Source organism: Pogona vitticeps, chromosome 3, assembly GCF_051106095.1.
Source record: "Pogona vitticeps strain Pit_001003342236 chromosome 3, PviZW2.1, whole genome shotgun sequence".
In the NCBI taxonomy this organism is placed as follows: Eukaryota; Metazoa; Chordata; class Lepidosauria; order Squamata; family Agamidae; genus Pogona; species Pogona vitticeps.
The window spans coordinates 154849877-154994055 of NC_135785.1; the positions used below are offsets into that span (position 1 = coordinate 154849877).

At 40.9% G+C, this 144179-nt stretch overlaps 3 protein-coding genes across 6 annotated transcripts; 1 reads left to right on the forward strand and 2 right to left on the reverse strand.

The window, feature by feature from the left end:
- Positions 1-13857: 13857 nt before the first annotated feature.
- LOC140705802 (uncharacterized) lies at positions 13858-91975 on the reverse strand. Of its 4 annotated transcripts, XR_012085325.2 has the most exons (5): positions 91539-91975; positions 85075-85145; positions 59665-59929; positions 52806-52902; positions 13858-24147 (listed from the first exon to the last, which is right to left on the reverse strand). XR_012085325.2 is itself a non-coding variant. In XM_078391391.1 (3 exons), exons 1-3 carry the CDS (start codon positions 91745-91747, stop codon positions 59775-59777), a joined length of 435 nt encoding a protein of 144 aa, XP_078247517.1. In that variant the 5' UTR covers positions 91748-91975; the 3' UTR covers positions 54149-59774. The 4 variants fall into 4 exon arrangements, 1 of the variants encoding a protein (XP_078247517.1); XR_012085326.2 differs by lacking the exon at positions 52806-52902; XM_078391391.1 differs by lacking the exons at positions 13858-24147; positions 52806-52902 and having other exon boundaries at positions 54149-59929.
- Positions 91545-97877, forward strand: SLITRK1 (SLIT and NTRK like family member 1). The gene is made up of 2 exons (XM_020790404.3): positions 91545-91661; positions 91951-97877. The coding sequence occupies exon 2, from the start codon at positions 93261-93263 to the stop codon at positions 95334-95336; it is 2076 nt and encodes a 691-aa protein (XP_020646063.1). The 5' UTR covers positions 91545-91661; positions 91951-93260; the 3' UTR covers positions 95337-97877.
- Positions 97878-132670: 34793 nt separating this feature from the next.
- LOC140707534 (uncharacterized) lies at positions 132671-133877 on the reverse strand. The gene is made up of 2 exons (XM_073001340.2): positions 133116-133877; positions 132671-133018 (listed from the first exon to the last, which is right to left on the reverse strand). The coding sequence occupies exons 1-2, from the start codon at positions 133335-133337 to the stop codon at positions 132671-132673; spliced, it is 570 nt and encodes a 189-aa protein (XP_072857441.2). The 5' UTR covers positions 133338-133877.
- Positions 133878-144179: the final 10302 nt, after the last annotated feature.

Genomic DNA, 144179 nt, shown 5'->3' on the forward strand with positions numbered 1-144179 from the left:
TCCCAAGAGCTATATGTTTCTTGTGTTGATGAAAGTGGCATATAAACACTAACGAGAAAATACATTATGACATTGGTGGGGAATCGCTGAAGGAAATGCTGACACTTCTGATGATTCCATTTCTGAAAATCTTCAAATGTACATGCTGATTTTATATACATAATCAGTGTCTTTTGCCAACAATATTATATATAATATTGTTATATATATATAATGTTGTTGGCAAAAGACAAGGCTGGTTCAATTTTGATGTAAGCATATGCTGTTAAGAGACGCTTTTGACCAATTTCAGAAAAATATGTTTCCTATACTGTTGAATTATAACCTGCATTTTACCTCAGTCCTTAAGTAGGTTGGGCTTATCTGTAAAATGTCACGAACTAGGCTTGGAGGAAATTGAAAAAATGACTTACATGAAGATGTGCTTGCTTTCAGGTAATTGTTGAAAGCCATTCTTTAAAGTACTTATTTCAAAAAATGGGTAGTTCATAAAAGCAGTTTATTACAGAAGCTCTTCCACCTTTCAGCAAATAATTGTTCAGAAAGGTTCAAAACTTTCTAAGCCATGTGAACAATTTGTGCAGATGACAACCTGGAAATAAAGAGGAGGAGGAGGGAAAACTATTTGACAGCTGAAAACAGGGATGAAATACCAATCTGCTACGGTTTTAGAAGGCAACATTACCTGTGCTTTTAGCAAAGAACCAAAGTGAAGCTCTTTAATATTGTGATTCTAATACTCTTACTTGCGAGTAAATAATTATATATTTTATCATAAGGACCAAATTCTAAGATGCTCTGGCCCCTAAAAAGATACCCATCATTTGGTATTATGATTTTCTGAATGGTAAACAGTCACTTAAATAGAAGTTCACTTGTGGACACCATTGGAAAGATATTAACTCTCCTTTCAGTGAGCATGGAAGGGCTTACACCAGACAAAGTCATTAAGAATCAGGCCCACTCCTGTCTGCTTAATTTCATCTTCGATTCTGAGGCTTTGCATCTGCACTATAGAACTATAGCACTTGGATGTTACTTTGAGTGCCTGGGCTTCATCCTCTGGAATCCTAGGATTTGCTATTTAACGAAATACCAAGAATTTCCTGATACAAAGCTCCAGCCCAACTGAAGCAGAACATTCTCGGTATCTCATGAAATAAAAAAAATCTCAGGCTTCTGTGTGACATGTCAAGTGGCATCAAACTGCAACAGTGTAGATATACCTTTTGCCACTCTAGAATGTAACAGAACTTTAGATTTTAGTTTGTATATAGTCCAAGTGGGTAGGGTGGCCATTGTCCAAGCAGGGATTTATATCCTCCTCACCAAAAATTTGGGATGATGCACCTTCCTGCTGCTCAGACTGCAAGCAGCCATGTCAGTGGACCATTCAACAAAGCATTGCAATATATGTCTCCTCCTCGTATAGACATTTTTATTCAGGAATTCAGTCAACCATCCATGACACTATAAGCTGCAAATGGCTAAAGAGACTGCTACTTGATAATTCCTGTTTTTGTTTGTTTATTTGTTTGTTTGTTTTTACTTTTGGCCATGCTCTTTCTTCAAGAGGCTATTAGGAAGGGATAACTGTTATGTTCTCTCACACAGTCTCTCCCCCCCCCCTTTACTTCTGCATACCTTAGCATGTTACCATCTTCTTACCCTCTGAGACTTTATTTCAGTAAGTAGTCACCGACTGCACCTTTTGTTACAAAAGTTGGCAGGGTTTTTATTAATTTTTTGGGGGTGGGTGGAATTGTGTTTTTCTTCCTCATAAATTTGAAAAGTGGAAATATATTAACCAAAGAAAGATGAGTTGCAGGAGCTCAAAATAAACCTTTTGGAATGTCACACCATGCTAGTTATACTATGCTCTTCAAAGCTATGACAATTATCTGTCTGGGACCTTTTTTCATTCGGTGTGCCTTGTATTACTGTTATACAGATCTCTGTTTTTATTGGTTTTAATGCCTGTGCTATGGTTATAAGCTGAAAAATATTAAACATGATTTTTAAGCTAGTACAGGAAAATTGTAACTGCTATGTGTTTGTTCCTAAAAACATAATAGTCTTGAGGCTTTTCCAGCTTCCTCCTGAGTATTTACTTTAAAGAAAGTTTGTAAATGGTTGCCATGAATTATGATACTGGCATGAATTAGATGTCCTTGTGAATGCAATTTTTTCAAACGCTGCAATTTCAAAGACAATATTAGTCCAAGCATATTGTCTTTGTTGTGAAGAATCAATCTTTTGAGAGCAACCATTGGCCTTAGAACTTTTGTTCTTCCATTGCTGGACTCAAGAGATAGAATGTGTACTTTCCTAAATCTCAAGGACATGAGATAGTCAAAGACTTTGCTTCAGGTCCCTTCATTTTGCTAAGAAATGTTTGAGCACATGCTGAAATATTCCACAGAGACAAACAAGGCAGAGACGTGTTTGACTGGCTGGACTGCATCCTCACATTTATCAGCAACTCCACGTGGATCCAACAGATGACAAGGGTTTTTTGTAAACTACTCTAGACCAGTGGTTCTTAACCTTTGTTACTTGGATGTTTTTGAACTGCAACTCCCAAAAACCCCAGCCAGCACAGTTGGTGGTGAAGGCTTCTGGGAGTTGCAGTCCAAAACTCCTGAGTAACCCAAGGTTAAGAACCAGTGCTCTAGACCAGTGGTTCTTAACCTTGGGTTACTCAGGTGTTTTTGGACTGCAACTCCCAGAAGCCTTCACCACCAGCCATGCTGGCTGGGGTTTCTGGAAGTTACAGTTGAAAAACACCTGAGTAACCTAAGGTTAAGAACCACTGCTCTAGACCAGCCATTCTGAATATGAGCCATATGGCCATGGCACATTTGAAGGGGGGGGCACAGACTACAAACAATTCTTCATATATCACATTTTAAGGTTCATTATGTGTCTTATACAATCATGATTTAGCTTATATTTCTTTCATGTTGTGCTTATAGCCATGGACAAAAAAGGTTGAGAATGGCTACTCTAGAAAATTAGTTGTTCCCTAAAGGATGTAAACTCTGACTCTGTTAGCCATCTCAAGGGCTGAACATTTCTGTTTGCTCAGTTTTGTTCAAAATTAGAATCAAACACTAAAAGTGAATGATGATATTTTTACAGAGAATGGAAGTGTCTTTACTGAAGAATACTGTAACATTTTTTGAGAATTTCAGTGAGGGGAAAAAATCACATCTGGAACACAGCTTTTATATTGGTGGTTCCCACCTTGAATTCCTTATTAAGAGAGTGTTGACAAAGAAAAAGAAAAAAAGAAAAGAAAGAAAGTATAGAAATTTAAAGACTAGCTATTTTGCTTCAGTATGAGCTTTTGTGACTCAAAAGAGCTTTGTCTAACACTTGCCAGCATCAAAAGGCAAACTCAGCCTTCCATCCTTCCGAGGTCGGTAAAATGAGTACCCAGCTTGCTGGGGGGGGGGGGCAATGTGTAGCCTGTATAATTAAATTGTAAACCGCCCGGAGAGTGCTTGTAGCGCTATGGGGCGGTATATAAGTCAAATAAAAAAATAAATAAATAAATATTTTCGCCATCTGAACAACAACAGCAACAACATATCATAACCAAAGAAGGGCTATATCCAATTGTTAAAGTAGCTAAAGTAGCCCCATTATATCAATGGTCAGATTAGTGTTAATGGAGAACTAAAAGCGTGGTTACAATTGTATGTATTTATGTATTTATGTATTTATTTATTTATTTATTTATTGGATATTTTCCCCGCCCCCCTAGACCATGTCTACTCGAGGTGGCTTACATAGATAAAACAGAACAATATAATATATAAAATATATAAAATTAGAAAATTAGAAAATTATAAATACTTTGGGAATTGGATCAGGGGAACTGAAAGCAGTTAAAGTTGCATGGTAGTCATGTGTTTTGGGGTTGGTGTGTGTGTCCTGTTCGACAATATTTAATATGGATATAAGATGTGTGCTATATCAGTTAAGGGGACTATATAGGCTTTAAAAATATTTTAAAATTGGCACTGTTGGGGCTCCAGGTTCCGGTGTTTTGCCACCCTGAAGCTATGCATTTCCAGAGTGAAATCTCTGTACCAAAAATCTAAAATAAAACCCCACACTGTCCTAGCTACAGGGAGATGCTCTGGTTGCTGGCATCCTGTGATCCTGACATCCAGTCTAATACTTGACAAACCCCACAGACACAATTTACTCTGAGAGAAAACCGCATCTGGAGCACAGATGCAAAAACAATTCAAAATAAGTCATGTTCATGACTGAGTAAAGATAAACAAGTCCTTAGTAGGTGTTTAAAAAACTCACTTTCTGACCAACAACAACAACAACAAAATTATATGCTTCCCTGACCAAAAAAAAGTGTGCTCAGCTGTAAATCATGTAAATCAATATTTTAAAATCAATTTCAAGCATTCTAAACCTGACATAAACCCAAGAGTATTTCAACATATAACCACTCCCTATGTTGGCTTGTGTAATCCCCTCTGTTTCTCCTATGAGCATTAGAATGGCAGTCTGACGCAAATCTTTAAAATGTGGTAGAAAGTCTAGTGTTCCATTAGGTTTGAAATAAAAGCAATAGAGCACTGATTTATAAATGAAACAGTTCTCTGTGTCAATGAGCCAAGAAAAACTTTAAAGATGTGATATCTTTTGAAAAACTGAAATGTTAATTTTAATGGGCAAATTGATGACAGGCAACACAGTTTCTTAACTAAAATACCTTACATCACTCGGCAGCCCTTACTTGTAAAAAATCATGAATTGACTGTGCGTCTCTGAAACGAATATTGCTTAATATGTTAAGATTTCTACTTTCCTGGAAACACTGAATTTTTGCCTTGGCAATTACCGTACTTTTCTTCAGCATTTCATTCTGGCTGTGCATGTTGGTCCTACTCAAGGTAGGCAAAAATCATAGATTTCATAGCACACCTGACATTTTACAGACTTAAATATTTCAGGTACTTATAATATCCCTGTTATCTCATGAAGGCTTCAGTTTACAATCTCTTCTATCAAACATTGTCATAAATTTGTGGCATTCCGTATATGCTCAAGTCTTTTACTTCATGAAGTTCACCAGTGGGAACCACTAGCTTGAAGGAAAAATCCAACTTAATTTTCCCATTTGGTTCATGCAATAATAGTGAGATACATTTTTCAGCTTGAAGCAAAGGTTAAGATACCACCATTTCAACTGTAAAATATAGCAAGATTAATCTTACATTTAAAAATTATATAAAGTGCAAACCAGGCTTCTTCTGTAATTGGTGAGACTCAGACCAGCATTCCTGTGCTCAGGGGAGCTGAAAAACATCTGCCTTCTGCAGCTCACTGAGTGAGAGACGGTGGGTTTGTGGTTGGCCGGCTGCCAGCCTTTTGCCAAGGGAGCTGGCTAAGTCTCCCTCTGCTCTGCAGGATTGGGCCCTGTTGCTTCTGGCTGCCTCCTCCCCTTCCCAACATCAGCCACCTGGCTCAAGGGGAAAAGAAGGCTTTTTAGTTGGAGTTGCTTCAAGGGCCTCACCAGACCAGAATTCCTGTGCTCAGGGGAGCCGAACAACATCTGCCTTCTGCAGCTCACTGAGTGAGAGACGGTGGGACTATGGCTGGGCTCCCGCCAGCTGCCAAATTCCCTGAGGGAACTGGCTGGGGAACAAGCTGGGAAACAGGGGGGTTTGAAGGGTCTCTGGGGCAACCGATAGAGACAATATACGGCAGGGGAAGATATGGCGGTGGGAGTAGGGCATGCCCGCGTAGGAGAAAGGAGGTTAGATACCTTACACCTATCCCCCTTTCTAGCTCTACTCCCAGCCAAACGGTACCAGGTGACCATATCAGCCACCCCCCGGGCCACATGGTACTGTTGGTAAATGCCAGGTCGGCAAAAAACAAGACTGCCCTCATCCATGACTTAATTTTGGATGAGGGGGCCAACCTGGCTGGGAGAAGAAGGAGGAGTTCATCTATCTCAGTTATGTCCCCCTGGGTACTTGGTCCAACACCAGGGTCGCCCGGAGGGACGGGGAGGAGGTGTGGCAATAGTCTACAAGGATTCCTTCCACTTTTCCAGACTCCCTGTCCCCTTGGGAAATGGTCTAGAGCAGTGGTTCTTAACCTTTGTTACTTGGATGTTTTTGAACTGCAACTCCCAAAAACCCCAGCCAGCACAGTTGGTGGTGAAGGCTTCTGGGAGTTGCAGTCCAAAACTCCTGAGTAACCCAAGGTTAAGAACCAGTGGTCTAGAGGGCCTGTATTGTGTGTTGGGCTTGCGAGACAGATTAGGGATTCTGTTGGTGTACCGCCCACCCTGCTGCTTACCAACAGTCTCCCTACCTGAGCTGACGGAGGTGATCTCGGATCTAGTGGTAAGGACCCCCAGCCTTTAGGTACTGGGATACCTCAACCTCCATGCCGAGGCCACTTTATCAGGGGCAGCTCAGGACTTCATGGCTGCCATGACAACCATGGGGCTGTCTCAATATGTCATTGGCCCGACTCATGAGAAAGGCCATACACTTGACCTAGTATTCTCAACGGGACGGGGGATGGTGGTCCAGATGTGGTGGATTTATCTTTGACTCCATTGTCATGGTCGGACCATTTCCTGGTAAAATTTAGGCTCTCTGCCACTACTACCCTCTGCAGGGTTGGGGGATCAATTAAAATGATCCACCCCTGGAGACTTATGGACCCTGAAGGATTCCTGAACGCTCTAGGGGAGTTTCCAGCTGATATGGTTGGCACTCCTGTCGAAGCCCAGGTCGCCTTGTGGTACAAGGAGATGGCCCGGGCAGTTGACGCGATCGCACCTAGGTGCCCTCTCCCTGCCCGCAGAGCCTATAAGGCTCCATGGTACACAGAGGAGCTTTTGGCCATGAAAAGGTTGAGGAGACAGCTTGAGAGCAGATGGAGGAAATATTGCTGTGACTATGACCAAACACAGCTTAGAGCCCATTATCGGGCCTACTCTGTGGCAATACAGCTGGCAAAACGCCAGTATTTTTCCACCCGTATCGCTTCCTCGGTGTGTTGTCCAGCAGAGCTATTTCAAGTGGTCCGGGACCTTCTTCAACCTAATGGTTCGGTGGAGGTCCTGGACTCCTCAGTGGCTTGCTGTAATGAATTTGTTACACACTTTGAGGGGGAAATTGCTCAGATTCGCAAAGATTTGGACTCCAGGCAAATTGGATGAGTTCCAGTTGTTGCAACCTGAGGATGTGGACAGGGTGCTTGGATCGGTTCATGTCACCACTACACAACTCAACCCTTGCCCATCATGGCTAATAAAGAAATCTGCCAGGGGAGTTTACACCTGGATCCTGGAGGTCATCAACTCCTTGTTAAGAGAGGGAGTGGTTCCTGCCCTATTAAAGGAGGCAGTGATTCACCCACTCCTAAAAAACCCTAATCTGGACCCAGGCCTAGTGAACAACTATCGACCAATAGCAAACCTCCCTTTTCTGGGCAAGGTGTTGGAACGCGTGGTGGCTGAGCAGCTCCAAACTCTCCTGGATGAAATGGATTATCTAGATCCATTTCAATCGGGTTTCAGGCCGGGTTATGGGACGGAAACTGCCTTGGTTGCCCTGTTTGACGACCTTTGCCAGGAGAAAGACAGGGGTAATGCATCCCTGTTGATTCTCCTGGACCTCTCAGTGGCTTTCGACACCATCGACCATGGTGTCCTTCTGGACAGACTGGCTAGGATAGGAATCGGTGGCACCGTTTTACACTGGTTCTGCTCCTACCTGGCTGATCAAGTCCAGAAGGTGGTGCTGGGGGACAGTAGCTCTGATCCATGGCGGTTGCATCATGGGGTTCCTCAGGGCTCTATACTGTTCCCCATGCTGTTCAATATCTACATGAAACCGCTGGGGGAGGTCGTTAGGAGGTTTGGGCTGAGGAGTCAGCAATATGCTGATGACACCCAGCTCTACCTCTCATTCTCTACCAATCCAGGTGTGGCAGTCACCGTTCTGAACTCATGCCTGGACTCGATAATGGTCTGGATGAGGGTCAATAAACTGAGGCTCAATCCAGACAAGTCTGAAGTGCTGCTGGTAAGTGCCCTGCCAGATAGGTTAAAGGGCCATTTCCCTGCCTTAGACGGGATTACACTCCCCCTAAAGGACAGGGTCCACAGCTTGGGGGTGCTCCTTGACCCCAGTCTGACCTTGGAAGCCCAGGTGGACTCGGTGTCCAGGGGTGCCTTCTTACAGCTGCGGAGAATATATCAACTTCACCCTTACCTGGATGAGCATACTACCATACAAGGAGTATGTTACATACTCACTGAAGAATAGTGGGATATAAATATAACAGAATAAACAAAAATTTAGTTAATGATGAGATAAACTTTTAAAAACATCTGTCCTGAGCATGGGTGTGAGTGGATATGTATATGAATGGTGGACATTTAGATCACTTTGACCCTTCACACAGATTTCTTAGCATCCTCACCCACTGCTGGCATGCTGCCCAGAGAAATAACCAATGGTGAATTCTGACCCTTGAATACCTGTCATTTACTTTGTGGCACAGTGGATAGTGATGGATTAGGATTCAGGAGGCCTGGGTTCAAATTCCCCAGTCAGTCAGGGATACTCACTGAGGATGTGGAATTAGTAAAAACACTCCTTAAATATCTCACTTTCCTTGAAAGCCCTATTAGGGTCTTTATAAGTTATTTCCAACTGGATGGCACACAGCATAACATCCTATACAACCTGTTTCCTGAGGTAAGCATCTTAGTAAATTGAGAACAGTTTATTCTGTATTACTTGACTTTTTTAACAAATAAAATAATTCATGTTAACCTGAATATGATAGTAACATATTTCTTATATGACAGCTTGAAAGTCACATATGTTGAGAAAGTTTCAATACTTGGTTTAAAGAAGGGAATCTTGTCCACATTACTACGTGTCTGTCCATATTGACAGAATTATCTAAAAATCACCCCAAAGGAGAATGAAGACAAAATAATGGCAATGATTTGTAAGAAAGAAATGTCAAATTTCTGTCTAGCTATCTTCCTATCTATGATAGGAATATATCTGAATAAATATAAATAAATATAGGAGCCTTTTCAAGAATATGATATATGAAACCACAGCCCTTTACAAATATAGCCAGGTTAAATAGATTCTCTTAAACAAACAAACAAAACAAACAAACAGACCTTTCTAAACAAAATTTCCAAGAGAAAAATGCATATTTATTTCCAGACTAACATTTTAGGCTGAATGCAATGAATTGTGAATAGTTATTCTGCAAGATATGGTAATTATTTCTGTTTCTTCCTATTCAGCTGTCAACCAAAAGTTGCCAAATTTGCCTCAGACTTTTAACTTTAAACAAAATCCAGTGGAAGTTCTGTTGAGGAAAATAAATAAATAATAAGCCAAGCTTCCACAGTGCTTCTTCAGACTTGTTCCAAACTTTGAAGACTTTTGAAAGGTAATCTGTGCTTGTGCAACATACAACAAGCCTCTCAGGGGATATGCATTCAGGCATACACAATACGTCTGTAACCTCAAGTTCACCTTACTAAAGGGTATGTCATCTTTTTGTAGATGTATCAGTGCAGTGTTAAAATGTTTGTCCCTTTGGCATTGCATGCTTAGGAATAGAAGAGACATTTGTCCAATCTCATTTTCATATGGAAAAATTCATTTCACACAACCCGGTCTTGCTACAGAACAGAACACATTTTGCCATTTGGAGGCACACGCTGAAGATGGACATAAGACCACATGTACATTTTGATAGTGTGCATGACTGAGAGTAAGTAGGCTGGAATGAGGCACATAAGACTTATAATTAATGGAAAACATGCATAAAAATTGATATATCATAAAAATAATTAGAAAATTATGTAGAGGTTTGTTGTTTTCTAATTCCCCTCTGCATGAATTTGGTGTAGAATGATACAAAATTGTCTCACAATGTGATAATAACCAGGTATAATGAGAATGCTAATGGTATCCTGAGAAATGCAATGAGAAACAGATTGATAGATTTATACTTACTGCTATCATGCCTGTTTCTGCCTTGATTGTCATATTTAAATGAGGAAAAATTCAGTACAGTACTTTGCTTACCATTTTCCTCCTCTGAAAAACCCGCTGTCATTTTAAAACCCTGTCCATCTTGTGCCACTATGGTTCAACATATATAGTAAGGAGAGCTATGTATGTGGAACCACATGCATGTTCTGAGTAATACAATTTCCAATAACAATTTCCAATCACAGCAGTTTATTTAAATGATTTTTCAGCTTCCGCAGTGTAAAGGGCTCTGGAAGAATATTTAGAAGCATAAATAGCTAGAGCCCAGATTTCTTCAGTGTATGCTGCAACATAGAGCGATAGTCCTGTTTCATCCCTGAATTTGTGCTGAGGTAGTAAGTGAGCTTTCATAGTACAGAGACAGTAGAAGGAACCCTATTATTTTCAACTACTGGTCAGATGTGTGCATGTAATAGGATTCTATGGCCAGAATCCTGTTACATACTTTTGCCTGCAAAAATGCAGTGATGTAAATTATAGTGACAAGTTGCTGTTAGTTAAGGAGTTAATTGGATATTGGATATAGATATTTGTTTCCTGGGGACAAAAAGGTGTTCAGGCCCTTTGAAACCATGCTCCCAGAATGGGCCACTCCATTTACTGCTCACAGTGTGGTGCACGAAGCTGTCATTGTTCACATTGCACCAAATGTGGAGGTAGCCCAGCTGGCACTTCCCTGCCTCCCTATAATGCTGACCACTCATCCCACCTCCTCATGGAGTGGTCAGCAGCAGGTGGGAAAGTGCAAACCAGGCTTCTTCTGTAATTGGCAAGGCATGACCTATGACAGCTACACTTGCTGTGCTGTGAGTGGTAAGCGGTACTGGCCAGTTCCTAGGTGGGGGGGAGATTCCCAAAGGGCCCAGCCATCTTTGGTGGTGATATCCACATTTGTCTCCCCCAGGAGATGAATATGAATATTCCCTAGAGCTAATATCTGTATTCCTCATTGTGTCACAGTCACATTACTTGGTGTGTGACAAAGTATTCAAGCACTGACTTTTCTTAATTAGCAGCAACCTACTGCTGCAATTTATACCATAGAACTTCGTGGCGAAGGGGCTTGAGTAATTCGGAGAAGCTATGGGCTATGCCATGCGGGGATACCCAAGACGGACAGGTCATAGTGGAGAGTTCTGACTAAACACGATCCAGCTGGAGCAGGAACTGGCAAGCCACTCCCATATCTTTGCCAAGAAAACTCCATGAACAAAAACAAAAGGCTAAAAGATATGACACTGGAAGATGAGCCCCTTAGATTGGAAGGCGTCCAACATGCTATTGAGGAACAGTGGAGGACAAGTACAAGTAGCTCCACTGCTAATGAAGTGGTTGGGCCAAAGCCTAAAGGACGCTCAGCTGCGGGTGTGCGTGGACGTGAAAGGAAAGTCCGATGCTGCAAAGAAAAATACTGCATAGGAACCTGGAATGTAAGATCTATGAACCTTGGTAAGCTGGATGTGGTCAAACAGGAGATGGCAAGAATAAACATTGACATCCTGGGCATCAGTGAACTAAAATGGATGGGAATAGGCAAATTCAATTCAGACAATTATCATATCTACTATTCTGAACAAGAATCCTGTAGAAGAAATGGAATAGCCCTCATCGTCAACAAAAGAGTGGGAAAAACTGTACTGTGATACAATCTCAAAAATGATAGAATGATTTCAGTACGAATCCAAGTCAGACCTTTCAACATCACAGTCATCCAAGATTATGCACCAACCACTGATGCTGAAGAGGCTGAAACTGACCAATTCTATGAAGACTTACAAGAAGATGTTCTTCTCATTATAGGGGACTAGAATGCTAAAGTAGGGAGTGAAGAGATAAAAGGAAAAACAGGGAAGTTTGGCCTTGGAGTTCAAACCGAAGCAGGGCAAAGGCAAAGGCAGTTTTGTCAAGAGAACAAGCTGGTCATCGCAAACACTCTTTTCCAACAATGCAAGAGGTGACATCTTGTGATGTCCCACATGGACGTGACCAGATGGGCAATATTGAAATCAGATTGATTATGTTCCCTGCAGTCAAAGATGGAGAAGCTCTATACAGGCAGCAAAAACAAGACCTGGAGCTAATTGTGGCTCTGATCATCAGCTTCTCATAGCAAAATTCAAGCTTAAACTGAAGAGAGTAGGAAAAACCACTGGGCTAGTCAGGTATAATCTAAACCAAATCCCTTATGAATACACAGTGGAAGTGAAGAACAGATTTAAGGAACTAGATTTGATGGACACAGTGCCTAAAAACTATGGATGGAGGCTCATACAGGAGGCAGCAACAAAAACTATCCCAAAGAAAAAGAAATGCAAGAAAGCAAAGTGGCTATCCAAGGACTCCTTACAAATAGCAGAGACGAGAAGGGAAACAAAATGCAAGGGAGATAAGGAAAGTTATAGAAAACTGAGTGCAGACTTCCAAAGAATAACAAGGAGAGACAAGAGGGCCTTCTAATATAAACAGTGCAAAGAAATACAGAAAAAGAATAGAAAGGGAAAAACCAGAGATCTGTTCAAGAAAATTGAAGCTATTAAAGGAACATTTTGTGCAAAGATGGACATGATAAAAGACAAAAAAGGAGGGACCTAACAGAAGCAGAAGACATCTTAAAAAACAGAGACCTCACCTTGCCGACAAAGGTTCGCATAGTCAAAGCTATGGTTTTCCCAGTAGTGACGTGTGGAAGTGAGAGCTGGACCATAAAGAGGACTGACCACAGAAGAATTGATGCTTTTGAATTGTGGTGCTGGAGGAGACTCTTGAGAGTCTCCTGGACTGCAAGGAGAACAAACCTATCACTTTGCAGAAAATCAACACTGCGTGCTCAGTGGAAGAACAGATCCTGAAGCTGAGGCTCCAATATTTTGGCCATCTCATGAGAAGAGAAGACTCCCTGGAAAAGACTTGAGAAAGTGTGAGGGCAAGAGGAAAAGGGGACGACAGAGGACAAGATGGCTGGACAATGTCATTGAAGCTATCAACATGAATTTGACCAAACTCCAGGAGGCAGTGGAAGACAGGAGGGCCTGGCGTGATCTAGTCCATGGGTTCACAATAAGTCGGACACGACTTAACGATTAAACAATAATACTTCCATAAGTAATTAGATCCCAGCCTATATATCTCTGTATGTGTGTTTGTCTTCAAAAATATATCACATCTTTATAAACATGGACACATACATCTATCTGACCAGGAAACAGGCATCTATCCATGTTTATGAGAGCAGGGATCTGCCTGGAGAAAATTTTTAAAAACCTAGCATTCTAGGTATTATTTAAAAATAGTTTTCTGAGGATCTGTTTTTCTCCATATAGGAGAATGTTTGAAAATTACAGTATAATGTCTCATTCTGCAAAATACACAGAGAACCACATCATAGCAAGAGACTGAAAAATAAAGATACATGTTACATGCTTATATCCGTTACATTTACCATGTAGGAAAAGATGTATGTTATAGGTTTGTACATTTCCTCTCATTTTTTTTTTTCAAATTCTTATCTTCATTCTCATTCTCTCTTTCTCTCTGTGTGTGTGTGCATGTGAACTACAGCTCAGACACTTAAATGTCTGTGTAGGTGGGACCATTTCAAGTTGCCATTCTTTCAAATCAGGCATCAGGAATAATAACTTCATTTTTAGGAGCTAAATGCAGTTTGAGTAAACACAGCAATAACAATAATTGTAGTAAGCACAACATAGCCAGTTTGCATAATTTTTCTTTGGTTTCCTTAAATATAAGAGAAAGCAAGATTATGTACAGAACTCCAACGTTTGTTTAATTAACCAAGACCAGAATACTGTATTTGTAACTAAAAAAGAAGAATTACAATCATGGTAATTTAGGAAACCATAATTTGCACCAGCTTTGGCTTTCTGTTATTTAGAATGCAGTGTCCTTTTTCCAGTTGCCTTTCTGCTGTTAATTGTAGGTATTACAAAAAGAAAGGAATACCAAACACAAATGCACACACTTTATATTTGCTTGCCATAAACCTCCTGGTTAGAATCACAGTTTGAGAAGACTCAGCCCAGTTGGAGAGCACATTTTCTGCCCATCGATGTATTTAGGTTACAACTCCTGTAGAGAGTAAGTATCTCTCTGAATTACATGCAAGTGGAGAAAATAATTACAGCCATATTTTTGTGCAACATTATCCTAGGATGTAACTCAAACTGCTGAGTATGACCTTTCTTTCTTTCTTTCTTTCTTTCTTTCTTTCTTTCTTTCTTTCTTTCTTTCTTTCTTTCTTTCTTTCTTTCTTTCTTTTGCCATTAAGCTTTTTTTGTTTCAGATCCTATCAGGACTCATGTCTGGGGTCAGTATTGTGCCACACTTACTGAGGAACCCCTCCCAATTAAGGGGCCTACTGTCTGGACCTCCTCATATTTCCTCTGCTTTTTCTTTACCTACATTTTCAAGGAGATGAAGTGTTGAGAAGAAACAATTATGTCCTCACTATGTAGCACAATTCAGTTCTGTAATGCAGAATGATCACAGTTAGAAGGAAGAGGCTAACTCACCACCTTCTTGCTTTGCTATCAAGAGCTGTGACTGAGGATGTGCACGGTATACTTTTAAAAAAATTTCTTCCGTGCCAGATTCTTTTAGATGTGTGGGAGTGCACATCTTACATTTTCTTTCATTTTCATATTTTTCACACACCAGTCTCTTTATTTTACAAGGATGGAGAAAATCATTTCCAGATTTTCCCCTTCATGTTTTCTGACACTCCAAAAGCTTTAAAAGGTTCCAAAAAGAGAGGCAAGGCAACAGAGAATCAGTCTACTCCAAAAGCAGATGAGGGCACATGAGAAAGTGAAATAATCAACAAGCCTACACAAAAAATGCCTCAGTTGCCCACCAACCAATTTTTAAAAAAATGTAAAGCAACCAAAAATTAGAAAAGAAAGAGAGAGGAAAAAGAGGCAAGTGCCACCCAAGCAGAACAACAGAGATCCTCTGTAGCACAATACAAAAAGGCAAGGAAGCAGCCAACCAAGCACTGGCTTGCGGTACAGAGATACCTCTCACTAAAGCAACCAATAACAACACAACACCACCAACAAGAGATAAATGTGCACACACCCCATTGAAACACTGCACAGTCACAAAGTCCACCTTCCAACCCACACTTCCTAACAGAAGCAAACAAAAGAGTCCTCCCCTCCAAAAATCCTGCTTAGATATGCACCTTTAAGAAAATAAATACACAGTAAATTAACTAAGTAGCATTTTAAAAAATACTTAGAAGGAATATACACCCCATGGGAAGGATAGCAAAATTAAAAACATGCACAGCTTCCCCCTGAAAATCAAGCAGTAGGCCTGCTATTGTAAAGACCCGTCATTATCACTTGCATCCCATTCCCTGCTGAGTACAACCTGCAGTGACTTATTCACACACAGAGAGACATAAACACATTCACACACACACACATACTCACTCACTCTCTCACTGTTTCTCTCTCTCTCTCTCTCTCTCACACACACACACACACACACACACACACGGGGGGGGGGAGAGAGAGAGAGATTTTGTTCATTTCCCCATAGTATCTAAACAAGTATTAACTAGATTAGGCATTTACAGTTTATGGTCTAATTATATGCACATCAGGTAAATGTACACCTTCAAGATAATCTGTTTTAGAAGCACAACCCTTATATTAGAAAATATCATTTAAATGAGAATTTTAAAAAGCATGAGGAGTTGAAACCCATCTACTTTACCCAGTTTTGGAGGAAATTGTTCTCTCACAGAAACTGGGTTTTGATTTTGAATCTTCTGAAACTCAGAAAGCAATACGATTCTATATCAAACAAAGGGAACCTGCTGGACTCCTATCACCTCACCCAGCATGGTCAGTAGTCATGGATGATTGTCCAACAATATCCTTTTTGTTTGTTTGTTTGATTTGAGTGACAGCTGGGTCAAAAAGATCTTTCTATGTGCACTTGGAGCCAACAGCCATTTGGACTACAGAGCTGAGGGAGAAACCAGATGCCTGGGAGGGATCAAGGGCCTTTTGCCTCCCAGGTAGATCATGGTAAGTTTGAGACTAGACCATCCCCTTCGACAGCCAGAGAAGAAGCAGTTACAGAAGCCCTTGCATTTACAGCTGAGCAGTAAGTGTAACAGCAACAGGAGAAGCAAGAGAAGGAGAACAGGATCTGTAGCTTCTTCCAAAGTTTCTTCCTACTGGCCTCCTACATTCTACTTTCTCCACAAATGTGATGTAATGAGAATGTCGCAGTGCGTGTCCATAATAGTAGCTTGTGAATCAAGATGTCCAGAGGGACTCAAGATGACCTGCTGAAATACACCCCTTTGTCAGGATCAGGTGACTGCCAATCCACAGGCATAAAGGTGGGGGTATTGATGCATGACACTTCTAAATGGACATAGCTACTGCAGCTGCCAGCATGGGGACTTAACTTTTCAAGGCATAGTTTGGCTGCTGGCACCTTAAAGTCTTCGTGAACACCTTATAGCTTTCCTTTCTAAGGAAGAAAGGAAGAACTTCATAGTAAATTTTGACAAGAAGGGCTTCCTTCTAAGGTTGGTATGTATACCTTTCAGTCGGAACACAATCTATTTGCCACATAAAATATCTATGCCGACCCAGGTTGCCATAGCAGAAGGAGACCTTAGCAACTGGCATTACACAAAATAAATGGTTTGTGAGCCATGTTCAGTTTAAGAGAGGATCTGTTGTGTAGGGCACTGGGTATTATCAAAAGAGAGACCAATGAATGGGGACATTCTTTTTCTTGGCACTATCTCTACCACTCCACACTGACATTTGTACAAGAATAATCAGTGCTTGCTTAACACTTTCTCACTAAAACTATCCATTTTCTGTTTCATACTCTTATGTTGACAGGTGCTTCATCAAACTATTACCCTGAAAGTATTAATGTACAGTATAATATCCTGGTAGTTGTTGCAGAGGAGTACAGGCAAATAGTTGTTATCCTCCTACCAGTGTTTATAATGTACTAAAAAGTATACTGTATAATAGGAACATGCCATAGTTGCAAATTTAGAAGACATAGCCATATTAGTCTGCACTAGCATATCAGGCAAAAAGAAAAGAAAAATTAAAAAGGCAAAAATTGTTGTGGCACCTTAAAGACTACTTGCTATATTTTAACATGAGCATTAATGGGCAAGTTGTGAAGAAGTGGTCTTGTCCACAAAATCTCACATTAAAATACAGCAGTTTTGTACAAAATACGTTTTGCATTCATTGCAGAAGCCATGACGAAAACCTCCCAAAACACATCCCAGTTTGTTGCCTCATTCTCATTCTGGAGGTGAGACCTCTTAAGATTGCTGGAGAATCCTAGAGGTTGCTCCCACAACACATCTAAACTAAAAGCTCATTGGCAAGACTTTTTAACATCCTGAAGTACCAGTCACAACCCTCAGACTCTAGAGATACAAAGCTACATTGAGAAGTCTTTGCACTCATTTACACCTAACTGCTACAGTGCTGAGCAAGGTACCTGGACAAGTGTGGCGATTAGGTCTAGTCTAGTAGCGTATTTAAATGTTCCACAATATATATTGTCATATATAATGACAGTTCTTTTTCACTGTTTGTATTTTGGAGAACAAATAATAAATAATAATAAGATGAAGGGTTTGAATTCAGGCTAACAGCTGCAGCTCAAAGACATCTTTATGTGATAAGAAGGGCCCAATCACTCTTTTTTTCCCTCCAGTTCAATCACAACAATTCTGTGATGTTCTTCTAAGTGAAAATTGTGACTTCCCGCTTAGGAATAAAACACAAGGATCCAAAATGATGAATCCAGAATAAACTGGATCTTTTTATTCAGATGTACTGCACAATTGCTCTCTACAGGGTGGCTTTTTTTAAAAAAACAAGCCTGACATCTACATTTTCCCAAAGGGCAAGCATAGTGTTAATGGGAAAATATGTCATTTTAGAAGAGTTAGCGATGTTAGTCTGTGCAAGCATATCAGGCAAATCCTGAGCAAAGATCCACAAAAACTTACATTAAAATATTTATAATAGTCTTTAAGGGTCCACAGTGTTTTTTTTTTTCTTTTATATTAATCGTTTATTGCTAATTTTTCTTTTCTTTTTTTTCTCCTGACTGAAAAAAAATATGTGAATTAGTCAGAAGCAGTGGCCCAAAGTGTTAGTTGGAGCAAATGGAGTGAACTGTGAAGTTTTGGCCTGTGCAGATTTATGAATGATTGGTGTTAATGAATCAAAACAGTGCAAAACTCAACAACTCAGAGGTAAACATGAGGAGTGGCCTGTTTCGTTTGTGATATTTCTTTCCTGCCATTTTTCCAAAAAGTTCAGGGATGTTTGGGACATTTTTTCCTTCACCAGAACCATGCAATAAATGTTATGTTAAAAGAGGATCTACACTAATGTAAAAGAGGGGCCGCCCAAGATATTTTAGTTGTCGTGTATTGGGCTGCATATAGTGCCTGCTCCCCCTGAAAGTAAAAGAGAATAGTGTCCAAAGCCAGGAAAACGTTATTTCCACACATGTGGCTGAAAAAGCCTCCAAGACCTCTCCCTGTCTTTAATAGTAGACATGCAATAATGATAAAAGGAATAATTAATAATTTGTAGTCATGACATCTCTTCCATGGAAGTGCCAAATGTGATATTTTCCTCAAAATTCCAAATTTGTTTATTATTTTAACATACACATTTTAGACATACTGAATTATTGCAGTGTAGTGCACTAGATGCACAAATAATGTTAATATTGTGCAATGTGGGTGTGGCATCCAGCCAGTTCATGAATATTAATGTACTATCTGCATGTACCAATGAGACTGCTGGAGAGGTGGAGTCACCAGATATAAGAGTCTCTGCAGGAGGAGGGAAGAGGAAGATAGGTGAATAAACAATGTTGAGGTAATCAACTGGTGGCAGAGACACAACACAAAGCTTTGCGCCCTTTGCTTGGTGAAACAACCAAGGGACAGGCAGGAATGTGACTGTAGGTTTACCCTCTTGCCAGAAAAATTGTTGCAGAAACTCTTGTCCAGCAATAGCAATAGTGTCTGGCACAAGATTGCCCAGCTGAATTGGGACTTCCTTCTCTCTAAGAGCTGTCCTTTCCACTGAGAACTTGGGAATTTTGTTTTAATTACAACTTCCATAATCTCATATCCAGCATAGTCACTGGGAGTTGTAGCCCCAAAAAAGTAACCTTTCTAAGCTCATTCAATACTGCACTTGATTTCCGTGAAAGATCTGCCTTTGCAGATCTGAGAATCCATCTACAAGGTTGACATACCTGCAATGTAGTAATAAAAAGGAAATGGCAAGTGTTTGGCAGGTCTAGAAGGGAATTACTAACATCAATATGCAAACACACACACACACACACACACACACACACAGAGAGAGAGAGAGAGAGAGAGAGAGAGAGAGAGAGAGAGAGAGAGAGACACACACACACGGATGCCCTCCAAAAAAGAGCATTATCTACTTTTTGCTGAAAGTACTAAAGGGTCTTATACTGTCATGTTCTGACTTAATTCCTAGCTAAACCACTCAATCTTATTAAAGGATTGCCTTTCCATGCCTCATTTTTTTAGTTCATTAAATCTTCCTTAAGAATACAGTTTTGAGAGACTTTACCGTCACACAAAAACTGCCTTATCGTTTATTGTTAGTCAATATAATAATTCATAGCCTAATTAATCCTCAGATGAATCATATCCACTGATAATGCATAACTTGAAGGCTATGAAAGGGTCAGGAATTACGGCAGAGATCTCTTGCCAAGGCATTTTATGTGAGTTTTTATTTTATCAATCTGTTTTTATTATTTCTGCCAGTAATAAGGCATCTATAATTCCTCCATGTATTCTTCCCACCTCTTCTTGATTTCTTCTGCTTCTGTGTGGTCCCTACCATTTTTGTCCTTTATCATGTCCATCTTTGCATAAAATGTTCCTTTAATGGCTCCAATTTTCTTGAACAGATTCCTGTTTTTTCCCTTTTTATTATTTCCCTCTGTTTCTTTGCACTGTTCATTTAAGGAGGCTCTCTTGTCTCTCCTTGCTATTCTTTGATAGTCTGCATTCAATTTTTCGTAACTTTCCCTATCTTCCTTGCATTTTGTTTTCCTTCTCTTCTCTGCTATTTTTAAGGCCGTGTTGGCCAGCCACTTTGCTTTCTTCCATTTCCTTTTCTTTAGGATCTTTTTTGTTGCTGCCTCCTGTACAATGGTATCCACCTCCATCCATAGTTTTTAGGCACTGTGTCCACCAAATCTAGTTCCTTAAATCTGTTCTTCACTTCCATTGTGTATTCATAAGGGATTTGGTTTAAATGATACCTGACTAGCTCAGTGGTTTTTCCTACTTTCTTCATTTTAAGCTTGAGTTTGCTTTAAGAAGCTAATGATGATCAGAGCCACAATCAGCTCCAGCACTCTTTTTTTTCCTGACTGCATAGATCTTCTCCATCTTTGGATGCAGAAAACATAATCAATTTGATTTTGGCATTGCCCATGTGCACAGCCTTATCAAAAGAGATGTAACACACTGTACATAGTCCTGGAGGGATAGCGTCATTGATTGATGCTCCCTACAGAAACGATAAGTAGTGGATGAGCCAAAACTCACCCTGTGCCTTTTGGGGTACAATACCTAATGGAGAAACCTTCAGGTTCTCCATGGGTAACTTTGAAAAGGGGCCAAGAACCCTTCCCTCTTTGACTTCCATATCTATCTTACTCTGAACCAAGCTTTTCATCCTGTGCACCGACCAGAGGTTCTGTGCGAAATATGCACTGTGCTCGCCCATTGCTGGGATTTGGAAGCTGTGTTTAAAACCTTCTAAAAGATAAATAGCATTTTCCCTTCGTTGGTAGTCTTTTAACCAGGCTTCTAAAACTTCAAACTTAATTGGGCTGGGGCCCTTTTCCAGGCATGCCCCCGCCATTGTTGTGCTTTTTAGTATCTCCTGGGCCCTTTTTCTGTCATTGGGTGCCTGCCCTAAAACAAGCTGAGTTAGGGTGCTGACCCCCACATGTGTTGCACTCATGCATAGTGTGGCACGTCCTTTTAGTGCAGAAGCCCTTGGAGTTATACTCCCAAAATAGCACGTGGGGTTGAACCACCTGCTCCACTCCAAGGTGGGGATTTTGCCCATGGTGATCTTCCTGTTTAAGTGCCCACTATCAAATCTATCCCCTATGTTCGGCCTAGCAGGGGTCATGTGCTGCAACCACAGGCCTGGCATGGGTTCGTCCCAACGCATGTTGTGGTGAATTGCACTGCACATTCTGAAGGATTCATCATAATGAAGCCACGCCTGCCCTGCAAAATCGATGTATTCCCTGTATATTATATCAAGGTACTGGAATAATGATTGTGCCTCCATGGCTGTGCCTTAACTATTACACCGGCATAGATTAAGAAACCAGGGAGCCAGTTTGCCCACGTTCTCTCAGGTTTCTTCCTCCTTCATCTTTCTTTCTCCTTTTCATCTTCCTTGTCTAAATCTTTTTTCTCTACGTCTCTATTTAATAATTCAAATAAGTTGATGTACTAATCCTTTCATATCCTCTCTTTAGTTACCAGGGTGAGATGATCACCCAGGGGCATGGAGTAGTCCTCATATGGGAGAGTGAAAAATGGAACAGTATTATAGCCTGTGTTGGGCACGGAAGGGTCAAGCCCCTATGCTAGCCATAGTATTAGTTTGGGCTGGCAATGCTAATGTGGAATATGGCATGCCCCAGCCACTGAATTGTGGACTAGTGCATTGCCATGAAGTGCTGGGAAGCCCCACATTCTGTGCATTATATGGTGTGCAGACTGCCTGATTGAACTGACCACTGCTGACCCATGGCCATGTGGGGATGGTTGTGTAAGCACCCAGTGTAGTGGTCCACACCTGAGGAAGTAGAAGCCATGCTTGGGCCCTCCCCCATGTACTGTCTGTCGGGTTCAACTTCCACCACTTCTTCTTGGACCTCCTGGCACTTGGAAACTGGCGCAGTTGCTGTGGGGTTTGCCTTCCACCTCTATCTGAATGCTGGGACCTTGTGTCAAAGAAGCACCTTAGGCTTTGCTTCTGTTGGCTCCCTCTGGTAGCTGCTCTGCTCCAAGAACAGCAAAATGTGTCATTAAGTCCTGAGCTAAAGCCTTAAGTTTAACGTTATGGTGGCTCATAGTCTCCCTGGCAGATCTGCATCGCTGAACCTCGACTGATTGAGGGGCTTGCCTCACCAACTGCTCCACTTCTAGAGCAGAGATATTTTCTTGAAGTTCCTGCCACATGGGCCAGGATGCCTCATCTGAAGAGGACTGAGGAGGTGACACCTGTGGAGCTGGCCGTTTCTGGGTTGGCTGTTTTCCTTTCCTGTCACCTTGGCCTTTCCTTGATGCTATTATGGATCAAGGCTTTTACTGATTGATTGAATCCTTTATCTCAGTAATGAATTTATTAACACAATTGTATTCCCGTATAGCATCCCTTATAGTAATGGCAAGCATCTGCTACAAAAAATTGGTTCTTACTTTATTTTAAAACCTTATTTCTTCTTCTTCTTCTTCTTCTTCTTCTTCTTCTTCTTCTTCTTCTTCTTCTTCTTCTTCTTCTTCTTCTTCTTCTTCTTCTTCTTCTTCTTCTTCTTCTATTATTATTATTATTATTATTATTATTATTATTATTATTATTATTATTATTATTATTATTATTATTATTATTATTATTATAAAATTCTCCCAACCTATATCCCCAATCCCCCTTTGAGCCCACCACCAACATCATATGCAGTACTAGCTGTGAAGGGGGGGCGAGAAGCTGGTATAGTTTCCTTCTACTACCGAGGCCTTAGTGATGGACCTATAATAAAATTAAAGCAAATGCAACAACACCATGGGAGGGAGCCAATGCTGCCCTCTTCTCCTTCAGGAACACCGTCGGTTTCAATGATGCAACAAGATTGGAGATTTCATGAGTCCACCTTCTCCAGACAAGCCAGAAAAAGGAAGAGGACATTTGAAGGGAGGAACACCTCTTGTATAACCTGGCATTCCCCCTAATCAATTCTTGTGAGACCTTAGAGTGTCATATTTTCCAGGGGAGGGGCAAAGAGTGGACCATGCTGCCCAAAGCCTTGCTTGGCAGCGGTTCCAGCATTAGCCAGTGCCCTGTTTGATTTTGATTTCCAAGGCCAAATTTACCTGTTGTTCCTTTTATCTCTTGACTCCCTACTTTAGCATTCCAGTCCCCTATAATGAGAAGAACATCTTTATTTGGTGTCAGTTCTAGAAGGTGTTGTAAGTCTTCATAGAATTGGTCAATTTCAGCCTCTTCAGCATCGGTGGTTGGTGCATAAACTTGGATGACTGTGATGTTGAAAGGTCTGCCTTGGATTTGTATTGAAATCATTCTATCATTTTTGAGATTGTATCCCAGTACAGTTTTTCCCACTCTTTTGTTGACTATAAGGGCTACTCCATTTCTTCTACGGAATTCTTGCCTACAATAATAGATATGATAATTGTCTGAATTGAATTTGCCCATTCCCATCCATTTTAGTTCACTGATACCCAGGATGTCAATGTTTATTCTTGCCATCTCCTGTTTGATCACATCCAGCTTACCAAGGTTCATAGATCTTACATTCCAGGTTCCTATGCAGTATTTTTCTTTGCAGCATCGGACTTTCCTTTCACTTCCAGGAACGTCCACATCTGAGCATCCTTTTGGCTTTGGCCCAACCACTTCATTAGCTCTGGAGCTACTTGTACTTGTCATCTGCTCTTCCTTAGTAGTATGTTGGATGCCTTCCGACCTGAGGGGCCCATCTTCCAGCGTCATATCTTTTAGCCTTTTGTTTCTGTCCATGGAGTTTTCTTGGCAAAGATACTGGAGTGGCTTGCCAGTTCCTGCGCCAGGTGGATCGCGTTTTGTCAGAACTCTCCACTATGACCTGTCCATCTTGGGTTTTCCTGCACAGCAATAGCCCATAGCCTCTCTGCATTACTCAAGTCCCTTCGCCACAACAAGGCAGCAATCTGTGGAGGGGGAAATATACAGTATTAAACAGTAAATACACAAGAATTAAAACATTAATAAAATAAAACAAGAGGCACCAAGGAGAATTGTCTGTATTGTGGCAGGACAGGGAGCATAAAATAAAATAGGATTGGTGTGGAAAGCCTCCCTGAAAAGCAATGTTTTGAGTTGTCTTCTAAATGTTTGTGGGGAGCAGGCCAGGCTTAGTTCCACTGGGAGATGGGTCCACAACATTGGAGCCACCTCAAAGACGGTCTGATATCTTGTGGAGGACTTCTGGGCCTCCCTGAGGGTGGCTACCCAGAGGACCTGGGAAGCTCTGGTGGCTTGGGCAGATGACATTGAGGAGAGGTGTTCTGACAGGTTGAGTGGTCTCAAGCCATACAGGTGTTAATATGTAAACATCAAAACCTGGGATCTGATTTGGGACACAACAGGTAACTTTTCCTACAGTCTTCCCCCTTTTGTAGCACTATTGCCTTTTCTAGTGAGTCTTACCATCTTATATGTTTGAAGAAAAATAGCTTTATATTTTCATTGTAAGTGAGAAGATAGATCACTACTATTTTTTGTGAAGAATTTTCATTGCCCATCCTCAAAGGACCAGGGGCTAAGAGGGTGAAAGGAGGCATTCAAAGAATCCAATGTGTTCTATGAAGATTTGTTTTTAGAGGCAGGATTTATTCTCTAATTTACATTGCTGTCTTCTATTCTCATTTCTGATGCCATAGCTGTTGTCAAATTCCATTTTGAAACAGATTATTTCAGATCTCTAAATCCTTTCCTAGAGCATAAAATGCTATAGATTTTCAGAAACACTTAATGAAATCTACACTGTACTCTGACATTGCTTGCAAAACATTATTTTTCTGGGTTAACAGGGGCAGTGCTGAACCCTTTGCACTACTACAACTGTCCATAAGGGCATAAGAAAAAACCACAAGAGCTATCTGGATCAACATTACGTTCAACTAAAAGCTAGTCACTGATTCTCAGTGTGGTGTTGTGGTTAAAGTGATGGACTAAGACTCAGGAGGTCTGAGGCTGAATCCCCATTCAACCATGGAAACTCATGGGAGGGGTAAAACTGATGAAAGCACCCCTTAAATATCACTCTTACCTTGAAAGCCCTATTAGGGTTGCTATAAGTCAATTCTGACTTGACAGCACATCGCACAATGGCCATTGATTGACTGACTGACTGACTGACTGACTGACTGACTGACTGATTGATTGATTGATTGATTGATTGATTGATTGATTGATTGATTGATTGATTGATTGATTGATTGCTTTGGGGTGATGGAGGCGTTAATACTTACCTTAATCATGTGAGGTTGCCAGATGGAGTTTTCTCTATTTTACTTTTGCAAACATAGGATCTACTACTGACCATATCATACAGAAACAAAGAAGATTCCAGTTCTATGTGGGCATTCACCTGAAATCTTAACAGGGCTCTGACAATGGTGGGCACACAGGGATGAGGATAACCCTTTTCCTTCAGCTCCCTGTGTCTTCGGACAGGACTTCACATGTTTAGATGTAATGGTCAGAAGATAATCCTATCAGCACATTTCTCTGAACCTTGATTGGGAAGCCAGATTTGGCAGAAAGTCTGCCTAATATCTAGAAGGTGGAGAAGATGGGGGAAGGATCAGTGTGCATCCCTACATCAACATTGTGATTAGTGCCCTAGTCACATGTTCAGAGTGTTTAGAGCATCATGAAAATATCTTAGAGCACTGTGACCTTCAAATTCTTTAACTAATTCTAATTAAAGAATTATAGATACTTTAATTGCTCTTGGCAATCATCCTGGAGTGGCTGCATCATTGAATTAGTCCAGGCTACTTTGGATTTTAGAAGCAAGTACAGTGAAGCCATCAGCACACAGGCTTCTGTTCTGCTCTGTTCAATGTGGGGCCTTTCTATCAAATTAACAATAAATGAAAATATATCTTATAGTTAAGATAGATGATAACACTGCACTCTGTTTCTCCAAAGAACTGAGTAAAGTAACAAGCAACACAGAAAATAATACAACATAATATATTTTTAAAAAGGGGGGGGGACTCTGCAAAGTTAATGAAAATTAGTGCCTTTTCTCTGTCTCTCTCCCCCCCCCCTTGTAGTAAAAAAAATCTTTTAAAATGTCATGGGCTCTGAAAGCACAAGGGATTAGATCTGGTATTTCAGCCATGAAAATACATGCTCTTTTAGAAAGCTTTTTAAACACATTTCTCCTATACATCATGCCTCTAATTCTCCAAGCTATCACAGGGAAGCATTTTAATTAATTTGTGGTTCACATCCTGCAGTTATAGCTTAGTCATATTTTAGATGGAAAGTGTGCTACCATGTTGTACTATTCATTTGCCTCCATTTAAAAGGTTTGTGCTTCAAGCATTGAAGGAATTTTCTGCCATTAAATCAGCTTCTTTGAAGGCATGTGGATTTGATTTGCTTCTTTATAAAAGAAGGGGGGAAGAAAACAGGTGGCAGAAGCTTTTATAAGACAAACCAACTTGAGGATAAACTGAAAGGATAAATGGCCACCTTGAAATAATTGTAATTAGCAACTCACTGAAGAATTAATTGCAACAGATTGGACTGCTAATAAATGGAAAAGAAATCATATATAGTCTTGGGAAAGCAGAAGGGAGAATTTTAGAAAGCTTCTTCCACTGAAGAGTTAAGCCTGTGCTTTGTTGGAACTTTTCCCTCCTCAGGAAAATCTCCTCTCCTGAGTGAAGGAATTGACCTCATTCATTGACAAGCATGTTCTAAATCTCTTTCAGTTCATTTCCCCCTGCCTTATACATAGATCTGGAGACACCATCCTGAAGACCTCATACCTTATAACTGCTTTAAGTCCTGCCCTGGAGCTGAAGAGAATAAGCATCTCAACCAGGAATTCTATTTCAGTTCAGCTACCTGTCAAATATTTTATATGAAATATTTCATGTCAGTATTAATGGCATCCAGTAGTATTTGATACTTCAGAACTGCCAACTGATATGCTTCACAGCATTTAATGTTTGAGAAGCAATGACACTGATTGACAGTTTGATTCCCAGGAAGTACTATTCAGCATCCTATAAATAATAGAACCTTATATATGATGATAAAACTTTGGTTCCAGTGGGCTTTCTTTTGGTGACCTTTGTGGTTTCTGAAGTCTTCAAGTTGTTCCTGACTTCTGGCAAGTGATCTCTAGAATCTCAGCCCTCCTTAGCTCTTGTAAACTTAATTCTGTGGCTTCCTTTAGGAAGTCAATCCCTCTTGGATGTGGTCTTCTTCTATTTCCTGCTGCCTTCAACCCTTCCCAGCATCATTCCCAGTATTTTCCAGAGAATCTTGCATTCTCATGGTGTGCCCAAGTAGGACAGCCTCAGTTTCAATATATTTGCCTACGGAGGTGATTCAAGCTTGCTGTGATCTAGGACTCACTGGAAAAATACATACACACATCCTTACACTTGATATTCCTTCATTGCTGCCCTTTTGAGTCTCACTCTTATTCTGATTTCTTGGCTGCAGTTTCCATTTAGATTGATGAGTGAATCAAGGTATACCCAATATTTAACAATTTCAATTTCTACATTGTGAATGTTAAATTTTTGTCATTCTTCTGTAGTCATGATTTTGGTCTTCTTAATAGTAAACTATAGTACTGCTTTCACACTTTATTTTTTCACTTTCACAAAAAAATCATTTCAAGTCATTGCTGGTTTTTGCCAGTACAATGGCATCATCTACATATCATAATATTTCTCCGTCCAATTTCCGCTCCACCTTCATCTGAATCTAGCCTGGCTTTCCATATGATCTGTTCTGCAAACAGACGGAACAGATAAGGGGATAAAACATCTCCTTGTCTGACATAATGAGAAATAGAACTATCTGTCCATATTCAGTCCTAATGGTACAAAATATAGAGCTTTGTGAGAGGAGTTCTGAAAAGTTAGGCAGATAACTTCCCAGCCAGAAAAAGAAAATATCAACTGAGAATTTCATTGCCCTCAAATAAAAAAAAATATATTCCTATCCTATAATATCAAATGTATTTTCATATTCTGCATATTATACAAAACTTGGTATTTTTTATTCCTGCTCTTCGTTCATTATTTAGCTCTAATTTCATGCCATCAAATCAATGTGCGGAGGTGTGTGCTATGTTGTTGGATCTACCACTCAAATTGCACACAATGGAAAAAAATCTTTGAGAGTCTTCATGTACTATATTCAGACAGATTTTTCTTGGTTGTCAAAGAGGATGTCAGAGCAATAGAGCTTGCTTTGTGCAATCCATCTGCATCCCGATCTCAATGCAAGTCATCACTGAACTAAATGGAAACTTGGGTAGTGTGGCTGGATGTGATAAAGGCATTTTCTGTTCTTTTTTTTCTTTTTTAATATCAGATGCAGTGTTCATTTTACTGTAACAGATGTAGTGTTCATTTTATGGGAAGATGTGTCACAGGGAAGTAATTTTCTACATTTGTACTGTCTACAGTTACTCGTAGCTCTTAGAAACCCAAAAATAAATAGGAACAAATCTATCAGTGGTTTAGGTCCCTGGCTGCAGAGCCAAAGTTTGGGTGTTTGATTCTCCACTAGGCCTCCTTAACAGGTGCTGGATTCGATGATTCTAGCTTTGCAGTGCTAAGATTCTATTTGTCTTCATGTACTGAAAAATAACTTTTTAAAGAATGTGGTATTGATTGTATCCTGGAAGGAGAGACTCTGCTGGCATATACAAAATCATCTCCTGTGCAAATGCAGATTCTGGCTTTACAGGTAAGTTCAGCTGCTGGAAACTATTCTCTTTCCCTCTCTCCCTCTCTCAGGGGAGAAGTAGGGACATGCAATGTTGAGTGGGAACCACATTGCAGGGAGTTTTTTTTTAATGGTAATTCTTGGATTACAAAGGTATAGCCTTTTATTTTGATGGTGATGATGGCTAGTCGAAAGCTTAGGTTTCAGCTGCTGGATGGACGGTTTGCCGCCCTGGAACAGCATAGCTGCCGTTTTGCCCCACCATCCTGGATGGCGCGAGACTGTCCCAGGTCACATGACTAGTTTGGGTGAGCGAGTGAGGTTATTTAAGCAAGCACTCCCACTCGATCACCCTCTTTCCTGTTCGGGCACCCACCTGCCCTCCCTATTTCTAGTGTGATTTTTATGGTCGCCTTTTAGGGGCCGGATAGGAATTTTTGACCTTCATCCTGATTGGCTTTGGATGTGGGGATTTTTCGCCTATCCCACACTGGAGAAGGGTTGTTGGCATTTTTGGTGGTTGATTTGGTCACACTGGCAGGTAGTGCGGAAAAACAGGTAATCTCGGTGTGTCCCATTTGTAATTCAGGTAAGCCAACAGCGCATCCGACCTCCCAGCTCTGCGGATCGTGCGATTACAGGGCCGGTGCGGGGAAGATGCGCTGGGCCACTTCCGGACCAACAGTCATCAATTAAAGATGTCTTGAGGTCTGGGGGTGTTTATTAGCGGCTTGCCGGGTTCCTGCTGTCTGGTAGACCACTGGAACCTGGGGCCGGGGACTCGCCCAATGGCGGATCAGGGGGTATTTGGATACCCCCGCCTTATCCTGTTTGCGCACTACAGCAGACCCCCTCTTTTGATAATGTTTGAAGATATAGATTGATGTGATTTGATTTAATAAAGTGTGGCCCGTATTTAATCCATATCACTGTCTCGCGTCTTTATTCCGGGACTGGGGGGCAATAGGCTTCTGTTCCTCAAAAAGTTTTAGGGCACATGCCCACAAGGCAAGGGCCATAGATGTTTCCATTGGACTTCAATTTTCTGTACTTGGAGCACAAGAGCAAGGAATCAGCCTTAACAGTTGTCTGCACAAGACAACAGAGAGAAATTGTGAGAACCGAATGCATCAATGGAAGTGACACAATGCGGACTGAAAAGGAGAGGAAAGAGGGGCAGATGCTAGAGGGAAAAAATCCAGTAAGTATAGACAGAATTCATTTATGCCAACTCATGATACTCTGGCAACATAAAAAGCTTTTTAGATGTGTGCAAAGAGATGCCAAGGTTTCATGATATATTTTAAAACATCAAGCATGCTGTAATACAGTCATGTTATATATGGCAATTTGGCAAAGCCTACAATTACTTGTATTCAGATTTTTTTGTTTTACTTGTATTTCTCCTTCAAGCAATTATGAGGTCTGATGAACCTCTAAGAGCATTGACTACAACTTGTTTAACAGTATATCATAGATGGGAACGAGTTCAAAAATTATAGGGGATGGAATAGGACTATAATTATAGTTGCTTTTTAAAAAATTAGTCAGAGGTAGCTTTTCTTGAAGTCTTTGGTATAAAAGAAATGACTGCATTTGCAATCTTCCTGCAGAAATAAACTGTTGTTATGAACAGAACTGCCCATGTTTCATAGTGTTAAAAACATGCCAAAATCCTCTTGCATAGCTATGCTAGCGGCATAACCTTTGGAAGCAAATTATCCCAAGTTAAGAAATCACAGTAGAGATTAGTAACAGCCACCAACTCAGCCACCAGCTCCCGCCAACCTAGTGGTTCGAAAGCATGCAAATGCGAGTAGATAAATAGGTACCATCTTGGTGGGAAGGTAAACAGCGTTCCGTGTCTAAATCACACTGGCCATGTGACCACGGAAAGATTGTCTTCAGACAAACGCTGGCTCTATGGCTTGAAGAGCGGGATGAGTGCCGCCCCCTAGAGTCGGACACGACTGGACAAAAATTGTCAAGGGGAACCTTTACCTTTACCTTTACCAACTCACTGTGTGGCTGTGTTTGTAGTCCAGTGATTGTGTTGAGCCCTATGTTGGGGATGCCAGCTGTCTTATACCCATGATGCAGTGCAGCAGCATGGTAGATTATGAGGCAACAGCTGCCAGCCAGTCAAGTGGCCTGGGGGTAAGCTTCTCCTCCCACAAACGGTCTGGATGAGCGGATTCAAATCTGGGTTGCCTCTTGGGGAAAGAAAAGTGGTCTTTGGCCTGGAAGCAGCCTTTCTTCCCTCTGGAGTTTCTTACCCCATTTCCAGTTATCTTGGTTACACAGATCCATTCTTCATGCTAGCAACAGTACTATTGGCAGTTGTTACCAATAAAGTTAGTGTCTTTACTTCAGGAACATGGAAGTGTAAAAGAAGTAAGTGGCATGGGGGAGCAGTACTTTGTTTAAGTGACAATAAAATAAAAGGAAAATAATTCTTCAGTTCACAGTAAATATGTAAATCCTCCTCCATACATACAAGGACAAGGAAACAAAATCACTCTCCTTGCCCTGCAAGAGGGCAAGTTGCTTTGTGGTGCCCTGGGCCAGAGAGGAGAGCAAGAGCAAGAATTATTTCCAAACACAAATAACTCTTTAATGCAACAGATATACAACCACACTGGCTGCTGCTTGGTTCCATTCACTTTCTAGATTAGAAGTATCAGAGAGGGGTTTGGGGGTGTGTTTGCTGTTTTCAATAGTCACCAGATGTTGTGTGGTTGCTGTGGGTGGGTGTGGCTTCCTTTTCAGAGCATTGCTCATGAGGGTGGGGAGTAGAACACAAAAATGAAGGTAGGTACAGGACTAAATGTTCAGGAGTACTGCATTGTGGGAAATGTCTGTTTAAAGGCTATAGCTGCATTCTGTTTCAGTGACGTGCATACATTCCTGGCAGGAAGCGGCAGCTGCCAGCAGGCGGGGTAATCTCTTATTCTGCCCTTTCGCTAAGAGGTAGAGCATAAGATCAAAGGGTTATTTCAGCCAATCCTAGTTGTGATTAGGTAACTAGTATCCTATCTGAATTCTAACAACATACTATGTAACATGCTAAGTCAATAAAAAGAGCTCTCAGGGTGTTGCTTTAAGGCTCCGCTGGTTCGGACATCTGTGCTATCGACTCTTTTGTTCTAAGGCAATTAGCCTTCCTTTGTTCCTCCATAAACTCTAACTCGCAAGGTGGGCAGTGCAGGCCCTAACAAGCAGCATGGGGAAAGCACCACTTCAGGCTGGATTACAGATGAACAAAACAAGTATCCTGTTTAGCCCTTCCAAAGCAAACTCAACCTTCAACACAATGAAGTAGGAGTTGCTACTGTTCCATATCTGTGCCATCCATGACCACTTTCCCTTCCCCTTTTCCATTACTATTGTAGCCTTCAGTGCTCAGTCATTGCTTAGACCTCAGTGGATTGTTTTGGGAGACCTACTTCTTCTGAAACCTTTCCAGCACCTCTTAGTGGAACTAAAGATGTTTTGCACTTTTGCAAACCCTGTTGTTTTGCTTTTGTTTTTCTAAACATCTGGGAACATTAACTGAAGCTGATTCTTCCAATTTGCTTCCATTGATAAATGCTATATGGGTTATTGCACATCACTTCCTGGTCTTTCTGTTACATCTCCTTTGGGGTTCCATGTTCTAGAAAGGTGATAGGGAAAACAATTAGCTTTCCGAAAATGCAACCAAAGTTTTCTCTGTCAGCCTTTGCAACTGAACAGTAGTCATATTTCATCAAGCCTCAGACCTGAGATTTAGTTTCTTTTGGAATGTACTGCTTTTATTCTAGAATACAGAGGTTTGAATAATTGGCAGAAAACATAATGCACGGAGGCATGCTTTCTGTTCAGGAGTACTACATATCTGTTGCGCATTGATCCATATTTCAGAGGAGGTACGAAACATCAACAGACTCCAAACTAGACTAGGAGAGAGAGGAGATCAGCATAAAATAAATTTTACATCACTTTATATTTCTCCAAATATATAGGTATAGATCAGTTATGAAATAAACATTAGAAGCTGAACTCCACAGACCCTCCTTGAGCTTGTTCAGGTGCTTCTGTTCCTACAGCATTCTCAGTCACCATGCTTTTCAAAGTGGATGCCATGCAGCTCAGATTTTGACTCCCTGCACCACTTGATTTCTTGCTCATAAGAAGTAACAGCTAGCCTGTGTATCTGGTACACTACTGCTAACAAGAAAATGTCCAATCACAAAAGTCTAAATATTTAAATGATGGGCAAGCTCTGGCACCAATTGCCCGGGATGCATATATTAGTGATCAATTGATCGATTAGTCAGTCTTATCAATAGGTGTATGTGAATACCATCCGGTCCTATTTGTATTCAAAATATTTGCCATACAAACTGGGGATTATCCAGCCCACATGAATTTGGAGCTGACGTATCAATTTCTTCATATGTTTATGAAAGTATCTGGAGGAATTTGTGGTTCTAGATTGGGGCGGGGAGGAAAATGTTGAAAATAAAGAGCTGTGGCCTGGGATGCTGAGCACGATGCAGTGCCATCAGCTGTGGGAGTGTGGTTCACTTTCAGCTTGTTGACAAACCTCTGATGACTGACCTTCATTTCTACATTTTGCTGTCCTCCCCCACCCCCAATGGGAAATGCTCGTGGAACATGTGGGGATGTAGTTTTGCAAATGAAGACATTAAGAAAATAAAAGACAGAAGAAAATGTGTGGCTTTTCTGGGAGAGGGGGAGAAAGATAGTGCCTAGTACCATTTTGACCTATCCAATCCAAGCCAGAACAAGATGATCAGTTATCTATCCCATATTCACACACATACGCTTAATCCTAAGGGTAATGAAAACTCAATGTAGCTACCTAGAAGAAAAAACGTAAGCCAACCTGGACCCTTCCCAGGGCTCACTGATCAGCATTCCAGGGGAGGTTTGGTCTTTCACTGGAGTTTCAGATGCCCATCTTCTACTTTGACAATTCCTGCTATTGCTAAAATAATTTACACTACTTTTTTTTGTTTCAAATGTCAGCATTTTTAATGCCTCAAACACTGAAGGAAAGGCGCCCTATCCAATCTCAGCACAACTGGGTGCTTCTTGAACTGTACTGTATCTTCTCCAGTGGCATACAAATACCCCTGCTATGACTGATTTTGATATTTTCTTCAGAGCCAAGGTGCATCCCTACTGGTAAGCTGAACTCTTGGAGATGCTGTTGGTGAGCAGAAACGTGTACGTAAGTTAGGACTGTCTCATAATAAAATAATTTTGGATAAGATATCAATTTACTTGGTGACAAACCATCAATCAAAAGTAAGATTTTCATCTGAGGCACCCTGAACAACCAGACTGTATTAATGAGACATGGGGAAAATTGAGCATATGTTGAAAAACCAACAAGAAGACATATGGACTCTCAACATCAGCAGAGCAGGACTGCAACCACTAGGTAATATCATTTTAGCTTTAAACTGATCCCAGTTGGCTAAATTCAGTGAGTTTACTAAATTATCACCCCAATTCTCAGATGGAGGACTCGGTTTTTCTGTGTCACCTCCCCTCCCTGGAGAAACAGAAACATGTCTATTTCAAAGAAAGGCGAAATAAGGAGGTGTGTGGACTTGTCCATGAAAGCACACAGTAAAATATAGCAGTTATTCTTTAAGGTGCCACAACATTTTTGTCTTCCCTATTTTTGTTTGTTTTTGGTTTTGCCTGACATGCTAGCACAGACTGACATGGCTTCCTCCTCTAAATCCTCTTAATCACATTATTCCTTGTCACAATACCAATGTGAAGAGAGTAGTGCTGCTCATGTGTACACTTTATACAAGAACCCAGTTCTTCCAGAGCCTACATGCAAACAGAAACCCCTCTTATTTAACCTTCCGTTTTGATGTGATGAAGATACAGGTGGCAGGGCTAGGTGCTTATTTTCAGAAGATCTAGTTGAATAATGTCTGAAGAGGGCTTTAATTAGTGGAAAACCCTCTCCTACATCCCCTATGATCTGTGGAAAAACGGTTTGTAATGAGTTCAGCAACCAATGTTTGTATTTCTTATTACCATTTCCTCCCTTTGTGAGGCATCATGAATTATGTGTTGAATTCATAAATATTGTGATGGATGGGTGTTTTGTATAGTGTTTTACATGGCTTGCGTGTATTGTTGTTATTTTAATAAATAATGTTGATAAAAATTCAATAGTTTTTTTTTCCAAATGGCCCTATTTGTGCATGAGCATAGGAGGATACCTGGATAATAATATTTTTTAAAAGAAAAAAAATGCTAGAATGAGATGAGCAGCAGGGATAAAACCAGACTATTGTTTTATGACCTGATTGGAAGAAAGCAATGGCATTCACCCTGCTCAAGTCTTGACAACACAACAAACTGCAATATGTCTCTCTGTTGATGTGAGCTGGAGAAGCTCTGGAAAGTGATAGCAAGTGAATTACCTCCCAATTTTGAACAAATGCCATTTCCTAAACCTTTGTAAAGGTTAATGTACCATACCATGCTGTTTTTCCAAAGGATTATCTTTATGGGCAGCTATAAAGAAACAAAGTAGCCTGCTTTTCTGTTGATACAGAAAAAAGTAAGTAGAAAGCAAATAATTTCTCTCTCTTTCTCTCTCATACACATACGCACAGAAAAACAGAAAATTAAATTCTTGTTGGAAGTTATGCTGTTTTCTTGGTGTGCTGGAAACATTGTGGTTTGTTCACTAAAGCCAAAATGCAGCTTTTACTACTTAGAAGAGAGAAATCTTTTTCTTCCTTTCTGGAAGGCTGTGTTAGTGTTTCTAAGTGAATCACTATTGGGAAAAGTAATCTTTCTGCCACTTTATATATGGAAGAAAGATACCAGTAATAGATCTTGAGTCAGCTCTTCCCCTCTCTCTCTCTCTCTCTCTCTGTCTCTCTCTCTCTCTCTCACACACACACACACAAACACACACACACTATTCCACCACCACCACCACCACCACCACCCCACACACCCGTGCAGACAGAATTTTAGCAGCAAAATGTCTGCCCTTTTAAAAACTCTCAACCATTCAACAAAAGAGATTGGTACATGGAAGCAAGCATCTGAAGGAGGACCACAACTGGATCTGTAAAACTGTCTTTATAAGGCATTTCTGATCCAGGTTCCAAAGATTTCTCCAGACATATGGTCATTTCCTTCATGGACAGGCCACTTCAGGGTATAGAAATAAAATACTGCCTTATTTTCTGTGCAGAGATAACAAAATGACCTGGTGATGCTATTAGAAGAGTGGATGACCCTTCTGTGAAGGGCAAGACACTAGGGAGCAAACTGGAGTGGGCTTCAGGAAGAGACCTTCTGTATCTCTTGTCAACATAGGTCTTGGTATACCTCAGCCAAAGAATTTCACTGTCATACACAATAGAGTGATTCACTTTGAGCACAAGGAATAAAGTCTTATACAAATGCCTTCAACAACAATTTGAAAGGAGAAAAAAATGGATAAATTCTTACTGATGAATTTTAGACCTCTTGTGTTTACCTATGAGGTAGCCAAGTTTTTCAGAAGGCAAATTTCTGATAAACATAGTGAGAATTTTCAATTTTTCTTACTCTTCTAGAAACAAATGCCACTTTTACAGAGTTGTTGCAGTGTTTATTCATCTGTTTTTGGTGGCTGCACAAACTTTCATCACCACCACCATTACTACCACCATACTCTATACAAACAGACTTTTTAAGGAAGCAAAATGGTAGCAGACCTGTCAAAAAGGAAGGAAGGAAGGAAGGAAGGAAGGAAGGAAGGAAGGAAGGAAGCCAGACAGCCTTTGGATTCAACCCTATATCTGGCAAGTGCCGATTTCTCCTTCTCTAGCAGAAAATTGGAAAAATTCCACCTCCCCCCTTCTCATGCAGAGGCTAGAGAATTCTGAAAAGCCATTTGTACTGAGATATATTATGCACATGAAAATACATACTCATATTTATATACTTCTCAAGCCATCTGGGCAAGTTTGAAAATAGGACCCTGAGGCTGCACATTTATGAGACCAGAATCAATATAGTTCCTCCCTGAGTAATGCAAATGTGTCACATACTGTAGAAACAGGAGTAGGTCTTGGATGCTTGACACTGTTGTCTGTGGAGATAAGAGATTAGGGATTATTGTGAAAACTCTTATTTAAAATCCAATTTTAAAGGCCTACATTTGGGGAGGGGGGAATATGATTGGGCTCTACACAATACCACCAGATTCTGAGAATGAACCAGGGTATCAGAGGTTTTCTGTAGACACACAAAAAATGTCTCGAGCAAGAGTGGTTTCCACTGAGGAACATATAAGCAAAGTAAATGTTTACTCAATCTGATGACATGAGAGTAAGAAGGAGAAAGGCTAATCAGAACGTAGAATTTTCATTCACCCAGTCCAAAGACCTTTACTTTATTTGAATCAGGTTGTAAGGAACTGATATAATGTGAGGAATTGGCAGATTTCTTAAAAATAAATTAACTGAAGTTTGAAGTTACTTTTTGAGATAAAGGTCCAAGAATGCTCCAGTCATCATGAAAGTGGCATTGCTAGTTGAAAGATTCAGTTCTACAATCCTATAAGCAAACATTTCCACAGTCTATATATTGTTACATATAAGCCAAAATCCTGTCAGGTGTGGACGACTGAACAATGGGAATGGCATAATCAGACATGATATATCGTTACTGATTAAAAGCTTCCTGTTCTTATTTTGGCACTTCACGTCGTTTTTCATTTCGTTTAGTCGTTTAGTCGTGTCCGACTCTTCGTGACCCCATGGACCAGAGCACGCCAGGCCCTCCTATCTTCTACTGCCTCCCGGAGTTGTGTCAAATTCATGTTGGTTGCTTCGCAGACACTGTCCAGCCATCTCATCCTTGGTCGTCCCCTTCTCCTCTTGCCATTACACTTTCCCAACATCAGGGTCTTTTCCAGGGAGTCTTATCTTCTCATTAGATGGCCAAAGTACTGGAGCCTCAGCTTCAGGATCTGTCCTTCCAGTGAGCACTCAGGGTTGATTTCCTTTACAATTGATAGGTTTGTTCTCCTTGCAGTCCAGGGGATTCTCAAGAGTCTCCTCCAGCACCACAATTCAAAGGCATCAATTCGTCGGCGGTCTGCTTTCTTTATGTTCCAGCTCTCACTTCCATACATCACGACAGGAAAAACCATAGCTTTGACTATTCAGACTTTTGTTGGCAAGGTGATGTCTCTGCTTTTTAACATGCTGTCAAGATTTGTCATCGCTTTCCTCCCAAGAAGCAAGCGTCTTTTAATTTCGTGGCTGCTGTCTCCATCTGCAGTGATCATGGAGCCCAAGAAAATAAAATCTGTCACTGCCTCCATATCTTCCCCTTCTATTTCCCAGGAGGTGATGGGACCAGTGGCCATGATCTTAGTTTTTTTGATGTTGAGTTTCAGACCATTTTTTGCACTCTCTTCTTTCACCCTCATTACAAGGTTCTGTAATTCCTCCTCACTTTCTGCCATCAGAGTGGTGTCATCTGCATATCGGAGGTTGTTGATATTTCTTCCGGCAATCTTAATTCCGGCTTGGGATTCCTCCAGTCCAGCCTTCCGCATGATGTATTCTGCATATAAATTGAATAAGCTGGGAGACAATATACAGCCTTGTCGTACTCCTTTCCCAATTTTGAACCAATCAGTTGTTCCATATCCAGTTCTAACTGTTGCTTCCTGTCCCACATATAGGTTTCTCAGTAGATAGATAAGGTGGACAGGCACTCCCATTTCTTTAAGAACTTGCCATAGTTTGTTGTGGTCCACACAGTCAAAGGCTTTTGCATAGTCAATGAAGCAGAAGTAGATGTTTTTCTGGAACTCTCTGGCTTTCTCCATAATCCAGCGCAAGTTAGCAATTTGGTCTCGAGTGCCTCTGCCTCTTCAGAATCCAGCTTGTACTTCTGGGAGTTCTCGGTCCACATACTGCTGAAGCCTACCTTGGAGGATTTTGAGCATAACCTTGCTAGCGTGTGAAACGAGTGCAATTGTGCAGTAGTTGGAGCATTCTTTGGCACTGCCTTTCTTTGGGATTGGGATGTAGACTGATCTTTTCCAATCCTCTGGCCACTGTTGGGTTTTCCAAACTTGCTGGCATATTGAATGTAGCACCGTAACAGCATCATCTTTCAAGATTTTAAATAGTTCAACTGGAATGCCATCACCTCCACTGGCCTTGTTGTTAGCCAGGCTTTCTAAGGCCCACTTGACTTCACTCTCCAGGATGTCTGGCTCAAGGTCAACAACTATATTGTCTGGGTTGTCCGGGATATCCACATCTTTCTGATATAATTCCTCTGTGTATTCTTGCCACCTCTTCTTGATGTCTTCTGCTTCTGTTAGGTCCCTCCCATTTTTGTCCTTTATCATGTCCATCTTTGCGCGAAATGTTCCTCTAATATCTCCAATTTTCCTGAACAGATCTCTGGTTTTTCCTTTTCTGTTATTTTCCTCTATTTCTTTGCATTGTTCATTTAAGAAGGCCCTCTTGTCTCTCCTTGCTATTCTTTGGAAGTCTGCATTCAATTTTCTGTAACTTTCCCTATCTCCCTTGCATTTTGCTTCCCTTCTCCTCTCTGCTATTTCTAAGGCCTCGTTGGACAGCCATTTTGCTTTCTTGCATTTCCTTTTCTTTGGGATGGTTTTTGTTGCTGCCTCCTGGACAATGTTACGAGCCTCTATCCAAAGTTCTTCAGGCACTCTGTCCACCAAATCTAGTTCCTTAAATCTGTTCTTTACTTCCACTGTGTACTCATAGGGGATTTGGTTTAGATTATACCTGAGTGGCCCAGTGGTTTTTCCTACTCTCTTCAGTCTAAGCTTGAATTTTGCTATGAGAAGCTGATGATCAGAGCCGCAGTCAGCTCCAGGTCTTGTTTTTGCTGACTGTATAGAGCTTCTCCATCTTTGGCTGCAGAGAATGTAATCAATCTGATTTCGATATTGCCCATCTGGTGATTTCCATGTATAGAGTCGCCTCTTGTGTTGTTGGAAAAGAGTGTTTGTGATGACCAGCTTATTCTCTTGACAAAACTCTATTAGCCTTTGTCCTGCTTCGTTCTGAACTCCAAGGCCAAACTTCCCTGTTATACCCTTTATCCCTTGGCTCCCTACTTTAGCATTCCAGTCCCCTAGAATGAGAAGGACATCTTTCTTTGGTGTCAGTTCTAAAAGGTGTTGTAAATCTTCATAAAACTGTTCAATTTCAGTCTCCTCAGCAGTGGTGGTTGGTGCATAAACTTGGATTATTGTGATGTTGTAAGGTCTGCCTTGGATTCGTATTGACATCATTCTATCATTTTTGAGATTGTATCCCATTACAGCTTTTCCCACTCTTTTGTTGACTATGAAGGCTACTCCATTCCTTCTACGGGATTCTTGCCCACAATAGTAGATATGATAATCATCTGAGCTGAATTCCCACACCATGAAGCTCTGCCCACACCATGGGAATGATGTCACTGGCAGTGGGAGATTGCCATTTATTACAAACTTCCTTTTGCAATTTTGCAATTTTGGCACTTCACAGGCAATCTCAAAACTGCAAAATTGCAAAAGGAAGTTTGTAACAAATGGCAATCTCCCACTGCCAGTGACATCATTCCCATGGTGTGGGCAGAGCTGTGCAACAGGATTTCAGCTATAGAATATTTATTTTCACTTTTCTAATCATTGGCAGAGAACTATATTAAATTGACAACACTGCACATAAAGAAAGGAAACTTTTTTTAAAAAAATGACATAGCACATGATCAAGACTAAGACAAACATTAGATTTGGTTTGGGGAGGGGATTAGACTTGATCTAGAAGACCTGGACATGTCCTGCAATTAACCATACACAACCAGTGACCATTTTCAGAGAGAAGGTGTGTTTACAGAGAGAAGAAAAGAAAATGTCAGAATGATAATAGCAAACTATAAATTAGAGATGGGTGCAAACTGCACTTTGATGGTTGGATGTGGTTCATCATTTCTGCAGCGCAGCTGGTCCATGGGCACCCTGGCTTCCCTTGTCCTGCCTCCTATGATGAGTGCCTACTCAGAGACAGTGGCCACAGCTTCCCAGCCCTGCCTCCTCTGGACACTGACTCTGAGTGGATGCCCCCCAGAGGAAGCAGGGCAAGATAAACTGGATCCGCTGTGCTCTCAAAGCTCCAAACCATGTTGAACTACTGAACTGTGGTCTGTGCCCATCTCTGGGTGAGAATCATAGTTTTTAAAAAGAGATAACAGATGAAGTAGAAATATGAAAAACATTCTATACCTAAGAAGAAGGGAAGAAATAGTCCACATGGCAGATTAAAAACCATAGTTTATGTTGTCCAAGTTACAGTAAATAACACAAAAATTGATCTGAGAAAGGAAAACAAGGAAGAAGAAAAATCAAGATTGAAATTTAAATGCAAACATAATTTTTAGTAAAAAATGAATGGATAAAAGTCATACAAACAATTCAGGAAACTAAGTAGGTACCAACTGAGTTATTGAATGAAGATACAATACTGGGGAGGGGGAAGGATTGTAAATAACAATTGGGAGAGAGATATGGGCAGAAAAACTCCATAACGAAAATAAATGTTGGTTTGGTTTATACATATCTCACAAAATTGGCAGCTAAGGTTTTGAAATATCAGTGGTATATACTGTCTTAGTGAGATAAACAGCAACATGCATAAGAAAGTGGTATAAAAACTGAAGCAATTTTTTAAAAAGATGTTCATGTATCTACTCAAAGGCGGGTGCATAACAGGAAAATCAAAAATGTGAGAGGGAATTCAATTTGAGCTACTAATATTAAAAACAGCTTTCAACAACTGGATATAAGAAGTAATAATGGACAAAATCCTGTTGCACAACTATGTTTGTGCAACTCAAGGCTGGATCTGCCATAGCTATAGTAGCACTACAGCAGAAGTGTTATCCATTAAACACTTCCACTGGCACACCACACAATTGATTGTGCTGGGACAAATGACCAACCGAGCAAAGGAATAGCACAATTTCTTTTTGCCAGGTGTATTGCCTAGTACATTTACCCCTTTGTAACTTTATATTACACTGACATGAACAGAATTTTGTCCATTAAATATGAAAATAGGAAGCAGAGTAGAAGAGTGGCTTGGAAACTACAAATAATGACTTAGATCCTAAGTTTTCACTCAGTACTTGTGGGAAACTTCTGCCTAAAGGATGTAGCTACATTCTGTTCCAGTGATGTGCACACACTCCTGGCAGGATGCAGCAGCTGCCAGCAGGTGGGATAACCCTTCATTCTGCCCTTTCGCTTAGAGGTAGAGCATTAGATCAAAGAGATTCCTCAGCCAACCCTGGTTATGATTAGGTAACTAGTATCACATCTGAATTCTCACAACATACTATGTAATCATGCTAAGTCAATAAAAAGAATTCTCAGGGTGTTGCCCTGAGGCTCCGCTGGCTCCAACATCTGCTTGTTGACTCCTTTGTACTTTCTCTAAGGCAATTAGCCTTCCTTTGTTCCATGATCACCCACATCTGGTGCGTGAACAGGGACAATCAAACAAAGACATCAAACAGGGACCTGAAAGGGACCTTTGAAAGGGCCACCAACATCACCTGAGGCATAGACAGCTCACCTCGTCCAGAACGGGTTACAGACATGTCTTTACATCCTTTTTAGGATCTCGGTGAGTATTTCGTTTTTTTAAAAAATCTAATGGGAAACTCTCTTTCACCGCTTCAAAAACAACATAAAAAGGACTTGATTTATTTGCTTCATACCAAGGGTCACCGTGACGTATCTGATTCAGTAGAGGATTTACTGAGGGAAATAAGTATTTTTTGTTCGTGGTACACAGAAGAAGGAAGCCTTAAGTTTTCAGACTGGGATAAAATGGAAATAAATTTCACAATGACCCTGTGACTCCAGTAAAAGTCCTCCACACATGGCATCTTTGCCGGGATGCGATTTCAAAGATTGTGAACCTTTTGTTAGCTCAGTCTTTAGCTAAATTTCCAACAGCCCTTCAGATTTTGCCTCCCTCTAAGCCACCTGATCTCCATGAAAATATGAACAATCTCCCTTCCTATGCAGCTCTTGCTGCTTTTTCAACAGCTCCTTCTTCCCTTTCTCCTCCGCCTCCCTCTTTTTCCCTTCCTTGTTCAGCAGTGCAGCAGATGTTATCTGATGTTATGGCCCAAGGCAACCTGGAGGGTCTTGCTGACACCCTCCCCCTTATGTCTGTTTGTCCTGTGGTTCGTAACAATGAAGGACATTATGTTCATGAAAGCCTTCCCCTTGCCATGTTTAAAAAGTTTTTTAAAAAGTGTAGCTGAAAACAGTCTCCATAGCAGTTTCGCTCTTGGGTTGGTTGATGGGTTACGAGAAAATGGAAACCTCATTCCAGCTGATTGGAAAATCTTGGTTAATGCTATTCTCTCCGCTGGGCAATTTCTACTTTTTTGGCAGAAATGGAAAGATACTGCTGCCATTATGGCCATGGATAATTTACAAAACAATAATGCTGTGTCTGCAGATATGTTAACTGGAGAAGGACTTTTTGTCACCATAGCACAGCATATTACCATCCCTAGGAGGGAATTGGCACAAGTGGCTGAAATTGTCAGAGCAGCCTGGATAAAAATCCCAGAAAAATGTACCCCTTTAGGGTCTTTTGCCAATTTGTGTCAGGGTCTGACAGAGGACTATATGTCTTGCATTGACAAATTGCAAAGAGTGATTGAACAGCAGGTGGAAAATATTCACGCTGCTAATATTTTAATTAAACAGCTAGTGTTTGAAAATGATAACATGGATTGTAAAACAGCCCTTCAGGCTATTTGCAATAAGCCAGAGACTGACATTGCTGCCATGCTAAAATTATTTCAAAACACTGGCACAGAAACTCACAAAAGACAGCTTCTTGCCACAGCCAAGAAGCTGTGTTTCCCTGAACCTCACTCAAAACTGTAAATGTTTTTCCTGTGGCAAGGAAGGGTGCTTCACTCGGGAATGTAGATCAACCCCCAAAATAATAAACGTGGGCATCTAAAAATACCCACAGTGTCAAAAAGGTTATCACTGGGCCAATAAATGCCAGTCTGTTCCAATGCTGGGAAACTCCAAGACAGGTGATTCTCCAGCCCTGGCTCAAGTGAGGGGAACTTAGTGAATACTACCCAAGTTCAAGAAATCTGACCTGCTATTGTTAAAATTGCCGGTCATGATTTGATCACAGCTGAGGAGGTGAACTATCAATTCCCTCTCTCTGTCTACCAAGTCAAAACAGCACATCAAGAACCAATATCCAAAGACACTGAAGGTCTCATTCTCCCCGCTCTAGTATCTCTGCATGGGTTTATTTGTTGCACCAGGCATCATTGATGGCCATTTTGAAGGACCTCTAATTATTGAAACCTGGTCTAATACACCACATGTCCTTCCTGCAGGTGAATCAACAATTGCTCAATTGTTGTTGCTTCCATTATCACAGATGGGTCTTTCTACCAACCCTCGTAGTGGAGATTTTGGTCCTATTTGAGTTGCTGCCTTAACTACCATCAAGCACTCGCAGCCCCAACTCCCTCTTAAAATGGGATCATTGGTCCTTAATGGCCTGATTGATACGGGAGCTGACGTTAGTATTATTGCACAGAAAGATTGGCTAGAAAGCTATCCCACCCAGCCAATGCACGACATTTGGGGAGTTGGAGTCTATGAGCAAGCCCAGAAAAGCCTTCAGCCCATTGTTCTGGATAGTCTAGGTGATTCTCCTAGACAAAGCACAATCACTCCTTACATTCTGCCTATTCCCTTTTCCATCTGGGGTCGGGATCTCTTGAAAAAGGTTGATGCAAAATTGCAGACAAATTTATAATACAGGCCTCAATCTGACACAGCCTTGCCATTAATGTGGCTCCCTGGACCACCTGTCTGGGTTGATCAATGGCCATTATCTAAAGAAAAGCTCAATGCAGTGGAGGCCTTAGTTATGGAACAATTAGATCAAGGACATATAGAGTATTCCACCGGTCCATGGAATACTCCCATTTCCACCATCAAAAAGAAATTTTGCAAATGGCCTTTGCTACATGACCTTCGGGAAGTTAACAAGCACATTCAACTTATGGGCCTTTTGCAATGCAGCTTACCTAATCCAAATTTGATACCCCAACACTATGAGTTAGTGATAGTGGATCTCAAGGACTGTTTCTTCACCATTCCTTTAGCACCAGAAGACAGGGAAAATGTGCTTTTACAGTCCCTGTGTACAACAATTCCCAACCTACTCAAAGATATTAGTGCAAAGCCTCAGGGAATGTTGAATTCCCCTACTTTATGACAACATTTTGTGGATCTAGCCCTACAGCAATTTTGTTTAGAACACCCTGAATTGCTTGTATATCAGTACATGGATGACATTTTCATGGCGGGGCAATTGCTCCCCATTACTGTCTATGATTCTCTAGATAACTGCATAGAGAAAAAAGGCCTTCACATACCTCCAGAAAAGATACAAACCACACCTCTGTTTCTTTATCTAAGGCACAAACTGTTGCAAGCTACATCTTTTCCATTCTTACCATTCTAAAAACTCCATCTCAATTTACATTAGTGCAGGTCCAACAGTTCCTCAGTCACTTAAATTTGGCTTGTCCATTTTTGTGCCTTCCTACTCATGAATTGCAGCCTTTGTTTAATGGACTCCGGGGACATCTTTCTCCTGCTGACTCCATACCCATCACCAAGGCTATGAAACATGCCATACATCAAATTAATGCTGCCTTGCAACGTAGCATGGTTGACCACATTCCTTCTTTTGGTCCCTTGCAGCTGGTTATCTTGAACACTCCCCAACTGCCTACTGGGTTGTCGTGTAGCCTGAAATCTGACAAGGTCATTGCTGTAGCAGAATGGCTTTATTTATCTAACAATCCTCCCCAAAATGTTTACTCCACTCTAAATGTGATTACAGACCTTGAAATCATAAAGGACGCCATCGTGCCAAACAACTCACAGGTTGGGATCTTCTGTGTTGTTACTTACCTATTTCCAAAGCTGACCAGGATCATTTAATGTCCACATCACTAACGTGTCGAATTGCTTTTGCAGACTATATTGGTTATATACATTTTAATCCACCTAAAGACCCTTGCTTAACATTCATTCAGCAAGTACCCTTTTTCTTTTCATCTCTTTTTTCTGCTAATCCTCTCCACCATCAGTAAAAACAGCTCTAACTGTTTTTACTGATGTTGTGCCTACCAGAGGTGTGGTTACCTTTCAGCAACCTCCCAGAACCTGGAAAACCTTTTTTACTTGACTCAAATCTCTGCTCAGCTTGCAGAACTGGTGACTGTTGTCCTTACCATTCAAATGTTTCACGATCAACCTTTAAATCTCATTGTAGATGCTCAATATGTATTTAACCTTCTCACTCATCTGCCACATGCCTATCTTTCTCCTGCTCTTGGCTTTTCCTTACTTTCCCTGTTTCTAACTTTTAAAAACTTCCATGCTTCCAGATCACAACCTTTTTTTGCAACTCACATCCGATCTCATACTGGATTTCAAGATGCTATCTTGGAGGGAAATCTTTGTGCAGACTCTGCTCTTTGTTCCTTGTGTCCCCTCTTTTCCAATCCTATTGACAGCCATTCCTTTTTTCATCAGAGTGCTAAACAACTCCATAAGCAATTTTCTATTCCACTTTCTCAAGCTCAAGATATCATCTCCTCCTGCTTTTCCTGTTCCATGTCTCCTATTTCCTTTCCTTTTGATGCTGTTAAGCCATGAGGAACAAATGCCAATCAGCTTTAGCAGATGGATGTCACTCGTGTTCCTGCCCTTGCTCCTCTTTCTTACGTTCATCTAACTATTGCTACTTACTCAGGATACATCTGGACTACCCCTCTTCTTGGCGAGATGTCTTGCCATGTCATACAACATTGTTTACATACATCTGCAGTTATGGGCTGGCCTCAAGCCTTAAAAACAGACAATAGCCCTGCCTATACCTCTCATGCCTTTACCATTTTTTGTAATGAATCGGAAGTTTGACTTTCCCATGGTATTCCTTATAACTGCACAGGATAGGCTATTGTAGACAGAGCACATTGCTCTTTTAAATTTCTCCTTTCAAAGCAAAAAAAAAACACAGAGGGATTAAGCCCCAAGATGTTCCAGATGTAGTATCAATAACATTATTCACATTAAATCATTTAACTGTATCTGCAGGTCAGCATAAGTTGTTGCCAGTAGAGAAACACTTTCGTAAAGAAATCCCCATGGAAGGAGATTTCTTATAAGCAACATCCTAACCCTCAGTGGGAGGGTCCAGCCCCTTTACTAACATTAGGTCATGACTATGCTGCTGTGCTTACTCCCACAGGCCCTTTGTGGATACCAGCTTGGTGTGTGAGGCATCGCAACCTGTAGGATCCAATTCCAGAATTCAATCCAATGATGACTCTGGAGCAGTACCAGATGACTGTGCATCGCTGGAAGTGCCTGACCCGACCTGAAGGCTCTCAGCCCAAAGTTAATTGGGGGATGATAAAGATGCTGAGTGCTGATGCAAAAAGAACTCTAAGTCAGCAGCAGATCTCGGAGACTCCTGAAACTTTTCCAGCAGCTGTTATCTCGCAGCTGAATGCCAACTACGTGACTCTGTTGTGTTGTGTTCTCATTCATGCAATTATGCTCCTCATACTCCTTATAGTTTGCTGTTTTTTAATTCAATGTATACCAACCTTCTTTTTCATAATAACTACCTGTTTCAAAGCTTTGCCTTCAGGCCTTCACTGAAAAGATTTATATGTAGTTTGCAAATATATGAAAGAATATATGTCTTTGCTTGAAAAAGGGGGAATGTGGGAAAATTCTGCCTAAAGGTTGTAGCTACATTCTGTTCCAGTGATGTCCACACACTCCTGGCAGGAAGCAGCAGCTGCCAGCGGGCAGGGTAACCTCTCATTCTGCCCTTTCGCTTAGAGGTAGAGCATTAGATTTTCCTCAGCCAATCCTGGTTACAATTAGCTAACTAGTATTGTATCTGAATTCTCACAACATACTATGTAATCATCTAAGTCAATAAAAAGAGTTCTCAGGGTATTGCCTTAAGGCTCCGCTGGCTCGGACATCTGCTTGTCGACTCCTTTGACCTTTGGCAGCTAGCCTTCCTTTGTTCTGTAATCTCCCACAAGTACTTATGCTATAGATCTTCACCAGCAACAACTTAGAAGGCTTACTGCAGACCACTTGCACAAGCTTTTGACAATAAGAATTATACTTACAATATATTTTTCAGTACCATGACTGTGCCTTAATATCTTTATTATGCCATCTGTTTTAAGTATTACATTGTCAGAAGCCCTTGGGGATTAATATCTTTGTTAAGTATTTTCATTTCAATGTTGCTACAAGGGACATCTCTTAATCAAAACACAGAATCATTTTTCCCCACTGAAGCTCCTTATTTTCAGTGCAATATGACCCTTTCACTTGTGGCTCAAAGCAGTAATTTGTCTCTCATTTCTAAACATATTTTCCTTTCTCTTTATGGAATGCTTCTGAGATTGTAAAGATACCAGTGGCCAGAATGAATACAAGAAGGGCAAACAACAGGCATGATTAGCACCTGTGCCCCAAAAGACTTCCACCAGTTGTGTGGAAGGTCTATGTGTACAAGAGGCTGTCTTCTGTTGAGATTTTACATACAGACAATGGCAGGTGACAAGTAGGACTAGAATTCTCTCTCTACTCATGGTTTCAAATAAATCCTATTTTAACCCTCTGAACAGGGCTAATCATGTGTTCCCTTGCTACATTTGAACAAAAATGAGGTCATAAAAATGTGCCAACTACTTCTGTCAAAACTGTTCTTCAATATGCAAGTGCAGATTCTCACTGGCATTTGCATAAGGTTTTCAGGAATTGCTACAGCTAACTGTTGCTAACTGAGAAGGTGCTAGATAGCTTAGTTGTATGCCTATTCATATGGCTGATTATGCAAAGGCAATGCATTCTGGCTCTTTATCAGTTAGTTGAAATTAGCCATTGCAAGCTGCATAAACCTTTGAAAAATCCCCCCGCATTGCTAAAATAGTCTCATCCCAAAGTGCATATAATTGGAGGTGAGGAGATTTTTCAAGCCGTTGGAACTTTGCCTATATCTTGAGAACAGAACAATATTTGTCAATTGCCCGCTGCACTTCCTTTCTGACCTATCTGGTCTTGCCGTTAAGCATGGTGCCTCAATTACATCACATGGCAAAGTGCTGGGAGTTATCTCACCATGCTTTGGGGGACTGTCATAACAAGCAGCTTTCCAATAACACCCTGCTTCACTGCCCAATCCCTCTCCATGGGAGAAGATGTAGCCTCTCCACACCCTTATCCATATGTTACCATCTCAGCTAGAGAATGAAGAGAGAAATGATATAGTATAATAGCTGGCCATTTCTAAATGCCTAGCTCTGAGGAGTTCTCTTGGAGTCAGGGCACAATGGGAAGCATGCCTAGACATACCACCTGATATTGCAGCAATTTCTTTGGACATGTTGACTTTTATTTGTTTATTTATCCCACTTGATCTGATTGAAATGTCCAGTGCACTCTCTAGTCAGGTTTTATCAGATCAGTTTCAGTAAGTAAGGTCTGAGGATGTAGACAAGGCACTTGCATTCTGTACAAGCCACTACATTCCCCACCTTGGCTATTAAAATCTGCCAAAAAATACAATGGTTGAATGAAGAGATGAGGATATTTGTATTCATAAATAAATACAAATGTCCCCATCCCAGCTGGACTTAATGAGGATCTGGCCCCTGGGACCGGCCCATGTACTCACGAGTCCTATGCTGTGAAGGTCCTGCTCTTCCTGCCAATTGTGACAGGAGCTCCACTTTCTCCCTGCTCGGCTGGCCACTTCAGGCAGGGGGTAGGAAAACTAGTCTCCCCACATGGCTGCTGAGTGGCCAGCTGAGCAGCGAGCCTCTTCTAAAGATGATGCACAAGAAAGCCCAAATACGGTTTGCTACAGGTAAGCAGACTAAGGACATGGATTTCTGGAACTATGTCCTGTGGTCTGGTGAGACCAAGATAAATTTATTTGGTTTAGATGGTGTCAAGTGTGTGTGGCAGCAACCAGTTGAGGAGTACAAAGACAAGTGTGTTGTGCCTACAGTGAAGCATGGTGGTGGCAGTGTCATGGTCTGGGGATGTATGAGTGCTGTTGGCACTGGGGAGATACAGTTCATTGAGGGAACCATGAATACTAACATGTACTGTGACATACTGAAGCAGAGCATGATCCCCTCCCTTCAAAGACTGGGCCACAGGGCAGTATTCCAACATGATAACAACCCCAAACACACTTCCAAAATGACCATTTCCTTGCTAAAGAAAATGAGGGTAAAGGTGATGGACTGGCCAAGCATGTCTCCAGAACTAAACCCTGTTGAGCATCTGTGGGGCATCCTGAAATGGAAGGTGGCAATGCACAAGGTCTCTAACATCCACCAGCTCTGTGATGTCATCACGAAGGAGTAGACGAGGACTCCAATGGCAACCTGTGAAGCTCTGGTGAACTCTATGCCTAAGAGGGTTAAGGCAGTGCTGGAGAATAATGGTGGCACACTTTGTGTCCAATTTGGACATTGTCACTTAGGGGTTTACTCACTTTTGTTGCCAGTGGTTTAGACATTAATGGTGGCATGTTGTGTTATTTTGAGAGGACAACACATTTACACTGTTATACAAGCTGTATACTCACTGTTTTGTATTGGAGCCAAGTGTCATTTCTTCGGTGCTGTCACATGAAAAGATATACTAAAATATTTATGAAATGTTAGGGGTTGTACTCACTTCTGTGATATACTGTATCTGGTCCTGATTGCATTAGATTGCTTTAGACAAAGAACAGCCCTGCTGCTGAATTAAAAGGCACCAGCCAGGGGAGGGAGAAGGTTCCATCTAGTTTCTAATCTGCAGTATCTTGTCTGGTTGCTGGCAAATGAAAAAACAGACCATGCTGCCAGCGTTCCAAAATGTAATCTAGAACCCTACCTGATGACACCCTTAGTTCCATTTATTTGGACTGAAACATCTGAAGCCTTATGCGCTAAGAGAAGACATTTTAATCCCCCAATATAACTTTTGATTGAAGAATTCACAGAAAAGAGAGAGCAAGGGAGGGATGTATTCTCTGATACATGTATTCTACAGTATTGTCACTCGAACAAACAATCCCCAGGTTTCAGCTGCTATTTTCCTACCATATATGAAAAAAAAGTTGAAAAGGCTAGGGCACACATACTAGATTTTTTTTCCCCCCTCTGGCATATATTTTTTCTATGTGGGACAAAAATTGCCTTGTGCCATTATTTGGCAAACAATGATTCTACAAAGCAGAAATGATGTGCACTGTTTGTCAAGAGCTGAGATCTATTCAGGAAAAATACACATTTCTTCAGTGGCCTGGTAGCACTGAAATTCATTGAGATCAGAGAACATCCCACAATACAAGACCTGAATGTGTTATTGTATCTTACTGTATTTCATTCATTTTGCCTGTTTTATTTTATTTTACTTTTAGTCTGCCTTGTATTTTCTGATCCCGTTGATTCAGTACATATAAGCTCCCCTCAGACATCAGGTATTTTTTATCATAATACACCAGAATGCTTCTTATGGTTAGAAAATAGACCCCCAACTCACAAAATACATTGTTTTAAAATAATCATAGGAAATCATGTATGCTCCTCAATGTATCACAAGTAATAAAAGCATGCACTTATTGTTAGAATGTCGAGATTGCATATAGACAACTGTGGCTTTTATCCTTCAGGGGTTTCTCATACCACAGTTACAAAACAAAACCCCAGGCCATGTTTATGTAGCCAATCATATTTTAGGGTATACTGACACAATAAAAGTCAAATATGAACAATTCAAAGCAGACATGGGGATGAATTTTTTTTTTTAAAAAAAGGATCATAATATTTGTCAGAAATTACTGATTCATTAAATATTTGTCCCTTCATATCCATGTGTTCCAGAGGTGCCCACAAATACAAATGGACAAATATTTCCCAATTTTATTTGTCCCCCATAGGAAGAGCTCTCTTCCTAAGGCTTTCCCATTCTGCCCATCAGCCCGCCAATCAGCTGATCTGCAAGCTGATAGGCAGCCACCCACCCCCACAGCCTATCCCCTCCCCTTCCTCTCTCTATGATAGCTGCTGCCTCCACGCTCTCCCCACACTGCCAATGCACTGCCAACATCCCCCACTACCCCCATGGATGCCTCATCACCATAATCGCCACTGCCACTGTCTCCAGCTGGCCTCCGCAACCATGGCCTGTAGAAAGAGACACTGGCTGCCCTTTGCAAAGATGGTGGCTGAGGCTTCATTTAGGGTAGGGAAGCTTCCATCTTTGCAAAGGGCAGCCTGGATTTCCTTAGCCCCTATGGTGCAGTGGGGGGGTCAGGTTTTTTTTAGTAACCCCCCCAAGAATTAACAAATACATTTGTGCTTCATCGGTTCATGGGGGGGGGAGCTTCATGCTTCGTCAGCTTTGACAAATCATGAAGCAAGACTTCAAAGCAAAAACAGTGCTTCCTGGATCAGTCACGTGAATGCTTCCACACAGTTGGAATGATGCCAGTAGTACCATTTCAGCTAGGTCTTCATCAACCCCATGTAATTTGAACATCTGGAGGAGAGAAAGCTCCTCTTATACTATCCTATGTGAGTAGAAGAGCCCTAAGCATAGCAAATCAGCTCCTATGTTCGAGTGAGGTTGCCTGTGTGATTCCATTTGTCATACAAATATTTCTTTTACCTTGAGTTGACTGGGAACAGATGGGATTTGCTCCAAGAATTCATAAATCCAATGTGTTTTGTTTTTGTTTTCAGAAGTGGTATTTCTTATTTCCTTCCTGCACCAGGAAGAGATAGAAGTGTCCTTACTACAGTTGCATAAAAGTTGGTTTGGATAAAGGCAGGTTCTCCAACATTTATGATTTCTTCATGGTAAACATGCTGCTTATCTGTTTGACTGGATCTCTGGCTGCACTTTTATACATTATACATAATTATACATGTGTTAGTTCCTATGGCGTTCAGTCTCTTTTGTTCATTACTTTCTTTTCCTGGAGAAAGTATTAGGCGGAGCTATTTGCACAAAGGAGTTTATTTAACAAGACCAATTGAAGTCAGCACACAAGTTCATTCTCGCTGAGGGATTGTTTGTTTTTCATCCCATGAAAACTCTCTTACATGCTTAATCTATGTTCATTCTTCTGATTTACGTAATCTGGGGTGCAGGTAGAGATAATCTTGTGGATTCAGAATTTCAAAAAGATATGAACAGACAGCTTTCTTTCCACCAAAATATTTCAAGTGGTTCTTTCATCACCCAAGGCAACATCACAGAACATTCACTTCATTTTGATATGATTCACAAATAGTTCACAGAAAGAAGTGAAGGACTCACCTGGTGTTCTCAGATTATTTTGTATGGATAAACACACAAGGACATATTTAGACTGGTAGGATCTGTTCAAAGCACAGAGACCTTCATTCCACTACTTTCACACCTTGGAAAAAATTACTTTTTGGATTTTAACTCACAAAATTCAGCATAGCTACTGAACTGATTCTCATTCCATGATGGCTGAATTACTGTTCATAGAATAGGCTAAATCACAATTTGCAGCCTGTTCTCCCAATAACCAGAGTACCCTTGCTGTGATTCTTGGGGGGCAAGGGGGCACTCACACACTAAAACAGAATGCATGCACACTCCCAAGAATTGTGGCAGGGGTATTTTGTTTACTAGGGAGAATCATCCACAAATTTCAATTTGGCTTAGACCACATCTATATGTGGATACATTTTTGAGAACATTCATAAAAGTCTGCTTTTTGCAGCATCCAAAGCTGGGCAGCTACCAAAATATCAGCAAAAAGCACATGAGCATCTGACTTTCTTAAAACTCTTCCTCAAGAAGTAGATGGTAGAAGGAGAAGAACAAGAGTACCCTATATTTCTTGTCACTTTGTCAGGCAAAGAGTTCTGCATGACTCAAAAGCTTGAATGCTGCTTTGGGATAATAAAAGTATTTTCCTGATGCACATTTTGGATTATTCCTTTTTCTTATGGACCAGCACAGCCTCTCTTTGCTTTTTCTGTGTTCCTGCCCAATCCCTGGTTTTCTAATCACATACCACTGTCTGTCTATAAATTTTAAAACAGGATGGTTTGCATTTTGTTGCTTCTTTTTTAACAGATATTTATTTTATTAAAGCAAAACTAGCACATTTTGTTGCTTCTAAATCTGTTTTTAGTAATGCTTTTACCTAACATTTTTAATAAAATGTCATTCATTCTTTTAAAATATTTGAATAATTTACTGTATTTAGCTGTTAATATTGTGTTTTTAATGATGCAAGTTGCCTTGGGTCCTTTTCTTGAGAAAGGCAGGGTAAAAAAATATTTTAGATAAATAAAAGTAAATAGACAAAAGCTCTTAATAAACAATGTTGAATATGGAAGTGTTGTAAGACGGTACTTTGCATTAGAGTATGCTGCTACCCATATATATGCATTAATTAGGTAAGAAACACATTTACTCTTAATCAGAATAGGTCTATTGAAAAAAAGCTGGACCTGACCTGATCATGATTAGTGCATCTCCTGTTGATTTCAGTAGGTTTGTCCTCAGACTAAGTGTATCCAGCCCATTGTAAACAAGAAAAGGGCTTACCTAGGTGAAGCAATGAAGATCTGGATTTCCCATTTTCCCACAGCTTTATTGTCCTGATTAAAAAACACCCCAGGCATAGACCTGTGGTCTGCCTTGTTAGGGAGAAATTAGATTTGGACAGATGAAGGATTCCATGAGCCTGTTTCCACTCTTCAGCACGGCTAAACACATTTTCAAGGTGGACTGCAGATACATAAAATCACCAGAGTCTGGAAGTAGCTTGTTAGAAATGGTGATACAAATCTGGTTGCACAGTTATGTACATGGCATAAAATTTAGATACAAATTGGCATAAGTTGAAAAATCTCCACAGACATTACAGGTGGAATCCTGTGACTGGGCTGCACAGTGGTAGGACTTTTGGTGTCATCAGCCATGGGTGTTAATCTCTAATTTAAAAATTTCTAATCTCCCATTCTTTCCCCCACACCCCACATCTCCAGTTTCCCTAGGGATCCTATTTGACCTGGGGAAGCCTTGGGATGAGAAGGCAGAAGTATTTAATATTCAAATGCTGCTACAAGCATACTGATCCTGGCAGTGGTGGTTTTCAGATATTTAAAACTTGCCCTCCTATCTGAGGCTCCCAAAAGCGTTCCCACATTCAAAGGGAACCCCATGGAACCTCAGAATGTGAGGATGAGGGGAATAAGAAACTTTAAATTAATGATTAATTTTCATGGCTGATGAGGCCATCCGCCTTTACAGCTGAAGCAATGCACAACAGGATATCAGCTGGTATGCATACTGAGTAGCACGATAATGTCTACAGAGATGTCTTAGTCTAAGGCTGTTCACATCTAAATATTACACCATTTGTGCAAATGGCACAACTGGATTTCAGCTAATAAATTCTTGCACATCCCTTTTGCTTATAAATAAGGTGGAAGTGTTATGTTGTATGCCGCCCCGAGTAGATATGTTCTAGAGGGGCGGGGTATAAATTTAATAAATAAATAAATAAATAAGTGCACTAAATCATGTAATGATTTAATAAGTAATTTATACTCAATGGTGGTTAAAGAAATCACATCATTCAAGTGCTGGGTCATGCTTGCCTCATGCTGTGGCTTCCAAGTTCAAGGTGGCTGCTGATATGCTGATGAGGTGAATGGGACAACAGCTCATTTTGTACTACTGGCCAAGGATTTGTAACATTCAGTTGCTTCCTTTTCAGAACTAGTTAAAAGTTCATTATCCTACTTGCATTTGAGAAACACAAAAATACTGTTGAAAACTGTAAGATAACAATGACTTTTGGGAGAGTTTTGGAACTATAACTGTACATGTACACTTTGAAAATTTAAAAGCTAAGACTTGAAATTTTTAAAAGTAACTTTGTAAACTCTGATGGTATGTGTTTGATTTTAAGTTCTACAAACAACAACAAAAACATAGTGTATAATGTAAGATGGATGGTAATACTGTGATTAAATGAACAGTGCAAAGAAATAGAGGATAATAATAGAAAGGGAAAAAACAGAGATCTGTTCAAGAAAACTGGAGATGTTAAAGGAACATTTTGTGCAAAGATGGACATGATAAAGTACACAAAATGGTAGGGACCTCACAGAAGCAGAAGACATCAAGAAGAGGTGGCAAGAACACAGAGAGGAATTATACCAGAAAGACCTTGACCTTGAGCCAGACATCCTGGAGAGTGAAGTCAAGTGGGCCTTAGAAAGCATGGCTAACAACAAGGTGAGTGCAGGTGACAGCATTCCAGTTGAACTATTTAAAATCTTAAAAGATGACACTGTTAAGGTGCTACACTCAGTAAAACAGCCAGTATGGAAAACTCAACAGTGGCCAGAGGATTGGAAAAGATCAGTCTACATCCCAATCCCAAAGAAGGGTAGTGTCAAAGAATGCTCCAACTACCGTACAATTGCACTCATTTCACATGCTAGCAAGGTTATGCTCAAAATCCTCCAAGGTAGGCTTCAGCAGTATGTGGACCAAGAAATCCCAGAATTACAAGTTGGATTTCAAAGGGACAGAGGAACTAGAGACCAAATTGCTGACATGCACTGAATTATGGAGAAAGTCAGAGAGTTCCAGAAAAACATCTACTTCTGCTTCATTGACTATGCAAAAGCCCTTGACTGTGTGGACCACAGCAAACTGTGGCAAGTTCTTAAAGAAATGGGAGTGCCTGATCACCTTATCTACCTCATGAGAAACCTATATGTGGGACAGGAAGCAACAGTTAGAACCAGATATGGAACAACTGATTGGTTCAAAATTGGGAAAGGATTATGACAAGGCTGTATATTGTCTCCCTGCTTATTTAACTTATATGCACAGTACATCATGTGAAAGGCTGGACTGGATGAATCCCAAACCAGAATTAAGATTGCTCATCTTCCAGCATCATATCTTTTAGCCTTTTGTTTCTGTCCATGGAGTTTTCCTGGCAAAGATACTGGAGTGGTTTGCCTGTTCCTGCTCCAGGTGAATCGTGTTTAGTCAGAACACTCCACTATGACCTGTTCATCTTGGGTGTCCTGCACAGCATAGCCCATAGCTTCTCTGAACTACTCAAGCCCCTTTGCCACAACAAGACAGCAATCCTTGAAGGGGATTAACATAAAAAATAGCAAACTGTGCTGCATATATACTGCCCATTAGCACTTAAAGCACTTTCCGGGCATTTTAGAATTTAATTATGCAGGCTACACATTGCCCCCTCCCAGGAAGCTGGGTACTCAGTTTATCAATCTCAGAAGCATGGAAGGCCAAATCAACCTCAAGCCAGCTACCTGGGACTCAACTGGGTCATAAGCAGAGTTTGGGCTGCAGTACTGCAGTTTAATCACTGCAAAGCATAAAGAGCTACTACTCACAATGTGATGGAAGCGTGATTTCTTAATATTATAATTTATTAGTCCTTGGTTATTAGTTTACAAGAAACATTAATCTAATCTAATCTTAGAACTGCAGGGTTGGAAGGGACTCTGTGGATCAATGTGTCCACTTTTGTCAAGGAGGCACAATGGGAAATCAAACTGCCAACCTCTGGCTCGGCAGCCAGATGCCTAAACTCTTCCATATTTTTACAGAGTTCTTTCTAACTGATGACAGGTAATAGGGAGGCAACAAGACATCTCTCATCTCAGATTCTGTGACAGGCAGCACCCGTTCTCAGTAGGAAATGCAATGTACCTACTTAGGAGTCATTTTTCAGAAGTATATTCTCGTCTAGGTGCAAGACAGACTGAGGAAAGAAGGATTTGCTGAAGATCCTTGCTGATTGCTCTGGTGAGTGAGACATTAGACAGAGGGAATAGGAGACAAGACAAAAGCAACACCAAAGCTGCTTAGATAATAGACCCAGAGACGAATGCGAAAAGCTATACAGTCGCCTGCGGAGCTCTCCATGAAGCCAGATGCTTTTGCTTGAATATCCTCTAGAGGCTGACAAGTAAATCCTGTGATGGCTAAGTGAAAAGAAGTAGACAAGGTGAAAGAAAAAGGAAGCAGCAACTGTTTTCTGTGCTTATTTTTAAACTGATTACAGCTGCACTGTCCGTCCTACAGCTCAACAGTCAGTGGTGTTCCTTTGAGAGCCAGTGAGAAGCATATTTTGTGTGTGTATGCTGGCTGTAGAGTGAAATATCTGCCACCTTCAATTTTAAAGTGGCATTTTTTTAAAATCACACTTGCTTCTACCCGGTGCAGCAGTCCAACACATTCATTTTAATGTCTTCACCCCATTTCCTCCTGTGGCCCCCAAGACAGCTGTTAATGCAGGAAGGGAATACTTTTTAAGTAGCTAAGGAGCATGTGAGTGGCACCAAGTTAGCAACCTGTCTGCTAACATCCTTGATCTACGGCACTCTAAGTGAAGGCTATCCATGTTATATGCACAGTGGCTTCCAGATGCAGCCAGCAAGACAGAGTGGTTAGTGTTCAAGGCTCAAGCTCACAAAAACCCAATTAATGGCAATTATCTGTTTGGTATCATCTTGTTCAGTGAGGGAGATGTGGCACCATAATGAGCACACAGACCTTGAGTTAGATTTGGCAAGCCAGGTTTCCTGAAAAAAATCAGAGTCTAGACTTCTCAGTCTTCCATATTTCTGTGTTCTACACAGAGCCTAGGTGTAACTAGTCACAGGTAACATGTAACTAGTTACTTTTTTTCAACAAGAGCATTGGTTGAAACCTTGTATTTTATGACCATGGATATCATTACTAGCCTTTCATTCTTTACTTTTCATTCCAATTCTACATGTCCTTCCCTCTCCTAGACCTTCCTTGAGATGTACAAGTTACATTTACAAATAACCCATAGACTGAAAGCCTTTTTCATAGCAAAGTAAATCAGTTAGAGTAGCCCACTTGATTCAACTGAACTTACAAAAGAGTTGACTCACCAAATCCCCACAGACTCAATGGGCCTACTGCATTTTATTTATTTATTTATTTAATTTAAAATATTTTTATCCCACCTCTCTCCTTGAAAAGGACCCAAGGCAGCTTACGTAGTTAAAAAGACAATATTCAAAAGTTGCAGTAAATAAAATCAATACTAAAAGAAATTTAAAACCACGGAGCATAACAACCCATTTTCAAATGGGTTGTTACAACTTATTCTAGTTTCAACTTGCAACACAAAGCAACAGGATTTCACTATACATCATTGTTTACTGCTTTTATTTACTATGCTGCCACAAGAAGGAAAGTATTATGTACAACATTCTCCCAACACTGCCTGTGTCATTGCAGAATAGCATACATGTCTATGCTTTAATGTTCTAGAATCACCTGTTTGCATCTTCTGCTAGTTTCTGTCTTCCACTTCTGCCATATTTGAGTCTGGATTGTATTGGTCCACCATTGTCTACCAGGCTTTTGAATGGTTAAAGTCCTCTCATGGACAAGAATGGGCTTATTTTCTCAAAAATAAATTTAATATGGGGATTCTTACCTTCTCACTTTCCATGGTATGAGTCTGATATATCATGGGAACAAAGACATGATTCTGGGGCAAATTACTCATTTGTTTATCTTGGGGTTTGATTGCAGATATATTCTACTCTACCCAAGTAAACATCTTAGTGTTTCTTCTTCTTCTTCTTCTTCTTCTTCTTCTTCTTCTTCTTCTTCTTCTTCTTCTTCTTCTTCTTCTTCTTCTTCTTCTTCTTCTTCTTCTTCTTCTTCTTCTTCTTCTTCTTCTTCTTTGTATTCAAGAACTACAGCAAAAGGTGCAGAACATTATTTAAAAAACAGGTTGCCAAAGGTGTACACTATAATCTTCTTCATATGAGCTGAAGCTAGATCCTTCCTATTTCCTCTGGAGTATATACCGCCAACACAATTGTAGTTTGTTTTCACTTAAATGATTATTCTCTTTCTCTCCCTCTCTCATACTTGTGCAGGTGGTACATATGTTAAAAAAGGGAGGAAAAGATCTGCCTTCTGCTGATACATTTTGTAGGAAAGACTACAGGGTACATATACTGTGGAACTCAATACATACTGTATAAATTAGATCCACTATATAGTTTCTAGTGTGGGATGAAATGCCAAAAGGTTCCCACCAAACCCTCAATAAAATGTCAAAAGTGATTTTTTTTAAAAAAAAATTGATTTAGGTTTAGGCATGTAACTAATTATTTAATTAAAATTCAGCACTGTAGAAATAATAGCTCTTCCCACCTTTACCATCATTGTTGGTCTCATCAGTCTGGGCTACAAAGAGAGAAAAAAACGTGTAGTTCCTATTTCCCTTCAGACTATCACACCAAAGAAACCTGACATTAACAACATGTCTTCTTTCTCTGCTTTTAGAGGGATAAAATGGAGGAGTGGTTGCCATTTCCCATCAGAATTCCCATCTGAATTCCCATCTGATAAATATCACATGAACACTGTTCCAATCTCCTATTGGTCACTGTGAAGAAATTAAGGACTAGACAATTTCTATTTCAATTTCAATTTCTAGACTCCTCCATGTTGCCATGCGTGTATAGGAAGCTGATCAAAAGGAGAAGACCTCAGCTTGTAAATAAACCAGTTTGCATACTCACATTATCACCTGTCCCTGGATACTTGAAAGAAAGGACAGCTCACCACAAGTTGCTGATGCTTTTTAAAGACAAGGTACTGTTAAAGTGGTGTAAATTTATCTTTTGAAAAAGCCTCAAGAGGGAACTTGCAACCCTTTCCCTTGGTTTATGCAGATTTCAGAGCTGGGAATAGAGACATGTTTTTTTGGTGTGTGGAAAACTGTGGAGCACATTTCAGCCAAAACTACTGTATACGTCTGGCAAAATCAAGAGGCAAAGGTTTTTCAGCATCGTATCATAACAAGCTGCAGATTTTTTTCAAGCCAGGATGAAACCTTGTTAACAAAGTAGTTTTGTATGTACACTAGTGTATGCTTTTTTAAAACAGAGGAACAATTATATCTGCAATTCCCCACCAGTAGCCTGAAATCATGCAGTCCAGATGCAGTTATCAATTCATTATGATAAATACATTAAAAGGCCATAATTTATGACTCTGCACTAGCTACACTTTCCTAAGCTCTGTCTCAAAGCATTCTGTTGTGTGTAATGTATCTATTAGGTCTAATGTTCAGAATGATAAATTATGTTTACAATGTGTGTGAAAGAGGTTTATATTATGAATGGGTTAATATCTGGAGCAAATTTTAGAAACCATATATATATGTGTGTGAGAACAATTTATGCATATAAGGATGATATCTATGCCATGAAAAATCCACCACTGGTGATGTATTGGAGTTTTATGGTATGTGAAAGCCAGATTTCTTTAAACAAATGAGATATAAAATTGTATGAACTGAAGTGTCCTGCTGAGGGCAGCAAAACATTCAACATATATAATCAGAGGGACATTGCTCAACGCTGTCCTGAACAGTTCATTCCAAGCAGTCAGAGATTAGTCTGTTGGCCAAGGTGCTCTTGCACAGAAGTACGTGCAACTGAAATGACATGACTTTTTTTAAAGGGGGGGGGGTCAGAGCTGTTGGTGAAGGAAAGATGCAAAGACAATATATTTCACTTGTTCTTAGCTCAAACGATTGGTCTGATTATTCTGGTTGTCAACATTTTCCAGAACGGGTTCTTGCATACAAGATGAATCTATTTTAAAGTAAGGAAATAATTCATCTACAGCATGCTGGTCAAAAGGGAAAGAAAAGGGAAAACAATTAACGACTAGATAATAGAATGAGACTATTAGCAATCCTTGGCTATTGGCAAACCTTGGGCATTTTATGTCTCCCTAACGATTCACATAAATAAGAGGAAATAAGATCAAAAGTATGTAGAGCAACTAGAGCCTTCCCTACCATTAAACAGAATGAGGCAATTGCCTCACACAGCAAATGCTGAGAGGCAGCAATGGCAGCTCCTCTCAGCTAGGCTTTCTTCCTGAGTTCCCAAGCTATTCCCTTCTCTTGGAGCACTGGGGTGTGCCAGATAAGTTGATGTGCATCCTCTTAGCTGCTCCCAGGGAGGTGAAATTCCCTATATATATCATAATATTGTGATTACCACTGACAACAGGAAAGCTATTTTTATTGCCATTCCACCACTGAGAGAAATAATTTCTACAAACGATACTATAAAACAAGGCTGACCACCCACAATACACACACCTTGTGCTTGGTTTCAGCAAAATGTGTGGCCTGCTGCAAGTCTTGGGAATAACAGTTCTCCCTTGGAGTACGAATACATGTTCACTGCTACTGTGTACTGTTTAAGCATTATTGCCCTGTTCCACACTGGGTGAGGCAAGTGAAGGTGCTGGGTAGTAGAGTCCCAGACCAAGGAAAGGATGAAGTAGGAAATATAAAGCTTACTGTAGCAATCATGTAGGCAGGGCAGTCCAAAATTGTAGTCCTAGAAACAGGCCAAACCATCAAACAATGTCTAGGCAATCCAGAGCAAGAAACCCAGGAACAAGGAAGAAGATGTTCAACAAGTTGCTTAAAGCAGCTTGTAGAGCCCACTGTTTTCTAGGTATGCTGCTGAAGCCCCACCCAACACACAGCTGCAGATGTTCAGCTGGCAAAGGAAGAACCCAGACAAAGAATTTGTCTCCTCAGTTGCCCTGGAAGAACGGCGCACTTCCCACTTGTGAGGGTACCACTTATTCCCAAGGAGGCTTCCTCAAGCTCTCCTCCATGGGGCTTCTGGCTGAGCTCACACATGCAGCCTGGCTGGTCATCCCCCCTCCTCCTGAGCCCTCATCATCCTCAGGCTTCTGGGTCCCCAAGGGCTCATGATCTGCAAGCCTAAGCTCCTGATTCTCTGAAAGTTCAGAATCTCCAGCATCAAGCAGGTCCTCCACCCTGTCAGGCTTTGAAACCCCCAGTTACTCAGACCTCCAGGCCTCATTGGAGGACTCCTATGCTTTGGTCATGGAAACTATCCATTTCTGATTTAAGTGGGCAAAGTTATCAGAGTTAGAGGGGAATGTTCTATCCCTGCCCCCTTTACTTTCAGTTTTGTTGCCCTCATGAATAACCCCAACATGGAGTGCACCTGGTGTGAACAGTCCTAGCTCATGTGAAAAGCCCCTACTGATAATTGAAGGTGTCCCTCTTCAGATTCATGGGCCACTGCATGTAGAGAGGTAATGAAATGAAATTAATGGTTCTCCTGTACCTGTAGTAAGTATAACAGCTTAAATAATGACTGCCAAAGGCTTCTGTTTCAGAATGATGAGGAATATTCCTCTGCATTCCAATCCCTTTGCCATATATTAAAGTCAACATAACCGTGATAGTTTAATTATGTCTCAACTCCAATAACAAGAGTCTGAGAAACAGGCCAGCTTAGGAGATATACTGTAAATCAAGACACATGTCACAAAGAACTCTTGTCCTTCCAGTCCTGCAGTTCTGAAATGATGATGATGATGATCTTGTCACTGTTCTCTGCTCTCTACTGTTTGCTGCCTAAGATAGCTTCCTCATTTTTCCTCACAATAGGGCTGCCCCTAACCACCAAGCATGATTCTGGAAATTAATTTTGATACCTGAAAGCTTATTTTGTCAAGTTTACTCTCAAGCAAGGATATAAGAATTTTTTGTTAAATTCTTTGTTCTCATCCAGATAGCCTGCTTCAAAATGGCAAGACAGCCAACTGAGAATTTATTAATCTCTGCAAAATTTCTCACCTTCTGTATGAGATCAAGATAGGGAGCTTTCTGGTCTCTTATTGAGGTTTCCACAGTTTGCACAAAAGCTCTCTGTGCAAAATGTCTTTCTGGAGCAAAGCACACATATGCAACAAAAGGCTTTCTGGTGGATCAAAAAACAGCTGTCTGGTTCTTCTTACTTCTGGAAGTTCATACACAAGTAAGGAACTATCACCATTTTGTGAATATTATATAATGTACACAATTTACACAGTGTGCAGTTGATGTAACTTGAATAATTTGCACAATTTGGGCAAAAATAGCAATTCTCACAGGTATGAGAATTCTTGTCGAAAGCAGCAGGAGATAGTTTTGAACATCTGGCAGGTGAGAAGAAAATTATGATTCCTCATTCCTCCATGACAGAAGTAGCAAGGATTTCCATCCCCATTCTCAACTGAGAGCTGCAGCCAGTTCTGGCTCCCTGACAACATAAGGTGATACAGCTAAGAAAATTATACTGCATTGATGTGTTGATTTTTGAATGCAACAGCAATATGTCATCATAATAAGTCATGTGGCAGAGCCACAGTCTGAAATGCTCTACTTTAAAAAAGAACTTATTGACACATCTCCCTAGATGCTGGAGTTCTGAATTACCTGCTTTGGAAAAAGCGTAAAAACTCTGATTTTAAAAAAAATAGTTGAGAAGCAGCTGAACAAACAAAAAACAATAATTACTGCAAATGCTTTTTTTTCCTTTTAAGACAGCAAGATATTCAATTCTGTGAGCCACAAATCTGCAAAATGAAATGCTACTGTCTATAGGGTTTTTCATATTAGTCAGAAGAACTAATAATAAATAGTAATTATGTTCCATCAAGACAGTCACGACTTAATGGTGACATTTTCCAGGGTATTCTAGGTAGAGTTTTCAGAAGTGGTTCACCATTCCCTTCTTCTGGGGGCATCCTTAGAATGTGCAGCTTGCCCATGCTGACTCTTCTCCCAGGAGGCACCATGGGGAATCATGGGGACACTTAAGCCACTGAGCTATCCAGACAGCCAAGAACTACTAACCCATATGAAGTGCTACACTCCAAAAGTTGTTTTCATGTTTCTGAGAAGAACTAGGTTTTTTATCATGATATCATGAAAAAAAATAAGAGAGAGAGATAATGGAGACTGAACACTGGATATCTTCGAAGACTCCCAAGGAGTATAAGACAAACATCATCTGTAAAACAAGGAGAGTTTGATTGATATAGTATACCTGCATGTGGTGATTATATTCTGATTTCTTCTGTAGTGGCAGTGGCTGAAATGCGGCAGATGAAAGCATTGTTTGTTTTATTTCTTTTCTTTTCAAGTGTCAAAATAATGCAATGTTTCCTGCTGTTCCAGAACAAGAGAGGCTTGTCTGACAGCACATAAACTGTAATTATTGTTCCATGCATAGGTAGTGTGATGCTGGGGCATGTCTTTGGAATGAAAGTTCAAAGCTGACCTTGAATATGATTCAGATTGCTGCCTCTGTTTTCCCCTGGCTCTTTATGCTTAACAGTAATGCTTCAGATTTGTATGACTTCTGCTACATAGAATAGACAACAATCCCAGGTTTGCATGACTGAGTCAAGGGCTCACAGATGGAGCCTTGCTTTTCTGATAAGCTAATAACAAAGCTTCAGCAAATGCATACCTCACTATTGAGGTTTTAGTACATAATTGAACACAAGTGGCTTTTGTCAATATTCTTTTTTAATTTACAATTTCTGATTATTCTAATTAGAATAGAAATCCTAGTCCCCAAGTGTTCCAAAGCTGTTCAGATGCTTCAGATGTTTCTGGACCACCACTGTTCTCATTTGACACCATTGGTTTTGTGGACTGAGACTGTTCAGAGTTGTGCTTCAACATCTGGATGTCCATACATTGATCACAGTAATATCTTGGTTTATTCACGAAGGCTTTCACGGCCGGGATCTAATGGTTGTTCTGGGTTTTTCGGGCTGTTTGGCCGTGTTCTGAAAGTTGTTCTTCCTGACGTTTCGCTAGTCTCCGTGGCCGGCATCTTCAGAGATTGCTGTCCTCTGAGGATGCCGGCCACAGAGACTGCCAAAACGTCAGGAAGAACAACCTTCAGAACATGGCCAACGAGCCCTAAAAACCCGGAACAACCACAATATCTTGGTTATCTCACTGTTTCCATTTGTTTTACAATTAACAGTAGCTCAACAGGAGGGTTACTCTGTGATGCTGGAACTAAAAGAGAAGGTTAACCTTTCCCTGTAAGATGCTTCTGATAAAAACTACACTTCCCCAAAGCTGATATTTCTTTTTTAAGGCAGGCAACAACCTTAGAAAGTGGTTTTCCATTGGGAAAATTCCATGGGGGGGCAGAAAGATAGCTATGTTCTTCTTTGAAAGGCTGCTATTAAATTAAGAGAGAGAGAGAGAGACAGTGAGAGTGCAAGGGATCACACCAATGTCAGCTCCCGTTTTGATCTAGGTTGAAACATTCCTTTTCTCAATCATATAATTGCTTGCAAGTGCACTCCAAAACTACAGTGCCATTCCTTTTTTTTACAGGTGTAAAATCTGAGGCTTTGTTGGTACATCCAAAAGCATCTGATATAATTTTTTACAGGGCAGAGGAAAAAGCTGTGTGTTAATGCAAACATAGTGTGTCTGATTATGTACATGACAATAAAATATAAGTTTAGGATTCTAGGGGGCAAGTTTCCTTAACTCTTTATACCCCTACTAAATTCCCTGTGCTCTGGATTTCAGCAACAGACCTACAGAACACTGATCTGATTTGGAGGGTAATTTAGGGCCTTGATGTGCACACCAATTTGGCCCAGTGAAAGTCAAGCCTCATCCAATTTGATTTGTTCCCCAAAAACTATGCCAATTTGTCAGGATCCCATTGATGTGGCCCAAAAACCCTTTTGGTTTTGCAGAGATGTCTAAAAAATCTGGAGACATGACAGACACTAAAGAACAAACCTAGATTTCAAAAACCTGGCTTTGGGAATTTGCATATAAGGCACATTTCAAGATCTGTCCCAGAAGTGAATCTGGCCATTGCACTTCAGTCCAGACCTCATGTCCAAATGAGACAGGTTCAATTGGGAATTTGTGATTTGTTTCCATGCAGTACACAGACCAGATAATAAGCAAATTTTCCTTTACACTTTTCATTAGTGATTGATTATACTTCTGAAAACACGAGACTGAACCTGGAAAATAAATTGGCTTCATCTTTGTCCATTCATGTTCATTAACAAAACATTTCCTGTAAACACAGGATTATAATGCTGTTCGTGTTTCTGTGTGTAAAACAACAATCATTTTATGAAAAAGGTGAAGGCGCTACAAGCAAAGAGAGAGAGAAAAAATGTTTCCAGAACTGACTGAAATACATTTTTGGGTCAGCACCATAAAAATGTTAGGTCTGCCTTGCTTTCCAAAGTTTGCATCACTGAAAAGGAAGAGAAAATCTCAGAATTAGTATAACTCCACACAGAAAACTACATTTTTATTGTGGTGGTTATTATGGTAGGGTAGTGAATACAGATGTTAGGTTTCCTAGCAACACTAGTACTGATTGTATACCATTTATGTTTCTCAGTATATACCGCAAAGGAAAAATGCACCTTAAGCAACATAAAATAAAAAGAAGAGAGTAAAAAATAGTGATTGTAAGTTTAATTCACTGAGGGTATGGAAAGGTTTTTGAAATTCCAGGCTTCTGAGAGATTCAGTTGTTGTTTTTGTACCGTGATGTATCTGCTAAGAAGGCCCACAAAAAAAAAACATAAGGTAAGACCAATGCTCTGCCAGTGTGAGAACAAACTGTGTTACTGTCAGTAATATAATAAAAGGTAGCATATTGTAAGACCGGAGGTGAGAGCAAGGTTCCTCTCACAGAAGTGCCGCCCCTCCCGCCTACTGCTGATAAAGAGAATCAAACCCCACCAATTCCCCCACCAAGGAAGACAAGACCACCTGGAGCTGACCTGGGGAGAATAGAGGAGGAGTTGAAAGAATCAATGGTCAAAGAGACCGGGACTATTTTGGTGGGAACAGGAGAAAAAGTGTAGATAGTAGTGGAGGTGGGACTAGCAGATATAAAAGGGGGTGAAGGAGGGCTTCCACCAGGCTGGGAGTGGATGTGGATAGAAGATCTGTGGACTGGAAAGGTGGAGAAGCTAAGAGTCCCTAAGGAGGAGGCCAATGCCAGGATGAGGCAGGAGAACACCCCCAAGCCATCATAATGGGGTGAAAGAGAGACTAAAGAGTGGAGGAGGAAATTGAGGGAGGAGAAAGAGAAGGTTGAGAGAGAAAGAAGGGAGAGATTGGAATGAAGAATCTGGGAGGACCCTGGCAGATTATCGATCCCACTCAAGAGCTTGTCTGGGTGGACAACAGAGACGAGGACAGAATTCCCTTGTTGGAGGGAGAGAACGGACCGTTATTGAACAGAGGTGCATCTCTGGACTGGCCAGGACCCTGGAACGTTCAAGAGAGAAACCTGTTTAAAGTTGATGAGTGGAAACCCATCAGACCTGTTGTTAAATTTTTGTTAAATAATGCAATAAATGTTATCCCGATTTCAAAACCACACAAGTCTGGTGATTTATTCGGGACAAGTCAGGAGTCAGGAAGCAAACCCTCACACATATTCTCTGTGTAACCAGGAGTTTTGGTGACCAAGGCTTGGACTGCCCTTTCATCCAGCTTGGGTCATGTCAGCTTGGCAAAATCAAGGAAAGGGGGGACAAATGGGGAGAAGCTCTTGCGTGTGTAGTAGTCATTTTAGTTCCATGCTGACCCTGCTTGTTTTGTTATAAATACTTTCCCCATATTGCACAGAGAGGAGCTCTTAAAAAATCAGAACATTAAAATATTTGTCAAACAGATACTAAGGCAGTCCCTCTACCTCTACACTTTCCCCATACTTTTAGTACTAACTTTGCTGAGTTCGTTTGTTCGTTTGTTCGTTTGTTCGTTTGTTCATTTGTTCTTTCTTTCTTTCTTTCTTTCTTTCTTTCTTTCTTTAATCTTTGGCACAAGTGTTATGCTAGTTTAAGTGGGTTACTGGAAAGAAATCTGGCCATCATCTTTTCCCCTGCCCAATGTGGCTACCTACATATAAGTACACTGTGAAGCTCCTTTGGATGGATATGGGACCCTTCTTGACAACGTAGTTTGGCTACTGATGGGCTGCAATGGTGAGGATGGTGAGACAGCGGACTTCCCTTCCATCAGCTTCCTCAACCCACATGTACCAGGTGGGCACATTCTAGTCCCCACCCCCATTGCATTTTCTTGAAGAATCTACACAGAACTCTAATATAAGCATTCTGTGCCACTCTCAGCTGAAAAGTAGTTGTACACAGTCTCCCCTGGTTTACATATTCCATGGCTACATAAAAATATGGTCCTTATTCCAGAAAATAATGAACTAGCATAAAACTTACCAAACCAAACTACTGATACTGCATTTGAGTTCTTTTTTTATCTGGGACAATGTAATGTATGAGATTAAAAAAATGTCCTGTGCCATGTTTTGGGCAACCACGATGCCAGGAATCAAAAGTGTCAAACTGTGTCAATAAGGGCACAACTACATGGCAGGGAAAACCTGCTTTGATTTGAAGCATTTTTAATTGGATCCCAGCTGAAGAGCTCACTATAGGTGTCCAGACAAATACAAATGATCATTTTATTGCAAGACTCAGTGGAGCAGAGGCAGAGAGCCATGAAAAGAGCCATCCTGCATATTAATAATTTCCATGAAGATCATTGCTTTTCATTTGCCTCTTTCTTATTCTTATTTATTTATTTAATTGTCCTGAGATAACATAGGACTCATTTGAATTTGTACTAACTCTGGGAGAAAAAAATAAAAATAAGAAGCAACACTGGGGACAACAGGCTTTCAGCTGAACGAGACTGTCACCCCACACCTGCCCTTTGGCACTGGATCAGGCAATCAGCAGAACAACAAGAGAGGATTCACCACTAGGCTTCCCTGACCTTAGCCTTCGATCATATTGTCCTTGTTCTTCAATTCAGTTTCATCCATGCCAAATCTGACACAAAGTTTGGGGTAAATTGACATTGTAGTCATTTTCAAAATTAGGGTCTAGTTTTCAGCACTGGGATCCTCACAAGATTTAGGAAATACAGTGGTGCCTCACTAGACAGTTACCCCACATGACAGTTTTTTCGCTAGACATTGGCTTTTTGCGATCGCTATAGCGATTCGCAAAACAGTGATTCCTGTGGGGGAATTTCGCTGGACAATGTTTGGTCCCTGCTTCGCAAACCAATTTTTGCTAGATGACAATTTTGACAGCTCCCTCCGTGCTTGCAAACAGGTGTTTTCAGGACCTAAGCTTCGCAAGACAGCGATTTAAACAGCTGATTGGCGATTCGCAAAGCGGCTTTCCTATGGCCAATCTTCGCTAGACAATGACGATTCTTCCCCATTGGAACGCATTAAACAGGTTTCAATGCATTCCAATGGGGAAATGCTTTTTGCTAGACAATGATTTTGCTAAACAGCAATTTCAGTGGAATGGATTATCATCGTCTAGCGAGGCACCACTGTATGTGTACATTAAACCCTAGGTTTAGCCCTACTGATAATAATCAATGAAGAACAACACATGCTTATTGATCTATTAACCATAAATGAAAAAAATATTACAAGATCAGATGCTCAACAGGTTATAACTCATCTAGCACTTTGGACCTGATAGTTATCACAGTGGCTGAAATCTTGTGTTTGCATAAGGTTCTCATAACTTCTTGTGGCCATGTAGAACTAATTGACATTATGTTTCTTGCAAATTTGTACAAGCAAAAATAATCAGCCCAATGAAGTTTAAATTTGAAGAGAAAATATTCTAGTATATACTCAGTGCACTTCTTTTTAAATTGTGGTGGATCACGGTTCAGTTAATTTGTTTCAGGACCTAAGCAGATTACTTTGATTAAAATTTACACCGATTTCAATAGGTTTCCTGATATCACCATGTTATCATAGGCATTTGAAAATACAGAGAAGTCAGATTTTTTAATTTCCCCCTTCCATGAATGTATGTATTTGCAAGATATCTGCTATCATTCTAATGGCTGGGGACAGAAACAGGCCTCCCAAACAACTTGAAAATTAAAATGGAAAAGCTGTCACATGGGATGTATCATAATGCAATGCCAACATTTAAGATTAATGTTGCAGATAACTAGAAAGATAATGAACCCAATAGTTTCTCTGAATATTTCAAAAAACTGGAAACTGTCAAGTTGATGATATTAACAACATTAGAAAGATGAACAGCACCAAACAAATTTGTTGAAAAAATGAGTCTTACTCAAACTAGCAATAATAAAGTTTTGCCCAATGCCAAAATATCTATAGACAAGAAGGAGACTTTCATAGAGAGGTTTTTCACTTCATTAGTTCCTAGGCCTCATTGTTCCAGAAGGAATTAGCTCAGCTGATGGATTACCTGGTAAAGGTGTTGCCAGATAACACCTTACCTGGGGAACCTCTGGCTTCATTGTTGTCATGGTCCCTCTTTGCCCCCCCCCATCCCAATGTTCCAGTCACAACTAGAAGAACTTTAGAAGTGAGAACTCTTAGTGTATTATTTATGACAGGAGTTTGTAAATTCAGCTGGGAGGGGACCATAAGCTTCATGCACCAAGACATATTCTAAAGCCATTTTGTTTTCCCCACACACATTATGATAGACTCTCCTTCAGCAAATCCACTGTAAGGGAGGCTCTTTGGGCCTTCCCTATAGCACAGTTCATCCATTTTGAGCTATATTTAGTTTATGCTAACTCATTGTTACTGGCAAATTCTGGCTTATAACCATTTCATTTTACAAACTTTAATTGGATAAATAAATACATATTATATAGTACTAATAGCATAAAAATAGGACACACATTAGATAAAGAGATAGTTAAGAGAACATTATATATATTAAAAATAAAAATAAAAAAATAATTAAATAAGTTTATAATTTAATTTTGATTTCATTACTTATTAGAAGGTAATTAAGGTAAGTAGTTATACTAAACCTTTCAATGGGTAGTGGAGTAAAATATAGTTAATTGATTCAGATTAAAAGGATGGAAGTCCATGAAAAAGATTTTAGTAGTAGTAACAACAACAACAACAACAACAACAACAACAACAACAACAACAACAACAACAACAACAACAACAATAATAATAATAATAATAATAATAATAATAATAATAATAATAATAATAATAATAATAATAATAATAATAATAATAATAATAATAATAATAATAATAATAATAATAATAATAATAATAATAATAATAATAATAATTCTTTCAGTGCCAATCAGTAATTTGTTAAGGGTGCCTGAAGTAGTTCTTCAGGGAAGATATCTGGACATTGCTGATAATATAGTGTTAGAGGGTGGCAGTGTCGTTAGAAGCAGCAGATACTGGGTTGTGGGTCTAAGTGCAGCCAGGTATTGTCTGCCCTAGCTTGGCAGCATTGCTATTAAGGAGCATTGGAAGTAGCTCTTCCAGAACCTAAGACTTTGTTATGGTGTCACGCAAGGGACGCGGCAACTCAAAAGGAAAAATGCCAGCCAAGAAACGGCAAGCACCTCAAGTCTTCTTCAAATGAAGAGTCCTGGCCAATATGGAAGGACCTCCAAGAAAAGATTTCTGCCATAGAGGCTCAAAGGCCTGCAGGGCAGATTTCTCAGTCAAACGAAGCACAGCCGCGTAGGTCATCCACAGATTCGCAAAGTAACAAAAAGGCAAAACTAAAGAATTTGGCTCAGGACTTAACTAATCGTTTTGCCGCTCTCGAGTCATTGCAGGTTACAGGGAGCGCATCTGGAAAAGAGGCAGAAGGGGCTTCCAGGACGTCGAGAGTGAAAAAGAAGGAGAAGCGGCTGTTGGCAACCCCTGGGCAGTCAGAACCTTCACCATCCTGCCAAGAGGGACATGATGAGGTGGAGGAGGTTAGCGGCACCACACCCCACACTCCGGTGGAATATGATATGGCTTCTACTCCTGAGGGTGAGTCTTTAATTACATTAAATATACATCCACCTCTCCCTGCATGGCCTTGGGCTGGCGGGAGTTTTGGTGGTTACCCTATTAATACACCACATACTTCATGGAACATGGGGCTGCCCATTGGCATGTGGCCCTACACCAGCCCACATTGGGGAGGTTGGGGCATGCCAAGTGTACCCTCTTCTAGCCAGATGCCTCCAGGCAACTTGGGGCCTGGCCGTACCCATCAATTCTCAACACGGGGTATAATACAGTGCACACACCCGCGGTAAAAGAGAGGATTTGAAAAGACGAATACACAGATGTATTTTACCTCCTCAATAGAGAAACTGATAAAAAAGATAGTGGAAAGTATGAAGAAGAAAAGGAAAACCGCAAGAAGAAAAAGCCGGACAGGACCTGGGCCAATTGGCATCCTGGGTTTTTGATATATGCCGGCGTTTTGATTAAAGCCCAACCCTGGAGGGCGTGTTCCATATTGCAATATATGGACATTATTTATAGGGCTTATATAGATTTTGAGGGTCAGGCTTGGTTGCGGTACGATGAGGTTTTCCGTATGAGGAGTGCTATCCAGCCGAACCTGCGCTGGGATGACCCACAGCCTGGGCTGTGGCTCCAGCATATGATCCCTGCCAGGCCTAACTCAGGTGATAGATGTGACAGCAGTCACCTAAACAGGAAGATGACCCCTACAGATCTTGCACAACTTAGCATGGGGCAGGTGGTTCAGCCTCGCCTGTTGTGCTTCCAGTTTAATTCCAGTGGTTCCTGTGCTAGGAGACCTTGTAAATTTTGTCATGAGTGCATTAGCTGTGGTAGAATGCATGCAAACATACACTGTCCCAAAGCTGGTGCTCAGCACCACAACAGGGATGTAGGAGGCACTAAGAAGCAGAACAGCGGGAAGAGTGTTCCCCAAAAAGGGAACTAGCTGAATTGTAACTTGGGGGTTGTTAATGGGAGTTTCAAGGGGCATGTTGTATTTCCTGTTCAGGTTTAACCACAGTTAGGCATGGGGATATTAAGGTTACATTCAGCATTAGTTATATTGGCTAGGATTGTGAGGACGGTGACAGGCGCCAAGCTTGGTTGGACGCTAAATAAGGGAAGGGGAGGCATCTGTGGCAGCGGTCTCAAGATGGTGATTCTTGGTTTGCCTGGTGAGACCTTTAGAGGACTGTCTGCCAGGAAGGTAGGTAGAGGCATCTGCGGCAGTGGCCTCGGATCTGTTTGATCCATAGTTCTCGGTTAGCCAGGACTCTTGACGCCAACTAGGCCCATTTGGGCATTGACGTTATTGTAAGTAGAGGCGTCTGCGGTGGCGGCCTCAATCAGTTCAGGTCTCAATTTTCCTCTGTTTGCTAGGCGAAGCTTCGAGAGGAATTAGTTGGTTTCAGATGCCCAATGGGCACAAATTTTGAATTGTTTTGGGGTCATCATTGAGGGCCTGCTTGTCGAGTGCGTGAGGGCTCTATGGTGGGCAGGGGACTTAGCGTGGCTAGTCCCTCTGCTGTGGCGGGTAGTGCAGAAATAGCTGGCATTTTTGGTGTGTCCCAATGGTAATATCTTGTAAGCCAACAGTGCATCTGACTTCCCAGCACTGCGGATCATGCGATTACAGTGTCTGTGGTGGAAAGATGCACTGGGCCACTCCTGGACCAACCAGTGATGGTTGGTCAATGATGGCTTGAGGTCTGGGGGTGTTTATTAGCGGCTGTCCATGTTCTTGCAGTCTGGAGACCGCTGGAACGTGGAGCCGGGGACTCGCCCATTTATTGAGAGAGGGGTATAGGCATACCCCTACAGATCACCTGTTTCCGCACTACAGCAGGCCCCATCTTGTGGCATAAGATTGCCGTTTATTGGATGTTATCAATAAAGTGGCCCATATTTCATCCAATATTTTGTCTCACGTCTTTATTCCGGGGTTGGGGCAGCAATGCTGTAGAATGCCTACACTGTAGATCTAGGGTGTGTGAAAAATCTGTTAACGTAACTGTTGAAAGATTTTTTGGTTAATTCCTTAGTTAGCAGAACATGAAGTACAAAAAGGTTTCAGCACAGGGGAAACATGAAGTAGAATAGTTAAAAGTCCAAGCTTCCACTCAGCACCTTTTGTTCTGATAGCAACTAGCCCTTTGTATATAAAGACCACTGTGTAAATAGCTTAAGTATAAAAAGAGGAGCATCTTTATTTACAGTTGTCCAACTCCAATTATCATCAGAAGGATAAGAGGAAGGAAGAACGGAGTCTTCATCATGTGAAAGAGATGTCCTCCATGCTACATGCTTGGAAGTCAGAAAGGAAGAGAGAGGGGGGAGGGAGGGAGGGAGGGAGAGAGAGAGAGAGAGCAAACAAAACAACAGAAGCAAACGAACAGGAAACGGGAGAGGGACTTGCCTCAAGCCCAGGAAAAAGAACTTTGCTAATTGATTAGATGCAATGTATAGTTATGTTAGGCTGTGAAGCCCCCTTCCCATGGAAATATAGTGTTAGGTTGCATGCAAGATTTCTATTTTCTCTAACATGCCTCTGGGGAACAAAACTACCTGGTGCTGATGCATGAAAATTAAACATGTTTTTCCCACAATAGGTATTCAGTGTTGGCTTTGTCAATACCACTCCTTTGACTGATTTTCGAATTCCTTCTAAGTACTTAATGCTTATTAACATTGTATGAAAGTTTTATGAGTAATGGTGATGCAAATAATTAGACATAGAACAGAGCCAGCATCATTTTTAGAGTAGCTATAATTTAGACGCTTGAGATCCTTTCCATATATTTGTTCTAAATGATGCCTAACTACTAAAATGACTCATATGCTGGTCAGAACCTGTGAGCTACTCTAGTGAAAAGAACATTGTTTGCAGAAATATGCCTTTTCCTCCAAGCAAAGGGAGTCAATTCCTTCTACTTTTGTAAATTCTATTTTGAAAATAATATCTGTTAATTTGTGGTTATCACCCTGTTCTTTAAATTGTGCCTATAAAGGTACTTTTCCATAGTGATGAGGAATCAACAGCAGGAACTCTAAACTTAATCAGGAATGTAGGTTTCTCTGCTTAACTGAAAATGACATTCCAGCTACTCTGGGGAACATTGTTACTTGCTAACTTTCCCAGTATTTGTGACATTCTTTGGTTGCCAGAGTGGATCCACAGAATAAATGGAGTTTACATAAGTAACAATTGTAACAAATGATTCAATGGATTTAGTCTTGGTTGCAGAAGAAATCAGACTTAGGTCTCCATAAGACTATATATTCCAATTCAAGGCTCTTGAATCAGGATGTGTAGAAAATTCCAAATCTTCTTTCAGCATTGGTAAATGCTCCACAGTCACAGTTCCACCTGTGCATTAGGTGTGCTTGTTTGAAGGTGAGGCATATAGGGCAGATGGCAACTGCCCTCGCATTTTTTTTTCCTTCTAAAAGCTCTGAGTCAGTTTCAAAGCTTCTTTGGGAAATACTTTATACCAAGTCTATAGGACGGCAGCATGCCAGAGCAATTAGGATTAGACTGAAGTGATGAAGGTACTTTGGCATTGTATCTTTGAGTATTAATCCAAGTGGACTGTGCTGTTTCCTTTGGAGGAGAATTATCTTCAGATTCAACCCACTGCTATTCTCTTCACAGATTTCTGCAGAATCAGGAAAGGATGCCACAACATCTGAATGGTGTTGTTGTTTTCGCTAAAATGCACACATCTGCAAATTTAATTATTTTTAAAAGACCTTCCTTAGAGCCCAAACATGAAATAAAGCTATTCACTTTCCTGGAGGGTGGATTGGCAATTCAACAATGCCATAATTTGGAGTTGTTCCAAACTCATCTATTTCTTTCAAAAAGATTGCTCAAGGACTTTTTGGGAAACTGTTGTGCCTTCCTTGGTTAAGGTGCTGAGTGTTCTGTACACTTCTGCTCATCTAATGTCAGCATGACATTTCAAAGAGGACAACCTAAGCCATTGGATCATAAAATGGCAAATAACCTCTTCTGTTCCCACCTTTCACAAATCAATGCCAGGATTGAAATTTATCAGTCAACTGTAGCTTTCAAATTGTTGCAAGAGAGCACACAACATTCTTGGAAGGTTTAGATTGTAAAGATAGTTCTTTGTGAAATTCAGTAATAATTTGTATTTGCAAATGTGGTCATTTCAATAAAATACATCTTATTTTAAAACAATATAAATACAAATAATCTATGGATTTTAAAGTGGGAATTCTTCAAATCTTAGCCATCAAGATTTGTGAAAAATATTGTATACTTCACACAATTCTTATCTGTTCATAGGAAGGGAGTGCAGTGACATCTATCAAGTAGCTATAAGTGAATTCTCACTGACACTAGGTGGAAAGCAATATTGTGACTGTAGAATCTTGGAGCTATATTTTTCAACAGTCCCTAGTTTGATCTGTATCTCTGACCTAGAAAGTATAATCACAAATTTTCCTGAGAAGACAGGAAAAAAGACTACAACTTGGAAGGTAGCTGGTGAAGTTCCAGTAGAAAAGCACAGCCCAAGATTCTTCTCGAGCACATGGAAATATTTAAGGTGGCCACATTCAAATTCTTCTAGTACAGGTATTCTAATATGCCTATTATGCTTTTTTGCAAATTCAGCACATTAATTGTTTCATTGTTTTTCTACCAATATATTTTAGCTTTAGGATCATTTATAGACTATCTACTGATCTGAGAGAGACAGAATGTCTAATAGAGTGCTGAACTTGAGAGACTGAATCCCTGCTTACTCCCAAATCCTATTTTGTGTTGTTGAGCCAGTCAGTACCTATCAGCCAAACTTGGTATTCTCATGAAATGACTATCATATTTGCCATCATTTTTAACTGATAGCACAGTATAATTGGTGTTTATGTTGGCTTGCATATTTTTGGAGTTGTAGTGCAAGAAAATGATTTTGCAAACTCTGTTTCCTAATAAATACAGATGTACCCATCAATTGTGTACATCTGTGTGTCCATGTCATGTGCCATGAAAGTGCGAGAGAGTGACGGGTGGCTTCATCAGATTGTTTAAATGTATGTAGAAAAGGAGAGAGAGAGGGTGTGTGTATGAGAGAGACTGACTCAAAACTGAAAAAAAGGAACAGGCAAAGAGGACAGAAGGCTTGAATTAAGGGGCAGAAAGGGTGGCCTCATCAGGCTTGTTTAAATGTATGTAGAGGCATGTGGAGGGAGGCAGGATGGGTCGTGGGTGGGTGTATGTGTGTATGAGACAGAGAGAAAGAGAGAGAGACTCAAAACTATGAAAAAAGGAACAGAGCCAAGCAAGACGAAAGGCTTGAATTAAGGTGGGGAAAGGATGGCTACTTCAAGCTTGTTTAAATGTAATGAGAGGAAATGGATGTACTGAACTGAAGCAACAAATTGTTGAAAATTGGGGATGGAAGGGTTTTTGTGTCTGTGTGTGAGAGAGAGAGACTTGACTCTTTCATAAAACTATGAAAATAGGAACCTTCTAAAATTTAATATCCACTGCATTTAGCTCTGCAGTTTCTGCTGAGAACAGCAGAAGTCTGAAGTGTATAGCAATCACGTTTCTCTATTTCTCATCCCCAAAGCAGACAAGAGTATGATAGTTTATTCCCAAAATTTGAATCCCAGTCTTTCTGCTCCTGGTCCTACTTTGACTGCAGCACCAAACAAAAGACTGTGGGTTTCTTTATTGAGTCATTCCATCTCATGTGCAGTTTTCCTCTTTTCCTACTGCATTGCACTTTTTCCTGCATTGCTGCCTTTTCCAGTGAGCTCATCTTCTTATGATGCCACTGTAGTACAGTACCCTTTGGCTATTTTAGCTTGTAGTGAAAGTCCACACTTAATTTGCTTTACTTATCTTTCTGATAAGTCATGCTAGGTCTGTCATTGCTGGGAAAACCATAGCTTTGACTATGCAAACCTTTGTCAGCAAGGTGAGGTCTCCGTTTTTTAAGATGGTGTCTAGGTTTGTCGTCGCTTTCCTCCCAAGAAGCAGATGTCTTTTAATTTTGTGGCTGCTGTCACCATCTGCAGTGATCATGGAGCCCAAGAAGGTAAAATCTGTCACTGCCTCCATATCTTCCCCTTCTATTTGCTAGGAGGAGATGGGGCCAGTGGCCATGATCTTAGTTTTTTTGATGTTCAGCTTCAGACCATTTTTGCGCTCTCCTCTTTCACCCTCATTAAAAGGTTCTTTAATTCCCCCTCACTTTCTGCCATGCTTTTGCGTAGTCAATGAAGCAGAAGTAGATGTTCTTCTGGAACTTGCTGGCTTTCTTCATAATCCAGCGCATGTTAGCAATTCGATCTCTAGTTCCTCTCCCCCTTCGAAATCCAGCTTGTACTTCTGGGAATTCTCAGTCCACATACTGCTGAAGCCTACCTTGTAGGATTTTGAGCATAACCTTGCAAGCATGTGTGAAATGAGAGCAATTGTACAGTAGTTGGAGCATTCTCTGGCACTGCCCTTCTTTGGGATTGGGATGTAGACTGATCTTTTCCAATCCTCTGGCCACTGCTGAGTTTTCCATTGATGATGATAAAAAAATATTGTTCCTTTTGTACATCACACAGAATGATTAAAGTGGTAGGAAACCACCCCCCAACTCTGCCTTGGCTGTCTCTAGCAAGCATGTCATTGCTAGCACCACTCTGGCAGCCATTGATGATGATTAAATCCTCTGTGAGCTAGCAAACATTTAATGCATCTTGCTAGACACGTGGACACCTTACTACTCCCTATACCACCCCATGGCTGGTGTGCAATGTGTTCCTGCAAAAATAGTACACATATTCAATTTGGTGCATCCTGCTAGTTTGCTACACAGCCTGGCAGCCATTGATACTGATTACATATCCTGCTAGTTCAGTACACAGCCTGTGTAGATTCAATAAGATTTTAAATTCAAATAATGTATGATTTCCTTCATTTCAAATCAAGGGGTAATGTCAGCATATATAAATTTTTGGGGGGGTAAAAGGTAAAAAGGTTTCCTGAGCCCTGATTTAAGGAGTGGTTTCACCATTACCCTCCCTCTGCCAGTCAGTTTCCATGGTCAAACAGTATTTGAACCCAGGTCTCCTGAATCCTTGTCTGTCATTCTATCCAGTACACCACACTACATAGCTCTACATTTAGAAAGTTTTAAAACCTGCTTATTATAGTAGCACATACTGTACACAGTATTATAAAGAGCCACATCAAGGCAAATCTCAAGACACAATTTGTTCAAAAGAAACATTATAATTTCTTCATCACTGCTTGAAATGTTTTTCCAGAAAACTAAAATTCAAACCAACCATAAACTCATCAAGCTTAACCATAACAATAAGCAGAAACTTTTAATTATATTCCCTACCCCTCCTTTATTCTGTTTGAGTTTAAAACCTAGGCAGACTCATAAGAGATAAGACATCTCTCATGTAGCTGGCTTCTTCTAAGTCATAAATCATAACAAGAATTTTGAATCACTCCCAGAAACCAACCTCCAGCTAGCAGTTATTGTAACATGACTTTTATAAATGGCCTTGGTCAAGAATCTGGCTAGACCACTAGCAGCTGTTTTCATAAACTTTTTTTAAAAGCATTCCCAGTTAGAGCATGTCTCCATGCAGTCCGTATGGGATGCAGCTATAGTACATCCAACAGTGATATGGTCACCTCAGTCCTTGGTGTGTAAATGTACTCTGGCATCCTGGTTTAGGAAGGAATTTAAGAGTACACCCAAACTGTGGACCAAAGTTTCCAACAACACCAAAACCCTACCCAAGACCTTTTCTGCCTTCTAATGGAACAGAGTAACAGCTCAAGAGTTTTCAATGTCTGACTTATGTCTTTCTTTCTTACTTTTCACATTTTTTACTTTGATAAACTTCTTTTAATTAGTAACATGATAGTCACTTGAATTAATTCTTTTGAAAAGCAGTCTTGCTGTGACTCACTTGTGACACAATGTAGCAGTTGTTTAAATCCACAACTGCTGTTCTTATACTTCTTTAGGCTGCCTTCATTTATGACAGTGGTTCTTAACCTTTGTTACTCGGATGCTTTTGAACTGCAACTCCCAGAAACCCCAGTCAGGACAGCTGGTGGTGAAGGCTTCTGGGAGTTGCAATCCAAAACCCCTGAGTAACCCAAGGTTAAGAACCAGTGATTTATGATATCAGAACATTTTTGACTCATGTGCTTGCAGGAGGACTGTAATCTATTGCATTGAATGCCTTCTCTTGACTTTCACAATATACAGTGTGTTGTTTCCTCACAGCTCTCGCATGATACGGATGTGCTGGTGAGTATTTCTTGAAGCTATCACATATTAAATCCAGCTTTCAAAAACTATTCAAAATAAAATGATGTCTCAGTAATGCATACTTATTACTGCAACCGGGTTGGAAATTGTCAGGAGTTTCCATGTCAACGGAAATGCAGTAAGTATGGGCCATAAGGGCATCCTGTGACCTATAAACCACTAAGAATGGCCTGTCTCTGTCCTTACATTTTATCCAACCTCCTCCCTTCATTACTCTTTTTACATACTAAATCTCTGTACTCCCTATCCCTGGCCATCTGGACTTGGGTGGTCCCTCCTATCTCTTGCCAAAATGATCTGAGTATAACATGTCTCTTCCCCAGCCATTTTCTGGCATGTGATGCCTGGTCCATTTACAAACCAGGTAACTTTTGCATACACCCAACCCCTCAGCTTGACTGTCTACTCACCTTCTGTAGGGAGCACACATACCAGTTGTTAGGCCTTGGAAGGCTGCAACTTCTCCTACCACCTATATCCATTGTTGACATATCTATCTATCTATCTATCTATCTATCTATCTATCTATCTATCTATCTATCTATCTATCTATCTATCTATCTATCTATCTATCTATCTATCTATCTATCTATCTATCTATCTATCTATCTATCTATCTATCTGTCTATCTGTCTATCTGTCTATCTGTCCATCTGTCCATCTGTCCATCTGTCCATCTGTCCGTCCGCCCACCCTTTTAAATAAGGGTCACCAGAGGAGCTCTGACAATGGTGATATTGTTCCCATTCCTTCTTAAGTGCACCAGTTGATTTTTCAAGCAATTTTTATTTCAATTCAAATTTGGGGGGATTATGTGCTGGGGGGGCACATTAGTACTCTATAATCTGCACCTGGGTACTTGAGCTACAGTATATATAGATGTGCTGCACCCTGCATATCGCATAGTCCTGCTTTGGACCCTATCTCTTGGCATGACCACCCCCACCACCCCCACAAGTGCATTCTGTCCCTTGGTATAATCCACCCATTGCTTGTTCCCTTCAAACATCCAAACATCTCAGAGTAGGCTGTGCATGTGTTGTTGATAGGAAACACAAGGCCGCAGCCAACATCCTTGGAGTCTCTATGTCTCCCAGCTGTGCTTCATTTGTGTATAGGCCTGAAAAGATGTTGTTGATGCTGTTGGTCTGTTGTTTTTTAACCAGGAAAAAAAGGAATCTGGTCCATGAGATGCTTGTGAATATCTTGTAGTAAGGTAAAACAAATGTTTATTATGTTTATATTGCACTGAAATTAAGACTGAGCTATGAAGGGGTGCTCAATATGCTCAAAAATTGTGTAAATGCTAATTTCATAAGAGCGAGAAGTGCCATCACTACTGCTAGAAAACATTTCACAAGGTGAGAAGAAAACAATTGCAGTTTCTCACTTTGGCATGCAAGAATGAGAAAAACAAGGATTTCCATTTTTTTTCTGCCTAAATCAAGCAAACCAAAGTACAGTACATTTTTGTACTGCAAATAGTCTTTTGGAAATGTGGGGATATTACAAAAAATGGTTAGAAAAATTCATATAATGTAGGCTGAGAATGATTCAGCATTATAAAGCATCTGTAACACTATATCAAGGCAAACTCTGGAACAGTAGCTACATAGGGTCCAGTGCCAAATACTGTCTATAAGGTATCAAACTGTGGAGCTGGAGGTTGGGAAATGGCCCAACACTGCTGTGCAATGTTATGTTTGCACTGACAGCAGGAAAAAGGATGACAAACTTTAGATAGCAAAGGGCAGTCTGAATGTTGGCAACACCAATGTCAACTAATTCTCTGGAGATACATGGGAAAATGTCAATTTCTGGAATACTGTCACTCCATTACTTCCTTAAAAGGAAGCTTGCTTTTGACTCTCCAAAGAAAACTTGACTGTCTCTGTGACCTTTCATTGCCCTTCAAACATCTACCTTCCACGGTTATGAGACTTCAACAATTCATCTGCTTTGGAACCTCTTGCTAGTAAGCCTGTTCCATGCATGTTTAGTTTAGAATAAAGTCACTCTTTTACCCTTTTGAAATATTGTTTTTGAGGATCAGTATTTCAGCTCCTGCATGCTGGATTTCTTCCAAATTAAAAGAAAAGCAGGTGGAGCCAAACATTCTTTTTCAAGATGAGCCCCTTTGTAAAGCAAAGCTGAAAGTTGATATATAATTGGGCCCAGAAAAAAACAGGAACTTAGGAGGAAAATTAGTTTATAGCGAACTTGTGCTCACCAGAATCCCTTGAAGATACTCTGATGACCAGATGACGGTGAAATCTCTGATCCACAGGGGGAGGATGGATGTTTAGTTGTGTGTTTTTTTGTTAATTACTTGTTAGGTTTTTAATGTTTTTAAGTTTGTATGTTTGGATATGAATAAAATGTTGGGGGAAAAAAGAACAGTTTTACTTTTTAAAAATTATTAACTCAAGAACTCTTTGCCTAAACTCCGCAATTTTAGCACAAAGCAAGGGCAGACTTTTTTCTATGTCTGTTCCAAATTTGGTCCTGATCTGAAGTTTCAAAGTTGGAAATTTTTGTTGGAGGTGCTCCCATTTTTACAGTTGCCTCATAGTATGCTAATTTGCTCTGCAAATTAATACATCTCATAATTAATTACTGATAGGACTGTGTATGTAAGTGTAGATGAATGCCTACATTTCCCTTCTATGAACTTTAATTATCTTGGTCAGAATTATTGGTCTAATGTTGTGTTCCAATTCCACTTTATTTATTTCCTCCACTGCTGCAGTTCCATCTACTTGCTGGCCTTTTCACAATTGCCAGATGGTTCCCTATGGGCCAAAGAAAAATCTTCATGTCTCTCAGCTCCGCCAAACTCTACGCCATACTTTGGGTAGTCCATTCTGCCGCTAGGCCATGCCATTTTGCATTTTTCTAATTTGCAAGAATTATTTTTTCTCTTCATGGAGTTTTAAAAACACATAAATAATATCACAATCTTGGACAAAGATAAAGCTGCTGCCCCGTCAAAACGGCACAGGGTGAATGGGACACCTATCCATGTGTTCTTATTCAAGGAGAGACCTGGTTTGCAGTCGATCTGCAATTTTTCTACTGGATTTGGCCAGTAGAGATAGTTGAGCATTTTATTTGGTTTATTTTTAATAAGGACTTTTAAGAATTCATAGATTTCATAAATTTGATAGGAAGGGCTTGAAATCTGAAAAAAAAAATACAAAACAAAACTATAGAAAGTTCCAAATCTGCTCATTCTTTTCATTGATTAACCAAACAGTATGTTCTTCTTTGAAACTAATTACTTAGAATTAGTCTCTTTAACCATTCTTGTTGTGGCTGGCAAGGTGAGAACTAAGTCAAAGAAATGATAGGTTCTTGCAGGCTTCACTTTCCCAGATCTGAAGGACATGAGCATTCTAAGCCATGGCAACTTTTCTTGACATTCCTCTTCTCATTCCGTTGGTGGTAGAGCAGTTTAATAGCCTAATTCACAATTCAATTTCTTCCACTTAAAATAGGCATTCATATAAAATTAATTTCTTACAAAAGGAATTGATTTCCATAACCTCAATTAGAATGATAATAAAATCTAAATGGCACATTCCAATGCAAATCAAATTACCAAAAGAGAAAAACTCTTCCACTTTAGAAACTCAACAAGAATTAAAATTGGTAAACAAAAGTCTTTCAGAAGAACAAAATGAAGGATTTACACAACAGCATCTCCTTTTAGGGGTTTGGACTTCACAATATTTGGAACAAAAGGAATTCCTTATTGCTTTTGCCATGACACTATCATTAGTAAAATTCATGTCCTTCTGCTCCTACCTCTAAATCCATCCTGTGCTACCTCCATGATGGAGGTCAAAATCCATCCTTTTCTTTTGTTTTCATGCTTTCTGAAAAATGTGCAAAAATATAAGCACCATGAATTGTAAACAAAGCTTATATACTTACAGTTAGATGAACTTACTTTCCTCCTGATAAATTACCAACAATGCAAATGATACACTTCATTTAACTTACCCATCTGAAGATAACTGATCCTATTTCTGTGATTGGTCCTAGGCACTCTGAACACATGTAGAGTCTACCTACCCACATTATTCTTCTGCATCTCATGTTTTCCTTGAAAGTTACTAAATTATGCAGTTATCCAGAGTTTCTCCAAGTGCAAGTGAAGCAAGACTGCAGCATTGCAGATCAGCTTTATTAGAAGCCACACTTTTCTACATTGAGCACATTTTGTTGAAATTACTGGAGAATCAACGGATGAGTCACTTCTCCAACTGAAGATGATGATGGATTCAGAAATTATTTGCTCTCTTATCTTCCTATGACTCTGATGGATAAAGCTGCATGGCACTCAGGTTTCTTTGAAAAACCATGTTGGCATTGGTGCACATCATGCTCTGGAGCCATCTGGAGAACTATTTTGATGCAGTGGATGCAGAGGCCACCTTATTATGTTAGATCACATAAGCTGAACACATCCCAACAGAACCCTGATAGCCATTGTCCTAGTGGCTGCCAAAAGATAGAAGACCTGGCTCTTTTTCTTTGAATGACCATTATACCTGAATTTAAGTATGCCGTGCCTTGCTCTCCTGGTTACCAGCATTAGGGATCATTTCCCCTTAAAGAATATGTGTGTATTGCTGGCAGATATTATTATACTACATCAAATATTGTAAATTAACACTAGAGAAGAGGAAACCTTTACCCCCTGGAGACAATATATGCTTTTAGAACTCCTAGCTAATATCTATGTTATTAATTTAGTACTATAGTATTTCATCATGATTGTATGTTTTACACCTTGTTCTCTGGAACTCACCTTTTACATTTCTGTGGTAGTTTGCCAGAAGAGGGAGCTGATGACCAGTCAGCTGCTGCACTTACAGTATGCATCATCACAATTGGCCAGCAGGTAGCATTGCAAAAGGTAGCATTGCAAACAGTAATTCAATGTTTGTCAGGTCAGGTGAAATAAGGGACCAACAGAGTTCCGTTTTGACCTATAAAACTGTGGTAGGCAAAATGTCACCCTCTAGATGTTGTTGTATTGTCATCACTGATCATAATGACCAGGGCTAACAGGAGCTACAGTCAAACAACATTTGGAGAACCAGATTTTGCCCACCTTTGCTGTAAAGCCTTAGGGTACTGGTCAGCTCAGTGCCACCTCTGCTCTTCATAAATTACTGGTCTACGACTCCCATAAGGCCTAGCTAACATAGCTGGCCTTATGGGAGACAACTGTACCCCTGGGAGGGGTACACTTGTCCACCACTAAGATAATCCACAGTGCAAGGCTCAGCTGTTTAGAATGACCCATATGTTATCTTTGTGAAGATCACATTCTTCTCTTCACATTGTCCTTAAGTACGTGCTTTGCCCTCAGATCAGTAACCTTGAGAAACGTCTTGTGTAATTTTGAAAAAGAATTTAAAATTATAACCTTTGCTTCCTATTGGAATGTTATGGAAAAGTATCAAATGTGTGTCTAAGTACAGCTTTCTCATGTTCCTGTGACTTTTAACTATGAAAAAGAGTTTTCTTATTATATTATAACCTGTGTGAGGAAAGGGCAACATATATTTTCACCAGACATATTCCTAGTACGGTGGTGGTGCTGAAATTGTTTTGATCAGTTGCAAATTCAGTTTCTTGCTTGTTGGCTGCTTCATTGCCCTTCTGGTTTACAGCCTCTGATGTGTCAGGATGAAGAAGGGAATTTAAATGGCCAAAGGTCAAATTAGTAAAAGTGAAGTGCTACATTGTGTATTGATCACAGCACCTAATTTTCTGTAGCACAGGACTGTTAGAACAAGGGCATTTTCTGGAACTCTGAAATTCATTTTGGCAGCACAGTCACACTCAGATGAGGGAGAACACCTTAATCAAATCTGATTGCCTTCTTCTAGCATTTACTCAAACAATTTCTCTTATACCTTAAAGATGTTTCAGCCCCATATTTACACTTGTTAAAAACACAGGCGAGAAAGGCACCTATTCTTGTGAATACAATGTTCTCCAAATCAAATGGCTTACGACCTATGTCTGTCCATGTGAAAAAGTGCCATGCCTTATGTCAGAGTGGTTCAAGGAATGTCATTAAGGCACCTTTGCAGACCAGCTCTGTAAATTGGTCGTCATGACCTATGGACTTGTGAATTAGTATGGAAGAACTGGGAAGGAGCAGGAGGTTTTGCAAGTGTGGATGACATGCAAAACATGTTTCTCACACTTTGGCGGCTGTGTAGCTGGAAGTGAGGAGAAATGGACTGGTAAAATGTAATCTTGGGCCTTTGTCTCACCAAGCTGTGTGGGATATCCAGATGGCTGTGTGAGGGATTCACAACAATCAAGTAAAAATAGTTCCTTCCATTTGCTGTTGTCCAAGTGTCCAAGAATCATACTGTTTTACCAACATCAGCCATGTTGGGTGGTGGCAGCTGAAGTCATAGACCAAAATATCTGAATGACCAAAGGTTCCTTTGCCCCTGCCCTTGATTAAGCTCTCCAGTCTCAATTTTATCTTGAGTCCTCAGAAGATTACCTTTTCTTGATGTGGTCAAAGTTTACTTATTCTTGTGGTCCACAAGATGCCTATGAGACTTTATAAATAGAGTTTAAAATGAATGAAGGTCATGAATCCTACCAATTTTGCTTGTCCCCATAGAGAGACTCTTCCTACATGCACTGAGGTTAGTTCTTACCCAGCTACTGGGTAATTGATGGACCTGTCTTCTGTGAATCCATTGAGTCATTTGTAAACCTGCCTAAGCTAGTGTCCGTCACTACATAATGAAGTAGGCTAAGTTGTTTCTCAGTTGGACGAGATTTTGGTCCTCAATCTGTTAAGCTTTGCTACAACATTATTCTTGCTCTCATTCTACATATAGTCACCTGGAACAAGATCCCAGGAACTGCTAGGACTTGAGGGCCTACAAGGGATTCAGGTGATACACCATAACATTATTTACACCTTGAAACCTTACTTAATGACAACAGTTATTTCAGATAAAAACTTTTATGCTGCACACAGCAGATTTAATAGACAACACAGGTGGAAGAAAAAAGACACCCGAGTCCACAAAATGTAGAACTTCCACTTTTTCTGCTCCCTAATCCTGGAAATGTACAACTGGGCACATCTCTTTGGTAGTGATAAAATGCATTCTCGATCACAAACATTCATCTCTGATCTCACTTTGCAACTATTAAAAATAGATACCAAAGATATGGAAGCTGAGTTTTGCCAAGTCCTGATTTAAATTAAATTCTTGTCAGAGAAATCTCTTGTAATGAAAAATCACACATGAATGACATTTCTGTGTGATCCTTTTTTGCTTAAAGTATAATATAGCTTGCCCATATACGAATGTTACTAATAATGAGAAATGTTAATAATGGGATTTTATAAATGTGATTTTAGGGATCTGGGTCATTGGGAGGAAGATGCCAGGAAAATGAATGAGTGCACTTTGTATAGGAAGAAACAGAAAGCTCTTTGTGCTCCTGTTGATTGGTTTGTTTTAATCCAAATCCAGTAAATAAAGAAAACATATATGTCCCTCTGATTTTTATCTGTAGACGTCTATACCAGTAAAGAACAGGTTCAGCCCAAGATAATTTGCTGCCTGAGAACAGAAAATGATGTTTTCCCCACCCACCCTCCAGCAGCATACAAGTTAGGGTATATAGTGCCTAAAGTTGGTAAACATCCTAGGCAATAAAAGCACAATTAACCAAATAACTAGCATTCTGATGCCATGGCATATCATATTGGTCCACTCTTTCTAATGGTAGAGTCGGGCAGGATGGAGAATGGAATGGACAGGGATCTGATTGAAAATACTGTGGGATGTTAAAGAGGGAAGAGGCCTGCAGAGCAATGCCTGTTTGAAAATGGAAATTGCTAGTGCTGTATTACAAAAGCCCTTCTACAAAAGAAACCCACAGTGATTAATTCTCTATTCAATCATTCACCTCTAGGTTGGAAGTATGTTACTAGGGCAGCCAGTCATCTCAAAGCCCCAGCAGCTTTTTCACACACACACGCACACGCACACGCACACGCACACGCACACACACACACACACACACACACACACACACACATCCAATATCACACACCCCCTCTGCTTCCTTTTACACTTAAGCATCCAACAGCTCCCAATTAATCTGCAACTTCACTTTTTTGCAGGACATGCAGTTCCTTTAGCTTGGGTTGGCCCGGCCATGCAGATAGGTGTGGCCCCCTGCTTCAAGCATCACTGCAAGGCTGGGACCCTTAAGTCATGAACTAGGGCTTGGATGGCAGGGAAAGATTTTCAGCAATGTCTTTTCTTTGCAGGACGGGGTGCAGGAGACTCTTGGAGGCCGCACAGCTTCAGGGAGCAACATGTCTTGTGTGAACAAAGTGCCTTGGAAGCCGAGGAATCCTCACATGCAGAAAATGAGCAAGGGAGCAAGGGTTGTGCAAGACAGATCCCCCTCATCAGACAGCCTATGAAGTTATAGTGTGTGTGTTTTTACCCCCGGAACTGCCTGTTTAATAACACCCACCCACTCTGACCACATTGAGGTGGGATCTCTCATACAAGTTTACTGCTTTCTTCTCTGGTGAGGAGACAATGTTCACCAAGCCCTTGAAGAAATTGCTTCCTGGATCTACCTTGAACAAATGTATCCTTTTCCCTCTCTCCCCTTTTTGTCATTATCTCTGTGCACCTTCTTAGATGCCATCCTCCCTTTCCACGCTGTTCTCATGGCCTCACACTCTCCAGAGGCTGCACTTTGTCTTCTGAAGCTCTCTTCAACCCTCAGCTTGCAAAAACAAGTTCAGGGAGTATTATTATTTTTTAAAGTCATCATCCAGGACAAATAAAATGAATCCTTGACCTTACCCTAGCGACAGGCTTCCTTTTCCTTATTTTACCCTACACTCTTGTACCCTGATGGCACTTAACTCTTGAGTAGCCACGTGTGTGGGGTTGCGGTTATTGTCCCTTTAAGGGATTTCTCCCCCCCCCACTTGACACGCGTTGGTTCTTTCGCGCGCGTGCGTGCGTGTTTGTGTGTGTCCCCTTCCCCCGTTCTCAGGAGGGGAGCGACGACTGCCAATCTCAACGTCATTCCGATTTTCTCTGCCCCCCCCCTCCATCTACTCTCGCCCGAAATGGTGGCAAGCAGCGGTGGCGCGCTTGCCTTTTGCAACCCATTCGGTCAAGCTCCGGAAGAGGCGGTGGGTGTCTGCCTTCAAGATCTGCAAAGAGGCTTGGCTTTTAAAAGTGCTGGTGTGGGGGGCGGGTAGAGAAGAAGGAGGAGAAGAACAAGAAGAAGGAGTTTTCAAATGGCTCCCGGACTTTCTCCGCACATAACACCCTGGATCTCCCGCGCGCTCGCGGCCACACTCCATTCCTACCGGTTGGATGCAGAGTTCACCACCGGAGGAACCAGCCTGACGGTGGGACGGGCAGACGTGCAAACCTGGGAGACAATGTAGCCGCGGATGGGGAGGCGTGTGACCCGCCACCGCAGCCTTCTTCAGGGTCTCTTTTAGCGCAAAACGAGCTGGCGGGAGGGAGGGTGGAGAGCTGGGCTTGCTTCGCTGCATCAGAGGAGATGCAACTGGTTATGGGCTGGCGGAGGTCGCGCAAAGCTCTCCAGCCAATGCAGATGTTTCCCCCACTAGGCTGAGGAACGATCTCCAGTAGCACTTTGAAAGTCCATCTTCCCTCTTCCCCCCCCCCACTTCCTCCTTCCTCTCCCCTACCCTGCCGCTTCACATCTCCATCAACAGCGATCGTCACTTTAGGCAGAAATTTAAACCAAAGAAAAAGAAGAGCGGGGCGAGAGGGTAGACTTTTGGCCAGATTTGAAGGGTGCCCCCCTTATGATTCCCCCCCCCTTGAAAAGCAGGAGCTCCGTGGAAGTCGGTTTGAAATCAGTCTGATTTCCCTCTGATTCCCAACACCCGCTCCCCCCCCCCCGACATTCCCAGCCCCTTCTGGAGCGGATGGAGAGGAGAAAATGAAGGCTCTCCCGCACCGGAACGAACATCTCCGGTAGGGTCGAAACGAAGCGTAATCCGTTCACTCGCTCACCGGAGGAGGGAGAGAATAACAGTAAAAGGGAAGAAAGCGGAAGAAAGACGCGAGCGAAAACAGACACCCAATACGGCGCGGCGCCCGCTCCCGACTGCAGATCGAGGGAGGCAGGCAGCCAGCGAAGGGGCGGCGGAGGGGGGGGGGGGTGAGAAAGATGGCGTGCCGTATAATTACCTCCGCTCGCTAGGCGCTTGACACCCTGACACTAATTCGAAGCAAGCCACGCCGGGACAGCTGAAGGAGGCTCTTGCCGCTCTCCCAAGCTCTGCCTTCGCCGGAGAATCGAGTCGGATCCAGGTGTGACGCCTGCGCGGCGAGGGAGGGAAGGAGGGAAGGAGGAAAAGGGAGGGGGTCAGCCAGTCAGGCAATGTGCAACTTTCCATGATTAAATAGGGAGAACTGAAAGGATCCGTTGGAGGGAGGGAGGGCTTCAACAGACCGCTTAGGCGCCAGGATTGCCTTCGACGTTTGTCCTGAATCGGGATCGATTTTTATCCCCCCACCATCCCGCTTCTAAACCTCTCCTCTCTCCTCCTCTTCCTCCTCCTCCTCCTCCTCTCTCCCTCCCTCCCCCCGACTCCTTCAGCGCGCTCCTGGGCTCCCCCGCGCCTTCCCCAGCCTTCCCTCCGCAGATGGATTTCTGCCACTGCGGCTCAGCCGAGGGGCTCGGCGATCTTCCAGTGAGCGCCCGGCTGGCAAGCGAGCAGAACCTCGGCACGACGCCGGCTCGGGCTGCGTGAAGGCGTGCGGGGGACGAAGCGGACCGAGCTGAGAAGCCGAGGCGGCGAGAGCGAGCGAGCGAGCGCGCGAGGGAGGAAGCGAGCGAGTCGGGGAGAGCCAGCGAAAGCGAGCGAGCGCAAGGGAACGCGGCAAGGGAGAAAAATGGACAGAGCAAAAACGCAGCGGTTGCAGAATTTGCGCGGCGCCATTAGTTCGGCAGCCGGGCGTTCGACTGGGGCGTGATTTCAGCACCAAGGGGGACTGGACAGCACCCGGAGGGGGGGTCTCCCGGGCATCCGGCGGCGGCGGCGGCATCAGAGGCACCAACAGGAGGAATCCCTGCGGCCGCCTTGCTGCGCGGAAGGAAAGATCGAGAGGAGAAAGAAGGGGGAAAAAACACAGCAAGGTCAGTCCGAAGTCCAAGCCATGCACATGGGAGCCTCGCCTCTTCTTCTGCCGCTGCCCCAGCCTCAGCCCTGCCGCTCTCCTCCCGCAGACGCAGTGGCTGTTTCGGCCGATTCCTAGCTAGATCGACCCTTTAAGAGAGAGGAGAGAGAGAGAGAGAGAGACAAACGAGGTCGGCCCGGAGGGATTGGCTTTGCTGTTTTTTGGGGGGAGGGGAGGGGGGTCTCCAGGGGTGGAGGTGATGAAGGCGGGTGTCTTCAACTTTTCTCCATCCTGTGACTCGCAGTTCGTGGCTGGATAGTTTGTGGATATGTTCCCGAAGTGGAGTCCGGACTGTTGCAGTCTTTGCAGAGGGAGAGCGAGCTGAAAGGAGACCAGACAGTGTCCCCCACCCGCCCGACACACACACACACACACTCCGATCGCTACCACCCCCCGCATTTCACTCATTTCTCCCTAGCCAACACTACTCTCTCTCTCTCTCCCTCTCCCTCCCTCCCCTCCCTCCCTCCCTTGTCTCTCCCTCCCTCCTGTTCCTCTGACCCTTCGTTTCCCCATTTTGGCGATGCTTCGGACATTTCCCTGCGTGGAAGCAACTTGATGGGGCTCCAGGCTGCTGCTTGAGAGAAGCCGATCGAGAGAGGGAGAGGGAGATTTTCCCCCCTCCCTCCTCCCCAATCAACTGCCCCCCCCAAATCAACTCCCTCCCCCCAGGCTTGCCGTTTACTCTGCTCTGTGCTCCAGTTCTGGGATGACTCGCTGGGTGTAAAAATGCTGCTTTGGATCCTCTTGCTGGAGACGTCTCTTTGTCTGGCTGCCGGGAATGTGACCGGGGACGTTTGTAAAGAGAAGATCTGCTCCTGCACTGAGGTTGAAGGCGACCTGCATGTCGACTGCGAGAAGAAAGGCTTCACCAGCCTCCAGCGGTTCTCGGCCCCCACGTCCCAGTTCTACCATTTGTTCCTGCACGGCAATTCCCTCACTCGCCTTTTCCCCAATGAGTTCGCCAACTTTTACAATGCCGTCAGCTTGCACATGGAAAACAACGGCTTGCATGAAATCGTGCCGGGGGCTTTTCTGGGGCTGCAGCTGGTGAAGCGGCTTCACATCAACAACAACAAGATCAAATCCTTTCGCAAGCAGACCTTCTTGGGGCTGGACGATCTGGAATACCTCCAGGCCGATTTTAATTTATTGCGGGATATTGACCCAGGGGCCTTTCGGGACTTGAACAAGCTGGAGGTGCTGATTTTAAACGACAATCTCATCAGCATCTTGCCGGCCAATGTGTTCCAGTACGTGCCCATCACCCATCTGGACCTGAGGGGCAATCGCCTGAAAACCTTGCCTTACGAGGACGTGCTGGAGCAGATCCCGGGCATTGCTGAGATCCTGCTGGAAGATAACCCTTGGGACTGTACGTGCGACCTGCTCTCCTTGAAGGAATGGCTGGAAAATATCCCCAAGAACGCTCTGATCGGCCGGGTGATTTGTGAAGCCCCCACCAGGCTGCAGGGCAAGGATTTAAATGAAACCACCGAGCAAGAACTGTGCAGGAAGAACCGGGTGGATTCGAGCTTAGCTGCTCCCCCTGCAGAGGAGGAAACCTGCGATCCTGGCCCTATTCCGACCCCTTTTAAGATCCATGGGAAGGAAGATCCTGCCACCCCGGGGTCTGCTCCTCATGGGGGTACGAAGATCCCTGTCAACTGGCAAATCAAGACCAGACCCACTATTGCTGGATCAACCTTGAGTGTGAAAGGCAAGTCTTCAAGCAGTACACCTTGTCCTGCCACCTGCACCTGCCACCAGATCCCTGGAGGATTCAAGGTGAACTGCAACGAAGGCAACGTCAGCAGCCTAGTGGACCTGAAACCCAAGCCATCCAATGTTCATGAGCTCTTCTTGAGAGGGAACAAGATCCACACCATTCGGAAGTCGCATTTTGTGGATTACCGGAAACTGAACCTGTTGGATTTGGGCAACAACAATATTGCCACCATGGAGAACAATACCTTCAAGAACCTTTTGGAGTTGGTATGGCTATACATGGACAATAACTATTTGGACATTCTGTCACGGGAGAAATTCAATGGCTTGCAAAATCTTGAATACCTAAATGTGGAATTTAATGTCATCCAGCTCATCATGCCAGGGACATTTAATGCCATGCCTAAACTGAGGGTCCTCATCTTGAATAACAACCTTCTAAGGTCCCTCCCTGTAGATGTCTTTGCTGGGGTTTCGCTCTCCAAACTCAGCATCCACAACAACTATTTCCTGTACCTGCCGGTGGCAGGTGTGCTGGACCAACTCACCTCCATCACCCAAATAGATCTGCATGACAATCCTTGGGACTGCAAGTGCCCCATTGTCCCTTTCAAACAGTGGGTAGAGATGCTGAGGCCCAAGGTGATGATGAGTGACCTGAGATGTGAGACTCCAGAGGAATTCTTCAAGGAGGACTTTGAATCTCTCTCCAATGAGGCCATTTGCCCTCAACTCAAAGTCCTGCCCACCTTGACTTCCACCCATAAGAACAGCACCGGCTTGGCTGAGACTGGGACTCACTCCAACTCCTATCTAGAGACCAGCAGGGTCTCCATCTCAGTGCTGGTGCCTGGCCTTTTGTTAGTTTTTGTCACCTCTGCCTTCACGGTGGTTGGCATGCTGGTCTTCATCTTGAGGAATCGGAAGCGCTCCAAGAGGAGGGATGCCAATTCCTCCGCCTCTGAAATCAACTCCTTACAGACAGTCTGCGACTCCTCCTACTGGCACAATGGACCTTACAATACAGATGGTGCCCATAGAGTGTATGACTGTGGCTCTCACTCCCTATCAGACTGAGACCCGAGAGTGGGAAACTACAAAAAAACTAAAAATAAGAATAATTAAAAATTTAAAAGCATATATGGGCAATCAGTTCAACTTCAGCAGCTAGCAACCTCAATTTCTCTTCAGTGGTCCTTTTTCCCTGACCTGTGCATTGCTGTCTCGTCTGCAGATGTGAATAGACCCTGAGAAGGGATGGGGCTTAATCTCCTAAAGCTACCTTCTGGTGGAAAACGTCCTACCCACTCACAAAACTGGGCCCAACAGCTGTGAGTGGAGGCTTGCCTTCCCCTATCTTTTTTTTTTTCCTTTTTTTGCCTAGTCCTAATCTGAGGCTCTGCTTGGTGTAACTGTGCATAACAAGTGAGAAAGAAGGAAAGGTTCTAGGAAAAGCCCAGGATGGCTCAACTTGGGGGTGAGAAAGAGAGAGAGAGAGAGAGAGAGGGGGGGAGAGAAAGAACAGGGAAGAAAGGCAGTCTTCTACAGGATGGCCCACAATCATGAGGATTTAGTGGCCCTGTGTGTGATGGGGAAACAAGGGGTTCCCCTTGTGCTCTCCCCATTGTGAACAAAGCAGAAGTTATCCAGTTGCACGAAGGCATGAATGTATTGTAAATATATGACTCTGATCTAGAACAAACCAACCCAAGTTGCTGCATGGTTCGCATGGATACAAAACCACCCAGGGACGCTTCGGACCCAAAATGGAAGCAGCGTCCAGTTCACCTCTTCCTCCCTCTTACCTGATAAGTTCCATCGTATCAAACTTTCTATATCCAAAATACAGTATAATAAGAATTTTTTAAAAAGTGCCATTTTGCCATTATTTTTGTGTGATTGCTAGGCAGTAGAGATCGTCCTTTTACTGTGAAACAAACAAGGAAAAAATGTAAAGATTTTATTTAAGACATGTTTGCATGGCTATACTCTCATGGGTTTAGGTTTTTGCATTTGGGGTTGCAGAAAATTTCTTTGTTGGGCCAATTTTCTCTCTGTTGGGGGAGGGGGGGAGGGAGCCAATTTGCTTCTGGTTATTTTTGAGTTTCCATTGGAAGTCAACATCTCCGATAATGCCTTCCCATCTGAATGTAAAACCGAAAACACAAATACCCATGGCATTTTCTCTGGTGATAAAAAGTGTTACATATTTGTTTGGGGCTTTTTTTGTTAAAGGAACAAACATCACCGCTGCCGCCACAAAAAGTCAGAAGCAGCTAAGCAGGATCAGTTAACATCACCTGAGTGCTTCAGCTTCGAAGTTGAATGGGAGAAGATTTTTTTTTGTGCTCTTGTAAATCACACTCTTTAAAAAAAAAAAAAATGACCTGGAGGAAAATCTGAGCTGAGGGAGAAAAACAAAACAAAACACAAGCGAGACTTACTAATTCTATCTGAGGATTTTATAATGGCATATTTTTTCAGTATTAAAGTGAAAATGTTTTCAAAGCTTGGTCATTCCTATTTGTTTTTTAAACCCCCCTCAGTGTCACTTTGTAATTGCAAGTGGGATTTTAAAATGGATTGCCTTTTTGGTTGCAGAGTGGAGCCCCTTGCCTTCATTCAAGTGCGGGTCCAGCCGTGTATGTCTCTCCAGTTCTAAACCATGCAAATTTCACTCAGCAGTTGTTCCCCCCTCCCCCTCTTTCCCCTTCCCTTCCCTTGAATGCAGCACTGAAATCCTTTATTAATACTGGGTATGCCGTTGGCGGTGCCAGTCCTGCTGCTGCTGCTTCACACTGCAGATAGACTAGGGAGGTGGGTGGGAATTTGATTTAATTGACTCTGCCTTAGCTTGCTCTCATTAATACAGGGGCCAGACTTCATTGGACAGCAATTCTTTTAAATATGATGATTGACAGGCCAGGATGCCTGTGGCCACTGGGCTTCAACATCTGTTAAGGATGGAGAAAGAGAGAGAGAGAGAGAGAGAGGCCAAACTAATTAGTGGTGGAATTTCCTAACTCCTTTCCCCCACCTTTGAGTTCTGCCACCTTTCAGGCTCGAAATAAATCCCTCTTGTTTCTGTCCTCCGACTTCAACCCTATTTTCTTTGATTTCCCTTCCACAGTAGGCTGACCCTTAACTAGATAATACATGCCAAGGCAGAACGCCCCCTTGAAAATCAATTGCAGCTTCCTAGCAGAAAATCCCAGTAGAGAAATGAAAGATTTAAGTCACGTTGCTTCTGGCATTCTGCAGGCATAGAATCCTTTTAAAGAGGGAAAACACTGGAAGGGACTAAGTGCAACTTCAGAAGGAACAGTGAGGGATGCTATGGAATAATAAATAACAATAATAATTGCAAAAATATCCAGCTAGTGCGTATTTGGTTAAAAATGGAAGGTAGGAAGGAAGGACATAGACAGACACCAACGAAGCACCCCAAAATCTGTCTGGAAAAAAAAATCTGAAAGTGAAATCTACAGGGACTTTTGTAGAGGTGGCAACTGAATGATATACCTAGAGCATTTGGAACTTCTAAACTTTGTCTTGCTATTTAATATTGTTTGTATACGTTTTTCATAATAAAAAGAAAATCCTGCTGCTTTGTATAAACTATGGTTACTTTAAAAGTCAATTCACTTTTTCTTTTCTCTTTCTTCATTATTTGTGAGCTTTGAATTAGAATCTTCTGCAGCTAAAGTGGAAAAATAATAATTAACTTGTTCCAATTGGTTTATGAACTGCTAGATAACTCAGTGGTTTAGGTCTCTGGCTGCAGAGCCAGGAGTTAGGAATTTGATTCTCCATTGTGGCTCCTTGACAGGGGCTGGACTTGATTATGTGTAGGGTCCAGTCCAACTCTGCATTTTTAAAGGAATGATGATGATGATTTAATATTATATTGAAAATTCTATGTATATATATCTGCTTAACATGCCACTCAGTCTTTAGTAAAATATAGGGACAGCTTTACCTTTTGAATGACAGAATTGGGAATGAATCTTGCAGGTAGATATTGTAGGTAATATCTAAAATAATAGCAATGGAAGTAAAATGATAGAACAAACAGTTCTGATCAGGCAGAATTTATCCATATGGTTTTATGTATGCAGCACTTCTACAAAACTTAATGGGGTGCTATTTTCTTTGCAGTTTTTCATTGGGAACATATAACAGAATTTATTACTGCTTAAAACTAAAGTGAAGTGAAATATCACAATAATGGGGCTGGTGCACTCTAATTTTGTGCTAATTATTTTATACATTAATAAACTTTATGATTTGTTTTTCAAGATCATATAACATATGCAGATGAGATTAAATAAAAGCATGTGCTGCATCATTTGTTATATATGTGCTCAGTCTTGAGCGGGGGAAAATCATTTTGTAATTCAGGCAAACCCCTTTTGTAGTTTTCCTTGGAACAGAATTCAAAGAAGAAAAGAATTTAGATATCAACTTATGAGCCAAAATTAATGGAAGACGAACACATAGAAGACCATATGCATATGAAGCAACTAATTTTCCTGCATATCTTCAACTTATCCATGAATTTATTATTTATTTTTACAAAATGAAAAAAGAAAAGAAAAGTTAAAGACATAGCACAGGTATGGAATAGTATCAGCACAAGAGTGATGCAGGGAGATATTTCAATATATTTCACTTGTATCTCTTAATAAAATCTCATAAAATATTTTATTCATCCTATAAATATAACTGCCACAATAATATTTATGCAGTTGGAAGCATATATAGTATCAGTGCTACGGCTTTAGTAGTCATGTATGTACCTGTATATGCTACGTCGTCTTGTGTGTTTCAAGTGTCAAAACCTGCCAAGGAGCTATACATATTAGGTATGTGGCATAAAGGATGCTGCTTCCAGTTGAATCAGTCTTCAATTCATCAAACTTAAATGCAATTTCAGTAATACTAGGTATGAAAGTGAGGGAAGGCAGAGGTTGCTTATTTACTTCTATAGCTGGAGACAGAGTATTTTCTGTGATGCCATGGAGCTAAGAATAGGCCATAACTTGATCAGCTAGTGCAAGAATGTGTGCTTGAATGTATATGAGCATCTCACACACTTGTTTATTAGAAAGCTGAATGAGGTTTATCCTTTACTATGTCACATACTGAATTGGATGAGAAACGAATTAGAAGTTGCTGTTGGAGAGATCTACGCTGTACAAACCTGTGTTGACATGCGTTCTATATTCACATTTCAATGTATTGTTTGGCTTGCAGTGGCAGCATGGCTATGTGGTTCTAGTTGGTTGGATGTGGAAGGTGATGAAAGTCAGTGGTATGATATTCAGTTTGGATATGGATAGTAGCTGAAGTCACAGCCAGCCCTTCCATTGGAGTGAGTGGCGCAGATGACTTAGGCAGCTGATTTGGGGTGTCATGAATTGCAAGTTGATGGTTGTTTAATTTATTATTATTGTATTTTTACTGCTATTGTATTTTTTACATGCATTTGTAAATTTTTCTGCTTCAGATACCACATTAATATGACTGGCCCAGCATAATGCTGTGCACCTTGACGTGTAGTGGGGTATTATTTACTGTAATGTCTCAGACATCAAAATGTCTTGGGCTGGGCTTGGCTGAAGTTTAGTTGTGAATAACTGAGAAAAGGATTTCTAGTGTGGAGGTGAAATGTTATCAGTCACCAGTATTCTGTATTTGGGAAAGTATTTACCAGTTTGCTTCCTCAATTAGGATTGATCCCAGATTTAGGCATACATGGCTGGCTTGGTGGAAAAGTTCCTCTACAAAGCAGGCCTTCCAGCCTCCTAAAAGTTTTATGTGGAATCCAGAGACCCTGTGGAATGGGGCAAGCAGTGTGTTGAGTGGAGAGCAGATCACTCAAATTGGGCAGAGAGGCCCTCACTGAAACAAAGCCCTTCCTTTCTTAAAAGGCAGAGCCTGAAGCCATTCCATGATGAGTTTTCAGACAAATATGTAAGAACTGAATAGGGGGTATTAATTCTGCCTGTTTGCATCCTGGCCTGGCTCTTTCATTCCCTGACCAGCAAGATCAACTGAATACAGTACAGTATATGCAGTATGATCCATGCATAAATCAACGGGTCCTGGTCACATAGAGTGTTCTACTCGGGTTCAGTTGAACATAAGAAGAACCACTGTTCAGACTTCGTTGTTTGATTTTGGGTGGCCACCACTTGCTTGCCCTCACTTTCATTTGAAATTTACCTTAACGTACATAAATAGATTCACAGTGATGCAGTGGCACATATTCAGTGAGATTTAGTAGGACAACTAAAGTAGGCCCATGCAGTCAGTAGGGATTTGGTGAGTCAACACCTATATAAGTTCCACTGAGTCAACAGACCTACTCTAGTTGCATCTTACTACTGGATTTCAGCTATTATTTCTGTGAATTATACTCACCTGCACTGATGCAGATCAGCCTTTCTAATGTTCTACCCTGTGAAAAGGTTATGCATCATGTTGCAAGTTCAGGAAATGTGGCAGCTGGTGAGGCTAAGGGAGATTGGGGTAGAGCCAGTATGTGTCACCCACTCCTTGTCCCTACTTGCTGTTCCCCATAGGTCCTACTAAACACATGGAAAGCAAAAGCATCTGTCTGACTGACTGACTGATTGACTCAGCATTGGGCTAACTCCTCCCCTGAAACATTCTTGTTGTCTTCTGTGTTTTGTTGAAGTAGATAATTCACTAGCAAAATTTTACAAATGATCCAGTGTAATACTGGCCATGTTTCTCTTTTCATTGTCTCACACCACATGGATACAATTCCTTGTGGTTAGTTCCTTAGGTGATTGAAGAGGCTCTCTGGTGATATAGGCTATATGTAACCATAAACCAGTGGTTCTTAACCTTTGTTACTCGGATGTTTTTGAACTGCAACTCCCATAAACCCCAGTCAGGACAGCTGGTGGTGAAGGCTTCTGGGAGTTGCAGTCCAAAACTCCTGAGTAACCCAAGGTTAAGAACCAGTGCCATAAACAACCTCATCAATCTTTATTTCTAAGAAGATTATGAAGCATGGTTTGATCTAAACTGTGCTGCCCCCTACTTGTAAATAAACAGAGAACAATGTAGAAACTCTCCCATTGTTTGGAATCTGGACCACTGACTACTGCAGATCCACCATGACTCATCAGTTTGGCCTTAGGAAAAAACTGGCTGAGTTCTTGTGTAGTCTTGTAAGTCACTTCAGGCCACATTTTCCAAAAGCTTTAAACTTCTTAGCATATGAATTTGGTTCATGAACATGTAAAAGAAGGATGTGTACATCAAGATCAAGCTCTGCCATGGAACTCAGGACTGGTTTACTGAAGGATCACACACTGCCCATTCTTGTTGCATTTTTCCTCTTAGCTTTGACATTGGAACATGGGAAGGCAACTCTGTAAAGAGTTTTATACAGAGAAAAGCTTGGGAAGATCATGCTGACACTTGCTGAGGTTATTTGTACTCAAGCCTCGGAAGAATGCTGTTGTTTTTAAAGCTCAATTCAGCTTCGATCCTGATACCCAGAAACCTTTTATCTGATTTCAGAAATGTATCATGGTGGATTTTTTTTTCAGGGCTTCAGAGATAGCTCAGTGGTTTAGGTCAGAGACTGAGAGTTCGATTCCCTTCTGTGCCTAGAAGAATCAGAGTGAGGCATCTATTAATCATTGTTCAGTTGTACTATTCAAAGAGCACTTTGTTTTATTTGATTGTGAGCACCCATCATGGAAGCTCCACATTGATCTAACATAAACCTATAGAGAAAAAGACACATCCTACCAAGTGATGGGAATAGAAAGTGCAGGACGAACCTACTGTTTGAAACCAGCATAGCAGACTTGTTTGCATATCTTACAGAGATAGTGTGTGTGTGTATGTGTGTGTGGTTTTTGTTTTTGAATTATAATGTTTCATTGTAACTGTTGGATACCTTAAAGAGCAAGATAGGATGCAGTCACTTGTGTCTTTGTGTTGGCACGCTTATCCTGAAAGATTTGGGCTGGGTTCACCTCAGTTTAAGTGGTCTCTAGAGCACAGGGTCATATATTTACACAGGAAAATAAGAGAAGGAGAGGATTTTCCCCCCACCTGCTGTTTGGAAAGGAGGAGATTGGCCTGAAGTAAAATACTGCATTGCTAATAGCTGAAGTCACTCTATTGAGATGAGTTTGCTGTGAAATCACACCTGCCTGAGCAAGGCTTTTTGGTTCAGAGTAGAAGACACCTGAGGCATACCCTGATCGCTACAATTCCTCCCGGTGCAACTGCTAGAGCCAAGGCTCCTAAAATGTGTGCACCCAACTGATGCTCTTGCTACTACCTACTGAGACAAGATACTGGTACCTCCTTGTCATGGCTGTGAGTCAGGACTAAGGATGCAGAGCTTCTTTGCCTTGCTGGGATTTTTGGGCAAGATGTTATGTACTGAGCGATGTTGTGTACATTAAGAGAAGATGGCTACACAGACACGTACACTGAGGACCTTGAGTCAAATTAGAATAAGAGCACACCTGGCCCTAAGTGTGGAGCCAAGGGTTATATTTAGGCATCACTTCATAAATTGGTATCTATGTGTGATTGTTACTGGCTTAAGAGCCCACCTACAGCCATCAATACTAATGCAAGTGATTCTGTGAAAGCCGCCAGAGAGGTAGTAATATACCATTGCTGTTTCACCTAACATGAAGATAGTATGTAAAGGACATAAATATGTCATTTATACTCTGGTCTAGACTTTAGATATAATCAAGTTGGACCTCCTACCTTTTGTATTCTTTTCTATATACCTGAGTCTTACCTTTTTGTGTATACGGTATTGGCATAATCTTTCATTGGTATTATTTCCTTCTGCACAAAAAAGGTGTTGTGAAGATCTGTGCCTCTATCAGTAGTTCTGAGTGGGTGGCTCCATGTCCATGGCATAAAACGCATTTCAGTGGTGCTGAACAGTTATATCTGGCAATTTTCTGCTCAAAGAGGTATTTTTGACAGAGCAATGCCGTGCTCTAGGCCGCGGTGTGCTACAGCTTGCATCAACATTGATTCTAAATAAATCACTATTTCTTTTTTCACCAAATAGATAAAACTGAAATGTCAATGAGGAAGAAATGTTTACCAAGGAAGGCTGTGCAACATGTTTGCTGTGTCTTGATATATTTCTGTAAATCAAACTTTTTCTGTATGTTACTATTAGGTGTTTTCAGTAACCCTGGTTTTACGTGAGATCCAGTGTGATGTGGCAGGAGAGCTGGGTTCAAATCCTCTCTCAGTCTTGGATACTTGGTGGCGGGATTGCAACAGTAAACCAGTACTTGAAATTCCAAATGCCTAGACACCCTTGAAAGGGTTTCTGTTAGTTGGAAGCAATATGATGGTGCATAAGAACAAGAGATCCATGCCCTTTAAATCAGGCACAGACTTATTGTTATGCAGAGAGAGGCAACCACTTAATGCATCCAGTGGTGGGAGGCTGTGGCATCACTCTACTCTCCTAGCCATACCCCTCTGCTGGAAAACACCAGGCACATTTTTCTGATCCCTTCATGCTAGCTTGCTGCCTGAGGTGCAGTGGATTCTGCCCCTAGTGCTAAAGTAAGATTCACATGCAGCTCTGACTGGCTTCTCTACGTGGAATAGGGAAGGAGCACCATTTTGTGCATTATTTCAAGAGACAAAATATCTTGGGCCAGCCCTGCTCTTAAATCTATTTCCTTGACTTCAAATCCTATCAAGAACTGTGTTTTAGAAATAAGCTCACAGTATTACAGCCTAAGCCTTTAGATCAAGGCAACGGCCATGGATCCAGCTGAAGCGCATTGCCCACAATGGAATTGCCTGCTGATTATAGTTCACTGAACTATAGGATATAAACTTCTGTGGCTCCTTTATTCTCTGCATGTGTCTGTTATTTAATTTTCAAAAGGAGAGTTGCCAAGATTTGTGTTTCTCTGAAAGCCATGCCTTCTTGTGTGGAAGCAATTCAAATGTCAGGCCAGTTCTAGAAATGAATGGGAATGAGGGGAAGGGAACCACCATGGTTGATTCCACATTAGGCCAGACTAAACTCAATTCGGAAAATAAATGGGTTATTTTTCAAAGTTTATCACTCTTCCACTTTGAACTCTGCACCTTACTGCATGTATTTCTATCTATCTATCCATCTATCTATCTATCCATCTATCTATCTATCTATCTATCTATCTATCTATCTATCTATCTATCTATCTATCTATCTATCTATCTATCTATCTATCTATCTATCTATCTATCTATCTATCTATCTATCTATCTGTCTGTCTGTCTGTCTGTCTGTCTGTCTGTCTGTCTGTCTGTCTGTCTGTCTGTCTGTCTGTCTGTCTGTCTGTCTGTCTGATTTATATCCCACCCATCTCGTATATTCTACCACTCTGGGCGGCTTACAGAATATCAAAACAATTAAAAAACATAAAAACCTTAGCATACAACAATAACAAATAGTGCAGGAATAAATAAATAATAAATAGCATGTATAAGAAAACAGCTGGACTTGATGCGCAAAACAACTACTGAATGAACCAAAACAACAAACAACAACAACAAGCAACGACAACAATAAAATCTTCCGAGATCTTTATATGTGTATGTGCGCAGGCATTTTCTGGTGTCCTCTTTTCACAATGGGGATAATGGAAAGAAGAGCTTTTATGGGTTGCATGGCTGCCAATCAATGAAACTGTTTGCTGAGATAACAGAAGTGGGTTGCAAGTTGAACCCAACAGGGATTAAGCTGCTTTTGCTACACTAATTTTGGATGGTGGGATTCACATTATGTTGTCTGCAATTTGGAAAGGGGGCACTATTTGGGTTTGTTTGGGGTTTTGTTGTTCTTATCGACTTCTTTGCTTGTTTTAAACAGTGTCTGGAAAGGCAATGAAAGTATTCAGAACTCCCTGTAAGATAAGTTGGTCAGCAAGGATTCATATCAGTTTTATGGTTTCTATAGTGATAAAACAGTTCATAGTAAAGCCTCTGGTTTTTGAAATGTTCCATATGTATGAACCAAGAAATCTGCCTGCAGACTTCTGGGATCAGAGGAAACTACGCTTCTGTTGAAACTGAATTGGAGAGTAATGGAATAGTGGGTAAATGGTTGAGAAAATCCTTAGAAATGCAAAAAGAGCAGGGTGTTAATTAATAAGATTAATAAATTAATCATAATAAGTATTATTGTTATGGTTTATAAAAATATCTGTGGGGATATAAAATAGAAGACAATTGTGCATTTGAAAAGTATGGCTGTAGGAAGACTTTGGGGAGTCAATTTTGGGTTGAGTCAATTATGAGGAGAAATTAGTGGTCTAAATTTCCCTCCCTTGAAGTCTTTTTTAAGGACTTTATAAAAAAGAGGAAAAGATAGAAATTGAGCAAATGGAACATGAACTAATATGTTACCTTTAAATAGCAATTATTCTATTGTGTTTCTTTGGTCCAACTTTTGCATATGGCCACAACCCTACCATTTTCTATCCCCTATTAACAAAATGCTTTTCCATCATTGAGGTATAAAATCCAGCTGGCTGAAGAGCTTAGTGAGTTATGTATCTGGCTGGGTTGGGAGCTTGATTCCCCATTGTGTCTCCATGAAGAAGAGCCAACCTGTGTGACCTTGGGCAAGCTGCACTGTCCCAGGGTGGCTCCAGAAAGAGAATGGTAAACCACTTCTGAGTACTCTCTGTCTAGAAAATCCTGAAAAAGTGTTGTCATGAGTCAGAATTGACTTGACTATTAATATTAAGTAGCCAATTGCTGTGACAAGCAGGCAGCTTCTTAACAATATATTTATAATGCAGGTAACATTTGAAAAGCTGGGATTGACCATTTCCTTCTGTTGAGTGTTAAGATGGTGGCAATGCTGGATGGGTGTTGCAACTTGAGAGTAATTGTCTGATAAAACAGTTCCAAAGATCTAAACTATTGCCTTTTAAAGTAAGTGACATTGAAGAATGTATTTGGGGTGGGATAGGCTCCTTGTGAAAGTTCTTAAACAGAGGGGAGTTGCTGGAAAATTTAAATATTCATTCTAGCCTTTGTGGCATTTTCCAGTCAAATTTCAAATAAGAAAAATGCAGGAGGATCAATGTAGACGTTGTGTAAACTTTCTTTAAATCTACAAGAATAGAGTTTCTAGAATGAGACTACACAGAAAAGACATGATCTTGCTTATGATGAGTTTAAAATAGAAGCTTTGTTTAGAAACAGTTTCCTTCTAGGCATAAAAGACAACAAATCCTCCACTAGAACAAAAGACAATTTTCTCAAGATAAAACCAGATACAACATTAGGTAAAGTGAGGTGGCAAACACAGCAAGTAGTTTAAATGGCTGGGTTTGGGTATTATCCACTGCTGCATTGGTGGAGGCATCATTTGCTACTTCAGGCAGCAAAACATCGTGGTCTACTCTCTTTCTAGACTAACTGGATTAAGACGTGTCCCTATTAAGGATGTAAATTGTTGCTTGTCTCATCTTATGTCCAGTGTAATCCAACGAATTAATGTTTCTAAATATTGTCTGCCACTCTGATGATGTGATGCAACATTTGTGCATAATCACTTGTTGCATTTACTTGATGCATTATCAGTAACTTAAAGAAACTAAAATGCAGAATCAGAATGTGTCTCATGAATTGATTTCATTTGTTCTGCTCTGTTGCTTTGATTCAGCTCTTGCATATGGTAACAACCACTTTATTTCCCCTACTAAAATGTTTTTCCATAATAGCGGGGGGAGGGGTGAATCCAGAAACTTCTCCAAACATATATAGAAACAAATACATAAATGTGAAAACTGGAACTTGATTGGCACATAGGGCATGGCTACTCTAGCTGCAGGGAGCATGCTAGCATGCTGATTTGGAATGATCAGGCTTGATCTGAATGATCTAATCAAGCCTGAATGTTCACAAGGAAGTGGTTCCATTTCAAAGTAAATATCATGGAGTGGCTTAATAAGTGAACCACTTCCGGATACTGGCAAATTAATCACTTCCCTTGCTTGGAAGACGGCAGGGGAAATAAATACTGTTTATATATATATGATTTTTATAGATTTTTTTTTTTTTGCTGGTCAAGAAACCAAGTGAGGCAAAGAATTTTTTTTTAAAAAAAAAAAAAGTGCTTCAGCAATAGCCTTTTTAAAGAAAAGCTTTTCCATTCTCTTTCCCCTCTACTGAACAGGTGAAGTGATTTATTTGCCAATATCCAGGAGTGGTTTGATTATTAAGCCGTGTCATGATATTGGCAAATTGACACTGGAGCAATCTACGCAATTGCACATCAAGAAAACCATGGGGTTTTGGGACCAATTTGAATTGTTCCAAACAAGCAATAGGCTCCAACCCACATCAGGGGCAGGTTGGAACACTAACAAAAATGTTGTGTAGTTGACGTTTTTAGAGCAATCCCAACTGCTCCAGCAGGGGGCTGCAGAGCACGACAAACTCCTGTGTAACTGACCACATAATTTTGCTGGTTTTGGTTAGGATTTGGATTTGTGGAAATGTGTTGACAGCAAGGAATGTGTGATGGTAGATGATAATGAAAAGGATTCTGTTTACATGTTGCCTGTATTAAATCCTGCAGTGGCTTGTCAGACCTACAGCACAGAGCTCAATGTTACACATTGTCCAGCAGCACGGAGGAGAAGGAAAAGGCATGCTGATATTTTTAACAAGAAGATTTTATCTTTGAATATGTGAAAAAAAGGAGTAAAAATTTTGACAGCTTAAGCAGAAACTGTCTTTTAAAAAAAGTTACACGGTAAGGTGCTTCATAGCACCATAAGAGCCCAACTAAATAGACAAAACTCAGCCTAGCTCTTAAAAATGTAACATTTCTGGATAACACATTTTTCGACTTCCTGTACTAAATGGAAATTTCGGGAAACTGTAGTCCTAAACAGTCACTTTTCTAAGCTCTAGCTTGTAACTTAAGCTAGAATTGGTTTCTCAGACTAAGGGATATTGAACTGTTAGTTGTTATAATGGTTATAGTAGCAGGACTAATATTTGCAAAGAATTGGAAAAGCAACAGGGAGAAAAATATATTGTGTGCAAGAATAAGATAAACAAGAATACCTATCTCTATTTTTAAATGATAGCCAAAGCTATTGATGCAGAGGGGATGGACCTAGTAAATTAATTTCAAGAACTTCTCTTATCATGGCTAACTATGCTGCACCAAAGTAAGGGGAAGTGCCTTTACTTTTCCTTCCATTACATTCTGAATAAACAGAGGGAAAGAAGGCGGTATACTTTCAGAGGTTTGTACAGAACATAGAATTATTGGTTTTTGCTCATATCTCACTGAAGTCAATCACCAGAACTTAACAGAATATAACTAGTTATATAGGCACTTTTCATATGATTGAAAGTCAACAGGGTTTTCCATATATCCCTCTTCATTGCTTGTAAGGAGGAGATTGATTTGCAACTAACACAAGTAATTCCCTTTTCCATTCCTTACAAACATCACTCTTTTGCAAAGAGTGAGCTTTAATTACCTTCCATGGATTTTATTACAGCATGAGTCAGCCACTCTGTGGGAATATCATTTTTGTCATTGTGCATTCCTGCTCGTCAATTTCTTGATGATTTCAAAGAATTTATTAAAATTCTTTTGGAGTTGTATTATCAAAGGCTTTCATGGCTGGGATCCGATGGTTGTTGTAGGTTTTTTGGGCTGTTTGGCCATGTTCTAGAGGTTTTTCTTCCTAACGTTTTGCCAGTCTATGTGGCCAGTATCTTCAGAGGACAGGAGTTAGAACTCTTTATTCTCATCCTTTTAGTCTAAAACTCAATAAAGCCTGGCTTCCAACACTGAAAAATATAGCCTGCAAAAAGGTCAACAAACTCTACCCAGCCACAAGGACCAGTGATCAATGCATGCAATAGACTAGCTAACAACACCCATCAATCACAGTGACAGATCATCTCCCCCTTATCACAACAATACACCCATAACAAAAAGCACTCTGATCACCATAATCACCCAATCTCCTGAAAAGGACAAAAAGGTGATCTCACAGCTACAAATACTCAACTATCCCCCACACTACACCAGAACACAGATAGAGTTCTAATTCCTGTCCTCTGAAGATGCCGGCCACAGAGACTGGTGAAACATTAGGAAGAAAAACCTCAAGAACATGGCCAAATAGCCCGAAAAACCTACAACAACCATCTTTTGGAGTTATTCTTCAACATGGTAAATGAGTTTCAGTTCATTAACTTCTCTCTCAGTTTGTGAGCTTGCAGCAAGCAGAGTTTGCAAGGCTGAATTGTGTTGTATAGTATGTGAAATAAGCCATTTGCCAATGATTTCAGGAAATCTCTCTCTCTTTCTCTCTGTCTCTGTCTCTGCCTCCATCCATCCATCCATCCATCCATCCATCCATCCATCCATCCATCCATCCATCCATCCATCCATCCATCCATCTTTAAACAAATCAAAATGTGTTGATAAGTCTTTGCAAAATATCAAGTTCTGATTTCATCTGTCCATTTGTTGAATAAGCAATCAAACCATGTTATTCCTAGTAACACAAAGCTTTGCAAATCCTTTTAAAAAGCAGTTCTGTGAGTTCCTGTATAATGTTTCGAAACTGTGGTTCCTCAGTTTTAAGGCAAACAGAGAAACTTCCATTTTATTCTACCATGGATTGATATTGAAGTGAATTTGGTTGAATAAGAATGGGGACTGTGACATGTCAAACTGTCTTTTTCTGTGTTAGATTCTGCAAGCCATATTATCTTTGGCTGTTTCTTAGTCTGGGACTTCTCCCAGCTGTGGTCCATGAGGATCTTTTAATTACCAGTGTTAAGGATGAGTCTAGAAAACCTTGAGTAATGTTGTAGTTCATCCACACCATACAATAATGATGATATTTATTTTTGTGGCCACATTTTAGTTGAAGCAATTATTAATTTTAATTTTGTTTTTTGTTTTTTTGTTTTTGTTTTTTTGAATTATTGAGTCTTGAAATGAGCAAGAGGAAAAGATGTTTTTGAAATAGCCATTTCCACATGATCCTTTTCCTTTTATGCAGGCCTGGCTCACTTTCTGCTGAAATTCAGACAATGATGTTTGCAACATGTTACCAATGGTAGCATAACCTCTGAATGGGAACAATAGCACTTATCACAACAGTGAATAAACAAGAGCTCTTTCAACATCATAAGCTCCCCTTGGGGCTTTCCAGTTGATGGAGATTTGTGCCTGCTTTCTCCTTTAAAAGGTGACATTTATTCCAAAAAGTGCAAAGGCAGCCTATGCTGTAATATTTCTATTTCTGTTCTGAGTTCTGTGGTTTTTATGAGGCTCCTGAGCAAGGTACCCTGGAAAGACCCTTTCTTCCTTGCTGCAGTCATGACTGTTCATTCATCTACCTATTCCTTGGGTGCTCTGTCCATTCTGAGGCCCAAAATAGAACAGCAAGGTGAGTAGAAGGCTTCTATTCAACGCTGTTATATCTTTTGCTTATTCTTGATATTGCTCACATGCTCTGATACGGCAGGTGAACAGGCAGATACAACAAGGAAGAAAGGAAATGGGTCAGACTGCTGACAGTGAGTCCCCTGCTGAGGTGCAGGCTTTCATAAATGCTCAGTAAAGCTCCCCTGATATTAGCCATACTTTTTTCTTTATCACTGAGCAAAGAATGCCCCTGTTTGCGAATTCCACCAGTTTGCAGTTTTTCATTCCACTGAATGAAAGAATCGGTGATCTTCTATTGACTTCTTCTGCTGTAAGGATGCACCCTGATTTCTTCTTCAGATGGCTTTGTTTGTTATGTCGGTCCGGTAGCATTATATTGACAGTCAATATGTGTGTTGATAACCCTTAAAGTAGCCCATTTTGATCATGATAAACAAGGAAGGCTGACTTAATGTTAGCTGCTCTTACTCAGCAGGCTACTATCAAAGTAAATTTGAGCAACAGTCATGGGCAATACATACTGTTTCAGGCCAATTTATTTCAATGGGATATGTCAGCTTTCTTTACCTGAAATAAAGCACAGCACCAACAAGGGAAGTTCTACTTGATCTGTATTTTTATCTGTAATGCAGACTGGAGGGCAGAATCAAAATGAGTGGATCACACTAGGCAAAATGATAAAGGCACTAATTTAAGACAATAAGCATGAAGATAATGAAGTAGTACTGTGGAGATTAACTAGTTTATTAAGGAAATAAAGCAGAAGCTTTAAGTGAACTATAATTTGATCTCTTCATTTTACCTGCACCTCTATTGTCTTTTGTTTATTTAATTTCCTCCCCGTGTTCAGTTTTATACTGTATATGACTTGGGCCTGCTCTTTGAAAAACATCATTATCATCGTTGTCGTTGTCATGATCATTATCATCCTTGTTGCTGTTGTTATTGATTACAATGATAATATAAAATGCAGACTTACATCATTAAATGTCTACCTATATATGCAAATAGATATGCAGGAATTTTGAGGATCAACTGAAATGCAGCCCATTAAGTTACAGTAAGATAAGGCTTACAGCTTTCCCAGAAAACCATACAGAGAGCCAAGAAACATATTCACCTTTTGATATGCAGAAACAGCCGGAGCATGTCTAAGTAAATGCATTACTAAGCTATGCAATAATAAGATTGCACTCCAGTTTTTGTAGGCTGGACATATGTGTCCATCACAAAATTTACCTTTACTTGCTACATTCTTATTTCTTTGTTTCTCCTGATCTTTCCCCTTTCCCCCACATAGTCTTAGAAGACAGGAGCAAGCAGCGTGGACAGCATGCCCAATTAGCAGTGTAAATGTGGCCTATGCAAGTGTCCAACCTGGCACAGACATTAATGTTCCATTGCCAGTTGCCGTGGACAGGGCTGCCTATTATGACTGAGTCAGATTCTGTTCTGGGTAATTACCATTCTATTCATTCCTTTAATTATAGACTGTAATTGTAATTGTGAGGGGGAAAAAACTAACCTGTCACTGCTTTAAACATCTCTGTAATGTATGGATTTGCATGTTGGCAAATGCCTGAAATGAAGATTTGGAAGGGTTTCAGTCACTATCTTATTTCGAAGAAATATTGATGTTGGGGATGGAAGGAATTAAGTTGCTGCATGCCTTCTGGTCAGCACTTCAGTGAGCCCAGGTTATAGCAACCTGAATTTTTCAGATGTCTTCTAGGCCCATTATGAATGAGTCACACATTTGACCTGATTCTTCCCACACAGTAAAGAAGAGCTCAAGGAAGGGAGATGTACAGTATAGACAGAAGCTAGTTGACTGTGGATCACCTGCCTTGATGGATGGGATCTGACATGAAAATATGAACAGGTGGGATAAGGGCAGCAGTGGAGGGCAAGCTTCCTTCCACAAGAAGAGCGGTGAACCTCTTTCCGCCTCAGTACCAAATTCAATTTTCCAGAGCCACATTCCAATGAGGGAAGAGAGGTCAAGAAGAATGGAGGGATAGAAGAAATGACAGGAAGTGGTCGGCATCACCTCTAAATGGTAGAAGCTCTCCAAGCAGGGGCCTTCCTTTACCCAGGCTATATTTGCAGGCACGAGCACATTGTATACACATTGCACATTGTATTGCACACTTTATATCCCAAGAGACTATGGCCCTGTTTAGATTTTCCAGGCCTTCTGTGAAGGAAGGGGATTATATGCATTGGGTGTCTGTATGGGTTCTCTCCTCAGCCTGTTCTTGCCATGCTACTTCCCTTTTCCCATGCATGTCCTCAGAAGCCCTAGAACACCTGCGAAGTGAAACGGAACAATGCAAACTAATAGACCAGTTATTTAAATTGAGAGGTTCTCATAACAGTTAATGACTCTTATAATGAGAAAAACTGTAGCCCATGAAAGTTCATGCCAAATGAAACTTATTAAAGTGCCACAGGACTCTCTCTAGTTTTCTTTTTCCTTTTCCTTTTAGGTGTTTCTCTTAAATAATAAGATAGCACATGCACAATGATCCCTGTGAAATCTGTGTGACTTTAAAGTACTTAATGATGGGCTGGAAATGTAAAGCAGAATCAGGAAAATGCTTCGGTTTGTAATTTTTTTTTTAAGATGAAAGGATTGGAAACCATGACTTTTTTTCATCTTGTCTGACTGTTTTAAGCAGGCATTGCCAATAATTTGATTGTAATTAATAACAATAAGTTATGCCATCCAAATTTATAAATTCCCAGCGGTATTTTACAGATAACATGATAGTGTTCAGATGGGGGGCAAGGAGGAAAGTTATAGAAGCTCTTAAGAAAATCCACAAATTCAATCTCTTATTAACTCTGTCTTCAATTTTAGGAAACAATTAGCCCTCCATAGAGCTTTCCAGCATCAGACTGTTCCAGCTCTATTGCCTATTCTGAGAAGAAGAGTTTTTAAATCACACATTGACAGATTTAGTCACATATTGTAATTTGCTCTGGAAAAATTCAAGGTATTACAACAAAACAAATACATATTCAGAAAACCTTCCTGTGATATTAGAAATAAGAAGCTGAGAGGTGGTTACTACACCTCTGTGCAACAGTGTTACGTCTTAATAATAATTGTGTACTGTCAAATAAATTCTAACTTATGGTGATCCCTTCTAGGTGGAGAGTATCCAGAACTGGTTTACCATTCCCTTCTTCTGGGCACACCATGGGGGGTGCAGTTTGCCCAAGGCCACATAGGCTGGCTTCTCCCCCCCCCCCGGGAGTCCTAGTGGGGAATCAGACTCTGGTTCCGCAGCCAATCCACTGGTTCTTAATCTTTGTTACTCAGATGTTTTTGGACTGCAACTCCCAGAAGCCTTCACCATCAGCTCTGCTGGCTGGGGTTTCTGGGAGTTGCAGTTCAAAAGCACCTGAGTAACAAAGGTTAAGAACCACTGAGCTAAACCACTGATCTATCCAGCCAGCTGTGTTATTTCTTAGAACAATAGAAGATATTTCTAAGGAGACTGGCAATATTTCATTACCATCACCATCTCCTTGGACAGCAATCAAGGCTTGGAAAAGTGTTGTTTTAAATTATGGATTAAGTTAAAATAGCTCCTCATTTTTACTATGCTCTCATTATTGATGAGAAAACAAGGCTTTTGTCTCAAAGCTGTTAAATATGTAATGAGCTTAACTTTTTCCTAACCTTTTTTAGGCTCTTGAAATATAAATAGTATTAGTTGGGACAAAAAACCTTTTGAGTTTGCTCCTCTTCCTCAGTGAATATAGTAGAGTCTTCCCCCCCCCCAACAAGTGTTAAAGAAGGAGCAAAACTTGATGGAAGGAGCAAACCTTCATACAGACCAAAGTTCTGGTTTATACAGGATTACCAGATTTTTCAACAGATAGAATTGTGCTTTTTTAAATTCAGTGACTTGAGTTGAAGGGATAAAGGGATTAGAATAAATGGAAAACATGAACTTCAGAAACTAATTTTCAGGCTTACCTGGTGCAAAATCTAACTCCTTATGCCTCTCTATATAACATATTTATTTAATATAGATCTCCATTTTATTTAAGGAGGACCACATGAAGTTCCAACTGATTCTTTATTTTTGTCAATTCATTGCTTTAAAATATCAAAGCATTTCTCAGATTCCAATTTAAGGCACTCTATGGCTCCAATTTTTCTTCCATTGAACTTTATGTCCAAAATAAGAAAAATAATATAAAAGGTTTGAATGTTGCAAAAACAAATTCATTTTTGTTTCCACTAAATCTCATCAATGTTCTAATGTTGCAGTTCTTGCCTGAATGTACCAGGCTTTCTTGATTCCCTCTGCTGTCCAAATTAACTTGATGCTTCTTGATTAGTCTGTTCTGACACAATGTCCTATCAGCACAAATTTCATTTGTACCTAACTCCTCTCCCTGTCAGGCACCGGCAATTTCCCCTTTCATCAATAACAATGGTTAGCAGTGTATGTGGCTCAGTGTTTTGAACATTCACTCACTTATTCACTTATTTTTACAAACCATAGTTAGCTCAAGCCACTATTTGTAAGCTAGTTCTTATATTTGCAAATGGTGGTTTGATGCTAATTGTGGAAAACAAACATTGGTGCAGAGACAACACTTTGTCACTTTAAAAACTGATGCACTGTCTTTTCCCTGCCTTTCTGAGATTTTATTTTTCCAGTTTGCATTTTGTATTGTTTTTACGGGAAGTGTCAATGAACTGCTGTGAGTGTTATCTTTCTGTCAGAAAAGAGGGAATCGATAAATGATAAATAATACCAAACTCTTAAATAAACAAAGCTCCAAAAGGGAAAGGAATGAGAACTTAATAGCCTTATTGGATCTGATAAAAGATCTTTTCAGTCCAGCACAGAACTGGAATGTTATTGCTTAAAAGGGAATTGTTGTATTCCTCATTACTAATTAATAAGGAATGAACGCTCACACATTTCTCATCCTCAAGAATTGGGATCTTGACTCATTAAGACTCCTGACTAAAGGAATTTTTTGGCACTGAAATTTTTGTGTGAAAAGGTAAAGACCAGTGCTTTTTAAAAGACAAAAAAGGGGGAGGGGCTTTTGGTTTTGCTCAAAATCTTGTATTTTTGTATAGGGGAAAAAAACCTTCTGAAAACATGCTGGGGAAAAAAAAGAGTATTGAAATGCAAAACATGCACAAAAATGCATCACCTCAAGTTAACAAACCACCATGAGCATTGCACATTGCAGCCTGATCCCCAAAAGTAATTTGCAACATTCATTGTGATTTCTTAACTTTAGGCAATTTGCGCCCTACATTTGAGTTACCTAACTATGCAAGGCCAATTTTGGCCATTTACTGTTAATTAGCATGTTGTATTGCTGGTATCATTTCAAAGCTGAAAGAAACTGGAAACATCTATTGGACTCAGATTTCAAGGAGAGATTAAATCTTAGACACAGATGGGCACAAAATGCCAGCTTGTGGTTTGTGCTGGTTTCACTTTCCTCCTTTGCACATTCTAGCCCCACCTCCTCCAGTGGACACCCACTCAGAGGCAGTGCCCCACCTTCCCTGCCTCGCCTCCTCTGGATGCTGCCTCTGGGTGAGGAGATGCCTGCTGGAGGAGGTGGGGCTGGAAAGTGCTGAACACCTGTTTTTCTGAAGGATGAATTGGCACAACTGCAGAACTGGTAGCTCATGTCCATCTCTAGTCTCTAGATTTGGGGGGGGGGAGAATAGGTTTATTACACCTAGAAAACATTATCAATTGGCCAGAAGTAAGTGTAATAATAATGGTCATATGAGAGTGTCATATCCACAGCAGATGCCAGAACACCTGCAAGAAAGAACTGATAGCTAGAGCAGGACAAATGTTCATAAACTGCAGGTTGTTCCCTTGAGTGCTGAACATAAGAAATATATAGGAGTTGTTATTTTTTTTAATTCTCTGCAGAGGAAAAAAAATATACCGTATTTTTCGCTCCATAAGACGCACCTTTCCATAAGACGCACCAATTTTTTAGGAGAAGAAAACAGGAAAATATAATCTGTTTTCTTCGCTCCATAAGACGCACAGACTTTCCACCCCCCTGTTTTGTGGAAAAAAAGTGCGTCTTATGGTGCGAAAAATACGGTATGTGATATTTTCTATTTTGGTCAACTTTCACCTGAGGGCCTTGGCTGATTATTTAGTTCTTCGAATGAAGTATTCTGTTGAAGGGGAGAAAAGGAGAGAAAAACTATTTCTCAGAGTCACTTTGGGAATATAAAACACTGAATCAAAATCGCCACAGAGGAGGTTTCCGGGGGAAGCAGAAATTGAAAAGAAAATCATGGATTTTCTGCTCCCAGTATGATAGGGGTCGATATCAGCACATGGAAACAGATGTCCAAGTGCAGCTTCCTCATACTACAAAGCACAGGGGACTGTGGTATCAGTGACAGGGGAATCACTCACATCCAGCCCCTGGGATCACACATATGGCACATTGGCACTAGCTGCACGCTGCAAGACACATGGTCAACTCTGTCAACACTGACAGCCCTAAACGATCCATCTGCCACCCACAGTTCTCTCCATGCATCCCGTTTTGTAGTGTGGACTATCTGGGTCCAAAGATTTTAGAAACTGGGAATCTAATACATACTGTAAGTGTTGTGTCATATTTCTGGAAGAAAGGTGAGAAATCAATCAGATCAAGTAATAAAACTGGTGTGTGTGTGTGTGTGTGTGTGTGTGTGTGTGTGTGTGTGTGTGTGTGTGTGTGTGTGTGTGTGTGTGTGTGTGTGTGTGTGTGTGTGTGTGAGAGAGAGAGAGAGAGAGAGATTGCCAAAGTAAGAAATGGCAAGTCAGATCCACTCCTTCTGCATCATATTATTGCATTTTACTTTTTAATGTGTATTTTGGCATTCTCATGACATTCATTTCCATGACCCTGTCTTATACTAGTGCCTAATGCTGGTGTGTGTGTGTGTGTGTGTGTGTGAGACCATTATTTGTTCATCCTCTTTAATAGCTATAGGACAGACACATGCAACATGGTCCTCTCCCCGCTGGAAACAGCTATCGTTATTGACTTGGGAATGTACAAATGGGTGCACATTTTCAGTTTATTTCTAGAGAATTTTTCAAATAGTGCACTTTTTTTCTTTTTCAGGAGGGAGGAAATGGCAGAATGAAAACATTGCAGCAATCGCTGAGAAGTCCCTCCGGACTTTTGAAGGCACAAGCGCTCTTTGCCTGGCACCCCAGAAGGGACCAAGACTTGGTTCAAAGAACCGCCATATCTTGTGTTGGGGGTGAAGAGCTCAGGTTATTTAAGGGCTCTATACCCCCACATCACCCTCTCTGTTTTTTTGGGGGGCACCCACCTGCCCTCCCGTTTTTTTCCTAGTGTGATTCTTTTGGTTGCTTTTGAGGGGCCGGATAGGAATTTTTGACCTTCATCCTGATTGGCTGTTGGATGGGGAGGATTTTTTGCCTATCCCACTCTGGAATAGGGTTGTTGGCACTTTGGTGGTATATAGTCGGTCACTAGGGTGGTTAGTGCGGAAATAACAGTTTTTTTCTTGGTGTGTCCCCATCTGTAACATCAGGTAAGCCAACAGTGCATACAACCTCCCGGCACTGCGGATCGTGCGATTACAGTGCCTGTGGTGGGCGGATGCGCTGAGCCACTTCCGGACCAAGGGTCATCGGCTGAAGATGGCTTGAGTTCTGGGGGTGTTTTATTAGTGGCTGATCGGGTTCCTGCTGTCTGATGACCGCTGGAACTTGGGGCCTGGGACTCGCCCATTTATGCTATAGGGGTATTGGCATACCCCTGCCTTTCACCTGGTTCCACACTACTGCAGGCCCCCTCTTTTTTGCAAGTCTTACATTTGGCATAATTCTAATAAAGTGGTCCATATGTAATCCATATTGTTGTCTTGTGTCTTTATTCTAGGGTTGGAAGGGCAATTGAATGTGGGAGAAACTGAGAGATTCCTCCTCTCTAGTGGCAGAGCATTCCCCATATGGGCATGGGATGTACTGTGTAACAGATTAGAGAGAGGTGGAAGAGCACCTGATGTGGGAATGCTTGTTTCAAGGACTACGCTCCTTATAACTACCTATTTCAACTAAATATGGCTACTATTAAAGGTTTTGTGCCTCGAGGAAACTGTGAGTTAAATTAATGCTTCAGTTATTTTCCAGTTTTGTTGTGAAAATTATCCATGCTATACTAGGATTGTTTATCCTGGGGGATAAATATATTTGGTAGCACTTTTCCAGGTTTTTTGTTTGTTTCTTTGTTCATTTTTGTTACTATGGGAGGAGAAGGGAAATACATATCCAAGGAAAACAGGAGCTTTTGACTGAGGACAGGGAAGGAATCTGAGGGGGCAATTATGATTGGTTGGACATGAAGCATAAACTAAGGTCAAATTGGTAGGAAGGATTTTGAGAGAAAATGGTGGGGAACAAAGAGTGATATGTGTCTATCTACTTGGTTGAAATGTTTTTATGTTCATTTCCAGATTATATGCATCCAATGCCATACACAATGTTTTTTCTTTTTCTGCATGAAAGCCAAGTGAGTTTGTATTTCTTACTGTACTGTAGGATACAGTATATATTTAGCTAATAGATAAGCTATTAATAGCTTTCTTGCTTTAACAACATCAACATCACAACTATTTAAAGAGGCTTCAGGTTTCCTGTCCAGATATCTATGGACTTAGGTGCATGGAAATAAGGAGCTTTCTAGCCACTTATGAAGCCATTGATCCAACATTAATGAGAAATATTATCCATCTTATTTCAAACCATGTCATGCCTGATACACTAAAACTGTGCACGAGTTTGGTGTATTATTTGTGCCACTCACTATGTGGCATAGAGAATTGATTATTCTATGCGATACTTGTCCTCTTTATCATAGTATATATTGCAAGGTGAAGGACAGATTATGTTGTGTGGGGGTACCATTTCAAGAAGTGCATGAAACATGGTTAGGTCATCCACTTGGTGGTCCTCACCAGATGACCTCCAGAACTGGACATGACCAAACCAGAGTAGTGTCATACTGTTTCTTTGTATGTCTATGCATATTGTGCACATGTGTGGAATATATTTACACCATATTTACATAACAACATGAATCCTTTTCCAAGATGTTGTGGTAATGCAAATTGGAACAATCACATACTTTTCTTGATGTAAAGAGCTTAGGCTCATCACTAATAGCTGGAGATACAACTGTAAGTGAGATACAGGCAGCTGGACTAGATGGGCCCTTGGCCTGATCCAGCAGGCTCTTCATATATTCTTATGTTCTTAAAGGCATGGAGGAGATCATGATGATTAGCTTCACCAAAAGTTAGGATGGGAAACATGTGGTTCTCCAGATATTCTGGTATGGCAATTCCAATTATCCTTCACTGTTGACTATGATGAGAGATTCTGTCAACCAACACCTGATAGTCCCTATGTTCTTCAGAGGCAGGGAGCTGCAGCTGTATAATGCTGTCCAAAGATCTCTGAATTTTTTCTTACACGATAATGTTTTCGTTTCCTTGATTATCCCACCTCCTTTTTTTTTTACCCCCTCAGGACTGTAAACACAGCCTCTTCTTTTCTTGGCATGCTACATCAGAAACTCTCATTTGGCTTTCTGAATCATTTGTGCCAGTGATGAGCAAATGCAAGACCCATCATTTCTGAACTTCAAAACTTCGTTAGTAACTAAGGCACCGCCTGACAGAACAAAACTCCAGCTGATTTCAGTGACACTTTTGTTTGATTAAAGACTTCAGATTCCGTCTTTGAGAACGGAGGATGAACAGAGAATGTCTTAAAAGGAAAGGAGACACTTTGTGCCAGAAGCTAGCTGGGTGTTTATACAGTGGAGTATATGTAGAATGTTCGTTGCCTAGGAAAAAGTCATTTGAGGGTGGGAAACCCAGAGGGTCTCTCAAATGACTAGATTTCACTTTGGCTCTGATAAGCCTAGAAGATGAGTCAACATTGCTTGAATGGCAACTAATTAGAAAGAAATTATTTTGTGTTTCATCCTGCAATAGGTGTAAGTAATCTTATACATTGGGAGGGAGGGAGAAGAAGCAAATACTTCAGGCAGCACATTTTGGAAGTGTCAGAAAAGTTGTCACAGGGATAATTTGCTTGTGATGGGCAAGCATTCAGCATTCATAGCAATGTCACTTGTTGATCCTTCAGTGTCAACTCAATCTATCCTTGTGAAGCAGAACTGACTAAGCATTGGATTGCTTACTCACAAGCAGGGAATGTGACCTGGGTTTAGACCACCAGGAGACAGTTTAGTTTTAGCCAGCTCATGCCCTGTTGTTGCTATAGTAACCCTGCTCAGTAGGAGAGAAGCTGCACGTTCAGAAATTTGGTCTGTGTGCTTGGCTGAGGAGCCAATAGGTGAAGCTAACATCTGTGGGATTTTAACTGAAAGCTTCCAAATCCCCCTAAATATAACAGTATTCCAACTCTGGGAAGCCTCAACTGACCTTGGATGGCCACGCTGCCATCAGCGGGCCTTGTCTTGGGAGCAGAGTGCAGCCAGAAGTGAGCTGCTCCCTACGTGTAGTGCCCCTCATGTTTGTGGGGAACCTGATGCTAAATCAGTTGTAGACAACCTGATGCTGGATGTGAATGTCATAAGCAGTATAGGACCTTTATTGGAAGTCAGTAGACACAAAATTAGCCCCAAATGATTCACATACTGCCCTTGTCATTTCCTCTGGGATGAAATGAGTCTGAAAGGTCTGAAAAGCATGTTTTACTACTTCAGTATATAGATGTCTGATTGCAAGTGATGTTTTCCTTTTAGCAGCTAGTAAAAGAGTGGTGGACACACACAAAAAAAGGGATTTGAGGAGAACATAGCTTTATTTAACACTCAGAAATAGTACTGAAGTTCTTAAAACTGAAGGAGAAAGTGCTGGCCTTAAGTGTGGGCAGGCTGGGGTGCATCACCTAGAAGTGGGGTGGAATGGTGAGATTAAAAACAAAGCAAACTGAGCAACAGGGAGCTTAATAGGGATGCATGTCTGAATTTGGGCTGTCATTTTGCTTTGCTTTGTTTTGAGCATAGTCTCTGCAGTGTGGCAAAAACCAAATTATGCCTCACCTTTTATCCAAGGTTATGTAGGTGGTTTGGGTACTAATTAGAAATATGATTGTCAGTTAACTTTTAACATATGTTTCTTTTCAATTTACTGTTTGATGTCATTTGTGGTAGGCATATATATATATATACTGAAAGCATCTCATCTTTATCAATTACATGGCCAGGAGATGCAACACAATCATCTCCATGCTTGGAAAGCTATTGAATCTGGTTAGTGATGATGGGGATAATTATCTTTGGTTTTATTTCTTGATAACATACCAGCCTTTTAAGGAGAAAGGTGGGGCAGAAATATTTTAAATAAATAAATAATTGTAAAACTTTCAAATTAAGATAATATGGAGATGGGAGAAAGTGAAAGTGTCACATTTAGAGATGGGATATTTATATTCACCTTCTGAGGGAGACAAATGTGAACATCACCACCACAGGTGGCCTAACCAATTAGATCTTCCTCCCAGAACTGGGCCATCCACTTACTTCTTTTGGCAGGCACCTACGGCCCATCATCATTTGGATTGATCCAATTGTGGAAGTAGCCTGGTCAGGGCTTCTCCACCTCCCTGAGCTGCTGACTAAGCCAGCAAGAAGCTGGGACTATGAGTCTCCCGCTCAGCTGCTGAGTGGTCAACAGAGCAGGGTGGTGAAAAATCCTTGGCCAGGCTACCTTCACAATTGGCAGAGTGTGAATGACAATGGTCCACACATAGCACATCACAAGAGGTAAGTGGACGGCCCAGTTCTTGGTGGGGGGAGAGGATCCAGTTGGCCCAGCCACCTGTGGTGGTGATATTCGTATTCATCTCCCCCGGGAGATGAATACAAATATCCTATCTCTAGTCAATTTACCTACTGTTAACTCAGAGCAGTCTGCAGCCGAGGTAGTTGCCTGTCTCTCTACTCCCACAGCAATTGTCCCCTAGGTTTCCTAGGACACAGAAAGTGTATCCTACATTGCAGTGAGGCGTAAGGTTTTTCTGAGAATATTATATGCCCATGAGTGGGAGAAAATCATTGCCAATTCTCCTAAATGAGGTTACAATGTTTATCCACAGTAATTCTTTACTCAGTCATTACTGTACTCTGTTCACCATTTTTTCTCACCTCTGCATTTTGCAGTCTGATTGCTTAGGCATCAATGCAGGAAAAAAACCTAGGCTATCAGCTCCTAATAATGACAAGCTTGTCATCTCATGTTAATTGACCCTCAGGATCTGTACCCTGCTTCTTCATCTGAAGTGCTCATCGTCCTTCATAGGTCTTTCTACAAAATTGTGTCAAGGATGAAATTATTTAAACTAATTAACCAAATGAACTTTAAAATATTGGCCCAAAATATGGCATTCTGGGGAAGCTACTTAGGCAAAGGATGTCAAAACAACTTGGAGGCTGAACTTCCTCCTAACTTGCAAAAACTTGTTAGCATGAGCCACATTTGTGGAGGATGTTTAATGTTTACCGTGTGATTCCATGATGCCCGAAGAGTCTCGTATTATTGGGATATGTAATAGAATTTAGAAAACAACCACCAATTAGCCTGGAATCAGGCTGAAGCAAACAGTTCAGATTAATTCTTCTTCATATCATTACGCCAATAAGAAAACAAACAAGCTACTGTATTTTTTTACAAGTGATTATAAAGAAAAAGAAAAGCAATAAGCAGTATTAAGTTATTGGATAAGTCAAAATAGGCTGAAATGAATATTAAATGGCCACGACAAAAAGTGATGGTGGACATAGTTTTCTTTTTAGTAATATTTCTGGTGATTTAGTGTGAGATCAACAATGCAGGCTGTATGACCCTAACTCCTAATATAAATAAAGATCAGCTAAGTCCAGGGTGCTCATTTCTGAAGAGAGCAGTAGTGACCAAAATATTTAAATGTGTATTAAATGTCATTTATATATAGAAAGTAGGGCCTTTGCATGATGTAGTATCTTCATCTCTGGAACACCTGCAGAACTGGGGCAATGAATTCCAAATCCATTCCATTCTCTGTTCTCCCCTTGCCCAGAACAGAAACAGATATAACAGAGAGGACAAAAAAAAAATGCTACAATAGACCAAATTATTTCTCATGTTTCTGAATGGTTTGCAAGTCTTCTGCATAGATCAAGAAGTGACACATTCAGCCACATAGACTCAATGCATGAAGGTTGGCGAAGGTCATTTCCTTTGCTATCACTCTTTTAATCTCAAACCTGTTTGTTCCAGATGTGCAAACAATTACACTGAAAATTTGTTTCCGGGTAGAAGAGACAAATGAGCTGACCTCCAGCAAACCCTTCTCCACCTCTACCTGAGGCCAACCATTATTTCACTGAAAAGCCAGTTCATGCACTTTACATCTTCAGGCACGAGACACAGGGTCTTTGCAGATTGTCTGTTTCTAGTATCTAGAGATCTTTAAATGGTACATTGCTTAGAAAATGCAAGGCCTACAAAGTCTTCAACCTGCACTAAGGGCAAAAAAGGAAACATGATTAAAACAGAAAATGTGTCCTGTATCAGAGGGATATTGTTAGGTTGTTTTTGAAATGCAGAGCATTGAGGCAAGGCAGGATTAGAGCACAACAGCCTCCTGTTATTTCTGTACAGGTGTCTTTTGACATTCTGCAGCATGTTACATTTGCATCTCATCCAACTGGGAAGAGATGTGCTATGTTGATGGATATAAACCCAGAATTCATGCCTTTTGCTAAAGGGTTCTTTTCTTCTTCTCTTCTCCTTTGTCTTGTGTCAAGCACAATAAACAAAATTGAAAAGTAAATGTCAGGTTGACAACCTGTTTCATCTAGCTATCAGGAAGAGAAATGTGTGCTGCATGTGTAAGAAGTACAAAATACCTCACATTGCCCCTCTGCTTGAAGGGAATGTGACGAATGAATGTTACTGGCAATGGGCTTGTCACAGAGTTGGAATCACATGTTTAGTGACCTCTCATGGAGCAGGGCACCTGGTTGTTATGGGTTGTCAAGGAATTGAAACTGAGGGGGGACCAAAAGGATTCCCAGAGTGTCCCTGTTCTTTCTGTCCCCAGTCTTCCTGTGCTGATGAGGAAAATCTGAAGAAAACCTGAACATGCATTTGTGTGATGCTCTTGGGTTCACACAAGAATCTTCATTGCTTACGGCCACTTCAGAGGATCTTAAAAGTGATTCATATGGAAATCTGGCTGTGCACAACCACCTCACCACTGAGAGCACCTATCGTACCTTCTGAGGCTGTGGATGCAGTACAGTCTCATTTGCATAAAACCTTTCCTGGAAAATATCCAAATATGTATTGCCCAGATCATAGAATTGATCCCCAGATTTTACATGAGTTGTTGCCTGTGTCATTCTTCCTTACAAGTAATAGTCTTTTTGTATGTATGTGCTCTGTCATCAAAATGCACATTCTTACACACCTCCTGTTGGACTTAAGGATTGAACAAGCTCCACTTGACTGCATTCCTAAAGGCTGGGTTGTGTAGGTAACTGCATCATACATATAAAACCATACAGATATGTTATATCCTCTCCCATACCACAAATTTTTGATACTGTTCATTCATACTGTTACTGCCAGTTATGTTGGATGGTCATCTGATCCAGAGAAATCACCTGAAGAATACATGCAGAGCAGTTGTAAGGTTCGCATAGACAAAAATAGAAATACAAAAAGTAGAAAACAAAAATGTGGCACTTTCAAAACTAAATGATATGCTTCTGAACTGTTATGGATACAGCGACTACTTCAGATATACGAGAGTGAAACAAAACCACAGGTTAGAGGATAGACCCTCACTTCCTATGAGGTGTTGGGAGGAGCCTCAGTGAAGAGTCATTTGGAGAGTTTGTTATCCTTTCTTGAAGAAAATGATCTTTTGTTTTAGTCAGTGGGGTATGTAGATTATAAATTTTCTCCCCCTCTTAGTTCCTTAAGGATGGTGTCTTGTCATCTGCACTTGGTGATGTCCATTTGTTCTTGGGCAAATTTCTTCAAGAAGTTGATGGATCTCCACTCTATTCAGCTGACTTAAGTGCCTTTCATAGTTCTGGCTTTCAGAGAAGCAGCTGTGTTAGTTTGTGCAAGCATATCCAAACAGAAAATAAAAACAGAAAGAAAATAAAAATGTTGTGGCACCATAAAACTGATATATTTCAATGTGAGCTTTCATGGATACATCCACTGAATCTGTGGAGAGTACGTTTTAGTAGTTGTGCTGAAAACTGCAGTCCTGATAGCCTGATAAAACTTTAAGCCCTTTAGAACTGACCTGTAAGAATATTTCAGAGCATTGAAATGACCCAGATAAACAAGAGCTCATTATTCAACACACAGACTTTTGCATTCCTTACTACAGTCTGACCTGAAGCTACAACTGGCCTCCAAGATGGAAGTGTTGCAGATCTTAGTCAGATTTAATCACATGGGAGTGTGTTCAGAAGACATTCACTGTGTAAAAATAACAACAAATACTATCTCAGGGAACATTACCAGACTCATTACCGTGGGAATTGAAGTCTGCAGTGCAATGTTGAGAATTATTTCTCAGAAGGAAGACTTACTATAGTCGATGGGGATCGTACTCCTGAAATATTGAGAAATGTGACCCAATAATGCAGTCTATGCAGACATATATCCTTCTGAGTTGAACAGAGTTTATTCCCAGGTAAGTCAGTGGAGGAACCTCTGTTTATATGTACTGAATTGATTTGAAACCAAACAACCTTCCTCAAGAAGCAAACCCCAAAATATGTTCTTTTCTTAACCAGCCACTCAGCTAAAACTTATTCACAATATTCACTTATTCAATGTCAGACAAATGTTTGTTTACCTTTTGTTGTTAATAGTCATGTTCTTAGCACAGCTACAACAACTAATGTACTTATAGTTTCCATAATGTATGTAGAGTTGTACTGGGAGAAAGCAGAAGCACCATGTTTAAGGATGGGTTAATAGAATCTGCTCCATATAACACTGGTACATATGGCAGAATCAGATAAACTTAAGGAATCGTACTGAACCATGTACAGATAAATTGATGGAGTACAGAGACGATGTGCAGTATAATGGAACAATACATGCTTCATAATGATAACCACAACAACTGCAGTAACATTATCAGGCACATTATATAACATTCCTGGGCTTTTAGAAAATGCAAGGCAAATTTATGCATTTTTACTCAGAAGCAAATCTTACAGTGCTAATTGAGGTTTGCTTTCCAATAAACATATTAACCTTGTAATAAGTATGTGCATTTGTCTGAGATTAAATCCTGTGAAACCTAATGAGATTTATTTTGGAGTAGACGTGCATGGGACAGCACTGTTCAAAGCAGAGCCACTGACCTAACCCTCCCAGTGTTATCTAACTATCCTTGATCAAAACTTTTAAGTAACACACATGGATTATCAAACTGACTTGGGACCTTTCACCTGTTGAAAGCTGGAATACCTGCATTGTACTGCAAGCAATGGAAATGAAATCTCTGTTGACAACAGTAACAGTCTGTTTGCACTCATGCATTAATAGTATCCAGGAGGGAGCAGCAGTTGGTATGGTAGGATTACAGAGGTCCCATTGTATGCCATTGCTGAAGATGAAGGCTATTGAAGCACTAACTGACAACAGAACAGTGGAACCTTAGACATTTCTCAGTTATATCTAGAATAATAGAATCACAGAATAATTGAGTTAGAAAGTGCCTGTAAGGCCATCGAGTCCAACCCCCTGCTCAATGGTCTAGAACATAGACTTTTTTTCAGCCCACTGACTGAATGGCAGGCTCAGTATAGGTTTATGTTACTGGTGGATCACAGCACATTAATGATTTGCTCCTCATGAATGCTTCTGGCAAGTAAACGGTGTTTTCAGCCATTTAAAAACTGCACAGAGTAAGGATTTTATCTCACTGCTTTCAGTAGCTCATTTCCATAATTAAACCTGCTTCCTCAAAAACAGGTTAGATGGAAACATGTTTTCCATTATAATTGTGAATTAGGAAAAATGTTAGTTACATATAATTGGGAACAGTATGGGGACAAGCTTTATGATGACACACTAGTTACTTCTGTCTGTTGTTTGATGGATTTGTTGTTATTGTTTCATTGTGACTGCCATTTAAGAAGAGAGAAAAGGTGTTCCAGGTACATTCAAGCGATAGTTAAGTACATTTAGGTCCTATTGGTTTTGATGGGAGTGTTAAATATGAACTCAGAATGTGGACCCAGAATCAGTGGGCAAACAAGCTGCTATTTCTGTATATACAGTTGCTCAGGAGTAAATTCCACTGAGTTCAGTGGAATCTGAAGCTGACAAAGATAGTGAGTAGTAGGATAATGGTAGCTCTCATCAAACTCAATTTTGACAGGTGCCACGCCCCCTTTTGGGACCCTGGACCGGAAGGGGAGGGACTTCCGGCGCCTAGGTTGGACCCAGGCCCCTTCCGGCGGAAGGGGTGGTCCGAACGGTGACGTCAGGGGTTGTGGGGGTCCCCATGGGCCTATAGGGGTCTTTCCCTAGAGTCCGGGGTCCCCCGTGACCCTAGGGGTGCCTGAGGATTGGACCCCGAGGGGTTGTGCCACCCCACGACCCCGTAGGCCAATGGGGAGCGGTTGGAGGTCCTTGGCTAGAAAAGGGGTGGTCGTAGACCATGTCTCGGCTTGCCCCAGCCCCCTGCGTGACGTCAGGGATTTCGGGGGCCCCGTGAGCCTATAGGAGCCTTTTCCTAGAGGCAGGGGTCCCCCGTGACCCTGGGGTGGCCTGAGGATTGGTCCCCGAGGTTGCGTGCCACCCCGCGACCCCGTAGACCAATGGGGAGCGGTTGGAAGGCCTTGGCTGGAAAAGGGGTGGTCGTAGGACATGCCCCGGCTTGTCCCTAGGCCCTGCAAGGGTGGGAAAGCCCCGGGGAGTTTGCTGAGAGGCTATAAAAACGTGGTTCGGGGACACTTCTGCGCGCTCTGTCAGCTCTTTGCAAAGGTCCTGCGGTTTTGTAGACATGGCGGAGAAGGAGAACAAAGCTCCGGAGCCCGTCCATAAGCCAGAGGAGCAAAAGGTCACGGCCTGCATGACCCTTTCCAAACCCCGAAAGCGTTACATGAGTTCAGATTCCGACAGTGAAAACGGCCCTCCAGGAGCATTAAAACGGCTTGAAGAACCTGACGGACAGTGTCATCCTAGGAAAACATCATGTTATAATGAGAAAACTTCTGAAACGCAGGTAGGTAACCCCTGGGGTAAGGTGTTGATAGAGGAGCGCTATAGATGTTTATTACGTGTGCTAAAAACCCCTTTTTGAATTTTTTTTTCTTTTTAGGAGATGCGGTACTTCCAAGCCGGAGGCTATTCTCTGAAAAAACACAAGGACATGCAGGCCCTTACAAGGGCCTGTCTCTTCGCAATGCTAAAAGACGCTTTGTCTGAACATCTGATTCAAAGGTGCTATGGATGCCAGGAAGATCTGTGTGGGCAACAAGCGCACCCGTGCATAGGTTGGAACGATGCTGACTATTCCAAGATGTTGAACGAGATATGTTCGAAACTTTGCTATAAAAAAGTTATCCTTGTTATCACCATTACAGCTTTCCAAACTAAGAAGCTCTGCATGACAAATCGAACCTTGATCTACATACACAAGATTATTAAAAGCTTAACAGCTTCTGACGAGTCATATAACTTTTTAAAAAGACTATTGAGGTCGACAGATGAACAATATCTAGACATTGTTAAACGAACACTACAACAAGTATACGATTGTCATTTTTACTGTTGTCCAAACATGCGTGATTGAATAAAAACAAAAACAAAAAATGTATAATTTTTGTAATATACTGATTTGTTTTTAATAAAGAGCATTTATTGTACCATACATTGATCATATTAGTGCTAATGGCTGAGCAGGATGCACGGGAAAAATTACTGCACAATATCTATTACACACCCTCAGCAGCGGGGAGTTTTGGAGGTCTCAAGCCTCTCTTTAGGGAGGCCAAAAAACAGGTCAAAACCTTGAAGCTCGGAGATGTTTCACGATGGCTGTCTGATCAGGATGCCTATACGTTGCATAGACCTGCTAGAATACATTTTAAAAGAAATAAGACCGTGGTTTCCAAAGTAGATGCTCAATGGCAGGCAGATTTGGTTGATATGCAACAATATGCCCGGCACAACAATGGTTACAAGTATATTCTGGTCTGTATAGACATTCTGTCTAAGTACGGCTGGGTAAAAGCGCTCAAAGGTAAAACAGGCAAAGAAGTGGCCAGCGCCTTTGAAGCCGTTTTCAAACAAGACGGGAGAAAACCTGACAAAATACAGACGGATCGTGGCGGTGAATTTCTAAACAAACCTGTAACCGGTTTATTCAAGAAATATGGAATACTGCATTTTGTCACCAATAATGAGGTCAAAGCGGGGGTTGTTGAGAGGTTTAACAGAACATTAAAAACAAAAATGTGGAGGTATTTCACGGCTAAAAACACCTACAGGTATGTGGATGTATTGCAGCAACTCCTTAAAAGTTACAATCATAGCATTCATAGAACTATTAAATGTAGGCCTGTAGATGTGAATCATCATAATGACCTGTTGGTCTGGAAAAGAGTCTATGAGCCCTCTGTTGGAACCAAAAAAGAAGTTTCAAAACTCAGAAAAGGGGACCTTGTGAGGGTTTCTAAAAGCAAAGGCGTATTTGATAAGGGGTATGAGCAGAATTTCACCACCGAGATATTTATCGTAGATCGTGTTGTCAAAGGTAAAGAGAGGCCTGTATACCATCTGACGGATTATGATGGGGATGCCATAATCGGTACTTTCTATCCTGAAGAATTGCAGAAGATCAATGACCGGGAAGATCGACTGTACAGAATTGAAAAGATTTTGGACACAAAAGGCCGTGGTCGAAGAAAACTCCACTTAGTGAAGTGGTTAGGTTGGCCTAGCAAGTTTAACAGCTGGGTGTCTGCCTCAGAGATTTCTAAGGTTGTTTAGGCGCTGAGAAGCAAAATGGGGGATCATGGTTTTTACATCACACTCCCAAGTAATGCCTGTAAGAAGGTTTTTCCTCAAAATACAAACGCCAGTTATACGACAATGTTGCCCAAACCCTTAGATTTGATCGGTGTTTGGGAAGTTGGTCTAGCAGAGATACAGTATCCTCGGAGTTGGTACACACTCCTTAAAAATACACCGTTTTCAATTTTTGAGGGGCCAAAGAAATGGACCTTTCATTTACACAGGGGCTATTACAAGGACATTCCTGATCTTCTGAAGAACATGAATGATACGATAAAACAAGCTATAGACCTACAAGAAACGTGGTTGACCTACGACACCGTCATGGGCAAAGTTAGATTCACAGGCCCTGAAAATTACTTATTCTCGGCGGGGACGGAGTTAGCCCACATTTTGGGGGCCCCTCCGTATGTGGCTGTCAGGAAAATACCGCATGCTGCAGACATTAACGGCGGTTTCAGCTCCTTGTACGTCTATCTTCTCAGCGCCTAAACAACCTTAGAAATCTCTGAGGCAGACACCCAGCTGTTAAACTTGCTAGGCCAACCTAACCACTTCACTAAGTGGAGTTTTCTTCGACCACGGCCTTTTGTGTCCAAAATCTTTTCAATTCTGTACAGTCGATCTTCCCGGTCATTGATCTTCTGCAATTCTTCAGGATAGAAAGTACCGATTATGGCATCCCCATCATAATCCGTCAGATGGTATACAGGCCTCTCTTTACCTTTGACAACACGATCTACGATAAATATCTCGGTGGTGAAATTCTGCTCATACCCCTTATCAAATACGCCTTTGCTTTTAGAAACCCTCACAAGGTCCCCTTTTCTGAGTTTTGAAACTTCTTTTTTGGTTCCAACAGAGGGCTCATAGACTCTTTTCCAGACCAACAGGTCATTATGATGATTCACATCTACAGGCCTACATTTAATAGTTCTATGAATGCTATGATTGTAACTTTTAAGGAGTTGCTGCAATACATCCACATACCTGTAGGTGTTTTTAGCCGTGAAATACCTCCACATTTTTGTTTTTAATGTTCTGTTAAACCTCTCAACAACCCCCGCTTTGACCTCATTATTGGTGACAAAATGCAGTATTCCATATTTCTTGAATAAACCGGTTACAGGTTTGTTTAGAAATTCACCGCCACGATCCGTCTGTATTTTGTCAGGTTTTCTCCCGTCTTGTTTGAAAACGGCTTCAAAGGCGCTGGCCACTTCTTTGCCTGTTTTACCTTTGAGCGCTTTTACCCAGCCGTACTTAGACAGAATGTCTATACAGACCAGAATATACTTGTAACCATTGTTGTGCCGGGCATATTGTTGCATATCAACCAAATCTGCCTGCCATTGAGCATCTACTTTGGAAACCACGGTCTTATTTCTTTTAAAATGTATTCTAGCAGGTCTATGCAACGTATAGGCATCCTGATCAGACAGCCATCGTGAAACATCTCCGAGCTTCAAGGTTTTGACCTGTTTTTTGGCCTCCCTAAAGAGAGGCTTGAGACCTCCAAAACTCCCCGCTGCTGAGGGTGTGTAATAGATATTGTGCAGTAATTTTTCCCGTGCATCCTGCTCAGCCATTAGCACTAATATGATCAATGTATGGTACAATAAATGCTCTTTATTAAAAACAAATCAGTATATTACAAAAATTATACATTTTTTGTTTTTGTTTTTATTCAATCACGCATGTTTGGACAACAGTAAAAATGACAATCGTATACTTGTTGTAGTGTTCGTTTAACAATGTCTAGATATTGTTCATCTGTCGACCTCAATAGTCTTTTTAAAAAGTTGTTGAGCTTTTAATAATCTTGTGTATGTAGATCAAGGTTCGATTTGTCATGCAGAGCTTCTTAGTTTGGAAAGCTGTAATGGTGATAACAAGGATAACTTTTTTATAGCAAAGTTTCGAACATATCTCGTTCAACATCTTGGAATAGTCAGCATCGTTCCAACCTATGCACGGGTGCGCTTGTTGCCCACACAGATCTTCCTGGCATCCATAGCACCTTTGAATCAGATGTTCAGACAAAGCGTCTTTTAGCATTGCGAAGAGACAGGCCCTTGTAAGGGCCTGCATGTCCTTGTGTTTTTTCAGAGAATAGCCTCCGGCTTGGAAGTACCGCATCTCCTAAAAAAAAAAAAAAAATTCAAAAAGGGGTTTTTAGCACACGTAATAAACATCTATAGCGCTCCTCTATCAACACCTTACCCCAGGGGTTACCTACCTGCGTTTCAGAAGTTTTCTCATTATAACATGATGTTTTCCTAGGATGACACTGTCCGTCAGGTTCTTCAAGCCGTTTTAATGCTCCTGGAGGGCCGTTTTCACTGTCGGAATCTGAACTCATGTAACGCTTTCGGGGTTTGGAAAGGGTCATGCAGGCCGTGACCTTTTGCTCCTCTGGCTTATGGACGGGCTCCGGAGCTTTGTTCTCCTTCTCCGCCATGTCTACAAAACCGCAGGACCTTTGCAAAGAGCTGACAGAGCGCGCAGAAGTGTCCCCGAACCACGTTTTTATAGCCTCTCAGCAAACTCCCCGGGGCTTTCCCACCCTTGCAGGGCCTAGGGACAAGCCGGGGCATGTCCTACGACCACCCCTTTTCCAGCCAAGGCCCTCCAACCGCTCCCCATTGGTCTACGGGGTCGCGGGGTGGCACGCAACCTCGGGGACCAATCCTCAGGCCACCCCAGGGTCACGGGGGACCCCTGCCTCTAGGAAAAGGCTCCTATAGGCTCACGGGGCCCCCGAAATCCCTGACGTCACGCAGGGGGCTGGGGCAAGCCGAGACATGGTCTACGACCACCCCTTTTCTAGCCAAGGACCTCCAACCGCTCCCCATTGGCCTACGGGGTCGTGGGGTGGCACAACCCCTCGGGGTCCAATCCTCAGGCACCCCTAGGGTCACGGGGGACCCCGGACTCTAGGGAAAGACCCCTATAGGCCCATGGGGACCCCCACAACCCCTGACGTCACCGTTCGGACCACCCCTTCCGCCGGAAGGGGCCTGGGTCCAACCTAGGCGCCAGAAGTCCCTCCCCTTCCGGTCCAGGGTCCCAAAAGGGGGCGTGGCACCTGTCAAAATTGAGTTTGATGAGAGCTACCATTATCCTACTACTATAGTGGACCATACCAACCTGATTCATTTCAGTGAGAGAAATATGCAGCCCAATCCTTTTCTCCTTTTCTCATTAGTCCATAAGTAAGTCCCAAGGTAAATCTTGAATTTGGAGGTCATTAATGCTTCATCCAGGTTGCTATAAGTTGGAAGCAACTTGACAGCACATAACACCAAGTCACAACAGGTGTATTTGGGTCTGCTACAGTCTCACGAGCTCTCTTACATCTCTCACTGAAATCTATGTTGTTGTTTTCTAATTATGCCCCTTATACTTTGGTTCATAGCCAATATTTTAAAGTCAGTAGAAACCTAGGAGCTGAAGCAAGCGCATGCAAAAAAAAGTTGGTTATTTTCTTCATCTGTGAGTAACTGAGAAATGCAGCAGGTTTCTTCTCTTATTCAGCACAACGGATGATTCGAACAGACCTGTATCCTTTTCCTTGTCATTCTCATCTACAAGAAATATTTTTTGTTCTGCTTTCCCTGAGGGTCATGGTCAAAAATAGGAAAACTGAATGGAGTAGCAAAGAGAAAGGAAAGGGGACAGAGAGCAAGATGTAGAAAACTTAATCTCCCAGCTAAATTTTTCTTGTCTATTCCAGGTCTTCTGCTTGTCTCTCTGAAGTTACAATTTTATAGCATTTGTCCCCTCTGTGAAAAACCAAGCGTTGCTCCAGTAGTAACCCAAATCTTACTCATACTCTCCAAATATAGTCTGGAACCTGATGAAGTTATTTGCACCGCTAAGAAGCTATAAGGCTATGTACCTGCTGGATATTTCTTGATGTGAATAGAAGCCCGCCATGTGAAATGCCATAAAGTTTTTAAAACTGAGAGTTCTCAAAGCCGTTGGTCATGGGACCTGAAGAAATAAGAATAAAAATACATTTAGATTTTCCAAATCATGGGAAATACAGGATCTAAAAGGGTTCTGTGGCTTTGTGAAAATGTTATAGAAATCTCTTGGAACAGATGTTTCTTCCTGACCCCATCTCCTCACATAACCATGGTAGTTTATTTCTTCAAGAATGAAGTGATGCACAGAATTTGGCCTTTAAGTCATATCTTGAATTCTGAAGAGAGAACTCAAAGCCACACATGCACATATGATGCATACTTTCCATGTTTCAGGGAAACTTGTGCTTACCAGATTAAACCCATATTTTCTTGGGCATGCATTCCAAACCAATAGAACAGAAAAAAATGTTGGACACCATGTTGGATGAGAAACTGGAAAGATTTTCGCTCAGAAGGTAGCCACTGGTGATGAGAAATGGATATTTTATTTGTTTTGTTTTGCAATGTTGCTTTTCTGTCCCCCCTCCCCAAAAAGCAATGTGATACACAGTGGCTTTTGAGATGGACTGACTAGTTTCATTTTCTCCCATGTTTAGTGTTTTAACATCTCAAATGCTTTCCATCTCAGATATGTGAATTGTAAATTTTGGTAAATTCTTCAAATATATTTCTAAACTATCTTTATTAGCTCTATTCAATAAGTAAAGCTATTCCAAGTATAAAGAAGACGATGCTTTGTCTGTGTGCCATATAGATGTTAAAGATGAAGAACTTCTCAGGAAGAAAATAAATAAATAAAAGTGGCAGTTCTAGTTCACCATGAACATAATCAGACAAACAAGTGTTCAAAGCAAGAATCTGTAAGCTTAAAGTCAAATTCCTGGTCCTTGATGAATAAATCTATTGGTTTGTCCATCTGCATTTTGTTTAAATTCATTCCATCCTGAATATAAAGGAACTGTCAAATTCTTTCAAGTTCCTTTTTTAAAAAATGAGCAGAAACAAACTTCTCAAACATGCCTAACATTGTGATTGTGGATCAGGATCCTCACAGCACAAGTTAAGTTAATTTTAAAAGTTCACTGATTTGACTTACTATATGACTATATTGGATAATGCCTACTAAAAAGGGCCAAGTTAGCAGTTACCATGAAATCCTCCCTCATTTTACATGGAGGAATCAAAATAAATCTTAATCTTAGAACTGCATACCTGGAAGGGACCCTACAGATCATTGAATCCAGCCCCTGTCAGGGAGGCACAGTGGGAGAATCAAACCCCTGACCTCTGGCTCTGCAGTCAGAGACCTAAACCACTGAGCTAAAACATAATTGAAACTGGAAATGGTGCCTTTATTTTTCTTCCTGTACATATTTGAGAAAGGAGGGGAAAGATTTGTTTGATGTCCAACCAGTCTTCAGGAATTGTTCCCCCATCCCCACAAATGTACTGTAATAACAAACAAATACAAGTATGGACACAGATCAGGTAGGAATATCTTCCAAATGGCACAAGGTAAAGCAGGTTCCAGTCCTTGTGCCATTTGGAAGATATTCCTACCTGATCTGTGTCCATACTTGTATTTGTTTGTTATTACAGTACATTTGTGGGGATGGGGGAACAATTCCTGAAGACTGGGAATTGCAGAAAGTTATAATTTAGTTGGGTGGGTGGGTATGCCATCAGAGTTATTAATGGCAGGATTATCCATCCACCTCCAATCCAGGGAAAACACACACACACACACACACAAAGAGCAATATACAGCTGTTATGAACTTTGACTGTGACACTACTGCATCTAGAAGAAGAAGAATCAAGGGCGTTGGGAGGGAAAAAAAATCCTAATGCCGTAAAGTGGAGTTCTGCCCTAAGCACTCAAAACCCATACAAGATTGTGAGTGTTCATCTGCATGTATTAGCATACTCAGTCCCAGTAAATATAATTAGTAATAACTAAAAAGACAGAAAAAAGAAAACTGAAGCATGCCAAGCCAGTATGCTAGGCAGCTGTGAATCATCCAGTTCACATTGTAGTTAACCAAAAGGTTGCTTAGAGCTGCTGCAAGAAACTATATTGCCTAATAATCTCACTCATAGACCCTCCCTTCCACTTCAGCAATAAAATATTAATGCTTCTCTTTACCCTTCCCCAGTTTAAATAATGTCAAGTCTTTTTTTTATTTTAATATTTCAACCTCCACCCCCAATCTTGGATTTATCCCAACAGCCAAAATCCTCTTGTGAAAATTATGCTGGTGTAAGGGAAATAGTGTAACCTGCAGAGGCAGCTTGCTGGCAATTAAAAATGCCCCTGTTTTGATCCCAAGTCGAATATGTATCCAGTTGACTTGTGCACAATAAGATTAAGTCTAAACAATAAGGAATCCAAGGGGGAACTGAGGCCATTTCTGTTACACAATATGACTTATAAATATGATTTTGGACATTGGATCCAAGGGAATTGTCACTCTCTCCTAGAAGCATCCATCCTGTTAACATATATAGTTTTCTTATTCTGCCCTGTGGTCAACACAGACATTCACAGATGGTCCCCATTCAGTGTTTTGGCATCTGCCAATTATGGTACACAACACTGATAATTTAGATCTAAATACCTGTATATGTGAGTTGGTATAGCTCAGTAGGTAGGAGCACCTGGCTAAGGAACAAAGGGTCAGGAGTTCAAATGCCCCCATGCCTCTTGGAAGAGGCGCCAGATGAGGTCATTTAGCAGATTTGAAGCTGATAGTGTTATGTATCTGCCACCTGTGGGGCCCTGGCTACTAGAAAAATGAATTGGTAAATAATTTGAAAGTGCAGTAGAAAACCCTGTAAGAGCTACCATAAGCCAGAACTGACCTGATTGCCCATAACTGTTGAATAGACATGGATACAGATAATAATACTGATAGAAAGACATAGATATATTTATGTTCATCAGCGCAGTCTCTTCCAGTCTCTCAGAACACTGATGACTCTGGATCCTTTTCATGTAATACAAAAAAGATCCCTGTGCTTATCTTTTTACTACAATTAATGCAAGGTTTTCAATATGTTTGAATTCATTTGGTTTAAAATGTATCCTGACTGATACAATCTAAACACCGGAGCAATCAAATGCAGTAAAACAACTCTGCGGTACTAAATGAAAAACTAGAGGACGTAAGAAGGTGAGTTTCAATGGACCGAAATGATTATGTTATGTGATCATACCAGAAAATGAGTTCTGGCAGGTAAGCAAAAAAACAAAAAAACAAAAAACAAAAAAGAGGCTAGAACAATTGGGCATGTTTCACAAGTAAGAACAAAGATGTGGAGTTATCATGACTTGAATACAGGAAAAATTGGGGGAAGGGAATCCAAGAAAATGATTATTCAAAAATTAATTTTCATCTTTATTTGACACAAAGCCAACATTATTGAGGGTTTTTTTTTCCTGGACCTTCTGATAATGTTGCAATGAACCTGGGGAACAAATTTAATGGACTGATGTAGACTGGGTTCCACAAACCAACATTCCAACTTTATAACACAACAACTGGATGACACAACATAGGGCAATTTCTATAGCAGTTATGGATCCTTTTAAGGAAAAACGTGGGATAAAAATATTTCAAGAAAATTAAATGAAATAAAGTATATAGAAAACTTGAAGGCACCTATCTCCCTCAAAGTCCTTTTGGTGATTTGCATGTGTACATTATATAATTTACCATGGTGAATTGCTGCTAATTAATGATATGCAAAATGTGTTATAAGGCACATGCCTACAGCGTGACAGGTGCCTTGTTACTTATCAGCAATCTGTCATGCTTACAAGTTAACTTGCATAAAGTTAAATCATCCTAGCTGCTGATTGTTCCATATTGGCACCCAGTCAAAGAGTACCGTTTCCTCCCACTTTTTAAAAGGAGGACAATATGGGGGCAGGAATTCCAAATGTTTGGGCATTCATATGAGGCATACAATTCCCAATGGCATAAGATGAACTAATCTAGCAGTTTCTCCCAGTTTTTTTTTTAAATATTTCTGTATTTTTGAAGATATTTCTGGATGTTGCTACATTTTCTTTAAAAATGCACAAAATAAGGTGCTCATTCATGTACTAACAGAACTAGGTATGGTGCCCTCTAACACTTAGGACCATATAATATCAGCCCACCATATGGTTATTAGACAGCTATTAAACACATAGGCAACTTTTCACCAGGGCAGTCCCTCCTCAGTCCCAACTCAAATAGGGGATGCTTTTTTCTAATTTGCTCCACATGCTCTCCTGAATAAAACATTGAAACTTGTGGGTGGGAGAGAGAGAACACCTGGCTTACACTTTAAGCAGGGAAGATGCCTCCTCACTCCACCTTTTCGGGGGATGAGGTGCTTCTAGCTACAGTCACAAGCCACTTATGATAACAGCTCCAACTCAGCACCAAAAACATAGTTGAACACTTAGTAGAAAGAAAAAGAAAGAAAGAAAGAAAGAAAGAAAGAAATAAAGAAATAAAGGAACTTAAATATGGTTCATCTTGTTCACATATATATTTTCCAGTGTTACTTACAAAAAAATTAAATGAACGTAATTATTACTTTGCCTAACAGTAATATTGTCTGATTGATGGGAAGCGGAATCTCCTATCTACATCAACTGTATACTTGGTTTCTAGCACCTAGTGATAGGAAAAATAGTTTCTTATTGAAATCTGCCAGTTAGTAGATAAGACTAGTTGAATCCACTCATAGTTAAACAAAATGTCAGCTTTGGTTTTGCTTGATCTTTTCATTTAAACAAAAATAGTGTGAACCAGTAGAATGTAAAAGTATGGCACTTAGACAATATGGTCTATTGTGTGATATCAGATACATGATAGGGCTTTCTCAAGCCATTTTGTTAGAGGCAAGGCACATGAAGGCAGGCTTTCCCTCATCCCTGTTCCATGTACAGAAGCCAACTGGCAATTGCATTTTGTGTCAACACTGGTGAATGGACATCAGGAGCAGGACAGTCTGGCTACACCTTCTGTTGCTAAAATCACCTGCCTCACTCTGGCCAGTGGCAGGGCCCAAAAAGGTGAGCCTGGAGCCTCACTCCTCCTTTCTTAATCAGCAACCAACCAGAAGCCTCATTATATTCTTGCTCCTCTGCAAAGCTATGATCCTAAAGCCTTACTAAAAAAACACAAGGTTTTTTTAGACTGAGACTGAATGGTTCAGGTTGTCATGAGCTAGGATTAAAAAAGGATTAAAATAGGGCAAAGCCTGAATAGGGGATCTTGCAGCATATGCAACAAAAATCTGTGGCACAGTACTTTCTCTATACTGTGAGAGTTTTCTCTTGTATATTCATTCATTTATTTATTAAACTTATATGCTTTAAGTGAATACTATTTCTGTTCAATTGAAAATATATTTCTTCTGCAGATACATAACCCATGAGTTACTGTTTACCATGAGACACCTGCCCTTATCTATGCATTATTTTTCATTTGTCATACTCCTCTGTAAAATTATGCATGTGTGATTCATGCACAAATAGATGGCCTATTTCACTGCTAATTAAAGCTGAGAATCCTACATATTTTATCTGACATGCAGATATACAGTATATGTTCCAGTTTTCACCTTCTTGTGTCTGATATAAGATGCATAAGTTGCTCTCCCTCCCTCTCCCTCCCCCCTTGTCTCCCTCTCTCCCTCTCCCTCTCCCTCTCCCCCCCCTCTGTGTGTGTGTGTGTGTGTGTGTGTGTGTGTGTCAGTGTCCAGGTAGATTTGGGTCATACAGAAAAAACATTGTTTGGCAGAGAAAAGAATAAACTGAACTCTCTTTTTTTTTGCAGAAGTCCTATTTTGAGAATTGATTGATAATAGCAATGCGTAATTGCTTCCTTTAGAATGATGACACCATATATACAGTATAAATAGGTTAGGAAAACAGCCAAAATTTTATATGCTTTTCTGATGACCATACATTTTGTTGCTTAAAAACAAGTGGGACTTATTTTGAACTGAAAATGGTTAGGATAGGTAGACCAACAGCTTTAAATCCAGGTATGTCTGTTTAGTCAGTTAGATGCCTTCCGCCCTCTCAACATGCCTTCATCCCCACAGTGATTTCTTGCACTGATTCCTAAGCAACAAAACATCATTGAATAGTTACTTCTACTTAACTTTCATGAGAATTGAACACTCGAGGGCCTCAGGGAGTCTCACAATCCTCCCACATTCCATTTACATCTGACATCTGATGAACTATAGCCTGAGTACAGAAAATATATTCTGCTTTGCTGTTGGTAACCATTTATTTAGCGTTTCCTCCTTTATTATTCAACAATTCAGCAATCTAGCATGTCAGGGAGAAAGAAATGTTCATCTGACAAATGGCCAGTCCTATCTGGAATATATTCAGTGCTGCTGGCCTTCTCTTTGGAAGCAATGAGCAGGGGGGTACAATCAGATGTCCCTCACATAATGTCAGTGAGCACTATCGAACACAGTCTGTCCAGGTGCAGACATTTCAGTTTGGAGAACTTGTTGTACGAGAACCTTTAGGAATGGATGTGTCTTCACAGTCGATCAGAGAGTCAGGGTTTTCACTGTGCTGAAGGATCAGCTGTAATTTTGCAAGAAGAGAAGATTTACTTCTTGCTTCTCTTTTTCGCGTAATGGAAGTTTTGATAATTTTCATTTCATGGGTTTGATCTGGTTTATACGCCACCTTTCCACTAAAAATGATGCTCAGGGAAGTTATCAAATCTAAAATATAACATTAAAAACAACATCTCACTTGAAATGTCACATGAAATTTAATCCACTAAAACATAATTAAAATGCAACCTTTAACGATAGAACCAGTACCCTTGGCCTTAAACCCATATCAGCAACAACCAATATGGCAAACTTCTGCCTGAATAAATATATCTTTGCCTGCTGGCAGAAGGAAAATGGGGAGGATTTACACTAGCTTCCATCAAAAGAAAAGTCCACTGCTTGGGAGTGGCCTCCATGACGATCTTTCCTTCATTAACAAATAATCAAGGAAAACACTCTTAATTCAATAGAATCATGTCCCCAATAATTGTGTGCATAATCATATAGTCTGTTATTGAAATGCTGAATATTTGTATTTGGAAATAGTCTAAAATAAGATCTAAAATAGATCCATGGAGTGGGTTCTGATGATTACCAGAGCCGGTAGTAACAATCCAAAAGAGAAGGAGACCCAGCAGTATTGTACTCTGATACTTAAACTTCCAGCCCAAAGTCTTTCTGGCAGGACAGTAACTCAGGATGGTGTCATTTTATTTTGTTACTTTATGTCTTCTCCCTTTAAATAGATGATCAAGTATGATCTATTGAGTTCACTTAGACCAGTCTCAGAACAGCTTACATTTCCATCTGTGACATGGACATGACTGGGGGAGGATTCTTTTTCTCTGGCCACTGTCAGAGGGGCAACTCACCTCTTGATGGCTTCTTCAAAGTTCCTACCTAATAGAGGGCTCCACTGTGAAAATATCCCACAGTAGTTAAGAAGGGGAAATCCAAAGGTCAATCTCCACATCTGAAAGCAGACCTTCATCTAAAGGACAGTCCACTTGAGAATCCCTCCTTCCAAACCTATCCATGGAGGGCTACAGTTCCTTGAAACACTCTTGAAATGAGGATAAATTTGCTACTTAGGGACTATATTTTCAGGGTTCTGAAGAGTTTTGGAAGGCCTGGAGTTATTCTGGGAGATGCAGGGGACTCTGGGCTGTCCTTCTCCCATCCTAATATAAACCCCTGGAGGAAGCCAAGTGTATGGGACCCTACGTTTGCAGCCTGTCTTTCTCCAAAGCTACCAAATGTTTACACTTTGGGGTTTGCTTTGTGCCATACATACCCTCTGGTTAGCCTGCACTGGTTTGTTTCCTCTGTAATATCTGGCTTTGCATACCCTGTCTAGCTGTTGCTGAATGTGACAGACCATGCTACCAAATGGTAATATATAACCCAACTCCATCGGCTTATGCATTTAGCCAATTCAACTGGTGATCACAGTATAGCTATTGTAAAGATGCCTACTCATACAGAAGTCCATTTTATAAATAAGATCTGCTTTCTACTTTTGCATCTTCTTGGATAGGGGAAGTTCTTTTTCTTTCTTTCTTTCTTTCTTTCTTTCTTTCTTTCTTTCTTTCTTTCTTTCTTTCTTTCTTTCTTTCTTTCTTTCTTTCTTTCTTTCTTTCTTTCCTTCCTTCCTTCCTTCCTTCCTTCCTTCCTTCCTTCCTTCCTTCCTTCCTTCCTTCCTTCCTTCCTTCCTTTTAAATTCCTAATGTGTCTGATTCTGCTTTTATTAGCTAGGGTTTCACTATTTTTTGACTAGGATCCATGGATCTGTGAATAGTTGTCTGTCTGCCTCATTTATTTTTGGAGAGTTCAGCATTCAAAAGTCATCAATATTGCCATTGTTAGCAAGTCCTTGAGAAATTCATACAGATCAGAAAGGAAATTAACAGCAGTATTTTGATCCAATGACTGAATTCCTGCATCTGTGATTTATGATCTATTGTCTTTTCTCTGGAAGCCAGAATCATTCTCTCTCTCTCTCTCTCTCTCTCTCCCCCCCCCTCTCTCTTTCCCTTCCTTCCTTCCCCTCCCTATCCAAGGAGAAGAGATAAGCACTCAAGCTTTGCAGGAATGAAGATGTAATCACATGAATGAATGGAAAATGTGTATTTCTGAGATGTTGGTATCTCCATGCCAATTTTTAAATTTTATCCCATAGAACGTATCATAAATAATTAATCAGTTCAATTTGGATTTGGCCTGCCATTAGAAGATCATCCCTCCAGCTATTGGCTGAGCTGTTGTGATGTCAGGGGATTTTAAAAAAAAAATGTCTAAAAGCTCAAGAAGTAGAAGCTGTATAAACTTTTTCTTTTTAAAGTGATGTGGCTAAGGGAAAGGAATGCCCAAGGGAACACACAGCAGTTTGTAGGAGGAGCAAAAGATCAGTGGCAAGTGTTACCAAGAAGAAGGGACACTGAAGACTGGGAATAAAAGAGACATATAAAGTATCAACAAAGAATGGAAAGAGGGAGGAGGATATGCATATTAAGAGAGGAGGGGAGCCAAAAGAAAAAAAGAAAGAAAGGAGTAGCCTAAACCACTGGTTCTTAACCTTGGGTTACTCAGGGGTTTTGGACTGCAACTCCCAGAAGCCTTCACCACCAACTGTGCTGGCTGGGGTTTCTGGGAGTTGCAGTTCAAAAACATCCGAGTAACAAAGGTTAAGAACCACTGGTCTAAACAATGGGTTGAAAAGCAGGATCTCAAAGAAGAATAGACTAGGTCACCTTGTTGAGGGTTTAGGAATAAAAACAGAAATGT

Bases quoted from the DNA above. Each gene is read 5' to 3' on its own strand.
- LOC140705802 (XM_078391391.1), bottom strand. From the start codon at position 91,747: ATGGAAAGTTGCACATTGCCTGACTGGCTGACCCCCTCCCTTTTCCTC. The intron at 85,146-91,538 runs GTAATTATACGG...CACATTTTTCAG, and splicing joins CAAGCGCCTAGCGAGCGGAG to AAAGCATGAAAACAAAAGAA. The intron at 59,930-85,074 runs GTAGGAGCAGAA...CTTTTGCTGTAG, and splicing joins AGCACAGGATGGATTTAGAG to TTCTTGAATACAAAGAAGAA.
- SLITRK1 (XM_020790404.3), top strand. From the start codon at position 93,261: ATGCTGCTTTGGATCCTCTTGCTGGAGACGTCTCTTTGTCTGGCTGCC.
- LOC140707534 (XM_073001340.2), bottom strand. From the start codon at position 133,337: ATGGCGGAGAAGGAGAACAAAGCTCCGGAGCCCGTCCATAAGCCAGAG. The intron at 133,019-133,115 runs GTAGGTAACCCC...TTTTTTTTTTAG, and splicing joins AGAAAACTTCTGAAACGCAG to GAGATGCGGTACTTCCAAGC.